The sequence below is a fragment of the Microtus oregoni genome, unplaced genomic scaffold, assembly GCF_018167655.1.
Source record: "Microtus oregoni isolate MIOR12 unplaced genomic scaffold, Mior012 000008F_ref0000371, whole genome shotgun sequence".
Classification (NCBI taxonomy): Eukaryota; Metazoa; Chordata; class Mammalia; order Rodentia; family Cricetidae; genus Microtus; species Microtus oregoni.
Window position 1 is genome coordinate 13,276,266 of NW_024543067.1, and position 144,179 is coordinate 13,420,444.

Below are 144,179 nucleotides of genomic sequence, written 5' to 3' on the forward strand. Positions count from 1 at the left end.
TACACTATCATATCATCTGCAAATAACGAAAGCTTAACTTCTTCCTTTCCAATACGAATCCCCTTGATCTCCTTATGTTGTCTTATTGCTATTGCTAGAATTTCAAGCACTATATTGAAGAGGTATGGCGAGAGTGGACATCCTTGTCGTGTTCCTGATTTTAGTGGGATGGCTTTGAGTTTTTCTCCGTTTAATTTAATGTTAGCTGTTGGCTTGCTGTAAATAGCTTTTATTATATTTAGGTAGGACCCTTGTATCCCTATTCTCTCCAAGACCTTTATCATAAAGGGGTGTTGAATTTTGTCGAATGCTTTTTCCGCATCTAGTGAAATGATCATATGGTTTTTTTCTTTCAGTTTATTTATATGGTGGATTACATTGATAGATTTGCGTATGTTGAACCAGCCCTGCATCTCTGGGATGAAGCCTACTTGATCATAATGGATAATTTTTCTTATGTGTTCTTGGATTCGGTTTGCCAGTATTTTATTGAAGATTTTTGCGTCGATGTTCATGAGTGAGATCGGTCTGTAATTCTCTTTCTTGGTTGGGTCTTTTTGTGGTTTTGGTATCAGGGTAACTGTAGCTTCATAAAAGGAATTTGGCAATGACTCTTCTGATTCTATATTGTGAAATACCTTAAGGAGTATAGGTATTAATTCTTCTTGGAAGTTCTGGTAGAATTCTGCATTGAAACCATCTGGTCCTGGGCTTTTTTTCGAAGGGAGATTTTTGATAACCATTTCTAATTCTTCGCGAGAAACCGGTCTATTTAGATCATTCACCTGGTCTTGGTTTAGCTTTGGTATATGATACTTATTTAAAAAAATGTCCATTTCTTTTGTATTTTCCAGTTTTGTGGCATACAGGCTTTTGTAGTAAGATCTAATGATTCTCTGAATTTCCTCTGTGTCTGTGGTTATGTCCCCCTTTTCATCTGATCTTATTTATTTGCGTGTTCTCTCTCTGTCGTTTAATTAGTTTGGATAGGGGTTTGTCGATCTTGTTGATTTTCTCCAAGAACCAGCTTTTTGTTTCATTGATTCTTTGGACTGTTTTCTGTGTTTCTATTTTGTTGATTTCAGCCCTCAGTTTTATTATTTCCAGTCTTCTACTTCTCCTGGGCGCGTCTGCTTCTTTTTTTTCTAGAGCTTTCAGGTGTGTTTTTAAGTCCCCAATGTATGCATTCTCCGTTTTCTTTAAGTGGGCACTTAGTGCTATGAACTTTCCTCTTAGCACTGCTTTCATTGTGTCCCATAGGTTTGAGTATGTTGTCCCTTTATTTTCATTAAATTCAAGGAAGACTTTAATTTCTTTCTTGATTTCTTCCTTGACCTAGGTGTGGTTCAGTAGTTGACTGTTCAGTTTCCATGAGTTTGTCGGTTTTTTGGGGGCAGCGTGGTTGTTGCCTTCTAACTTTAATCCGTGATGATCTGATAAGACACAGGTGGACACTGATATTTTTTTGTATCTGTGGAGGTTTCCTTTGTTTCCGAGTATGTGGTCAATTTTTGAGAAGGTTCCATGAGCTGCAGAGAAGAAGGTATATTCTTTCCTATTTGGGTGGAATGTTCTATAGATGTCTGTTAAGTCCATTTGCTTCATTACCTCCAATAGTTCTCTTAATTCTCTATTAGGTTTCTGTCTGATTGACCTGTCCCTTGGAGAGAGAGGTGTGTTGAAGTCTCCTACTACTAGTGTGTGTGGTTTGATGTCTTCCTTGAGTTCTAGTAATATTTCTTTTACATAAGTAGGTGCTTTTATATTGGGGGCGTATATATTCAGGATTGAGACGTCCTCCTGATGAATTGTTCCTGTTATGAGTATAAAGTGACCGTCTCGGTCTCTTCTGATTGATTTTAGTTTGAAGTCAGTTTTGTTAGAAATTAGTATGGCCACACCTGCTTTTTTCTTAGGACCATTTGCTTGAAACACCTTTTCCCAACCCTTTACTCTGAGTAGGTGCCTGTCTTTGTGGTTGAGATGTGTTTCTTGCAAACAGCAGAATGTTGGATCCTGTTTTCGTATCCAATCTTTTAGCCTGTGCCTTTTTATAGGTGAATTGAGCCCATTGATATTAAGTGATATTAATGACCAGTGGTTGTTTACTCCGGTTATTCTTATTGCTTTTGGTAGTAGAGATTGTGTGTCTCCTTTCTTTGAGATGTGCTCGTGAAGGGTCATTAGATGCCTGGGTTATTGTAGGCAGTGTTGGCAGTGTTGGATTCCTTGGGTTGCGATTTTCCTTCTATTACTTTCTGTAGGGCTGGATTTGTGGCTACGTATTGTTTAAATTTGTTCTTATCCTGGAATGTCTTGTTTTCTCCGTTGATAGTGAACGATAGCTTGGCTGGGTATAGTAGTTTGGGTTTGCATCCATGGTCTCTTAGCTTCTGCAGAACCTCTATCCAGGACCTTCTGGCTTTCATAGTTTCCATCGAGAAGTCAGGTGTAAGTCTGATCGGTTTACCTTTATAAGTTACTTGCCCTTTTTCTTTTGCAGCTCTTAATATTCTTTCTTTAACCTGTATATTTTGTGTTTTGATTATTATATGGCGAGGAGATGTTTTTCTTTGATCCAGTCTGTTTGGTGTTCTGTATGCTTCTTGAATATTTAAATGAATATCTTTCTTTAAGTTGGGAAAGTTTTCTTCCATAATTTTGTTGAAAATATTTTCTGGGCCTTTGAGCTGTGACTCTTCTCCTTCTTCTATTCCTATTATTCTTAGGTTTGGTTTTTTTATTGTGTCCCATAGTTCCTGAATGTTTTGTGTTGAGAATTTGTTGGCTTTGCTGTTTTCTTTGATCTGTTCGTTTATTTTCTCTATGGTGTCCTCAGCATCTGAGAGTCTTTCTTCTAGCTCTTGTATTCTATTGATTATGCTTGTTTCTGTAGACTCTGCTCGTTGGCCTAGATTTTCCATATCCAGCTGGTCCTCAGTTTGTATTTTCTTCTTTGCCTTCATTTCAGTTTTCAATTCTTGAACTGTTTCCATTACCTGTTTGATGGTTTTTTCTTGGTTTCCCAGGGTATCATGTACGTATTTACTCATTTCTTCAAACTTTTTGTTATACTTCTCATCCATTTCTATAAGGGCATTTTTTACATGTTGTTTAAGGGACTCTATTATCTTCATAAAGTCGATTTTTTCCACTTCTTCTGTGTTAGGTTGTTCAAATACTTCTGTTGTAAGATCATTGGGTTCTGATGTTTTCATGTTGTTTTTCGGATTATTGGGTGAGTTCTTGCCTTGGCGCCTGCCCATCTCCTCCTATTGATCCTATCCAATGGATCCTTTAGAAAGCGGATCAGGTTTCCCTGCTGGCCAAGGGCTCTGCTTACAAAATGCCCTCACTCTCTTTCGTGGTTCCTGCTGCAGGCCAAGAACCCTCTCACCCCTCCGAAGGATCTTCAGGACAGGACCAGGCTCCCCTTGTGCCAGTGACCTGGCCAACCAAAGGCCTACCTCTTTGATTCAATTGTAGTAGGGCGATCTGCTCTCCTTATTGCACGCCTGTCCCAGCCGCTTGGGTCTGGCCGCTGCTCAGCCGCGTCTGGCGCTGCTGCCGTGCCGCCACCGCCGCTGCGCCTCTGTGCGTCTGGCGCTGCCGCCGCTGCGCCTCTGTGCGTCTGGCTCCGCCGCCGCTGCGCCTCTGTGCGTCTGGCGCCGCCGCCGCAGCGCCTCTGTGCTGCACTTCTGGTTCTTAAGTAATGCTGTGCCTGTACACAGTGCAGAAAATCTGTTCATCTGAAGCCAAATCTGAGCAGAATCTCTGCAGGTCTCCCCAGGTCACAGATTCTGTGAGTGACACTATTCCACAAGCCGAGGTGCGGGCGACCAAGGGACGCGCCAGAGTGGAAGGCTCGCGGTGTCTCCCGAGAAAGATCATTCTTTCTCAATCCTTTCCCTGATATTTTTCCCCACCTGCTAACCTGAATTTGATTTTTGTCTATTTTGACGTTGATTGCATATTTTATCATGTGTTTATTTCTCCATAAGATTGTTCATGCCTAAAACACATTATGTAAGACTTTTACATTACATGTATAAGTTCCATAGATTACTTTTTCTTATCATTTGTTCTTTGAGATTCCACTTTGTCCAACATGTGTATTAGTCTATTTTAACCACAGCTTAATGTTGACTGAATGGCTATAGAAAATGCTCTGTCCACTTCTGGTGATATTTTCAGTACTACATTTTTCCTGTTCCATTGTGATATATTTTGCTTTATGTTTATATGCAATTTAGGGTTGTTGGATTTAGTAGATAAAAGATACACAATTAAATTTGAATTTCACAGACAAAAATAATTTCAAGTATTTGTTGCAAACATTGTTCTTGCAAGAATTTTTTCTAGAACACAGTAGAAATTCTATGTGGGCACTGGGCATGGTATTATAGGCCTGTTACCCCAGCATTCAGCACATAAAGCAGGAGATCATGAATTCAAGATAAGTCTGGCCTACATAATGAGATCCTGTCTCAAAGAAAACAAGACAAATGTTGTAGTATGAAATGACAGCAGATGCACACACAAAGAGTAATTAAAATGAAAGCTCAAACAGCAATCGATTTTACTTATTGATATAGTTTTTTATGTTGAAGTTTATTAACTATCCTGTCTTATGCCATCCCCATTCATAAAAAACCAAAAACATGATTATACTACTAAATGCGTTAATTCCACCCCGTTACTAATGTGCCAAGCAAGCCCCACAGTTTGAAAAACACCCTTGTGGGATAGGAAGCCAGGAGTGGAATGCTAAATCGTAGGCATTGCTTTGGGGGCTTTTCAGAACTGCTAAACTAGTCTCCAGCATGAAAGAAATGAAAGTCCTAAGGAGCTGCAAAAAGTTTTGCTCTCATCAAAACTTCTCACGAAAATCCCTCTCCTCAAAAGCAAAACCCAAGACAAGAACAAAAGTTTTTCAGCGCATGGACTAATAAGGCTAAAATCTCACGACTGTCAGGGGTTGACTTGCTTCAACGCACATGCATGTCGCTGGTTACCACCGAAGCATACAATCCTTTTTGTACTTGTTGATCACGAGAAGGATGACCTCAGTGAATGCCAAGTCAGGCTTTGAGTTTCCACTGGGTTGCCCGCCTACTTAGTACACTGTGTTTCTGTTAATCATGTGTCACTTAATTTGCCACATCTTTTCATTTGGTTTCTATGGAGATTTTTTTTTAATGTACAAGTATTTCAACATGGCCAAATCTTAAAATCTTTGAAAATATTTAAATATTTTAAAACTGATATCTACCTTTTGCAGCTTACTATGTATTCTAGTTTGCTTTCTTTTGCTGTGAAGACCAAAAGCAACTTGGAAGGAGGACTTATTTCGTGCTCTATTTTACAGTTCATCGTAGCGTGGACTCAAGGCAGTACCTGCACTGGAGGACATGGAAGACCCCTGCTTACAGACATCTCTCCGTGGCTTGCTCAGTTTGGTTTCTTATCATCAGGATCACCTGCTCAGTAGTGGTACCACCCACAGTGTCTGGGGCTTCCACACAATCATTGATCAAGAAAACATCCCCACAGACTAGGGACCCACAATCTGAGGGAGACAATCCTTCAACAGAAGGCCCCTATTCCCATGTATCTCTATTTGTGTCAAGTAGATAAGAATATGCCAGCTTAGTCTGGTAACAAGATATGCTTCTCTGTGTTTACTTTTATACACATGATTTTGGTCTGCTTTAATTATTGTTCAACTATAGCACAATGCCTGAATGATGGTGAGTTCAAGGCTACCCTGGGCTACACAAGATTTATCCAGAAACAGATCCAGGTGGTGGTGGCTCACACCTTTTATCCCATTGTTTGAGGAGTCCCACACCTTTAATCCCAGCAGTAGGGAGGTGGAGACAGGAGTGGTATGCCTGAGTGGAGAAAAGAATACAAAGGGGGAAGAGACAGGAACTCACCGGAGTGTGGAGTCTGAGGATTTGTGGAGTCTGGATCTTCTGCTTTAGGTCTGAGGATTTGGTAGAGGTAAAAGATTTCTCTAGTGGCTTGGCTGCTTTGCTTTTCTGATTTTTCAGGTTGAGCACCAGTTTCTGTCTCTGGGTTTTTATTGTTTATGTTACACTTAAGAAGCTCTAAATACTTGATGGAAGAGTAAAATTCAGCATGAAACTGCAAACCTAAATGGCCAGGTTCTGGAGTGAGTTCTTAGATTTGGGCTGCAGGGAGGCACATGGATTCAGAGTCCTCGGTGTTCTTACAGACCTTCAGGCCCACGAGAGCAAAGCTAGACACACACACACACACACACACACACACACAAAACCAAACTTGCCCATTAAAGACTTAAAAGGATATTATTCTATTTTACTTAGTATTTATGTGGAATATAAGTGAACTTTTTGGTGTATTTAGCCTATAATCTCACAAGAAATTTAAAACTTGAATTATATTAATAGATTTCCAAATTTTCAAGCGTATCTGCCTTCCTAGAAGGCATCATTCTTGAAAATAGAGGTTTATTTACGGTAAGGACCAAACACATGGCCTCATGCATGCTAAGCGAGTGCTCTACACTTACAACTTAAAATATTGAATTTTATTTGTTAACATTTTAATAGATTTTCATGTTTCATGGTTATAATTTTCTTGATAGTATCTTTTTCCAATACCATTATCTGAATCTGCACATCAGGAAGTGTCCAGAACATTCAGTGCTTTAGAGATTTTGGAGATGAAGTTTTAATTATGAAACTGCCAGATTCGTTTCCATGCTGGGAACAAATCTTTGACCTGGTCTCTTTAGATGTTTAGCCTCTGAGTGAATTTTGTTTGTTTTTATAAAAGAAGATCTTAAACGACACCTTTACAATCTCAAGGTTTAAATTATGTTTGGTTGTGTGTGAGACGTGGAGTGGGGGGAGCATGGTTGTACCACTCAGAGGCCAAAGAACATGCCAGAGTCTGTTCTCTCCTTCCACCATGTGGGTCCCTAAAATAGAAGTCAAGTTGCCATGCTTGGCAGCCAGGACCTCTACTGACTGGCTCAGAGTCTTGAGTTCTTTGCCGAGAAACAGCGAGCAGATGCTCTGCACAAGACGGGCCCAGAAACTGAGACGTGTGGGAGCTTAGCTTCCCGCAGACCTGCAGGGCCCGTATGCGGAAGTGAGGCAGGCAGTCGGGAAAGCAGTGAGGATGAGGACCTCTCCAGACCTGCCATTGTGCTCTGAGGTTCCCAGACAGGCAAGGGCGAGAAGTTCTCTTCCTTCGCTTCAAACCAAAAGAGGGGTTTCCAGAGAGAACCCCAGGAACTGTCTTGTGACTCTTGACATTTGACACCACCCCCGACCGGCCTGATGCAGCCAGGGTGACGGGGAGGAGGGTGTGTCCCAAAAAGCAAGTTGGGAAAGAAAGGGTTTATTTGACTTACACTTCCACATTATGGTTCATCTCTGAATGAAGTCAGGAAATGGAATCAAACAGAGCAGGATCCTGGAGGACACAGGAGCTGATGCTGAGGCCACGGAGGGGAGCTGCGTACTGGTTTGCTTCCCATGGCTTGCTCAGCCTGATTTATTATAGAACCCAGGACCTCCAGCCCAGGGATGGCCCCACACCCATTGATCACTAGATGAGAAAAGGCCTTACAGTTGGGTCTCAAGGAGGCATTTCCTCAGCTGAAACTCCTTCGCCTCATGACTCTAGTGTGTGTCGAGCTGACATACAAAACCACCCATGCGACCTCAGCCATTCAAGAGCCGTTGGCAATCTTCAAGCAGAACAGCTTCACCGCAGCGGCAAATGTGTTTTCTGTAAACACTCTTCCCGCAGTCTTCCCGTGTCTGCTCAGAACTCCCGTGGTTCTGTGGTTTAAAATGGAAAATCTCCGTGCCCACCCGTTACAGCCACTCTCTGTTCTCCTATGGTTTATATTGCTGATGTACATTCTCTTTCTTCTTTGAGAGCTCATCTGTTTCAGAGAGTTTTCCAACCAATAAGCTTTGTCGTAGTTTTTCTTTATTGGGATGTGTATATGATCACGCCAGGGCACACGTTAGAGTTGGAGGACAGATGGTGGAGTTGGTTTAGCCTTCTACCCTGGATGTCCTAAGGACTGAACTCAGGTCATAGACTTGGCTGCAAGCCCCTGTTTAGTCAGCTCACTGACCCTGCTTTTTATTTATTTATTTTTGTTTTCTATTTCAATAACTTCTTATCTTATGTTTATTGGTTCCTTTCTCTGGATTTTTTTAAAATAGTTATCGCTCCTATTTTCCACAGGGTTTATTTTGCCTGCCTTCTAAGTTGTAGTTATCACTTATCTTTAATGTTTTTATTCTATTTTATTTCTTATTCGTATATACTAGTTCAAAATGATGGCCTGTTGTGATATTTTCACATGTGCACAATGTGTTTGAGCAGCTTTCACCCACTGCGGTGCCTACAACGGAGCACAGTGGACAAGATGTGACAATGGTGTCCTTCACTGCCTAAGCTTGACTGTCCTGGAACTCGTTCTGTAGACCAGGTTGTCCTCAAACTCAGAGATCCACCTGCCTCTGCCTCCCCAGTGCTGGGATTAAAGGTGTACACCACACCCAGCTCTAAGCTTTTCTTTAATTCTTCTCCACAAGTTGGAACTTCAGCTGGGTGGGATCTCACCCTGAATCTCCACTGCCTTTCTTTCTACTTCTTAATCTGTTTATCTCCTTGAGCACAGGATTTGCTCTATTTCACTTCCTGGTGCCCCCTTTTCTCAATATGAACATTTTATACTTTTACTTGCTCATCCTGCTCCTTTTTGTTATAAATCTTCATTAAAGTTAACACTAAAAACCACGCAACAGAGTCAATGCTAGGTTGTTTTGAGATTTCCTTTGCCGATGGAATTAATCCCAAGCTCTTCATTTTAACTTCAAGCAAACTTTTCAGACAAGGGCAAAAAGCATCCACAGTCCTCTCCAAAATATTACAAGACCAGTCTGTAGGCTACATACTAACATTCTTTTCACCTGAAGCTTTTTGAGCCAGACTCCCACAGTTCAAATCACTCTCAGCAGCACTGTCTTCCAGGCTCCTATTAGGATGGCCCATTGAGCCCCACTTAAAGCATCCAACCGCTCTTTAGATCCACAGCTCACAGTCCATATTCCTTCAAACAAGAATATGGTCCCACCTATCACAGCAACACACCAGTCCCTGGTACCAACTTCTGTCTTAGGGTTTTAAACCATATCCAATTAGCAAGACACATGTACAAGACACGTAAAACTCCAGCATCAAAGCCAGTTAGAAACACACGTGTGTGATCACACCATTCACACGTTTCCCTCCACACATAGGAGACAGACAGGACTTTTAAGAGAAACTAAATTCTTCCCGGGAAACTGTTCCAGATGACCAACTTCAAAACCCGGCAGTAAGAGTTTATGGTATAAAGCACCACGTAAGAAACCATAAGAATGAGAGATGTCTCTTGGAGATAATGTAGCTCCTGCGGAAGCTGGAAGAAGGTGCTGAAGAGGAAAACTGAAGGACAGAGCAGCAGCATAGGTGGGCAGAATTTCAGCACGGGTAAGGAGAGGAGTAGTGGACAGGAAAAGGAACCACCGGGCTGCACCTGTGGCGGCAACAGCAGGAGGGAGCGAACAGAGAAAGAACAAGTGGAATAATGAGACATTTTGAACAAAACCATGAGATGCCTAGCGGGGCGGGAGACACAGAGAAACGGGACAGGGAGAAAGAACAGAGAGAGCTTGGGGCAGAGAAACGAGAAAGCTTGAATGTAGGGAAATGGGACTCTCACAACGTCCCGTGAGATATCCAGGTATGGACTGCCAGTGAGCAATGGTGTGGATTGAGGGGTATGGGGGCAAAGGCGGGTAAGTTTAGGTGAATTTTCTGTGAGTGAGTAGAGAAATAAGAGCCGAGGGCTGAACTCTAGCGTCCCTGAAATACAGCAAGGACTGATGAGGCGGCACCAGCCGGCCAGTGGGTCGTCACCCAATGGTCCAGGGGCTGTGGGGTGCTGAGTGGGCACAAGCTTTCCCTTGCGTTGTCACACAGGAACAAGCACCAGAGGGCTCAGAGTCCGAGAGACACAAGATACAGGGGCCTGTGGGCAGGGCCATTGAGAGGAGTTCTCACTCGTGGGATGGCCAAGGTGGAGAAGGAGGGGCTTGCTGATTGCTGCCAATGTGCAAAGGGGCCCAGCCATTTTTTCGTTGGAAAAGGGATGCTGTTACAGGTTCCAGGGTCCCAGTGTGTCTTCAGACTCCCCGTGGTAGTGCCAGGAGGGCCCACTGAGTTTCATGGCACCAAACGTTATAATTTTAAAAAGTGGCAGATGGCGGGGCTAGAGCCCATGGACCCCCACCTCGGGTGAGGAGAGAAAGGGAGAGAGAGAGAGAGAGAGAGAGAGAGAGAGAGAGAGAGAGAGAGAAGCCATGCAGACAGTGCTAATGTGGAGAGTTTTATTGGGCAGAAGGGAGAGAGGGGCGAGAGAAAGGGAGACTTGTAGGAAGGGGGGGGTTAGGGAGAGGGGAAGAAAGAGAAGAAGAGAGAGGAAAAGAAGAAGAGAGGGGAAGGGGGAAAGAAGAGGTGCAGATGCTACTCCGTGCGAAGAGAGGAAGAGAGAAAGAGAGAACAAGAGGAAGAAGAGAGAAAGTGGGCAGGCTCCTGTAGGTGCATCACAGTGGGGGACACTAGAATTTTAGAAATTTAGAAGACACTAGAATTTTGTCATTTGCAGATAACTAGTCTCCCTTTGAGAGACTGTTAGACTGTGGGCTTTAAGAGAAACTGAACAATTGACAATAGGCCATGAAACCCGAGCTGCCCCTCATGCGCTATTACCTGACCTACCAGGTCACAAAGCTGGTGCAGTAGCAATCCATCCTCAGATGGAAGTGATGGGATCAGCCATGAGCAGATCATGATGGCGCAACCAAGTGACACGAAGTTCCTGCTCTTGCTTTCTGTCTCCAATGTACCCATGGCCTCATGGGTAGGTACCACCCCGAAGCTGACAGCTGCGGCATGGCAGCCCCATTCTAAAACAACCCCGAAGGATGCTGCTGGAGAAAATCTTCACAGCAGACAGAGCTTCAGGTGGTATGTGTGCTTAGGAAAAAATGGTTTGATATATAGGTTCATGGTTTGATATATAGGTTTATGGTTTGATATATAGGTTTATGGTTTGATATATAGGTTTATGGTTTGATATATAGGTTTATGGGCTGCGAGCTGTGTTTGGCTAGGTAATCAGAACTTGGAAGGAGTTGGCTGGGATGGTTGGTGAGAAAAGCATTGAGGAAGAAAAAGCTTCATCCCTGGGCCCTACATGGTGGAAGGAGAGAACTGACTTCCCTGTACCAGACTTTCTTTTGGGCCACTACCAACCAGCTCCCAATCACGACAAATAGACTTAGGCTATTACTGTCATTTTCAGAAGGTCCTTGCCTATTTTTTTCTGGCAGATGTGAATTCTTTGCTATCTCAAATATTTCAAATATTTGGGATCCAATGATTGAAAACCTGAGGATATTTAGATACGTTGTATGGCTTTGCCTTTAAAAAATTCTTTTAAGTTTCAATTTGGGTTACTATTAGGAGGAATAGCATTTCCAGTTGATTTTCTGTGTCTTGTTGTTAAGCAGCCTTCTCTTGAGGATCCAACCCCAAGTACTGCTCAGAGAGGAGAAAACAAATTACCACACCGCCACCAAAGCAAGCCAGAGCCTAGAAATACAATGAACATCACTTAGAGCCAATTATGACACCATCAACAGCTGTAGAAAAAATATTGCAAAAATAATGCAGGAAAAAAACCATTAGGTTAAAATTTAATTTCAGCAACAAAAATTAACTAAAAGAATAGGAAAATAGGGGGAAGAAAAGAACTAGCAGTAAATGAAAGAAAATAAAAAGGGGGGAGGAGAAGAGTGTGGTGGAGAGGAAGAGAATGAGCATATGCTGAAAGAAAACACAGCCACAGGATTGGTGCCTCCCTCTGAGGGCCCTACCTTCCCACAGTTCTAAGCTGTCACCTCAGTCAGTCCGTTCTTGTCTTCCCAACAGAAGCTGTCCCTTGTCCCTGGTTCCTCACTACAACAACATGTGGATGGAGGGTGGTCTAACCCAGTTTCTACCCAAACCTGTCCTCCTTTGTAGGGGCATGGAGGTCTTCATGCTCAGAGATGTGCACTAGGGAAACCTGGACTGTCACACACACACACACACACACACACACACACACACACACAGTGTTCCTTCAAGGGAAGAAATACAATACCTGTTATCTATCCAGAAGTCTGGGTGAGGGCTGTTGTCACGGGCAGCAAAAGTGTCACCCGTATAACAGTGGACAATATCCACTCCCAGTTTTCTGGGCAAGCAAAGAGGTGTTTTATCTCCTTTATTGAAGACAGGCCAGTTTGTGCTTAACATTCCTGGCTCCCTAGTGCTTTGTGGGCCAAAGACCCCCAACACTCTGTTTCTCTAGGAGATTTCTGTAAGCTTGCCTGCGAATGCATTATTGAGCTAATTTTTTTTTTTTTTTTTTTTTTGGTTTTTCGAGACAGGGTTTCTCTGTGGTTTTGGAGCCTGTCCTGGAACTAGCTCTCGTAGACCAGGCTGGTCTCGAACTCACAGAGATCCACCTGCCTCTGCCTCCCGAGTGCTGGGATTAAAGGCGTGCGCCACCACCGCCCGGCTTATTGAGCTAATTATAACCAGAACAGTTTTTAACAAATTGTGCTGTGCTTAAATATGCCTAAAATAAAGCGTTCAGAGTTAGACTACCGATGTTTGAAGCAGTACTGGCTACCGAGCTGTACTGAACCAAGCTCACACACACACACACACACACACACACACACACATGCACCCATGCACGCACGCACACACACACCATGGCTCCTCTCTTCTTTCTTTGAAGGTCCCAGAGAACCATGCACTCCTGGTTTCTAATATTTTGCTTTTAAGACTCCATTTTCTTTTGAATCTCATTTAGCCCTAATTTTGACTTATTTTTGGCTGAAGATTAGGGATTAGTTTCATAGTAAACAAATCAATTATTTTCATAATGCAGTGAGATTCAGAACGCTAAAATGCAGCCAGGAAGAATTCTTCATGTTTCTACTTTAAGCTAGGGTAAGTCATGAGCTATTTCTGCTCTGACGTCTCAACCAGCTTGTGTTTAGACATCACCTAGTGTCGGAACGCCAAAGCTCTGGAAAATGGAGGTGCCTTTGTGGTTTATGCTTTTCTTCTTTCCTCAAATGAAACTTTACAATGTGGTGAGTTGTCGAGAAGCTTCAGCTTGGAAGACACGCTGTCTATAAACTTCTACACGCACTCCAGGTTCTCACGTGTTTTAGCCACGTCCCATGACTCTGCACTTGTGGACTAGGGCATGACACATCTCTTGTATTTAGCCATTATTCAGGGCAAAATGACAAAAGAGAAATGTTGTCTGTTCCTGCTGAAACATAATATTAATTTGATAATGACATTCAAAGGCAAGGCTGTCACCCCCAATGACTCCAACCAGTTGTCTAGAGAACACCATCGGTGAGTTTTGAATTGTTTCCTAACTTAGGCAATGGGTCCACCCAGTTCTTAGGCTTGTTCAATGACTAGCTCTAAACAACAATAAGTTCCCTCCTCATCCCTTTTTTTTCTTTTGGGACAGTCTCCCTATGTCGCCTAGGCAGGCCTCAAACTTTCAAGTGCTATGATTAAAACATATGCCCAACATCCATGGCTTCTTTAGTGCCTGTCGGTCTTTTATAGAGTGAGATCATGCTGTTTTATTTTGACTTTAAACTGCTATAGATTTTCTGACATTTAATATTATTCACCTGATGATGTTATTCTAGCAGTCATGAGTTTTGATCGGAACATCAAATGCACCTTCTCAGCCCTTCCTTTATTGTTTAGTCTGTGATGATGTCATCCCAGTACACACAACGACAGTCTTTGGTTTCATGAGGCTGACAGGTAAGTGGGGGAACGCTATAGAACCTTCTGCAGCTGTGGTGCTATGGTTGCCATTGTCGGCTGGGCGTCAAGGAAAGATGTGTTTTCCAGAAGCTGTAGAGACTGATTGCTAATGTTTTCCCAGTGAACCATAAGGTCCTGTAGCACTATGGGCACAAAAAGGGAAAATATGGATCATCAAAGAAGTTAAAAATTGAAAATTGGGGAGGCTGGAGAGATGGTTCAGAGGTTAAGTGCACTGGCTGCTCTTCCAGAGGTCCTGAGTTCAATTCCCAGCAACCACATGGTGGCTCACAACCATCTGTAATGAGATCTGGCGCCCTCCTCTGGCGTGTGGGCATACATCGAGGCAGAATGTTGTATACATAATAAATAAATAAATCATTAAAAAAATTGAAAATTGGAGAAAAATAGAAAATGGATACTTGAGCAGAGGTGGAAACTGCCTGGACAGATGTCGTGTCTTAGATACCACAGCTCTTGATAGCCCCCGCAGGAACTGAGGCATGCTTTTTGATCTCTCAGCAATTATCCTGCACCTACTGGTGCTGTTTCTTTTGTGACATACGTATTTAGCATACCATCCCTTGTTACGAATACCACTTTCCAATACTGTAAAGACATCTCAGCATTCCACTGCTTGCCTCTGCTTAATTTGTGGTATCAATTGGTTGATAGTGTGAGAAGCTGAACCCATAACAGTAGCTAAGAGCTGCTGATGGTCCCAGAGCCCTGCACTGGGGGCAGTGCACAGTGGCAATATGCCCAGAGCTCTCTACTGCCCATTTTCCCCATCCTGAATACATGCCCCAGACATGTCAAAGCAGGTATTTTCTAACTTACTTATTTCTTCTCTGAATGTTTCACTGGTCCATAGACGTTTTTAAAAATAACTTTATTTTTATTTTATATGCGTATTTTATATAGATGTTTTGGCTGCAGGTTTGTCTAGTTTCTGTATGCATGCAGTACCCACGGTGGTCAGAAGAGGGTGTCAGGCTCCCCAAAGAGATGTAATCCACCATGTAGGCACTCCAAGTTGAACCCCAGCCCTCTGAAAGAGCAGCTGGAGCTCCTAACCACTGGGCCACTTCTCCAGTCCTGGCCACTGAATTTATCATGATTGTTTGGCCATGATTAAATGCCCCTATATGGTTTTCTTTTCATGAGCACAACTGCAAACTTGAAACGAACTTTGTTAAGGATTCCATCAATGGAAATTCTGTCACTAAATAATTAGTGTAAGTTTTCCTTGATAGTAGGAATAATTTATACTTGAACATTATTGAATGTTTTCTCAATTCTTTCTCTCTCGGGCCACACAGCAGCCAGCTAGACATTACTTAAAAGTCTAATGAGTAGATGCCAGTTGTCACGATTGTTTGTTTCATCACGCTGATTATCCGCATTAAACTATTTCAACAATATATGATCATATCTGTAATGGGGTTTGCTCTTACGTAGTTCAGTTTTTCCTTCATATACTTCCCAAATGTCCCTCTGGTGCTTTCTATCATCTGTCTATCTCGTGCAGAAATGCCTTTGTGTGTGTGCTGGAACTGAACCCAGTTTCATATGTGCTAAGTATGCACCTTACCACTGAGCTACACTCTGGGTGTTGTTTTAATCTAGAGTTTTGAGGTGCTTTCCACCATCTAGGCTAATGTGTAGAGAAGGAATACGCACAGTAAGACTGTCCCAAATGTGAGGATTTATCACACACTTAGCAGTCCTGTTACTTATCAGCAGAGAAAAGAGAGTATCATTCCAAATCCTATTTTGGAGATTACAGTTTTTGAAGCATAGATACTGTCTGGGGGAGGGATAAGCATATATAAGAAGCAAAATTCAGTTAAAGGATCAATTCAGTGAGCACAGGATCTTAGACTAGACCCACCACATGGTCTTCCTCTGGCGACTGACCACTCTGCATGGAGGGTTCCTGATTTACGCCCTTAAAGTCAGTTTTCTTTCTTTATTGAGCTGGATCTTTTGGGCACACAAAAAAGCCATGACTTCTGATCCTGGCTTACTCAGTAGACAGTTATCTAAGTGTTTCCCCAACTTGTAAAATAGAAACAAAAGACAAAGTGAACGAATAAGAAGCTTGATTCTAACCTAAGTGCTAGAAGATAGAAGTCCAATCCACCTGTCAGACTGGTGCGAATGTCCCTCTATTTGGTATGTTTTGCTTTTATATATTATGTAGTATAGAAATAGCCAGAGCCACACAGTAAGACCTTGTCCTGAAAAACAAAAAAAGAAAAGAAAAAGAAAGTTATTATTGTCATGTTCTATTGGGTTGTCACAGATGTTCATCCAACTTTTTGGCTTGTTCCCTAATAACTTCTGTGTTTTGTTTCTTCCTGCCTGTGTTGAACTGGGAACCCCTCACTCGTAATTTGTTCTTTATCTGTGACATGCGTGTTGAATGGGGAATGTCTCCCATAGTCTTGGGGGGGCAGACTTGTGATCTCTGTGTAGTGTGGGGAGGTGTAGGCAGAGTTCCCAGGCCCTGCTATTAAGGAAGGAAGGAGACAAATGTCTGCGAGATAATTGGCTTCTCTGTTTTATATTGCTATTCAAAGTATAAATATCCTAGATCATAAAATCTATGAAGTGGTGTTGTGGATATTCCTTTACACTGGGTGAATGTGTGTCACTCTAATTGGGTTAGTTAAGAATCTGACTAACCTGTGGCTAGGCAGGATAAGGTCAGGCAGGAGAACCAGACTAAGAGGCTACTGGGAAGAAAGGGAGAGGCATCTCAGGAGTTGAAAGGAGACAGAGAGAGAAGCAAGATGAACTCGCCGTGTTGAAAAAAAGGTACAGCCCCGTGGCAGAATATAGATTAGAAATATGGGTTAATGGGCTGGAGAGATGGCTCAGAGGTTGAGAGCACTGACTGCTCTTCCAGAGGTCCTGAGTTCAATTCCCGGCAACAACATGGTGGCTCACAACCATCTGTAATGAGGTCTGGCGCCCTCTTCTGGTCTGCAGGCATACATGCAGACAGAACACTGTATACATGATAAATAATTTTTTTTAAAAAAAGAAATATTGATTAATTTAAAATGTAAGAGTTAGCTAGTAACAAGCCTGAGCTACTGGCTGAGCATTTGTAATTAATAATAAGTCTTAGTGTGGTTATTTAGGAGTGGCTGACGGGACACAGAAAAGCTCCCCGCCTACATGGTGGGAATTCAAACTTGGCTCCTCCCATTACAGACACATACACTGTGATATAAAAGTTCACGTGTGGTACTGGGAGGATAGCTTAGTTGGTAAAGGGTTTCCTGAGCTTTATTCCAGATCCCACAAATAACCACAGCATGCTGGCCAGTCAGCCTTGCCTACATGCGGAGCAGGTGCATTTGGGACCTAACTCAGATTGGAATATATGGTTCCATTATGAATTATGAGACAATGGGATGATTATCCTGGATCACTAGAGTGGGTTCAGGGTAATCTCCAGGCTCCTAGATACCTGGGGCCTGAGAGTGTGGGGCACCACAAAAGCAGAGTCTCATCATGTGCTTTGAAGATAAGGAAAGGATCATTTTTATTTAAAACAGAATTATATGACTTTTCCCCTCCCCTTTTCTCCCTTCAACCCCTTCCAGGTTCCCCTCTAATTTCTCCTCCCAAGGCCGCCCCAAAATTGATAGCCTCCTTTTCTTTGTTATCCATATATATGTATATGTATGTTTATATAATGTGTGTATATATGTGTGTATATAATATATGTATGTATAATACACTCACAAATGTATAAATATAACCTGCTGATTCATTTTTGTTGTTTTATATTCAATAAAAGGGTTGACCACAACCAATAAGAGAGTTCATCTCTGGGAAAGGCTAAATCCCCCTCTCCCAACTACCAATCCTCATCAAAGAGACTTTTCTTCACAGCAAATGGAGACCATCCAGCAAACCATGTGTTTAAATCATTTGAATTAGCTACCAAGAAATTAATCAATGGGGAAATGATTCACTGTAATAATATCAAAGCAGTTTGAGTCATATGCACGCGACGCTTTTGGTGTGCCATCCCCATGCAATCGGTGGCAACCTTTCTCCACGCTTAAAAGACGAACCTCAATGATACACAAGCCCATGTGAAAAACTTTAGAAGGAGTGCCTTCCTTTAGTGGATCAAAGGGAAAGTTAGTAGTTTCAGGAGTTGCTTTGAATTTCTTGACGTTTAAAGGATTTGTAAAGTGTGGTGACCTGGAAGGAAGCTGCCCAAAGACAAAGAAAGAGTAGAGGGAGAGAGGGAGAGAAGGAAGGAGGGAGGTAGAAGGAAAAGAGAAAAGACTGCCTCTTGGTTTCAAAAATGATGCTGGCCTATCACTCAAACTTTTGATTTTTATAAAGATGTGCTGTTAAAAACTAATACTTCGAAAGAGAGGAGACGAGCTGTTGCCTTCAGACCCACCAAGAGTAAGCTGCTCACAGCAGGTGGAACAGGGGCTTGCTTTTAAGTCTCTGCCTTGCTCTCTGCTTGCCTCTCCCCTTTGAATGCTCAGCACTGTGACCTTTCAGCCTGTGTGTGCCATGCACTGTACTGTGTATAGTATATGTCTTCATAGAAAGCTTTATGTGAGGCCCGTGAGGTTTATAAGGAAATGAAAGTAAGAAAACAAGAAACACTAGAGCAGAAACAGTGTTCCCCTTTCACGTCTTGCGGGGAACCATGGAGTTGTCCTGGCCTAGTTGCCTCAAAGGCATGTATCATAGGTTTTCCAGGTTAGAGTCTGTGGCTCCTGGGGCACAAGGTGCCTTCCAGTTCCTGAGAGACTGATGCCCTCCCTCGGGCAGAGAAGCATTCAGGCCACTTTCGCTTTCTCTCTATGTTCCCTTCCTAGTGAAGGAAGCAGGAAGTTTAGCAGGGCAATTGGTCTCCAACAGTAATCTTGTGTACCCTGTATAGCTTGCAAGCTTTCTTGTATCCTGGTAAATACAGTTGTATTGATCCTAGCAACTGGCGTTATTCTCTGTTTCTGGTAAAAGCATAAGAAGCCAGACTGCTCTTGGTAAAATTGTCACAGCCTCAGTCTCGCTCTGGGCCCTGGTTTCATTTCTCTGGGTCACATCAGGTGAGCATGGCTCAGGAAGTGAGCGTGGGCACTCACAGCATCTCAGCACCATGCAGACAAAGTTGATTTTCTAGCCTGCCTTGCTCCTGCTTCCGTCTATGACTTCATTTACATCTAGAATCGATTCTTGTAGACAGAGGCACACTGGTTTCCAGGCCACACGAAACTATATTAATTATAACACTGTTGGGCCAATTTAGGGCAGCACTAACCTCTCTTTAGACTATGTCTTTTCTATCCATGTAAACTTTTTATCATGAATTAGTTTATAAACTAGACATAGTGAGTGTAAGATGCTGACAATAACTAGCAATAGCATAGAGCAATCCCAACAGGCTGGAGTAGCTACTACAGGATCTCTTCTCTTCCCTTTAACTTCTCCCCGTGACAGCAAGGATAAATGGGGATAAGACAATGCCAACAGGTCCATTTGAGGGACAGGGATGGAGGTTTGTGAGAAGCCAGGTGATCAAAGATGGCATGTGCAGCTGTTGGGAAATGTGACATAATTTATACAAGGCTGGATCATGTGCCCTTGGTCCCACAAGCATGTATTTCATAGAGAATCACACCAGTGTGTCTTCTTTCCAGAATGGGCTAACATACAGAGTTACACACCAGTCACACTCATTGCGTGTTCATGGTTCCACAGACATCCGGTAGCAACCATCTTAACTAAGTCATTCTGGATGTCCACACGGGAGCCATGTCTGTTTGCTTCATTCTGCCTTCCCCAGGCACTTTATTAGAATGGCCCCTGGGACACTTCTTGGTCCCTTGGTCCACCGTACCACTCTAGAGGAGAACTACATATGCCCAATAAGTAGACTCTGTGTGCTCAGGCCAGGGTGGTCCACTTTAGACTAGAGAAGGTGCTATCCTAGCATCGCTCTCGGGCATCTCCAGTTAACCACTGGATTGTCTGGACCTCACTATCTAGTGCCCATAAGATAGGTGCTACATTTATTCCGTCATCTGGAACATCCATACACAGGCATGTGCACTAGGAGAGGGGGACTGATTCAGCTGGCTCCACGGGGCTAACCGCACCTGCTTATCCATTCCTGCTAGAATGAACTCTGTCCACATCTGTGCTCCTGACTTCTTCCCGAAGGGTACCTAGCCTATGCTTTTCCCCCTTGGGGCATCTGATCGACCATAGTGCTCCACCCCCTTTGCTGGCTTCTATGTTGCCCAGGACTGTGGTTACCTCCTGTATATGCTGGCCCACATAGTACTGCAGCCAAAGACCCAAATGTGCTTCCAAAGCAGTGGCAGCAGTCAAACCCCTCATTCTGGTGGTAAAATACCACATATCAGGGCCACAGAGGTACACCTCAAACATAGCGCCTACTATCTGAATAAAGACAGCATACAATGTCCTTTTAGTCATAGGCCCTGGCAGCTTGCCAGCACCAGCCCGTATCAGAAAAGTTCCAGCTGCCATGCAGTTCATTATCAAGTGCTCTCCCAGACTCTGTGGCCTCAGGGCAAGCAAACATTTCCTTAAGAGGGACGAGTAGTGACAGAGGCCAATTTCTCCACCCTCTCTGCAGTTCACCGTCTGCACATTCACTGCAGAGGTGCAGCCATCAGGCAGGGACTGGCCTCCCTGGACTCTGCCCTGCTTTCCCAGCTGCTGCTCTGTGAGATTATAGGGAATGCAGGGCATGTGGCTGTGGCTGTTATCTGCCTTGGAGCTGACCACACTGGCCCAGGGGCTGCTCTACCCGTATCTTCTGCTTGATTTTCGGTAGAGCTTACAACAGTAGGTGGGACATTTTCTCTTAGCCTTGGAGAGTGTCCCTAGGGAGCTAGAGCTACTAGAATCACATTCCCCGGATTGCAGTTCCTCCACAATTCTCTACATCACTCACTGGTGTCCCACTGCAGGGCATCTGTGTGACCTTGACCTCACTCACTGGCATCCCACTGCAGGGCATCTGTATGACCTTGACCTCACTCACTGGTGTCCCACTGCAGGGCATCTGTGTGACCTTGACCTCACTCACTGGCGTCCCACTGCAGGGCATCTGTATGACCTTGACCTCACTCACTGGTGTCCCATTGCAGGGCATCTGTGTGACCTTGACCTCACTCACTGGTGTCCCACTGCAGGGCATCTGTGTGACCTTGACCTCACTCACTGGTGTCCCATTGCAGGGCATCTGTGTGACCTTGACCTCACTCACTGGCGTCCCACTGCAGGGCATCTGTGTGACCTTGACCTCACTCACTGGTGTCCCACTGCAGGGCATCTGTGTGACCTTGACCTCACTCACTGGTGTCCCATTGCAGGGCATCTGTGTGACCTTGACCTCACTCACTGGCGTCCCACTGCAGGGCATCTGTGTGACCTTGACCTCACTCACTGGTGTCCCACTGCAGGGCATCTGTGTGACCATGACCACGGCCTTTGTGACCAACAGCGTATCTTTTCTGCTGCCATCTCTTCCTTTCCTGCCAGGGCATCCACCGGGACACCCGAGAGCCTTTCCCCCGGGATGAGGACTCTCTGGGCACCTCCTGCAGCTCTCTACTGGGGGCTCAGTAGGCATGAAAGGACACCCCATTCCTTTGTGCCTCCATCAGCCATGGTGAAAGATGGTTCATGTATTTCTGGGGTCCCATCCTACACTGCTGCCTATGCCAAGTGATGATGTTAAGTTCAGGTGTCAGGCAGGGGTGGAAGGTCATGTAGAGCTGAGAGATTTAAAAAGATGCCTGGATCCATTGTAAGATATGAGCATGCACTTTAGTCCCATTTTATAAAGAATCACACAAAGGTGGCATCTTGCCAGATCCGGTTACATAATGAGTTATATAACAATCACATCTATTGCTTACTCATGTTTGCCTGGATATCCGGCAGCCACCACCTGGATACCCACACCATCGCCATGTTGTTCATGCTGAGAGTATAAGTGAGCAGTGAGGTAGATGCTGTAGGCATTGACGTCTTGTTGGAATGGAGTGGAAGAGTAATTGAAGCACACACTTCACAGTATCTCACAGTCAGTCAGGTAAGCCACATGGCTACAGAAGTTTCGTGGGTAATTGCCGTATGCAGCACAGATACGCTGGAACAGGGGTGACTTGTGTCTTGGATGGGACACAACAGATTGGAGCAGATGGTCTGAGATTTCTTCTCACATTCGAAAGAACAATTTAAAATTTGCTTCTAAAAATTTCAGTTAATATTTTTACTGTTAGTATTAGTAATTGAAATTTAAAAAAACATAGCTGGGTGGTGGTGGTGGTGCATGCCATTAATCCCAGTGCTCAGGAGGCAGAGGCAGGCAAATCTCTGTGAGTTCGAGGCCAGCCTGGTTTACAGAGTGAGTGCCAGGACAGACTCCAAAGCTACACAAAGAGAAACCCTGTCTCAAAAACCAAAAAGAAAGAAAAAGAGAGAGAGAGAGAGGGAGGGAGAGAGGGAGGAAGGAAGGAAGGAAGGAAGGAAAGAAAGAAAGAAAGAAAGACCAAAACTTCAATAAAGCAGGGCATACTGCGTCCAGATAGTTTTGAGTCTAAGAAAAGTGACATCTAACTGTGGGTAGACACTGAGATAATATGTAAGGATCTGAACATCTAGTTCTAGCTTGATTTGCAAAGGAAGACAGTTGAGGGTACTTGCATCTCCTCACTATGTAGAATGGATTATGGGTACTGGGATTACTCTGGGGATTTAAATCCTAAGAATAATGCTTTGTGTATGTATGTGAAGAGGGCATCGGTATGCATGTGCCCATATGCACACACGTCTGTGCAGGCCAGAAGTCAGAAGACAGTCTTAGGTGTCATTCTTTCTCAGGAGCCATCACTTTGTGATTTTGTTGTTGTTTGTTTGCTTTTTTTTTTTTTAACTGGGTTTTTTTCACTGGTTGACCTGGAGGTTTCTAGTTAGGCTAAGCTAGCTGATGGGTGAACAGGAGGGATCCTCCTGTTTTCTACCAGTACTAGGGGATGAGGAAGCTGTGTGTGTGTGGGGGGGGGGGGTCAGCCCTTCACATGGTCAGAGCCACTCCACTCCAGCTCCCAGTCTTACACTTAGAACAGGTTTATTTATGCTAAACACGTGGAATACAAGCTCAGTTTTATGACAGCTACCAAGTTCAGAGGGCCTAGCACTCCCAAATATGCTCGGGACCCTATCTCTGCCTTCCCTTGTATCAAGCACTGTGACAGCTCTGTGTTTTGTCCACATTGTTCCTACTGAGAATGCTCATGGAGATGTCTGATTTCAATGCCAGCAGGACTCTTCTGTCTCCCAGTTCCCGGAGTCCCACAGAGCTCTTGCTCCCAAGATTCACTTGTTGATTCTCTAGGAGTCTTACATAGATGTCCTGTGCATCAGGCCAATTATGTGCACGGAGACGTAGGCCTCCTTCACAGGGCCAGTTATTGGGGGAAAGTTCAAAACCCTTAAAGAGGAACCAGGTCGTAATAAAAAGCCAGCAGCACAGGACTCTCTGGCTTCTGTTGTTAGCCTTTGGTGGTCTTGAGTCACCTTGCTACATAATCTTTTGAAAAAGCATCTTTATTGACAAAAGGAATTCCAACTTAAGTTAAAGATTTAACAGATGATGTAACTACAAATGTTGCAAGGGATGTGAGAGTCACTGGACAACTGCAGCTCGTGACTAAACTGGAACAGGCAGAGAAAAGTACTTTTTTGCCACACACCATGATCACAGAAACCTGCAGGTCTAAAGTTTTAAGATGTAAAGAAATTCTAAAGGCTTTAGAAAAAGGGAAACACAGTTACTATAGACAGGAAACTATTCAATTCCTCAGACATTGCTCCGGTATCAAAGAAAAACGAAAGCAAAGTTATCTCGGCTCTCAGGGAGGTGAATGGATGATTACTACTCACGAGACAGCAGGGAAGAAAAACCCATTCCCAGTAAAGTGTAAAACTCTACAGAGGTTATAGCCAGAACGGAAGGGTAAGGCTAAGATACAGTGGTTGCTTTAGTGTAGTTGCTCAATTATCCATACATGGGAAAACTAATGAATAAAAGAACTATATAATTTTCTACAGACATATGATCAGAAATTGTGCTGCTCTCCCCTATTGTGTAAACAGCTGTATGGCTGAGGCTGAGCATCTGGGGAGTTCTGCCCCAAGTAATTTGGAAATGAGCCTTTGGCACCTTCCCTAAGGCGAATGTATTCACAGCTTAGTGGAGTCCCAGAGAGAAGTCCGCAGTTGAAAGCAAAAAGGTTAGCACACTGAAGGAGTTCTGGCCATGACCTAGAAAGGGACAGTGTCAACATGGCACACGAGTGGCAAAGGACATATGTGTTCAGGTTTGTTAATGACTTTATTCGGGTGTTCTTAAATAGTCCCGATACCATTAAAATTTAAGCTGACCATAAGTGGACACACAATATTGTAGTGCTCCTGTGATAATTGCCCTGAACAATTATACAGTATGTCCTCCTCACTAACGTGGCAATATCAAAGCATCTAGACTACGTCCTTGACCATTTTTGATCATTTCTTTTTATTTTCTGTTATGGGAATCTTGTTTCAAATGGGCCGATACATTTTTAAATTTCTCTCCTTATAAGTATTGGTTTTACCAACCCAGGAAGACAGAGTTGGAAACACAATGAGTGCCTGACTCACTAACATCTATGCAACAATGGAAACTCCCTTTTTAGAAAAAGCCACAAGTCACTTAAGTGCTGTCTTAAACTGCTTTATATATTAAAAAATGTATTTTGTAGAGGGGAGGTATTTCAAAACTAAGAAAATTGTATTTTAATCTCATAGAGAAGCCAGACTAGAGGTATGGCTCAGTGGTAACGTTTTTTCCTAGCGTGCCTAGGTAGGGGTGGGTAGCTACAGGGGAGGCAATAGAAGCCAATGCATTACTCCTGAAAGAGAGTTCAGTGAAAAGGTCTGAAAATCCTAGCACTGTGTAAATTAACTTAGAGTGTACAAATTGTGTTTATCATGTCTTGCATTAACAATGTTTTTCCCACCAACCTATAAATGGTATGGGTCTTGTCAGTCTATACCTGTGCTTTACAATGAAGAAACATGCTATGATAGAACTGATTTAAAAATAGCCTTGTAACATGTTCAGTTTAGCAACAGGGACCTTATAACTTACATGGGTATCATCTCTGCTAAATCCTTGTGTAAATGATACTAAGCTATAATTTTTCTCCTTCATAAATACTTAAGCTGTACACAATGGTTTAGTTCCCTATTCTTTGTGTTGTTTTTTGAACCCTGGGCTTCTCACATGGTAGGCAGGCACTCTGCCACTGAGCAGCCCTGCCCGTCTTCAGTGTTCATTTTAAATATGGAGCTACCCCTGTGCAATCAGGGCGCACCTCAATAGGCAATGTGATGTGTTCAGAGACACGCTTTCTTCTCCACAAGACTCTCTAGGATATGTAGCAGCTGTGGTTGTTGTGCAAAGGACTTGTACAAGATCTAGTCACAATTTCAGGACGAAAGGCAGAGAGGCTCACAAGACCCTAGTTCCTTCTAGCTGAGGAACTATTGGCAGTCAGGACTGCTGGGAAACTGAGAGTCAGTTTTCTTAACGGGTGTGGCCCTGGTGAGCTGGCCCTGCTCAGGTCGGTGGCCCTAGATCCACGTACTTAAGGGGAGCTCTGATTGGACTCCTTGGGTTCGAAAAACCAGAAAAGAGGGCATTAAGTTAGGATGGGAGGAGTTAGAGGGCCATATAATTAAAACACATTGTACACATGTAAGGCATTCTCAGAAAAAGTATGTATTATAGAAAAAGAGCAACTAGAGCTCCCCCCCCCCCCCCCCCCCCCCCCCCCCCCGCTGAGGAAAGTGACCAGGGAGTGTTTTTAGGTTTAACAAAAGGTTCACAATCTTGCTGCAGTAACCAGCGCTCTGGGGGGGCGGGGCATTCTGGAACAAAGGCTGACGTGAGGATTTCAGGAGCTGCTTGTCAGGTGGCTGAGACTCTTTTGAAAGAGGAAGTTACATCACTCAGCAGAGCAAGTGACCGGCCACTGGTCAGCTCTTCTGGGCTCTGTGGTGAAGCAGCAGCGATGCTAATGTTAGTGGCTCCAGGCAGTTTTCAAACAAGGAAAGGCTCAGTCCTGAAGATTAGGTTTTTATGATAATTACTTCCAGTTTTACTCGGTTCAAATAAATAGCAATTCCCTTTAGGCCCAGCGTGAGGTGGGTGCTGAGGAGGTTTTTATAAGCAGCTGCTCTACCTTTGGTTGGTCATGCCCTACCAGGGTAACTACTAAGGCATATGCACATTTATGAACTTTGCTTTACAGCGAGCTATTGAAAATACCAAGTAAAAACATGTTCTGGAAAACAAATTAGTATCTGGAGCCAAACTGTGACTGTTCCTGGGTTTTGGGGGATCCCTTTGGGTCAGCAGATGACACCAGGGAAGTCAGGCTCACCTCTTAATTCCATTAGAAAGAGGATTTTCAAAAAAACAAAGGAAAAAAAGAGTTTTAAGAGGGAATCAAACAGAAGCTTAAACGAATTTTTTTTAGGGTTTAAAAGAAAACTAACACAGGCTAGGAGAACTCTAAACCTCAAGAGCTACTGAGAGGAGGAGCGTGGAGGAGAAAAGGCCACTGCTCTGCGGCTTGAGGGTCAGTTGTCTGGGGCCAGGCAGACACAGGATGGAGATGACGCACTTTAGAGAAAGAAGGAAGTTGAAAGTGCTAGGAAAGCCTGCTTAGAAAAGCGATAGAATGAAGAAAAGAAAGTTATGCTCGTCTGAGTAATTCAGAAATGCATGCAGACTTAAGGAGCATGGCTGTGCTCTGTGAGAATCTCTGTTGGGTCAGTCAAGCCCTTTCTCCTCCTATGAATTCCACATGCCCAGGGCTTCCTTGGAAAACTGATTCGCACTGTCCATGGCAGGATAAGCAGAACAGTAGGACAATGTGGCCGTGATAAAGATGAGTAGATACCTAAGAATTCTGACCATTCCCCAGATGTCAGAAACGACCCTGTCGTCTATTCACATTATCGCTGGATATGCTAGGAAGGCTCTGGAGATTGGCTAAGATATTTGATAAAAGAAAGAGAGGAAGACTTCCTTTAGAAAAGGGGCCGTAGCATTTAAGACTTAATATATTAAGACATGGAAATGAAGTAGAAGTAGGTAAAGTACCCTCAGTACCAAAATGGGGTTGAAGAGGTATGGAGGGAGCCAGCAAGTGGCCGAGATGCCACAGGTCGAGGCAAGGAGAGAGCGCTGGTGTGTGGCAGCCAGTGGGGAGTGCTCACATGCAGGTGTGTGCAAGGGAAAGCAACAAGGTGTGATGTCACTGCAAAGGGATCCTTACCACAGAAAAGGTGTGGATGCACCACTGATGGCGAGCTCAAGGGCTCTGCATCCTGGAGCGTTCTAAAAACCAAGACCTCAGGTGGACCTGGAAACACAGGTCCATAATTCCAGCTACTCGGGAGTCTGAAGTCAGAGGACTCAAGGGCCAAGTTTTTTTTTTTTTTTTTTTTTCTTTTTCGAGACAGGGTTTCTCTGTGGTTTTGGAGCCTGTCCTGGAACTAGCTCTTGTAGACCAGGCTGGTCTCGAACTCACAGAGATCCGCCTGCCTCTGCCTCCCGAGTGCTGGGATTAAAGGCGTGTGCCACCACCGCCCGGCAAGGGCCAAGTTTTGACTCAGCTACAGAAGGTCCAAAATTTAAAAAAAAAAAAAAGTTGGGGATATATTTAGTATAGGTATATATTAGGAGGTGTGGCTTTGTTGGAGTAGGTGTGGCCTTGTTGAAAAAAGTGGTCACTGTGGGGATGGGCTTTGAGGTTCCCTATGCTTAGGATACTGTCCAGTGCTGCAGTTGACTTCCTGTTGGCTAAAAAATGTAGGACGCTCAGCTACTCCTCCAGCTCCACGTATGCCTACATGCCGCCAAGCTCACTGCCATGATCATAGTGGACCAAACCTCTGAAACTGTAAACGAGCCACCCCAATTAAGTGTTTTCCTTTCTAAGAATTACTGTGGCCACGGTGTCTCTTCACAGCAATAGAAACCCTAACTAAGACACGTAGATAACTGGTGTTCCTCAGATACCATCTTCCTCCTTTTTTGAGATAGGGTCTCTCACTGTCTGGAGCTCACTGACTAGGATTAAACTGACTGCCCAGTGATCCACAAGAGTCCACCCGTCTCTGCCTCCCTGGTGTTGAGGATACAGGTGTGCAAGCCTACAGCAGCACTCAGGTCTCTGGGTTTACAAGGCAAGCACTTTACTGCTGCAGCCATTTCTCTTGCCCAATAGCTCATTGTTTAAGTGTTTGGAATCTGGCGCTAGGGGCCCTGTTCCAAACCCCGCCCTCAAGGTGCCAAGTGGTGGCCCTGCCCTTGGAGTTGCCTCATTCCAGACTCCTCCCTGAGCATCTGAGCATGGGTGTCTCCACCCTGAGGGCATTTAAAAGCGCAGGTGCTTGTGCGTGTGCGCGCGTGCGCGCGTGTGTGCGTGCGTGCGTGCGTGCGTGTGTGTGTGTGTGTGTGTGTGTGCTCTCCCATGGTTTTGTCCTTGGTGGTTTTTCTCTTCTTCCCCTGGGGTCACTTAGGAATGCCTTGCTCCGATTAAGCCTGGATTTATTAATTTGGTTAACTGGTTTATTACATCAGCGGTGGCAGATACCCAATAACCAGGGATTCAAAACTTATCATAAGTTTGATGGCTAAAACTCCATTTGTTTCTCTATTCACCTATTGATGACAAATTTGGTAAACTCTGATATAAACATCCATGCACAGTTGTTTTGTGGACATAACTTTTCAACTAATTTAAGTGCCCAGAAGTATGTCTAATGATACTTATGACAAAATTACAGTTAGATTTGTAAGAAAGTTCTAGATTGCTGTTCAGTGGCTATGCTCCGGAGTTCCTCCATTCTAGTTGGCATTCAGTATTATCAGTGTTTTGGATTTTAGCATTCTGCTAGATGTGTGTTGTGATCTCATTTTAAAATTTGCAGTCTCCTAGTATTATAGGAGTCTGAATTTCTTTTTATAAATTGTCTCCATCTATATCTTCTTTGCTGAGATGTTTGTTTAGACCTTTTGCCAAGTTTCTACTGACTCACCTTTTGTTTGTTTGTTTATTTATTTAGAGACAGGGTTTCTCTGAGTAGCCCTTGGTTGTCCTGGAACTAACTCTGTAGACCAGGCTGGCCTTAAACTCAGAGATCTGCCTGCCTCTGCTTCCTCAGTGCTTGGATTAAAGGTGTGTGCCTCTGCCACCGCCAACACCTGGCTGGCTCATTGATTATTTTTGTTGAGATTTAAGTGTTATTGGTGTCTTGGAAAGATAAGTCCTTTCTCAGATGTGTTTTTTTTATCTCCCCTCCTTGGTCTGTACCCCATTTTCTCTGGACTGTCTTTCACAGCTACAGGGCTTTTCTTTCTACTGAAGGCCAGCTTGGCACATATTCCTTCTACAGAATGTGCCTCTGCTGTTGCATTTAAAAGCTTTTTCCTCAGATTTCTATAGATTTTATCCTATATTATTTTCTAGAAATTTTAGAGTTTTGCATTTTAAATTTAGGGTCATAATCCATCTCAACGTGGTTTTTATGAAGGTTCTAAAGTCCATGTTAGGTTTACCTGAGGAAACCCACTTGTTAAGGAACCTCCCATCTTCCATCTCCTTCCCACTCTTCCTCCCCTCCAAACAGCCAAGGTAAAATGTCTGCTGTCAGATTCCCCTCTTCTTCATTTTCTCTTTTATGATACTTTTATGGTATGCTGTGTGAATTCTAAGTTGGTGCTCTACCACTGAGCAGATTTTTAAATTTTCCTCTGAAAGACTTTGCTTCTTTGTCAAAGGTCCGTGTATTTGTTGATTCTACATCTATTCCTCATTTGCCTGTCAAATCTGCTCTCTGGATTATTACTACATGAAAGGCAGTTTTGTGTTGAGTACCGCTAGGAACAGGATGTGTGAGCCTCTGACTCCATGTTTCTACACAGAAGCCCGTTCTGCAGTGTGATTCATACACTCTCTTCTCTTTCTCTTCTCTCTTACCTCACTTCTCTCTTCTCTTTCAGATGCAATGAGAAGATGGCTGTCTGCAAATAAGAAAGTGGGTCCTTATTAGACCCAAGATCTTCATCAGGTATCCCCTGTCTCCAGAGTTCAGAGGGAACCAGCTAGCCTTTGGTAGTTTGTTCTTGTAGCCAAAGGAAAACACTGTCAAGCTACATATTCTGTTTTCTTCAGTATCTGAAGAGACCAGGGTCAGCACAAGACACCCCAAGACCAAGTCTCAGACCAAGTGCTCAGCACAAAGGAGATTTATTTTTCCCCAGGTGAACAAAGGGCAGGGACTAGAAGACAAAGACAGGAGAAAGAGGATGAGGGAGAAGAGGAAGGGAACAGGGGGTGGGGAGGACAGGGTAAGGGACAGGGAGAAAGGATATTGGTCCTGGAGAGACAAAGGATTGCCTCTGGATAGAGAGGAGACAGACATGGACCATAGGCAAAGGGTCTAAATGTAAAAGGGGAAACCCTGTGTTAGGATCAGTTGGTTAATTGTGGCTAGGTACGTTAATTAAGGCAGCCAAAGTAGGGTTTGGGTTGCTAGACTCCAATATTTAATAACTGAACCTTGGCAGGCAGCCCCAGGAGGAGGGAGTGGCCAAATAAGGGAATAGATCAAGGTGGCTAGCTTTTGGAATGTAATCTAACAGATTTTAGGAAGAGGGAATGGCAGAAGGGCGAGTTCTACCAAAGCTATGTTTGCCATGCTCCATCTACTAGGGTCTCTTCAGCATCCTTTAAGAGATTTTATTTATTGTTCGTGTGTGCACGTGTGCGTGTGTGAGTGTGTGTATATCCAGGAGCTCTCGTACCACACAACACAAGTGTGGCGTCAGAGGATAGCACTGGGAGTTGGCGCTCTCCTTCCAGATAGATGGACGGGGTATTACAGCAACAACTCCTATCCCACTGAGCCATTTTGGTCCTTGGTTTTTCTGTATGCTGTGGAATTATTTTGCTGGTATGTCTGGCTTGATGTGACTGTGACTGAGATTGTAGGATATCTGTAGATGAAGGTGGAAAGAATTGGCATCGTTCAAAAATGACTCTTCCTACTTATAAACATGCTGTCTTTCAATTTACTTAGATCTTTAATTTCTTTTGTTCTCCACTGTCAGCACGAAAACGCTGCTCTCATCTTAAGGGGATAAGAGTTATTCTGGAGCCATTTTGAGTGACCATGGCCTGGAAACACAGATTTAGGTTACCCCAAACACCATGTTCCAACGTGGAAAGCAGTTTCATGTAGATTTTATGGTTTTACAGAAGAGAGAAAATCATAAATCAAGGCAAGTTTAAAATACATAAGTGGGTACATCAGAGAAGTGGGTACACGGAGTCTGGATACCTAGGAGGGTAATATCAGAGAGGCCGGAATAGGAACATCAGAGAGGTGGGCACATCAGAGAGGCTGGTACACGGAGACTGGGAAGCTTTGCTATAGGCCAACATGCACTCTGAAGGCATTCAGAGCTTTTGGATTGGTAGAAGCTAGTTGCCTGGTAATTCAATGAATTCTAAAAGGCTTTTTTCTTATTGTCACCTGATGCTAGTCTGGACTCAGGGGGCAAGGAATGGCTGTTCTGGAGGGCCAGTTCAGCCCACTTCCTTACTTGCAACCTCCCAACCCCTCCACAGTGTGAAATTCTTTCCAGACTATTGCTATCTACAAGCACAGATCCCTTCTGGAGTTTTCCTTCACACCCGTATCCTTCATATAGGCAGACGATGAACTAGATTTGCAGCTAGGTATTTTGTTTTGATGTATTTTTAATTTCCAATTCCAATTACTCATTTGGGGCAGATAGGAAGGTAATTGATTTCTGTAATAGTAACCCTTTTATCCCGGCAACCTTGCTGTAACTGCTTATTTTGTTTACATAGATAACCACACCATCTGTGAACAGAGCTGAATTTCTTTATAATTGTGTATTTTTGCAAGGTTTTGATTCATTAATCCACAAACTCCCCGAGGATTAAATTCTCGTTCTATTTGTCCTGTGTTTAATACTTATTGTTTTGCTAGTTACAAAAATAAAACTTCAAGGTACTGTGACGCTAAATAATTTACATAGACAATTGCTTGCCGGCTAAGGCTGTCTAACGCATTCCTAGGAAACGCTCAGATTATGGCTTCTGTCATGGAATGTTGCGCTGCTTTCGCAGATTCATGTCGACCAAAAACATAGCTGAATTCTCGTATCAGCATCATCAACTCTCAGAAATCAGTCTGTGTTTTTAGATTAGGACGTGGCTTTCATTTTTGTGCGACACCGAGAGTAGCCGTCGACAGCCAATGAGCTTTCGCTCTGGGAACAAAGGGTAGTAAAAGGCGGCGGGGGCTATCCTGGAAACGCGGCAGGAACCGGGGTCTTGGCTCCGAGCGGAGGAGGTCGCGCAAGCTGCGCCGCGTTGTCATGGGGACGACGCGTGCGCCTGCGCCAGCGCGGCGGAAGGCGGGGGCAGCGATGACGCGCAGGGCGGGCCGGGAGGTTCGCTAGTCGGTGCCGGAGCGAGCGGGAGAGCGAGCCGCCAGAGCAGCGTTGTCCTCGGTGCAGGTGAGCGACCGCGCGGGCCCTGAACCCCGGGCCCCGGCAGGTCCTGGAAGCTGCTCGGGGCACCGCCCGGCCTCCCACCTGCCCTCGGCCGTCCTGGGTCGCGTCCTCGGCGGCGTCAGGACGGCCCGGGCGGGACCGACCGGAGGCGACAACGGTTAGCAGCTGAGCCGCGACTCTCGGAGGGGGCGGGGAGGGACGGGGCTTGGAGCGGGTGTGTACACAGGAACTGTCCCCTGGAGGTCTGGTGACTCAGCTCTCCTTTGAGGATTTCCTTCTAATACTGGGCGGAGGGAGGCTGTGGACGTGGAAAGTTTCCAGTTCCCGAAGTGCAGTTATGGAGCCGTGGAGTGTGTGGGATCCTCTGTTGGGTTCGTCCCGTCTTCAGACACATAGCGGTGTTTTTTTTCCCTTAGGTAAATTACTTAGAAAGTGTAGGGTTTGATTCTTAACATGCACGCATTACACCAAGAACAATGTTTAAAAACGAAAGTTACCTTAAAATAGCTGCTGGCCTGGTAAATGGCCATGCTTCTGAAATGTAAAGGTGATAAACAGATTTGTACGTTCATTTTCTCGTTTTAAGGCTGAGGACAGACTGAAAACGTTTCTTTCAATCCTGTTAACAGCTTAGTTCCTTGAACTTCTATGTTTTACGTGGTACTTAGCATTGCTGACCCAATGGTGCCTGCCAGGAAATAAGGAAGTGGAATGACTAAAGGTTTCGGTAAACAATCGCTCCATTATAACTGAAGTTATTTAACTTTGGAGGCAGGTTTTAGCTGTGTGCTGAAACCATTAAAGAGGATTTAAAACACCTGAACAAGAAGGGACTGATGAACAATTAAATGCACGTTTTAATTAAGCAGTCCCTTAAAATAGGCATGACACCATTTTCCTAGTGTTCTTCCCAGATCTGATGATAATTGCTCATTAACTAGGAAGCATGGCCTTGTTTTTTAACCATTGCGAAGATTTCAACTATATCTCTGTTGTAGCACAGCATTGCTTTCGGGTTTTTCTGCTCTTGGGTCACCAAAGCACAGATTCTAGATCTCAACTATAGATAGGTTCTGTCAATACAGTTGGCTATTTTTTTTTTTTTGTTTCCCTGGTCAAATATCGTATCTTTATTAACTTGAGTGGTTTCAAATGAATGTGAGAGAGTATCCGTTTCTGTTCCTTGCTAAAAGAGAATTTTTTGTTTAGGTTTATAAGCACTAATAGAATAATCATTGGAGTGGATTTTGAAAAGTGCCTACATTACTAGTTCCTTCTTGTCACCTTTCTTATGTGTTTGTCCCGGTTGGCCTCTTCAAAAGATGGACAGTCAATCTGGAATACAGATAAAACTGGGAAGGAAAACTGTAACACCCCCTTAGTGTGATGGGGTGGGAGGGCGATCTAACACTGCAAGACCAAGTTTCTCCTGTGAAAGAAAACCATAACACCCCTTTAGTGAGATGGGGGGGGGGCTAACACTGCAGGACTGAGTCTTTCCTGCCCCATGGAGAATCTTGTTTCTCCTGCTCAATAGAAATATCATCTACAATGTCACAGCATATATGATCAGGGCTTTCACTCTGAGCCTGGAATACATCAGCTGGTCTTACATCATCACCTCTCTCCTCTAGTTCTCCTCTCTGGAACTGTGGCTGAAAGATGAAAACTCTAGATTTTTATTACACTCAGTAACAACGACAACAGCAAACTAGTTTTCCCAAAATATCACTTCCCTCGTTTGAGTGGTGAGTGGGTCAAAGGCCCAAGGAAACAGCACTGTATTGCTCTGGGAGTGTTGAGGGACAGAGAGGAGAGTCTTAGCAATCTAGAACTTACGTCACCACTCACTAATGTTTCCAAATGATGCTGAAAGCAAACAGAAACCCTAAGATGCCTGCAGGAATGGTAGGATTGCTCAGACCAACAGTGCGGTAGTGAAATGGAGCATTACTCTCAGCCCTTCCCAAAGTAACTGACCTTTCTAAAAGGCACCAGGCCTACAGCTAACATTATTGTAGTCCTTTTTGCTGTTGTCTTTATGTTTTGAAGAGATTCTGGTGTTACCCAAATCATTAGAGAAAAGTATTCGCAACAGAGGATATTTTCTAAAGCCTCCCTTGCATTGGGTTCAGGACTTTCATAAGACATAACTGGTATTCCGGTCTCAGCCAGTTCGGGATAGGCCAAACCTGCTTGAGAGGCTGCTTGTTGTAAGCCTTGGTTCCTTGGCTTGGTTCAGCTGCTCTGAAGGCTTCAGTAACTCCGCACGTGGAGAGGACTTTGGGTGCTGATTGACTCGGGGAGCCTTCAGGAGCCGTCACTCCTGGATGGGAGACCTAGAAGCAGAATTCTGTGGCGTAGTCGGCACATGATGGTTTAATAGGAATTGTAAAGGATTAAAACGAGAGCATGCCACTGCCGTAATCTTTTCAGAATTCTCTTTATTCACATTGGTCATTGTGAAATTCCAGTCTAGGGTAGTTTAACAGATCTGCAGGAAGAGCTCAATCCTTTGGACACTTGGAATCAGATCAGAGACTCAGCCCCTGTGACTAGGGGTGGAGGAAAGTGTAAGAAACCCGGGAACGGCTTCTGGCAAACTGTTCTGTATCCTGGAATCTGACTGCCAGATTCAGTCTCTCTTTAGGGGATATGGTACAGGTCGCAAAGGTAGAGTAATAATTGCCCTTGCTGTGGAAATAGTAATTAAATGACTCACTTCTTGCTTGAAAGGGATCAATTTGTTCTTCCTGTTGTGGTATAGAAGATAAATGCCTGATTTCATCCCCCAGTAATGAGTAACACTTAGCTTGAGTGATTTTTTTTTTTTTTTTTTTTTTTTTTTTTGGTTTTGGTTTTTCGAGACAGGGTTTCTCTGTGGTTTTGGAGCCTGTCCTGGAACTAGCTCTTGTAGACCAGGTTGGTCTCGAACTCACAGAGATCCGCCTGCCTCTGCCTCCCGAGTGCTGGGATTAAAGGCGTGCGCCACCACCGCCCGGGTAGCTTGAGTGATTTTGTTGGATTTTTGGGGCACTGTTGCTTATGTAAAACTAAAGTGAGGGGGACGCAAAGCAGCTGGAGCCAGTCGTGATCCTGCAAAAGGAGGTCGTTGAAGGCCCAGTTCTGCCTTAGCAGCCTCTCCTGCCAGGACCCCTTCCTGTTCATGTCAGCTGTGGGAGTTTTATGTGGGGCTGCATGGGGAGGCGCATGGGTGGATGTGCAGGAGGGTGGGATCGCTGAGGGAGGTGGAAGGGTTGCGGTGGCTGTCCTAGGCTGCCTTTTGCACTGTCGACTTGATTCCGGTAAGAAGGGACTTCATTCTGAAGGAGAATTGTGAGAGCAGAAAGTGCCATGCTTGATATCTGTAAACATCTCATTTGGTGTAGCAGGAAAAGGTTGGCTGGCTGTATCATGGAGAAGCAGGGCGAGAATGCAGAGGGGGCCAGCGGGAGGTAGGGTGGCAAATCAAATCCTAGTCAGAGAAGCCAGCCTCATCTTGGAGGGGCCAGAAGGAATATCCTTTGGCTCCAGCTCAAAGTAGATTCAAGTTCAGAGGCCTGAAGGAAAGAGAAGTTTAAGCAAAGGTTGTTCACCAAGAAAAAGCTATTGAGTTAATTGTTAATATGGAGAAAAAGAAAGAAAACACGGCTGGGGCAGTGATTGGCCAAGGGCGAGAGAGCATCCCATCATCGTGCAGGGGCAGTGCTTTCCAGTGAGGGTGGATGGAGACCAGCCAGGCCCTGCATCCTGCCCTGCACCTCAGCCACCCCGCCGGGTGCATCTCTAGTCCTTTGCACACTCTATAATAAACTGCGAAGTTGAGGAGCATTTTCCTGAGGTTTGAATATTTCTGTCAAATTACACAACTTGAGGAGGTTACAGGAACACTTGGTTTATAGCCATCATGCTGAAACAGAACTTGTTAATCCCACCAGGTAAGTAGTAGTGTAAGACCACTACCACAATTATTGGGTCAACTTTGAAGCAAGCTTTATTATAAATACTGGCCAGGACAATGGACACTGGCCATGTCCTTACCTGGGATTCCCAGAGAATGACTATAAATCAGTAGTTAGGTGCCTATAAAGGCAAAGCCCACAAACCCACAGGGCTATGGCATACTTCCACCTTCATCCACTGGGGTGAACATCATTCTGCCTGTGCACTTCCCGCCTATGTTTGAGCGAGCACAGCCTGTGCACTTCCCGCCTATGTGTGAGCGAGCACAGCCTGTGCACTGGGCAACTGATCTTGTTTACAAAAGTGAAAACAAGTGGCTTCTTAACCTTCCATGCACAGAAGCTGCCAGCATTCCAGGAGGTTATCTGTTTTGAGCAAGTGAGGTTCACAAGTTAGAAGCATTTTTGTTTTATAGATCTCTAAATCACAGTAGATTGAACTTATAACTTTAGCCTTCAGAAACTTTCAGAGGTGAGAAGGGACTGAAAGTTTGCTTTAAGAATATGCCTAAAATCCCAAATCTGGGGATAAGAAGTGACTCAAGTCAAGAAACCCTGCACATAGCAAATCAGAAGTGTCAGATGAGCAAGTGAGACTTGTGAGAGCCACAAGAGAAGGACAGCGCATCATGTGCATGGGGCCTGGGGGCTGGCGGCAGACTGCCTGGCCAGGGAGAGTGCTGGAGTGTGCAAAGTGTCGAGAAGCCTTCTGCACAGCCTTGGAAGCAGCAGAACCGCACTTCATAGACAGAGCAGCCATAGTGCCCTGGAGAAAACCGTGAAGAGACTTCCTACCAGGTCTGCCCTTTAACAGGTGCTAAAGGGAGTCCACCAAATCGCCTCTGCTAGAGGATGTTCACCATCTGTGAGCGCACAGGGCCTGGGAGGTGACTCAGCTGGCAGAGGCTTTTGCCTCACAATCCTGACAACCTGAGTTTGATTCCTGTAACCCATGGTGGAAGGAGAGGTACCAATCCTGGAAATCGTTACCTCCTCACACAGGTGGTCAGCTGTTTAAACCCTTATGGTAACCACAGAGAGGGTTGTAAAAGGAAATGGAACACATCAGAAGTGCATAGCTAGACACACACAAATGAGAGAATGGTGAGAAGAAAGGAGAGGCAGATTGCTACAAGATAGCAAAGAGCAAAGTGTGGTCAGGAAGTTACCGGTATGGAAAGACAACTGCTAAACAAGCCAAAAAAAAAAAAAAAATGACCAAGTGGAAAAAGTCAACTGTCTACGCTGTACAGGAGATGTTATAGAGACATGGGCTGGTCCAGGTGCAATGGTAAACAAAATGAACCATTAACTGGATCATTTTTCTCCTCAATGAATAAAAAGTGCACTCACTGATCAACCTCTGCTTAAGCTTCTCTTTCTGCTAGGCCAGTGGTTCTCAGCCTTCCTCATGTGGTGACCCCAACCATAAATTTATTTTCTTGCTACTTCATAACTGTCATTTTGCTACTGTTATGAATTGTGATGAAGATATATGATATGTAGGATGTCTGATGTGTGACCCCATGAAAGGGTCTTTTGAATCCAAAGAGGTTGCAACCCATAGGTTGAGAACCACTGGAACAGGCCTTTTGTCTCTCAGAATGAGCTAGGTATGGCCCTTCTTTCTGATCTCTCCCCTCTAAGTTCAGTAATTTGACAGAAGTACTCAAACCTCAGCAAAACACTGCTTGTCCTTCCCAGTTTGCTATAGATACTATTTCTTTTCTTCCTTTTTTTTTTTTTTTTTTTTTTTTTTTGAGACAGTGTTTCACTGTGTAGCCTTACTGTCAGAGTAGACCAGGTCTGAGTAGACCAGACTGCTCTTAAATTCACAACCTGAGTTCTGGGATTAGATATTTATTTTTATATGGTGGGTTGAGCATGTTTTGTGTGCTGTGGTAAGCATAGGACCAGTGGCTCTCAACCTGTAATTTATGACCCCTTTGGAGGTCAAAAGACTCTTCCACAGGCATCATTACGATTCACAACAGTAGGAAAATTACAGTTATGAAGTAACAATGAAAATAATTTTATGGTTGGGGTCACCAGTCCATGAGGAGCTAGCTAACTGTATTAAAGGGTTGCAACATTAGGAAGGTTGAGAACCACTGGCATAGGACACTCCAGAAACAAAGGCGTGGTAGTGAATGCAGAAGGCACCCATTCAGGAAGCAGTTGATGCACACACTACCTCAGAGTCTTCAAATACATAAAGCAAATAGGGCCAAAGGAGGAACAGATAACAACGTAATGGCTCCGATAGTGAAAAGAACATGCAGATGGAGCATTAGCAAGACAGCAGGGGACTTGGCAATATTGTATTACCAAATGGACCCGAAGGCATCAGCAGGACACTCCATCCATTTCATAGAAGACACTTTCAAGTACGTGTACACATACTCCTGAGAAAGATCCTACGAGGTCATCACGTCTTAACAATTTTAAGAATATATTAAGCATCTTTTTGACAGAGAAAGTAGATATCAAAATACACTCTGAGACACCTTTTAGAATAAAAGAAGAAATTGAAGGGGAAGCTAAAGAATAACCCTGACAAGCAAAAATAAGATACAGTGGCTCCAAACTGAAGCAGAAGTTACGGGCGGTTGTAAACCGTCAGCATTGGTGCTGGGAACTAGTTTTCTGCAGAAGTAGCATTGCTCATAACCACCCAGCTCTCTCCAGCCCCCAGATCTGTCTGTATGCTTATAAATGCCAACTCCACATTTAAAACTCGTGTTAAAGGGTGAAGAGTAGTGACAGTAACCAGAATGCAGTGTGTGAAGTTATTAGAGATCAAAGTTTAATAAAAAAAAAAAGATTCTAAAATTCATGCTAAATTTAAATGGATTTAGGATAACCATAAGATTTTTTTAAATTTTTTTAGAAAAAAAGAATAGTATGGGAAAATTCATACTCAAAACAGTGCAAAGGTACAGTAATTAAAGCTGTTATTGGTAAAAAGTAAACCAGTAGTAAAGAGGCCAGGAAGGATGATATACTTAGCCAATAATTGATTTTGAACTAGACTGCCAAGGCGATTCAATAAGAAAACAATCTATCCTTCTTAAAAGATGGTGCTGGAATCAACTTCTTGATGTCCAGGTAGGAAAGAATTAAATTGCGTCTGTATACAAAAACTATTCAAAATATAACAAAGATCCAAATATAATAGCAAATCTATTAAATTTTTAGATAAAAACAGTTTTAGTGACCACGAGTTAGGGTTTTTTTTTTAATGTTGCATTTAATGTACAAATAGCCAGAAAGAAACACATTAACTTTATCAAAACAAAATACTTATGTGCTACAAAGGGCACTCAAAATCAAAGAGAAGCTAAAGAATAAAAGGAAAGTATTGGAAATCATATCTAATAGGATTGTGTGATATGTCTGAATGTATACACTCCTCCAAAATTCGTTGTTTAAACCTCTGAGCCCCAAGATGAACGTCTTTGGGACTGAGATTTTTGAATTCTCTGCTCTTAGGAGTGGAGCTGCCACCTTTAGAGACGAGACTCGATAGCTGTGTCTGTGCCTTCTCCATGTGAGGACAACGAAGAGAGAGTTGCTGGTGTGGCACAGGACATGATGTTTGGCCTTGTTCTTGAACTTTCCAATGTGCAGAACTTTGAAAAATAAGTTTGTATTTATAAGCCAGCCTGCTCCATTGATTTTGTAACCTGAATGGATTAAGAACCTAATATCTAGACTGTAAGCAGAGCTATTACCATTAAAAAAATAATAATCCAGTAAATAAACAGACAATGGATTTGAATGGGCATTTCCTCTTAGACAGAAGAGGTAGATGTTACAAGGTCTGCAAGTGGCCATGCACATGAAAGGAAGCCAGCATCATTAGTTGTCAGGGAAATGGATTCCAACCACATGAGATGCTGGTTCACTTCTGGAGTGGCTTTCTCAGAACCACAGACTAGCAGTGAGGATATGGAGAAATTAGACTTTTGAGAATATAAAAGTAATGTAATTCTTTTAGAAACCAGTTTGATAGTTTATAAAAAAGTTAAAGGTTAGGTGAGTTACCATATTGATTTAGAAGTTATGTTCTTAGCTATAGATACCGAAAGAATTAAAGGCATATCTTTATGCAAAAACCTCTACACACACACACACACACACACACACACACACAACTTAGCAGTAATGCAAGAGTGCTCGCTTTATTCATTATGGCCCCAAGGTACAGATCTGAATGAGTGAACATAAAGTGGCATATAAAAGATGTAATGTATTCGGTCATAAAAGGATAAAAGCTCTGATAGATGCTATAACATTGATGAACCTTTAAAGTATCATTTGCAGTGAAAGAAGGCAGACAAAAGGCTATGCTTATGCTATGCTAGGCTTAACTTAAAAGCTTAGTGTTATTGTGCCTTAGAGGTTGTTGTGGGTCATAGATATCATAGCTGGATGGGACCGTTGGTTGCCTTCCTCCTTTGGTATCTTCTGGTACCATGAAGGCTAGTCTTTGGGAAGGAGGCTTTCAGGTAAGTTCTAGTTCAGGCGTTTCTAGGCCGTTTCTGGAATGCATGGTATCTCCAGCAATAGGGACAATTTTTCCGTCTTTAGATGGGCAGTGGCAATCGGCTGTATGCTTTGGGAGTCTCTTAGACAGTTGCCTTAGTTAGGATTTCTGTTGTTGTGAAGAGACACCATGACCACATCAGCTCTCAGAAAGGAAAACATTTAATTGGGTTGGCTTACAGTTCAGAGGTTTAGTCTTTTATCATCATGGTCGGACATGGTGGCATGCAGGCAGACATGGTGCTGGAGAGCAACTGAGAGCTGTACATCTTGAGGCGCAGGAAACAGGAGTGAATGCTCTCATTGCTGTAGCTTGAGCACAGGAGACCCCAAAGCCCACACCCATGGTGACACACTTCCTCTAACAAAGCCTCACCTCCTAATGGTGCCACTCAGTGTGGAAGCCATTTTCTCTCAAACCATCACAGCAGCCCTGGCCAGTAACTCAAATGAGGGCTTCTCATGTCTGTTTTTGGGGTTTTTGTTTTGAAAAGTAGCCACTGCTAGGACTAAGCTAGTGCAGCACAGAAGCAGACTGCCTGCCGAGCCTGGTGTTCTGTGCCTGCTGAGGTGCTGTTGTAGACCCTGCCTGCCGAGCCTGGTGTTCTGTGCCTGCTGAGGTGCTGTTGTAGACCCTGCCTGCCGAGCCTGGTGTTCTGTGCCTGCTGAGGTGCTGTTGTAGACCCGTATGAAAAGCGTTCTCTGAGGGTGCTGGTCCCAGCATGACTGAGAGGCTCTTTATGCCTCCCTTACTGAGCACACAGCTTCCTGCCTTCTGCCAGCAGGACAGTATTTAAAAGGTTCAGCTGCAGAGCAGATATAAGGAATAGATTTGGAAGTGGGAGGTTGATGGGCTGGCTTAGTAATTTGCCAAAACCTTTTAACAATTAGGATACATTTTGTTTTATTTGGTTAAGTGGAAAGTCTTGATATTTATCTCAGAATATCTGAACAAAATGTAAACTATGTGTCAGTGTAATATTTCAGAGAATTTTATTTAAAATTGTTGCAAAAAGCAGTTTATGGTATCTTAAAAAACATTGAACAGCATAGAAATGTTAAAAAATAAAAGGTAATAATTTCTTTTTTGTATGTTTCCTCAAGATAAAGCCATTGCTATTAAAAAAACAAACAGATGGCCTGTGTTAGTTTTTCCATCATGTTGACACTGCATACTCTTTGCTCTTGGCTCGTGTTGTTAGAAGGTAATGTGTCTTGTGAAAAGTCATTTCCCGACCTGTTTTGCTGGGAGCACTGTGTCAGCCAAGCAGAAGCCACGTGCCTTTCTGTGATTGTCACAACTTGGGAAGGAGTTTTCCCTGTAAATCTAAAATCCTTGATGAAGTAGTTTGGTCGCTATGGGAACAGAGAGAGTTTGGTAGCGACTGTTGAACGCTAACAACTATGATATACTTTAAATAGCCCGTCGTTTTGGCTTGAACGTCTATGTTGATGGTGTTGCAGTTGTCCATGTCTATGTGCTGGTGCTGGTGCGCTCACTCTGTGCATTTCTGACATTGGATTTGTTTTCTTTAGAAAACACCCTGCAAAGATGTCTCTTTACCCATCTCTTGAAGATTTGAAGGTAGACAAAGTGATTCAGGTATGTGTGCTTTTTTTTTTTTTTTTAATTTTTCTAGACAGGGTTTCTCCGTAGTTTTTGGTTCCTGTCCTGGAACTAGCTCTTGTAGACCAGGCTGGCCTCGAACTCCCAGAGATCCGCCTGCCTCTGCCTCCTCTGCCTCCCGAGTGCTGGGATTAAAGGCGTGCACCACCACCGCCCAGCGTAGGTATGTGTGCTTTTAATTTTAAATTATTTCATGACGTGTCCACTCGTGAAATGAAGCGGGAAGCGTGCACTTGTTGGTCCCCCTGTATCTGCAGAGGTCTGTTGTAGACCGCAATGTTACAAGAAGGCTAGAGATTCTTTTTTATTTCTCTATATCTATTAGCCCTGGCATGAACAGAAGTGTGTGTGTGTGTGTGTGTGCACATGTGTGCATGTCTGTGCCACGGACATGCGAGTGCAAGCTGTTGTGAGACCAGAAGAGGCCTCCGCTGGGGCTGGAGTTACAGGTGGTTGTGAGCTGCCAGGCTCCGGTCCTGGGAACTGAACTTGGGTCTGCTTCAAGAAACTATACTCTTTCCATCTTAACCTCTGAGCCATCTTTCCTGCCAGATAGTAGTTCTTTAAAATTTGTTCTACAATCTTTAGAGTGCTTAATTTTCTCAGCACAGCTTCACTTGCATATTACTCATGTAAGTCGGAGGGTATAATGTAAGCAGTAGTATTGTGTAAAGTTGTCTTGACACCATACTTGGGCGGAAGGAGAATGAACAGAATAATAATAGCAGCTCAGGTGTCCTAGGGACTGACCTAGTGGCACTGGCTGGGGAAATTGCTCTGTGGACAGTTCCTTTTCCAACATCAGTCTAAGAAGGATATTAAGATGTGGCAGCTGAACTGCTAACGAGGGATGCTTCTCAGCTGCAAGTGCATGCTCTGTCGTTGTAAATGTCTGTCATTTCTTTCTGTAGTGTTGAGTTTGCCCACTGCTGTGGTCATTCTCACAAAGTTCTTCTGAACAAGCGCCCTTCTCACAAAGCTGTTATCTGAGCTTTTCTATCTCTACATTAAGGACTAGCCACACAGACTACAAAGAATGATCTTTGTCCATATTCTTCTTAATCTCTGTGTCTAGAACTGAACTTAAGTTAACCACAGTTGGCTTTTAGCAGGGGTTGTTCTCTTAGAAACTGCACAAAACAGGTGATGTTGACAGATGTTCAGTGTTCAGAGCAGAGAGCTAGCGGCGGGGAGATGGCACAGGCCTGGGTAGAGGTCGCATATGGCTTTTCTTTCTGTTCCTTTTAGATTTCAAGACATCCCTAGTCCAGCTTCTTGGACTACTTGTTCCGCTTTGCATCTAGTGTGGGTGACTCATGTTTGTTTGTTTGTTTGTTTTTATCTTGAAACTTCTTGTCATCTGGCCCTTTGCACTGCAGCCGTGACCTGGCGGTTCACATTTGTGAAGTATTTAGTAGCACATGGTTCTAGAACCCTCCTTTTCAGTTCAGACTTTTTTTTTTGTATTTATAGATTTTTTTTGGAAAATAAATGGTTGCTGAAGTATTTAAAATGAAACTTTGAGTAAGACTTCAATTGTTCATTTCTTTTGGGCAGTTCTAGATGTAGCTTGTAAATCATATAAGAAAAATAAGAAAATATTTTTGGTTTTAATAGAATTTTCTTTTCCAGGCTCAGAACGCCTACTCTGCTGGCCCTGCCCCCCAGGCAGTTCTGGTGGATGTCTCCGCCTCTTTCCCTCCAGATGGAAGTAGGTTCACACTTTGGGCTCCTGGTCTTTGGACAGAAACACATATAAAGCCCCTCTTTCCCCCGAAATGAAGAACCTAGGATTTTGACATGCTGTATGAATTTGTGATTAGTGATCTAGTAGCAATAAGGAAGAATAGTTTACCAAAGAACTAACCCGCATTTACTCAAGAGAGTGGTCTTTGAGTATGAAAATGTGTTTTAGGGCATCCTAGAATTTTACCTTAGTTTATCCATAGTCCCTAACATAGTCTGTTCTTTAACGGGAAGCCCTGTTCCCTGGGAGCTACAGCTTTCCTGGCTTCTAGAGCTGCTCGCAGACATTCTGAGCTGCTTTGCTCTCACCTGTGCCAGGAGCGTGGGAAACTTCCAACTGTCCCTCTTTGGGTCTTACGTCAGACTTCCATAAGCCACAAGCTGCCCCCTTCTCCTGATTCAGGGGCCTCAGGACAGCCTCTGAAAAACATCGAGGTACAGAGTAAACGGTGAATTCGAATTTTGTTGTCTTTCATCTTCTGTGTGACCATTCAATATTATTCTTTGGAGTGAATCTACCCTTAAGTCAAAATAGATTATAGGAAAAGATTTTAAAAATAGCACATTTCCAAAAATGTTAAATATTGTTAATGTTTAAAAATTCTGTTTGCCTGATTGCATTGTGATTCTGAAAGTGGTAGGGAACAGTCAATTTACAGACTTTGACTTTCCCCTCTAGGCTGAGAGGAACCATCACATGCCGTAGCTGTTTATGGAGGGAGTTCACCAGTTGTGACAGAAATACTTAGGTTATTCTCAACAGAAGAATTCGTGCCATAATCCCCAGATTTCTAATCCATAGATAATTAACATAATTATATTAAGAAACAGAAAGGGCAAGATGATTTATTTAGAAAAATTATTTATACCTCTCTGCATCCTCTATTTTTGTCTCTGGATTTTATATCTGTACTGTGAACATACACAATGTTTTCTTATTAGAGAAATGCCACAGCCATTAGCGTTGGGTGGTATTGTGTGTGAGTATCCAGCAGGGGTCAGAAGCAGACAGGAGGATTTGCACAGGTCTGCTAATGGCTCGCAGGCCTTATTCTGTATCTACGTACTTATTTCAACTTTAAAGTCCTGCTCTCTAGCCCTGGCTGGTCCCAGACTTGGGTCAGCCCTGCTTCTGCCACACGGGTGGAGCTCTGGCTTGTAGCCACGCACCCCACAGCCAGCTCTAGACCTTGGTAAATGAGGGACTTGGACACCTGTAGGCGTGGTCTGAGGGCGTCCTGAAACCAGTGCCCCATGGCCACAGAGGGTGACTGCACAGGAAAGCTCAGGCTGTCTCAGGACTTTCATGTGAAAAATTTATGGATTCTTTTCATTCAAATTATGGCAGAGATGGGAAGATGTCATTCCATTTTATGGATCCTTTAAATGTGTCTAAATCTTTGTACCTTAAATATGTTTTTTTTTAAATAAAACACAGTCCACAGTTATTATTTTGAATATTCTGCCAATGCCTTTTCTTCATTTGTTTATATTAGATCTCTACCCTAAACTGTATCCAGAGCTTTCTCAGTACATGGGACTGACTTTAAATGAAGAAGAAATATGTACAAATATGCCTATGGTTTCTGGAGTGCCAACCCAAGGGGTATGTATGTAGAGTATAATTCTGAATTATATAAAATGCTCTTTATGTGTACATGTACGCTCTCATTCACAGCAAACTTATTTATAAATTTAGAGCTGACTTCTCAGATTTTAGCTTTTCTCTCTCTTTTTTTCCTTTTTTTCCCCCTCGGGTTTTGAGATATGGTTTCTCTGTGTATCCTCGGCTATCCTGGAACTCACTCCGTAGAGCAAACTGGCCTTGCAGAGATCCCCCTGCCTCTGCCTCTGCCTCCCAAATGATGAGATTAAAGGCATGTACCACCATGCCCAGCCTGATTTTAGATTTCTTTTATAGATGTATTTCTGAACATTGTTGTCCACTGTTGAATTTTTGGGTCCTTGTCTCTTTTTTGCCTTTTGCATTTTGTCCTTTCCTAAGACATTGTAATTGGGCCTCTGCCATGTTTCCGTTAGTTTATCCTTTCTAGCTGTGGGACTGCACTGAATTTTGTACTTCTGACGTCGACTGTCCCGTTAATCTTCATGTCTCAGTTCCTTTCCAAACAGCATTGCATTGCTGCTGGATTAGTCATCAGAAGTATATATTTACTGTGTTACTTTGCTCACAGTTTTAATATTTTTCTTAAAATTAGAAAGTAAGCTTTTTGTAATTAGACTGAGGTGCTAGGCTTTCATATAACATAGAGCACTTGATGTGATTGTAGTTAACATACTTCATGGCTGAACCCACTTTTGTCCTCCGCCATAATGTCATTGTTAGTACAGTACCTGACATTTATTTGTTGAAATTTCAATATTTTTTGAAAACCTACTTGTATTAGTCAGGTTTCAGCTGAAAACATAGTATTTGAACTGTGGTAATTTAAGGAATTAGGTAACTAGATTTCCAGAGGAAAAAGTAGCACCCAGGTGGAACTGCAGAAAGCCAGCTGCCATCCTGGGGTGGAGTGGACGAGATGCTGGAACCTAGAAAAGCTTAGGCTGGCCTTGGGAAGTGTTTCTGGCAGCTGCAGCCCCTGAGGGAGTGGGCACGTTGGCAAGAGATGGCTCAGTGGCTGCAGGATTTGCGAAGGAGCTCCAGAGCATGTGAGGACTTCTGGCACATACTCAGAGATACACGTGTAGACGCATTATGTAAAAGTGAATCTTAGAAACGGGTATGGAGAAACATAAAGGTTAATTGCTATATTTATAGAAGATTTATCTTCTAACAGAAATAAAGCCAATTATAGCTATTATTTTAGTGACTGGCTCCAAGGCTCCAGTTAGTGTATCTGACCTTCACTGTCAGGTCTGCATTCTTTGTTCCTTTAATTTGATCCAGTGTCCCTGCCCTTTGGTCCATTTCTTGCCGCTAAGGTAATCTTACTTCCTTTAGAAGTGGCTGCGTTTATACGACGCTTTAGTGTGCTCTTTTCTTTCTCTATCATTTTGCTTTGTTTAATTTGTTCTGAAGCTTTCTGTTAACTCTTCACATAGTGACTTTCATTTCACATACCATATAGTTCTTTTTGTGTTCCATCTAGTTCTCTCCCCCAGCTTTATTAAAATTACATACATTGAAGGTGTACAACATATATGTATCAATTTGTGTACATTGTAAAATGTTCCCACAGTCAAGCCAATGACTGTACTGTCTGTCCCCTCCTAGATGTGTGTAACACCTTAGTGTGTAGCTGTAACACTAGCAAATTTCAGTTACACAGATTAACACATGGCTACTGTGCCCTTCATTAGAGCCTGAGACTTATTTTTATCTTTGTTTATACTTTGTCCATCTCCCCATTTCACCTCTGCCCACTGCTTACCCTTCAAGTGCCTTCTGGTCTCTGCTTCTGACATTCTGTATTTCTTGTTTTCATAGCAGGACCAGACTGTACTATCATTGTATCTCTGACATATTTCTTTCAGGGTCATCCATACTTTTCCAGCTGCCTGTGTGTTCATGGCTCGAGTCATAAGCCATTGTGTATTTACGGACAGACAGCATTTTCTGTATTCATGTATCTGTTGACAGAGACTTGTTTCTGAGCTTTGGTCACTGAACAGTGCTGCAGTGGACATGGGATGCAGGCATCGTTGGGATAGACTGATTTTGTTTCCCTTTCGATATTTGTCCAGAAGGGGCTTGTTTGACCTATGGCAAATTTGCTTTCATTTTATGAGGATCCTCCATATGGGTTTTCATAATGGTTATAGTAGTATATTATATAATGACATATAATAGTATATTCAGTGTATGACAATGCACAAAGTTTACCAACACTTCTGTTTTTGGTAGATACACTGATATGTGAAGAGACAGTGTCATTTTCTGGCTTTGATTTGCATCTTCTAATGATCAGTGATCCCTTTCCCATACCCATGAGCCATTTGTCCTCTTTGGGAAAAATGTCTTATATAGGCAGGTTGCCCATTTCTAAGTTGAGTTACTTGCTCTTTTGCTGTTGGGTTTTGAGTTCTTTGTACATCTGTATGCTTGCTCCGTAGTACATTACTTGCAGATAGCGTCTCCATTTCCATGGCTTGCTCACGGTTCCGTGAATGCCTCTTTAGCTGTGCACTTTTTTGTTTTGAGGCAGGGTCTCTCTATGTAGACCATGCTGGTCTTGAACCTACGGAGATCCACCCACCTCTGTTGACACCATGCCTGCCCAAGCTGTGAAGAACCTTTTTAAATTTGATATAGTTCTAGTTAACCTATTTTTGCTTATACTTCTGGTTTGAAAATTTAAAAAAAATACATTGTGAAGATAAGTATCAAAGAGATTTGTGTTTTCTCCTAGCCTTATGTTTTCAGCACACCCTATCACGGTTTTTGAATCCATTTGGAGCTGGTTTGTATGTTTGGTAGGTCAGCCCCAGTTCCATTGCACCGCTCTTGATGCTTCAGTTTGCCCAATCCCGTTGTAGACACATGGCAACTTTGTTAAGAGTAGCTTAATAGAAAGTTCTCATGTCATCCATTCCATTCCTGACTTAAGTCCTTGTTCTTACTAAGCTTATTTTAATTTGATAATTTTATGATTGTACCACAGAAATTCTCTGGAAAATGCTTGTTGCCAAAATCTTGTGTGATCTCTTAGTTGTAGGAAAGTATGTTGGAAATGAAGGTAAACAAGCATATGTTGGTGAGGAATATCTTCTGAGAAATGATCCTGTATGCTTTCAGTGCTGTGCCAACTTAGTATGTACTTAGAGTCTGCGGTCGTATGACCTCACTGGACAATGCAGCCTTTAGAGACCGCTGCTACTTATGTGTTCTCTGGTTGAGGCGGTCGGCAGCAGATGGCATTCGTGTGCAGAGTGCCAGCTGAGCTAAAGTAACAAGCTGGAGCAAAGCCAGCGTCTTATCAGTCAAGAATAATGGAGTCAATTACTAGAGGAAAGAAGAAATGAAAACCCACCGTGTCGTTATTGTAGAGAACCGACTTTCCCTGAGGGAACTTGTTTGTGGAGTCGTGTTTGTCAACACTAGGGTTTCTAAATACTGACAAATTGGGTATTTTTTCCAGCAGTTGGTAGCAAGACCATCCAGCGTGAACTATATGGTAGCACCTGTGACAGGTAACGATGCTGGAATTCGGAGAGCAGAAATAAAACAAGGGATTCGTGAAGTCATTTTGTGCAAGGATCAAGATGGAAAAATTGGGCTCAGACTTAAGTCAATAGATAATGTAAGTATATATATTCCTTAATTTATTGAAATAGGCCATGAAATACTAACATTAAACAATTAGAGAAGAAAATAGTTTGGCTAGCTGTAATAACACATATGCAGAGAAGAATATTGTGAATCTACTGACTTAATTTTCCATTTGGAGATGGCCTGTTGTGAAGAAGCCGTGTTGGAGCTTGTAAACAGGTCAGTGCATTTACATAAGCCATATGACAGAGTTTGCGTGATAGAATTCTGGGCTTGACATAGGACAGCATAGTAAAAGTAAGGAAAAATTGACGAGTGAGGATTGGGTGTGCGTTTTTAAACCAGTGTTTTAGGGCTTACTATAGCTGTGAAGAGACACCTTTACAAAGGGAACGTTTAACATTTAAACCAGTGTTTTAGGGCTTACTATAGCTGTGAAGAGACACCTTTACATAGGGAACATTTAACATTTAAACCAGTGTCTTCGGGTTTACTATAGCTGTGAAGAGACACCTTTACATAGGGAACATTTAACATTTAAACCAGTGTCTTCGGGTTTACTATAGCTGTGAAGAGACACCCTTACAAAGGGAACATTTGATTCAGTCCATCCTGGCAGGAAGTATGGTGGCAGCAGGCAGGCATGGTGCTGGGGAAATAGCCAGATGTCCTAGTCTTGGAGGCAGCAGGAAGTCAACTGTTACACTGAGTGAAGCTTGAAGAAAAGACCTCAAAGCCCGCCCCACAGTGGCACATTTCCAACAGGAGGTGTGGCCCAGGTTAAAGTGTGCCCTCCAGCCTCAAGGTCTGGATTAAAGTGTGTGTCAGCCATCCTCCTCCAACAAGGATCCACCTCCCAATAGTGGCATAAACCCTAAGGGTTTATGGGGCCAAATACATTCATACTACCACACTAAGTGATAATTAATTTGTGGGATAGTTTTGCAAATTTGTTATTTCTGTGTATAAAATTTGAACCTGATAGGCCATTTGTGAACAAGTTCTTTGTAATTCAGGCAGTGACTCCCCATTGTCACAGTACAGACATGAAGCCAGGTTTTTCAGCTGTCTTAAAATGTTATGGACGTGGTGGTCCCAGAAACCTCAGTTTATGATTTTTTCTTTTTTATAGCCATTATCTTACTGGATTCTGTTGCAGTCTTACTGCGCCTTAGTTCAGTGAGTCCAACTTTGCAGACAAAACACGTGCGGCATGCCCACTAGCTGACTGAGGCCAGTGGTGGCAGGAAATGACAGCGCCCGCCACCTCTGCACTTGAGGGGCTGGGGGCGTGATTGTGTGCAGCCCTCGGCACATGTTCAGGACATGTCACTGTGCTGTTGTAAAGCCCTGGCCTCACCGAGGTCCTTCCTTCTCCGTGTGGGCAGTCCACTGCAGCAGAGATGCTCAGGGCCTCTGGTACCATCCTCGTCTGCTCAGCAGGTGCCTGTTCATTCCACCTCATGGAAGGATCGTGTCTGCCCACCTTAGATTGTAGGGAAGATCTGACCCTGCAGATGTGTCCGCACATCCCTAGCCCTGCTCCTTTATGTTTGTATTTGATTCAACATCTGATTGAATTTACATAAGTATGATATGAATATGAGACTTAGTTGTTAGAGGTACTTTTCTGAATTTATTCATAAGCATCCATGTTATAGTAAACATGTTATCATTTTAGCCTTATTGATACTAAGAGATAGTAGAATGGTCTTTGAGCTAAAAACATGTAATTATTACCCCAAACTATCATTCATTTTTAAAATTTATTTAATTTTATGTTTTGAGTGTTGGTTGTACGTATGTATGTACACCACATGTATGCCTGGTACTGAAGTTAGTGACACCAGCTCCCTAGGAACCGGAGCCACACATGGTTGTGAGCCACCATATTGGTGCTAGGAAATGAACTTGAGTTCTCTCTAGCAAGTGCTTTTAACTGCTGAGCCATCTGCCCAGGCCTGACTTTTTCTTTCTTTTTTTTCAATTTATTTATTTATTATGTATACAATATTCTGTCTGTGTGTATGTCTGAAGGCCAGAAGAGGGCGCCGGACCTCATTACAGATGGTTGTGAGCCACCATGTGGTTGCCGGGAATTGAACTCAGGACCTTTGGAAGGGCAGGCAATGCTCTTAACCACTGAGCCATCTCTCCAGCCCATAATATATTTATTTATTTATTTATTTATTTATTTATTTATTTATTTATTATGTATACAATATTCTGTCTGTGTGTATGTCTGCAGGCCAGAAGAGGGCACCAGACCTCTTTATAGATGGTTGTGAGCCACTATGTGGTTGCTGGGAATTGAACTCATGACCTTTGGAAGAGCAGGCAATGCTCTTAACCACTGAGCCATCTCTCCAGCCCCCGACTTCCCGACTTTTTCTTTAAGCAGTAAAATAACTCACCAGACATGCAGTGCTTGGTGTGACCAGTTCCTGTATGTAGAGGTTTGCACCGGGTAAAGTCTAGGGAGGGTGATGTGGCCGTGGTTGCTCAGATAGGACTGAGATCTATTTTTTGTTTTGTTTTTCAGATGTTATTGCTTTAATGAAGTTTTGTTTCTTTTTAAGGAATGACCTGGCACACCACACAATACTAGGAAGATTTCTGATCAGCTACCTTTTCAGCCAGAGCAGTGGTAAAGGATATTTATTTTCTTTTTATCTAGGGTATATTTGTTCAGCTAGTCCAGGCTAATTCTCCAGCCTCCTTGGTTGGACTGAGATTTGGGGACCAGGTACTGCAGATCAACGGCGACAACTGTGCAGGATGGAGCTCTGATAAGGCTCACAAGGTGCTCAAGCAGGCATTTGGAGAGAAGATCACCATGACCATTCGTGACAGGTGAGCTTTCACCAACAGTGAAAGTGCAGATTCAAAGCCTGCACTTTTTAGGGTTCTGTAAGTAGAGTTTTCTACTTCTGTTTTTTTTTTTCCCCCTTTTTCTTTTTTTTTAAAGAAAATGTTGATTCGTTACAGTCTTGCAGTTGTGGGCTGCATACATAGTTAGATTCTAGATTTTGCATAGATCCTTTACCACACCTTACCAGTCGGTCTGTCTTTAGGAAGGATGTGGGCTAGAGAAGTGCGGACATAGTAAAGCAGCTGCAGGCTCCCTCTGCAGCCCACTGTTTAACATCCCATGCCAGGGCCCTTTGTTGTGAGGACTGAAATGGTCACAGAATTCCCAAGAACTCAATTTTTAAACCAAATCTGGTCTCTGGCATGTTTGTGTAATTAAGTAAGAGAGGATGATAGTCTATTTTTATCTTAAAATAAATATGACATTCGTCTAAAAAAAGTTTTACTGAATTCCTAAATATATGAGAAATTGAAAATGGACGTTTGTAATTTTTTTTAATATCTAAGCAGAATTTCATAGAGTTGGACCAGGGCTAGCAGGGTCTCTGGTTAAGTTCACAATGTTCTTCCGGAGGAAGGACCCCAGCTGGGAAGAGCCCAGTTGCCTGTAACTCCAGGGGCTCCAACACCTGCTTTCTTCATAGGCACCTGCACTCATGCACAGAGCCACCTGCGTCATTTTTAAAAATGTTAACGTTGTAAATAAAAAAAAAAATCACATGTTGAAATTAGCCAGACCCAAAGTCTCAGTGAATCTCTACACAGAGTAGCTGCTTGGAACAGAAACTATGGACCTTCTCACTTGATTTTAGATTTTTCACTGTGGAATATACTTTGAGACCCAGCACCATAAACAAATCCGTGAGAATAAGAACTAGGAAAAAAAAAAACAAAAACCAACCAGTTATTTCTATTTGTGTTTAACTCAGGTTCACTGCCTGAATTCAGTCCTTCCTCGTGCCCTCATATTTACTCTTCTTGTTCTTTTTTACATGTGTGTTATGTACCTTTGCATATGTGTGTATATGTTTATATACACATAATGTTATATATTACAATATATAAACACACACATGTATATTATTGGCTAGGTTCTGCTTATAAAGAATGTATTTCCTAAGATTTTGTTACTTTGAATAATAGTAAACATTCTAAGGCCATTTTTCTTACAAATTTTATGAATATATTTTACACATATGCACACACACACAGTTTTTGCCCGTTCACCTTTTGATGGACATCTAGGTTAGTTCTGGTTGGTTGCTATAGTGAACAAGTAGCACTAAGTATAGATATCTGCAGTAAGGTATGGAGTCTCTGGGTGCCTGCCCAGGAGTGAAGTAGTGGGATCACGTGGTAGTTCTATTTTTAATTTCTTGAGAAACTTCCATACTTCCACAGTTGCTGTATTAGCTTGCGTCCCTCCCCCCATTTTTTGATAATAGCCATTGTGACGAATTAACTAATATTCCAAAGTAGTTCTAATTTGCATTTCCTTGGTGGCTAGTAATATTGAACTTTTTTTTTTCAAGACAGGGTTTCTCTGTGTAGCCCTGGCTGGGACTCACTCTGTAGACCAGGCTGGCCTCAAATTCACCTGTCTCTGCCTCTCAAGTGCTGGCTGAGACTAAAGGTGTGCACCATCACTGCCTGGCTGAACTTTTTAAAATAGCTACTAGACATTCTACATTTTTTTAAAAAAATGTTTATTGAGTTCAGTTGTCCATTTGTTGATTGGTGGGTTTATTTCCTTGGTATTTATGTCTGCAGCTCTTTGTCAGTTCTGGAGGTCAGCCTCTTGTCAGAGGTGTGGCTGGTAGGCGTCCATGCTGTGGACAGTCAGCTCCATCTGTTGGTACTGGGTGGGTAGTTCTTTTGCTAATGGTGTTCTAGTAGAGTTGTTGACTCCAGTATCTTGAAGAGCATCCCCTGTATTTTCTAGAAGTTGGAACGTTTTAGATTTTTACAGTAAGAGTAAGGTTTAGCAAGTCAGTCAAGTGATGAGACTGAAAAAGGCTACTGAGGTGTCCCAGGTCATAATTATTAGAAACAGCATTTAATATAACAAAATATCCATGTGGCAGGTTGTGGTGTGCCATGTCTATTGAAATGTGAAATAAGTTTCAGTCTAGCCCAATCCTTACGCTTACAGGCCCTTTGAGCGGACAATCACTATGCATAAGGACAGCAGCGGGCATGTTGGCTTTATCTTTAAAAGTGGAAAGATCACATCCATAGTGAAAGACAGTTCTGCTGCCAGAAATGGCCTCCTCACTGATCATCACATCTGTGAGATCAACGGGCAGAACGTCATTGGCTTGAAGGTAAGGAACGCACTGGACCCTGGTTTAAAAACAAAACATCATTTAGGTGGCATGACTTTTGTGATGACCCTCAAACATTGAAACTTGGTCAGAGTTAAGTGTAGGAGCTGGGGCTCTGGCTAGCTGTGGTCTTGGACCATCACAGAAATAATTCTGAGATGTTACCTGAAATTTTCTTTCCCATACCAAGGTAGCTAAACTGTGACTTTGTATTCCCATGTGGAGACATGGGCAGGGACATTTTTAGACATTCTGAATGGATGAATGTCCAACTTTTCCACTCTAGAAATACAGAAAAGGAATAAGTCTTGGTATATATTAATTCTTTGTTTTTATAGGTTTCTTTCTTAGTTGGGTTTTTATTGCTGTGAAGAGACACCATGACCATGGTAACACTTACAAATTGGGGGTGGGTCTCTTAACAGTTTCAGAGGTCCGGTCCATTGTGATCATGAAGGTGACATACAGGCAGACGTGGAGCTGGCTACATCTTGACAAAAAGGCGTCAGGAAGTTGACTCACACACTGGGTGATATCCTGAGCATATGAAAGTTCAGAGACTACCCCCACAGTGACACACTTCCTCCAGCTAGATCACACACCACCTAACAGTCCCCACTCCCTTCGGGGGCTATTTTCTTCCAAACCAACACATTCTATTCCCTGACCCCCAAAAGCTTTTATGCAGTCTCTTAACTATAATCCCCTATACAATCAAAAAGCAGATCACATACGTCCAACATATGCACAGGATATACGTCACCATTCCAGAATGTAGGGAAAGGAGCATAGTGAAGAAATACTCAAAACAAAGCAAGACTGAAAACCAGCTGGGCAAACTCCATGTCTGATGTCAAAAGACTCTCATCTCCATTAACCCCATTCAGCTTTGTTGACTGCAACACACTTCTTTCTCTTGGTCTGTTTCCATTCCCTGTTAGCAGCTCTCCTCAGCAGGTGTCCCATGACTGGTATCTGTAACAGGTTCCATCTTCACACAATGGTATCTCTGGGCCTCCATACAGGGACAACCCTGACATGTGCCTGGCCTCAGCGGCTTTATTCCAAAACTCCTTTATTTTATCCTTAGCTCTAAAGCCAGAATCTTGTTCTGAACTGCCAAGTTCTGCTGCTTACTGGGGCTGGGACATGCCCTGTTCCCCTTTCAGTTACATTTTCACCAGCTTTCTGAAACTGTAGATCCGCCTGCTTCTGCTTCTCAAGTGCTGGGATTAAGGTGTGCCCCACCATACCTGACTCTAAGCTTTTCTTCAGTTCCTTTTCACAAGTTGGAGACTTAGCTGGGTGGGATCTTACCCCGAGGTCACTACTGTCTTTATTCCATTTAATTCACTTATCTCCTTTAACAGAGGATTTAGCTCCATTCCACTTCCTGGTACCCTTTTTCTCCTCAAAATTTACATTTTGTAATTTATCCTGCTCAGCTTGCACTTTTTCATTATAAACCTTCATTAGACTTACCACTAAAAAACCACACAACAATGTCTATACTAGGCTGTTTTGAAATTTCTTCTGTCATGGGAATTAATCCAAAACTTCACTTTAGTCTCAGGCAGACTCTTCAGAGAAGGATGAAAGGTAGCCACTGTCTTCACCAAAATATCACAAGAGCGATTTCAAGGCAACAGACTAAAATTCTACACTGAAACCTTTTGAGCCAGCTCCCAACATTTCAAATCTTCAGCACCACTGTCTTCCATGCGCCTACCAGTCTGCCTCATTAAGCAGGGCTTAAAGCATTCCACTGCTTCCCAAAGCACCATGGTCCAAATTCCTCCAGACATACACAGCTATACCTCGGTCCCTGGGACCAGCTTCTGTCTTAGTTTGGGTTTCTAATTTGCTGTAAAGAGACATAGTTCAGTCCTTTATAGTCACGAAGGGAGCATGGCAGCATGCAGGCAGACGTGAAGCTGGCTCTATCTTGACCAGAAGGCAGCAGGAAGTTGACTCTGTTTTGATCTACAAAGTTTTTGTGGGCTTTTTTGTTTTTTTGGAGACAGGGACTCTCTACATAGCCCTGGCTATCCTGCCTCTGCAGTGCTGGCTCAGAGGCATGTGAAAGCATGCTCGGCTTATAAATTCTTGAATTAAGACTATCTTAAGATCTTAAGGTTTTAAGTAAGACCTTAATTCATAAATTCTAGAATATGGTTGACTGTATATGGGGCGAGCTCTCCATTCTTGAGTATGGAAAGGATTTTGTTCAGTACCCTCAACTTTAAAAAACATGGGTGTAAGATTAAATTTAAAATTCAGACTACAGAGATATTAGCAAGACATCAACAAATATAGTATGGTTTTTACCTAACAATTACAGTTTTACTTCATTAAATTCTGTTATGTTTCATTAGGACTCTCAGATTGCAGACATACTCTCAACATCTGGGACTGTAGTTACCATTACAATCATGCCTGCTTTTATCTTTGAACATATTATTAAACGGTAAGTGGACAGCTCTATTTTACACTTGTGGTCACCTGACATAAATGTAAATGCTATAGTCAGTCTGCAGTTCTGCTATAGTCATATATAGTTACATATATTATAGTCATATAGTCATGACAGGGATTTCTTGGCTGTGAGATAATTCTTTCCCGTGTCTCTCAGGAGGCAGAGAGGTGCATGGTGCTTGCTCTCTGTCCTCTGGGACTAAGTATATACAGTCCATGAGAGTTAATAAGGGCAAGCAAGGGTGATCTGTCCAGAGCTTTCCGACTCTCTGTATAGTTACCACGATGTCTTGGAAACCTTTCATTCAAAGTCCTTATATAGCATGTGAAAGAGAGATTTGGAAGATATATAAGCATAACCATTGTAATGAAATCTTGATCTATTCGGGAAGAATGCAGCTAGCTACTCTTGAAATAGACTTGTCTTTTTAACTATTGGTAGGTCCCTTCTCCCCCTTTTCTTCTGACTCATCATAGCCTTTTTTGCTATTTTATTTTAATTAAACTGCCAGTCTTAACATAAAGGACTCGCACCTTCTTTAGCATGTCTACCCTGGTGCGGACAGTCTCCGACAACTCAGTTATCAGTTCCTTAGCTCTGAGCTCATTTAAGGACCTTTTCCTTCTCCCCCAGACTCATTGATAGCAACAGTGCTAAACTGGAATTGGGGTTGTCTTGGATTAACATGGCATTCTTGACATAAGTCATGTGTTACATGATTGGCTCTCTTGTAGGATGGCACCAAGCATTATGAAAAGCCTGATGGATCACACCATTCCCGAAGTTTAATAACCCTGTACAACACATCACAGCTGAATGTTTCTAGTTTTCTTCTTCGGCAACTTCTAGATTTTGCATATGAAGCTTTCCCGAAGCCAGGGAGAATATGCTGCATGGGGACCTACCTGTCTATCTTCCATCATGGCTGGGAACCTCACGCTATCTGACGTCTTCTTCAGAGTTAAGATAGGTGTAGCCTTATCCTGGTTTTACAGATGTGAAACTTCCTGAATTTCCTAGAATTGTTTCTTTACTGGAAACCTGATGTTTTTATAAGCCATTGTGGTTGGGATGACTGGTGTAGACTTAGCTGTGGGAACTGGTCACCTTTGTCCTAGATAAAGCACAGTGCTAGTCATGTGCTTCAGTTCTGTGGCGCACTTGGACTTTAGGACATCAGCATATAGTACATTGAGGATGACTGCCTTTGATCGTTACTTTTTTTCTCTGTATGAGTGTGTAAAATTCCAGTTAATCAACACTGGTTTCATTCCACAAAAGCATTATACAGTGTGTGTAGTTTGCAAAAGACTTTATGATTGTCACTAAATTTTAACTACCTTCACTTAATGCGCTTCAACTGCCGCCTTAACTACAGTAAGCATTTAGAATAAAAGCCAAAATAGAATTCTTGCTGCCTTCTGAGACCTGAGATGTTAGCTCTCTATTAAACTGGTATCCGCCAGCCCCTAGCAGCTTAAGGCAAAGCAGAGCTGCCTAGTTGTGGAAGAGTTTTCTAGTCGCTGCATAAAGGAAACGCCTACAAGTTGCTGTATTGCTTTCTGAAAAACAGATCGCTATATATTTCATGTAAAAGTAGTTATATAAACAGAACAAATTCTGGAGTCTCCTTTTCACTTGTGGATTAAGTGGGCAATACTTAGTTTGGTGTTTGAATCCTAACATTATGTAACTTAGCTACTTTGGGTAGTCTTAGACTGCTTCCCTAGCCATTTTAATTTGTTGTATCTTCTGACTCCGTCCTCTAAACAGAAATGGCAATGACACTTTATCTTGATTTTTTTCTTTTTGTTTTTTGCCTATCCTAGTATTTTATCTGATTATTATCCTATTAAATGTATAAAAATGGTAAGTCTTAGTCTGTGTTATTTCTTCAGTCCTCTCACATCCAGTCTCTGAGAGCAGTCCTAGAGCTAAGTCTATGTCTGGAAATACACTTGCTCGAGACCCCTAGATGGCCAGGCTTGTGGCCCCCGTTCACCCTGTACCCTAGTTGTGGGTGATGAGGGAACCTGGTGAGGCTTCTGCATCGCCAGTGAAACCAGAGACCACCAACATGTATTCAGTGATGCTTAAAACTGACTTTAAGTCTCTAGACTATAACAGTACTCTCAACAGTTTAGAAAATTTGTGATCATATGTTCGCTGTTCAGAGATGAAATAAAAAGAAAATCATTGCTATGGCTATATAACTTACCTTGTTGGACACTGACATTCCCCAGTTTATCAACCTTGTGTTCTGGACTCGGTCCTGATAAGCCCAAAAGAAATGAAACAAATTATATTTGTTACTAAGTACAGTTTTGTAGGAGTAATACTTACGACTTATTTATTTATGTTTTTTGAGACAGGGTTTCTGTGTGGCTTTGGAGCCTGTCCTGGAACTAGCTCTTGTAGACCAGGCTGTTCTCGAACACACAGAGAGCCACCTTTCTCTGCCTCCTGAGTGCTGGGATTAAAGGCGTGAGCCACCACCGCTTGGCTGTGATTCTTAAACTGTTTAAGAAAAGGAAGAGTGCTTTCATTACAGAAAAAAATTTAATGTAGAAAAGATGAACATTTAGTAGCGTAATGAAATATAAACCGTTACTATACACAGTATATTCCTCCCCCAGATTCTTAGAATCTGAGCGCACAGCACTGCAGAGGGCAGCAATCCATGAAAACACACTGAAGACCCTGGTGACAACTGGGCACTTGGGTCAGAGGCTTCTTTCTCTCGGAGAACTGGGCTGGCCAGTGCTGCCTGCGGTTTCCTCAGTTGGATGGGTAGTTCTTATCCTCTGCCACCGGGTACAGTCTTGTAACCTTCATCACAGGTGACAGTCCTGTCTTCAAAAGAATGTTCTTGCCCCTAACACCGCCATATATTTATCTGCCTTAATGGATGACAACAAATGGCTTTGAATGAAGTCATCATGATTTAGGAAGCTGAAACCACAAATTCTTCATGTAGTTAAAGTACTGTCATTGCACATTCGCCAGTTCACATTAAATAGACGTGAACTCAACAGCGAGGAAAAGGCACTTAATACTGCAGTTTCCAGAACATAATCTGCCTGTCTTCCCCTCCCGTGATGACGCTGCTGCACTGTTCGTTCATCCATATGCATGTCACGGCACCTGCAAGACATTAGTGAGGGTGCATGTGGCCCAGGACAGACACGGGGACGCTTAGAGAGGAAGCAGTCACCGTACCTGTCTTTCTATAATAAAAACTATCTATGAGTTTAAAACACGCACTTCTGCAGAGGACTTGAGAGAAGTGAAACCATTTCAGTATGAGTCTAAAAGCAGAATGATTGATGCCACCACACACCTATAAGAACAGTCAAGAGACCTATGAGAAGGGAAATGGCAGCCGATCTGCAGATTTATGCCTATTCCATTGAAAACACAGCTACATAAGATACATATCTAAGAAGAAATAAAGCATATGAAATGAGAAGAAAAGAGAGTGAAGGTAGGCAGGTCCATGTCACAGTGGGAGGTATAATGGTGAAAACAGCCCTGCAAATGTAAGCAAGGCCTACACTGAGTCTCCCAGAGTCTGCAGCTGAAAGGGGAGAGAGCAGAGAGCTCTACATGATTGTGTGTGTTGTGCAATTCTCTCCACATAATCAGTGAGCATGCCCGTGCCTGGTGAACATCCCCCGAGACTGGAAGGTAGGAATTGTAGCCCGACACCAGAAGGCAGGAAGATGCCTCAGTTTCCATGGCAGTTTATTTTTCCATTGTCTTTTGGTATCAGTTGTACAGCTTTGCCATGGTTTTTATTCTCTAAATGGTAGTAAAGATTTTTTTTCAGAGGCTAAAATAAATATAAATCTTAAGGAACCTAAAAGACAGCCACTGGCCAGTCAGAACGTACAAGGGGATGTTCTCCCAGAGCGCACATGGGGTCTGCCTGAGTCAGAGACAGTCCCGCTCCTCACCTGTGTGGCCCTGTATCCGCTCACTGATTTTTGCTCCAAGGAGGTCCCAAACAAGCAGCTCACCAGACCGACTTCCAGATAAGACAGAATTTCCATCCCAGACAAAGCACCTGCAAGCATGATCGGGAGACAGTCCACCATAAAGCAAGCACGCGACCCTGGTCAGACATGACCAGATGAATGATCACGAACATACTGCAAATGCCAGCGCTCAGCAGCTGTACCTCTGTGGCTCCTCCGAGGCCATGGATGAGATGAGCATGCCCGTCTGCACATCAATCACGTTTAGACAGCCGTCTACTCCCGTGCTGAGGACGTGGCGACTATCTGTCATAAAGACACAAGGAGCTGCTTCAGAAAGCAGGTCTGATCACTCAGGCTTGGCTTCTGAATCTGCTGCCTACTTCATTTCCTTGAAGTCTGTCTTTATACAGTTTCAATGGTTTGTAAGAATAGTTTTACAGTCAGTCTTTCTTCCTAAGTTTCTTAAAATGGTTACAATAATTATGTTTGTTCCTTCTTTCCCTTCTGTCTCCCAACTCTCCCACTGGAAGCCATTGCCTTTTTGATGTGTATCTCTACTATCAGAAGCATAACAGTTTTGCAAGCTACAGAGGTACTTTTCTGCCTAGGCACACCTACAGGTAGTACAATAGTGTGCCCAGCTGGCAGCGTATGCGGTTACAGGGTCATGCAAAGCCAGACAGTTTTGTCTCTTGTGGCTAGTGTTTTATACATGGTAGGGTCTGGGTTCTCACCAGCTGAACACTACCCCATTTCTGGGGCTAGACCAGGCCTTTCATTTATCCCATAGGCAACAGAACTTGGAATCTTACTCTTAATAGTTGGCTCTGTTTATCCCTTGTTCTTAGAAATGAGGTAAGTGTGGGTTCTGCTTCATTCCTTGTCTTAGACTCTTCACATTAACTAATGTATCATCTATTTAGTAACATTTCTCAAAGACTCTTGTGGTTAAAACCATTCTTTCCATTAAGCACAACAGTTATGCAAATACTGTTAAGCTTCATGACTCGTTCAGGGCAGCTGTATGGTAGCATGGTGAACACTAGGAGAGCAGGTAGCAGACATGCTTCCGGGGTCATGCCTGGAATTATGCAGGGACCTGTCCACAGGTCTTTGACAGAGTCTCTTGTTAGTAAGGAATGTTTTGCTTGTGAAGTTTTAATTTCAGCATTCTAGCTGAGCTGATGTGTTGTGTACTGAAAAGGATAATACTTACCTGGGCTAAAAGCAGCATCACATACTGTCCCTGAATGGCATGAAATCTGGTGTAATAAGGTGGCCGTAGTGAGGTCCCAAATATTCACCATACCTTCTTTGGTGCCAGAAACTAACAGTGTGCTTACAGTATTTAAATTGATGGTATCAACCTAAGAAGAAACAGTGATAAATAAGTGGCTCAGATTCCTCATTAACTGCTTTTTCCAGGCTTCTTAAAATATGCACTACAAGGATTAAAAAGTAAACTACTGTGCAGTAAATAGTTGTGCTGGCACAACTATTATGATTGTATTATATTCTAGTAGTATCTCATCAAATGACCTTTTATTTGAAAGTGAAGTAAAATTCTAAGTACAGTAGGAAAATACAAGTATATGAAATAATATAGGGAGTCGTAGTAAGGCTGTTTTCAAATGGTCTAAAATAGTCTACTGAAAGACTACTGTATCCAGCAAAGGTCTGCTGTGGTTGAAAGAAAAATACTTTCCATGGTTCAAACAGCCTGAAAAAAAATCCAAAAAGAAAAAAACAAAACAAAAAGTATGCTAAACAGATTACTGGGAGCAATACTCTATCTGAGGAGAGGAATAAATGCAGCCAAGTGACTAGAAAGAAAATCAATGAATCCTAATTTAATGATAAGCAACTGAGAACACAAACCAGAAAAACAAAATCAAACTGACTATAATCTACACATCCAAATATTAATGGATTAAAAAAACATTGTTTATTGTCTACAAAAACCCATAAAAAAAAAAGGCACCATTTCCTTAAAATGAAAGGATGGAAAAAGTATTTCAAGGGATGGGATAAAGAAGCACATGGCTTGCCATCCTTAATCTATGACAAAATAGATTTCACACTAAAACTAGTCATGAGACAATAAAGGCAATTCATTACAATCAAGGGATCAAGTAGCCAGGAAACTATCGCAATACATACATATATACACCAAACTCTGATGTGCCCCCGTTTTATTAGAAGCATACTAACAGAATTAAAGACACAGACTAATGCAGTAACAATCATAGTAGACAATTCTAACAACCCACCTTCTCGATAAGATAGGTCATTTGGACAAAAAAAGAAAAAGAGAAACCTCAGAATTAAACATTAGTTTCCCTAACATGGTCCTAACATATCTACAGAATATTTTACCAAAATATCAAATAACTTTCAATCACACATGGGATCTACTCTAAAACAGACATGATGCTGGGACACAGAGCAAACCTTTGAAATAATCCCATGTTTCCTATGTAACCATTATAGTATGCACTCACTCATAAGTGGCTTTTTAGACATAAAGCAAAGAAAAACCGGTCTACAGTCCACAGCCTCAGAACCTAAACAACAAAGAAGACCCTAAGAGAGACGTACATGGAACTCTACAGGAAGGAGAAAAAGACAAGGTCTCCTGAGTCAATTGGGAGCATGGGGTTATAGAAGAGAGTAGAAGGGGAGCGGGGAGGAAGAGAGGGGGATGGAGAAGATGTATAGCATCATAAAAACAATTAAAAAAAAACTTTGAGAAACAAGCAACAATTTTAGAAAAGTGACAGGATAGAAAAATCAACTTACAAAAATAAGTAGCCTTTCTATACATCAAGAAACACGGGCACACTTCCACTTAAAAGAGCATCAACACATCAAATCCTAACCAAGGATTGATCTACAGTGAAAACTTCAAACCTCCGAAGAATGTTTGAGAAAGACTAGAAAATGAAAAGACATCCCATGTGCACAGATCAGTATTGTGAAAATGACCATCTTACCAAAGCAATTTACATACTCAATTCAATTCCATCAAAATATCTACAACATTCTTCACAACAAAAGAAAAAACAAAAAAAACTATGGAATCAGAAAAGACTCCAGGTAGCTAAAGCAATCCTGAGAAAAAATAATAAGGAAGAGACTGTAATTCCAGACTTGTAATAAAACAACATGGTACTGGCACAAAAATAGACACATAGAACAATGCAATAAAGGAGAAGACCCAAATATGAGTCATAACCACTGTCATCTGATTAATTGATATAAAGGCAAAAAACACCCTGGAGAAAAGACGGCATCTTCTATAAATGGTACTGGCAAAATTGGATGTCCACATGCAGAAGAATGAAATTACATCCATATCTATTGCACTGTACAAAAATTAGATCCAGGTGGATCAAAAGCCTCAATTTTAAATCCTATGCGATGCTAAAGCTGCTAGAAGAAAACATAGCAGTACCGGACAAAATGGAAGTGTAATGGAGGACTTTCTAACACAGCTATTTGTCAAGGAATTAAGGCCAGCAATTGACAAGTAGACCTCATAAAAAATAAAAAGACTTTCATACAGCTAAGGAAACAATCCGGTGAAGAAGAAACCCATAGGATGGGAGAGAATCCTGATGGGATTGATATCCTGAATACAGAAGGAACTAAAACAAAATCAAAGAGTCAAGGAAATGAATGACCCAATTGAAAAATGGGCTACGTATCTAAACAGTTCTCAATAGAAGAAATTAAGACAGCTAAAAATACTTCAAAGTGTGTTCATCCTTCTTAGCAATTAGGGAAATGAAAATGAAAACGACTTTGAGATGTCATCTCAGCTAAGTCAACAAAACAACTGACAAGAGAAGCTGAGAGTTTGCTGAGACAAAGGAACCTCCACTCACTGGTGGTGGGAGTGCACATAGGTGCAGCCACTCTGGAGAACCCTCAAAAATCTGAAATGAATCAAACACGTGACCAAGCTCTTTGGCATATGCCCAAAGGACTCAACATCCTATTCCACAGATACTTGCTAAGCCATGTCCACTATCCTATTCACAACAGCCAGGAAACGGAAACAACCCGAATGTCCAACAGAAAATTGATGGTGAAAATGCAGTGCATTGATACACAATGACACTATTCAGCTGTACATGAAAATGAAATTTTCAGGTCAATAGATGGACCTAGAAGAGATTATGCTGAGCACGGAAGCTTAGATGTCACCTATTCGTTATCATCTGCAGCCCCCAGCTCCAAATGTGAATATACAACATGTAGACCAGGAAAGGATAAAGGGACAAGGTGGGAAAATAGCAGGTACAGACGAAACAGGAAATGGATGGACGAGGAGGCTCCAGCTGGGGAGGGGGGCAATACAGAAGAGACGAGGGACAGATAACAACAGAGCTGTTTGATAATGCCTCAAGGAATCATATTACCTATATTGACATTAAACTGTATGCAGCACATAAGTGTATGTGCACATACATGAAGTTAAGCCAACTGGGCTGGCAATGCTCCCAACAGGAATCACATACTAATGAATGCTCAAGTACCGGGCATGAGAAATTGCCTACTGCATGGTCATGGTAGTCCAAATGACTCCCCAAACAATAAAGACTCTTGATAGAGTTCTTGGTGTCTCTCACGGGTTGAAGGTAGGGTAGGCCCTTCTTCCTGAAGACATTATACCTGAGGACACAGAACTTGGATGACTTGAGCTGGATCTGACCTGAAAGCCTCTTTCCTGCCATCTAGCTTCCTTGGGTCCAGAAATTACTATGCAAGTTGCTAAGGGAAGGAAGCAATTAAAGTCTTATCAAGCTGTAACACCTAGGAACCAAGCCAGTTGCCAGCATGGTATGATAGGCACAATAAATGGCCCTCATATATAAGCAGCAACCAACAGTTGTCTAATTGGATTTAAGGCCATTTAACAGGAGGAAAAGCATCCACAGTACATTCCTAAATTAGCCAGCTTCTTGGGACTAGTGAGGTCATGGACTTCAGAAGGTGGTCTTCACTACCACTTTGATATCCACAGATAAGCATAATTCCACTCCTCATAAAAGAAGCCCGTCTTTACAGCAAATAGAGACCAGCACAAAAAACCACAACTGTATCTCACAGTGATTCTGAGATTAACAGATTGTAGGAACCCAGCCCCTCTGGTCACATCTGTGTTACAGTTCCTGAGTCCATGGCTCCAGGACCACAGAGGAAGAGAAGGGCAGCAAGAGTCTAAGAGTCAGATACCAGGAAGGCAGCTGTGAAATGGTCTCTCTCAGAAACAGTGACATAGACCAGACTGCATCAGGGGACATGCTAACGCAGAGAAGGGACGACCTGACAGGCTCTCACAATGAGACGGCTCGGAGGAGGAGAATGAACACATACACATACATATGTGTGTAGATAATAATAAAACCTGTATTAGCAATAAAAAAGAAAAAGGCCTCTACCTGGAGAGTGAAGGCTCCAGTAGGGGCTCAAGGGATGTTAGGGAGGAAATGTAGGCAAGAAGGTGATATAATTCTATTGTAATTAAAAACATATTTTAAAAAGTTAACTCTGAATAATCTATCATACTGAGGCGGCAAACTACTTGAAGCAGGCTGAGCCATGGCTGTATATGGATGCTTTGTGGAATGAAGGATGTCTCCATTTGAATACCATCTTGAATTGCATACTAAAAGTCTTCAACCTCATATCTGAAAACCATGAAAACGCAGCATCAATTCACAGCTGCTGGAAAATGCAGGGCTGGAAACTATAGCCTAAGACATAGCAGCATGACTCAATAAACCACCAGTAACAAGTTCTAGTTTGGCTCTGCTGCTAGGCTGTGCATTCTTGGCCATCCCAGATACCTCTCAGTTTTCTCAGCTTTGGTATAGTTATCTCCAGAACAGATGGTCCCTTCCACATTCTAGGTCAGAAAGCATGAAGATAATGGGTCCCACCTCAGAACTGACATTTTGAAAATTAATTGGGACACAATTCTGCTAATTCTCTCAGGTAAATGTGCCAAGGAACCAACTAGAGGGGGAAGGGACGTGGAATCAAATACCTAACAGGATCACCCAAAGAGCTAGCCTATCATCTCTAATGTGCAAACGAAAGCAAAGGGGAAAACATACACAAATCCAGGTACTTACTGCCCACCCACCCTCTGGACCTAGAGCTTTGCTGTGGGACTCACACTGACATCATGTTCCAGCTCGGCCAGCAAGTCAAACTGGTGTCTTTTAGTGCCTGGCATTTCTGCAGGAACACCGGACCACACCTAGGACAGAGCACACCACACGAGGTATTTTAAACTTGGATACACACACACAGTTCTCCACACATTTGCAGGATACTCCCATCCAGCATGCCTGCCCATGGAGCCCGTGGGCTTCTTCCCCGCAGGTCACACCCATCCCTTGAACACGGCACTCTGTGTTGTGTAAGCACTGGGAATCAAGGGAAGGCTGAATGCACAGGTGCTTCAGGGAGTGGGTGGCCAAACCCCTAATGATATTATGTACAGGAAACTTATCTATCAGGCTGGAGAAAAAATTACAAAATTCAGACAAACTCTGCAAGAAACAATGGTTTTGTTTCTTTCCTGTACACAGAATCAATCTGGAAACCTAAGGTACAGAAAGAGCACTGGAGCGGCTTGTATGGGAAAAGCACAAGGGAATCTGAAGAGAAAGCTGGTGACCCTGCAATACAGAGACAGCGAGAACACACGGATGCATGTTCCACACTGAAACACTGATCTTTCAATGATCTCTCAACTTAACTTGCACTGTTAAAATTAACTGATCAACCAGGAGGGCTCCATTCTGTGCCATCAAACAAGGGCTCCAATTCTGTTTCTGAAGACCTAGAAACATCTGTGTGAACATACTGCAGCAGCACACAGTGGGACGCTATTATCGAAGACACACACATGTGTATTCAAGGACATAAGAAACCAAGCTGGAAATTAGCTGAAAATTTCTTCCCTGGTGGCGAGCTTTCAGGGCCAGCCACTGGGGTAGGGTGGATCATGAATGGATTTGTCCAACAGTGGACCCTGCGTGTTGTTAGACTGATGTGCCTGCTGTGTACAATAATGGCTTCCCAACTGGATCTGAAGCCTACTCCACAAGAAGGGATTCATGGCTTGTCCTATAAACCAGGTCAAAGGCCCATGGCTGGGGAAGTCCTGGGCCGTAGGTGAAAGCCGATTACTGCTGTTTTCTGAATAGTCCCATTGACAGTCTGCTGCCTACCTCTATGTTTAGACCCATAGATGGGTGCTGCTCTCAGCCTTGGTCAGGGAAGCTGCTTCCTGCAGTCAGAAACATTAAATGCAGACATCCTAACTGGTCAAAGTGCTGAGCATAAGTGACTACTGATTGCCTGGTCCTTCACGGGCATTCACACAGCACCCAGTGCTGAGTCTGCAGGATGGGAGGAGTGCTGTGAGCTGTCTTCTGGGTAGGACATGGCTGCTGCACTCAGGAACTCCCATCAGCTGTGCCTACCTGCGTGAGACGTCCACAACCTTCTGAAAATGGTGGACAAGAGATGCCTCACGAGACTCTGTCCCTGCTAAGCAGTGACAACTTTCTGGGGTAGGGGTGCCATTTTCCTTCAGGAGTGTGGCATCTGATAGGCTACCCAAGCTCTGTGGATGGCCCACACCCATTCTGCCTGCAGGTAACACTAACTGGAATCTAGGTTTAAAAAAGGAGGAGGAGTTGAAGGTGGGAGGGGAAGTATTGCGAGAGTGAAAAGGAGCAGATGTTTGTGCTGGATATGATCAAGACACATTATATGCATGTATAAAAATATCAGAGAATAAAAAAGATATTTGGAAGAAATGCACAGTATATAGGCTTTAAGAAAATGTAATAATAATGTATCCTTGTATACCAATTACATACTCTCTGAACATATTGAAGGGAAGCTGAATATTTCATGATCAAACATTTTCAGTTAAAAAGTATATGCAAACCTTTACGGTAGAGTCCCACGATGCAGAATACAGCCTGTCGTTATGCCAACAGATCTTGCTGACAGCATCATCATGTCCCATCAATGTGTCCTGACGTCTTCCAAATGCTATGGAATAAAAATAGCTAAAAGATAACAACAACTATTAAAATAATAGCCAGGCTTAATTTTAAGATTTTTAAACATACATTGAAGAAATAAATATTATTTCTAAACTGCTAATGTTTACTTGAATTACAAATTGTTTGTTCTTATATTAGTAAGGGAAAATATTCAACATTTGAATTTGAAATTAGATTACTTCCAAATCTGTCTTAGCTACATTTCACCGGAGTTTAAAAGTCAGAAAAAAATAGATCCTAATTGGAGAAATTATTACGTTAAAATAATGGCATTTGAACCCAGTGATAGTGGATAGTGTCCTCATGTCTAATATGTTTCCTCTAGTAGAGCCTTATCTTTCACATCTGTATGGGAGACAGCCGCTAGGCATGCGGCATTAATTATGAAGAAGCAGGCACAGATACATACACATTGTTATCCCAGGAAGAACTTATGACAGTGGTGTCTCCTGGCAAAAGTAAACAAGATGATAGAGCCTGAAATACAAAAGATTTGATATTAATGACTTGTAATAATTAGTAAATTCTTTACTGGTATACCTCTCTTATGGATGCCTGCCAAACCAATGTCAGACTCTTTCTACAGTGGCTTTCCTCATAGCTACCAGGGCTCAGCGTGGCCAAGTCCAGATTTATGGTTTTCTCCTAAATGCTCAGATTTGTCAGGAATACTGTGGCCCAGCCTGATGCTTCCTGGGCTCCCACAGGGCTGGAGGGATGTTGCTGATCTGGAGTGGATCGTGGTAGGAGGATAGTCCTTAAGGATGAGATGGCTCTCTGTGTAGTGCTGATCTGGAGTGGATCATGGTAGGAGGATAGTCCTTAAGGATGAAATGGCTCTCTGTGTAGTGCTGATCTGGAATGGATCGTGGTAGGAGGCTAGTCCTTAAGGATGAGATGGCTCTCTGTGTAGTGCTGATCTGGAGTGGATCGTGGTAGGAGGATAGTCCTTAAGGATGAAATGGCTCTCTGTGTAGTGCTGATCTGGAGTGGATCGTGGTAGGAGGATAGTCCTTAAGGATGAAATGGCTCTCTGTGTAGTGCTGATCTGGAGTGGATCGTGGTAGGAGGATAGTCCTTAAGGATGAAATGGCTCTCTGTGTCGTGCAGAGATGCAACTAAGGAAAATATAACGTTCTTAAGGGAATTTCAAAATCTCTTGGAGTGTTGACATTAGAAATAAGGCACATGTCTTTAACAACTGGGTTTTTTTTTTCCCTAAGTAATCAGAAGTGCCTAAATTATTTAAGTAGCACAGAAATGTTTCTTTTCTGATAGCTAAAAGGAAGGATAAACTTTTTAAGGAGAATTTTTCTGGGTATTCAAGATTGTACCTTAAAATGAAATCACACCAGTATGAGAAAGAAACAGGCAGAAACTGGACCTCCTTTATTCCTTCCTGCCAGCCTCCCTCTCTCCCACCCCCAGACCCAGGACCTTGCATATGCTAGGCAAATGCTCAAACATAGAACTACACCCTAGACTCCATGTGTTTTAGTGTAACTCTAGTAAAATAAACTTACCATATTTGAAAATGATATGCTTCTTTGTAGCATTTTGGATTCCTTAGAAAACATCTTCAGAGTGGAATCTAAGAATTAGAACAGAGATGGAACATTTCCTAAGCATTACAGATGCCAAAGGAGAGCCACCCTACTTACTCTTGAAGGGCAGAAGTCAGTGTCATGCCATGGAAAACTAAGTGTATGCGAGCATCTTGTCAAAATTAAGATCCTATGACCTGTAACTCCTGAAAGATCAGTTGAAACCTCACAATCCCAGCACAGACTTGGTTTGCCACTGACATTTCTAAAGGCCTGCATGCACAGTACAGTCCACACCCAAGTATGCGGGGAATTACGGTGGAGGGACGCAGAGATCTTAATATCGAAACCAAAGTGTACAGGTGTGTGAGCATGTATATGTTTGTTTTTTTAATGCATTTACGTGTACCACATGCATGCCTGCAGCCTGTGCAGACCAGAAGAGGGTACTGAATTCCCTGGAACTGGAGTGCTAAATGGTTGTAAATGAGCATGTGTGTGCTGGGAACCAAACCCCTGTTCTCTAAAGAGTAATACTTTTACACACTGAGCCATTTCTCCAGGCCTAATTTTATTTTAAGAAAACAAAAGACTTTGGTAATAGAAGTAGTTTTTTAAAATGAATGGCCTAATTAAAGAGTGACATTCTTTTTCTGGATTATTTATAGATGAGAAGTACTTTTATTTTTGTTATTTTTCCTTTTTACTGAGGAAGGAAAATGTTTTGTGTATACTCAAATTCCTCAGCTCCACCCCACACAGTCCTGTTTTATGAAACTGTTGGACAGAGCAAAGCTGGCATTGAAAAGAAAGGCGGGGTGGAAGATAAACTAAAAGAGAGTGGGCATGGAGCAATGACAGGAGCTGCAGATGTGCCAGCTGAACATTGGAGTCTGCAGCGGAGCATATGCCAATCAAGTGTGTTCACTGGCTGGGAGAACCACTCACTTATACAATAACAGCAGTGCAGGGACGAAAACACCCAAATGACTAATTTCCTTGACTAACAGACACTGTGCAAGTTCACCAACAAGACTGTTAAAAAGCCAGAACAGAGGCTCAGTGAAAGAGCACTCCATAGCAGCAAAGATATGGATGCCATCTCCAGCACCAAAACCAGCCCTCAAGACTCACAGCTTAATGTTCCTACAGATATTCTATCATGCAGTAAGCTACTTCCTAAATACCCAACATGGTAGCCCGTCAGAATGAGCTTTTATTTTTTTTTTTTTGAAGAATGAGCTTTTAATACATATCTTCTCTTCAGTGAAACTTTCTTGGCAACAGAATTCATGAAAATTTGTAAACAGGAGCCTCAGTAAGACTTTCCTTATCGCTAGCTTGTGAACAAACACAACAGCCCTTGACTGTTCTTTGCAGGGTGTCATTAATCTTGGAACATCCTCCCAATTTGCTTTTGATCCTGTTAGGCAGTGCTGTGTGCTCACCACAAAGTCTACCGAAGACAATTTGACCATTTTACAGAGGCATAAAGTAGCCAAGACACTTTTCTCCAAACCAAAGGTTCTCCCCCAGCACTAGAAGCTGTCAGGTAAAGACAGCAGCGAGCGCTGATGCCCCAGGTGGTAGCCACGAAACCGAAGTGCACTGTGCATCTGAGGGGAATTTAGCTGTGAGGCCAATATTAGACTGAATATAAACCAGTAACACAGATCATGAAAATCCAATCTGGAGAAATTTAAATTAAACAAAAATACAAGTGTTTGACTTTAACAAAAATCCTTCCTTTTTACTTGGCAAATTCACAAAGCAGTGGTACGAAACTTAGTAAGCTGGGGGAGAGACCTGCAATCTTGATGGTCATAACATAAAACACATGGTTTACACGGTCACATGAGTACAGAGATTTGAAGATTTGACAAGCCACGCTGGACAAACCATGCTACGAACCACTAGCCCAGTGGTTCTCAACCTTCCCAATCCTGTGGCCTTTAATACAGTTCCTCATGTTGTGGTAACCCCCCAGCCATAAAATTATTTTGTTGTTACTTCATAACTAATTTTGCTACTGAATCATAACATAAATATCTGAAAGCGGCTGCCGTGAAGGGTCATCCACCCTAAAGGCGTCACACCCACTGGTTGAGAACTACTGCACCAGGAGCTCTGTTAAAAGACACAAGTGTTTGGTGGTTGCTTACTGGGTCAACATAGTGGCTAGAAATCTTGGCAGAACACAGATGGCTTCCTTCTTCCCGAGCAGCACAGTAGGTGCCCTAACATTTCTGTGTAGGGTCCTATACAATCGTTTTGTAGACTTTGTGGAAAATTCTATTTTATGGAATCCAAGGTGGTGTATAACAGGGAAAATGAAATGCTACAGCTCACAGGCCATGGAAACAATGTGGGAGCAGCAACTCATCTCCCTGGATGTGGGTAGCTGCATAGCATCATTTATAAGCATGACTGATGGAAACTACAGTCTCCTGTGCTCATCTAAGACGAAGAAGAGTAGCTTCATAAAAACAATCACTAGCTTTGTCAGACCGGCTGTCCTGACACTGAAGCACACTTCTATTAATGATAGAGATAGACATCTAGGAAAACATGTGCAGCAAGAGATGAATTTTGCTGTTCTTATAGATCAACACAGCCAAATTCTAATGGATCATTATGATATAATTTTAAGTCTTACCAAAAGGCATAGTACATTATCAATATATGAATTCAATGTCATGTTATATCCTACAAAAAAAAATCGAGAGTCATAAGCTAACAGCAAATCTGCCTTCCACAGCTAATGTGCACCACTACCCTGGCAGGTCAGGTTTGGCTCAGCCCTGGCTACGCCTCCATGCCATTCTGAGTTCTGCATGCCACATAGCAGGCTTGGAACCTCTTGTAGTAAGTTAGCCTGGAGTAAGCAAGGCCATGGCCAATGGACTCTTCCTGCCTTGTGTCTTCATTCAGGAAACCTTGTCAGCATCAAGAAGCCTTTCCTTTTTTGCAACCTACAACAGAACTTTTCTAGGCCTATTTTATGTGGAAGCAGCACGTGCCAATGCGTAAAGCTCACACACTGATTCTAGCTAAACAGCTTTTTGTAAACGAAGACTACTTTTGTTTCCGGCTGCTCAGACCCAAATAATCACACAGAAACTATAGTATTTACAACACTGTTTGGCCAATGGCTCAGGCATATTCCTAGCTGGCTCTTTTATCTTAAATTTGCCCATTTCTATTAATCTGTGTATCGCCATGAGGGTGTGGCTTACCAGTAAGATTCTGGCATCTTTCTCCTTTGACAGCAACATGGTGTCTCCTTGACTTCACCTGCTCTCTCTATATATTTGGATTTCCCGCCTTGTTATATTCTGCCCTGCCATAGGCCAAAGCAACTTCCTTATCAACCATTGGCAATGAAACACATTCACAGCATACAGAGGGGAATCCCACATCAGTTTTTCAGGCAGGAAAACATACCTTGTGATGTGGTAAAGACTGAAGACCCATTGCAAGACACTGCTATCCCTGTAACTGCCCTGTTGAAAATTGAAGTTTTATAGATTATCATTAGCCATGTGCTGGGGCACCTGCTTTATTTTTCCTAAGCTCCCTTCATTTTGTCTTCATGGCTCTTTCACTTGGGCTGTTCTCTGCGTGTCCCTGCCATTGCATGCCATTGCTTGTTAATGCCCACTTTGCTCAGGCAGACAACACCCTGCTGCTAGCAAACATTCTTGCTCTTTGCTCCCCAAAACTGCTGCAGACGATGCTGAACCCTACCATCCCACCTTATCTGACCATACCCAAAATGACGGCACTTACTCTTCACAACCGCTTAGCTCGCTTTATTCAGAATACACTGTCCCTAATGTCTGCCAATGGCAGGCACATGGTTCTAGTGGGCCCTTTCAAACAATATCCAAGGCTCTCCACATGGTCTCTTCCTAGGTGCCTTTCTGGAAGTTGAGGGAAGACAAGCTAATCTAAAAGATAAGGTAGAACTGGCTCTCTATGTTCAAGATGCTGTACTCTACTGTGATCCACACCTCAGGCATTCACACACCCCAATCTACTCATGACTAGCAGAACACATGGCCACCACTTGTGCGGGACTGCTGACAGCCATGGGTGTACCAGTGCCAGAGCTAGGCTAGGTTCTTTATGAAGCAGGCTAGCCCATTAGAGCAGCCTCTTAGCTTCCCCACCATGGTACACGAGCATCCTCATCAGAGGAGACACGGGAGGCTTCCATCCACAAACCCAATATTCTTGACATTACAGGTGTCATTTAAAAAATTATGTGTTTTACAATGCACGTACTTGGTTCTCTCCCTCCCTCTCTCCCTGCCTGTCTTTCCATCGTTCTGCACAGCCCCTTCCCTCACCCTGTGTGACTTTATCATCTTACAGTGCCTCTTTCTCCACCCATGAGTTATCATTATCTTATAAAAGATCTTTGTCAATTTTCCCACTCATCCATACATCCACTCACCCACCCACATTTGTTATAAATTTTTGCATGTAAATATATTTGTGCTATACATGTATATTCACATTTCCATGTCTATAGGAGCACATGTCTGCATGTGTGTGTCTGTGTGTACATGTGGAGTTCCAAAGATGACCTTGGATGTCTTCCTTGATGGCTCTCCATGCACTTTACTGAGGAAGGATCTCTCGCTGAATCTCTGGCTAGCCAGCTTGCCCAAGGATTGTCTCTGTCTCCTGAGTTCCGGGATTACAAATGGCCACGATACCTGCCTGGCTTTTACATGGGTCCTGGGATTACAGATGGCCACTGTACATGCGCAGCTTTTACAGTGCTTTATCCAGTGAGCTAGCTACCTTGTTAGTCCCATTATTTTTTTAAAGGTGTACTTTTTCCTACACTATCAGTAAATCCAAAGCTTAATCACAGACATGCTTGTCTCATAATCCCCCACTTTTTAAGATTTGAGGAGTGGTATGTACAGTCTAGAAGTACAAAACTACAGGCTGTCTGCCAGCCCAAGCCTATTCTAGAACAGTGGTTCTCAACCTGTGGGTCGCAGGTTTGGGGTCAAATGACCCTTTCTCAGGGGTCACATATCAGATATACTGCATATCAGGTATATACATTACTATTCACAATAGTGGCTTAATTATAGTGATGAAGTAGCAACAAAATAATTTTATGGTTTGGGGGTCACACAAGATGAGGAATCATATTAAAGGGTCCCGAAATTCAGAAGGTTGAGAGCCACTGTTCTAGAACAACATATGACAGAAAGGACAGTAGGAAAGAGCATGGGGACAAAACTACCCGTTTCATGCCAAATTTTCCTTTGCTACAATGGCTCCACATGACAGATCACTGCAGACATTTTGCAGGCTGGACACCAGTGATGGCAACACTGAGTGGACACTTCCCACACGACTTGGCTTCTACAGTTCACCACACCCAGACCCCACATGACTTGGCTTCGACAGCTCCCCACATGACTTGGCTTCGACAGCTCCCCCACACCCAGACCCCAGTTTTACAGAGACCAGAAGCACAAGGCCCTCTTACTCTTTGTGGATTTTGTACTGTTCATGCAGCTGCAACTTGGTGATGTTATTCCAGGCCAGGCTTCTACTTTCCTCGGTCAGGTCTTCAAATGACTCCTCCCCTGGAGAGACTGCATGAAACCAGTGCTCAGTGAGTCAGTAAGTCATGGAAAAGCAACTGCATCAGAATCGCTGTGTTTTCTATTACAGTGAAAGAATTAGGAAAACAAGCTGCTCACCAAAATAGGCTTTCAAAGGTACTTACGGTACCTTGGCCCAAGGTTAGCCAAGGACAAATCAAAAAGTTTAGTTGAAAGCCCCAGGCTTTCAAAGTCCTGACTAGTTGCTCAGGCATCATGGGACATTAAGGTCTGAGTGGCCATTTCCTTCTCAGTCTTTCCCTTTGTAGAGCCCGCCAGTTGCCTATGGATGCTCAAGTGTTATTTGGGTTTTGAGAAGGAGAAATAAAACAAGAAATCAAGTCAGGCTTCTGGTTCCTCAAAGGGTTTCTGGGCAGAAGTAATGTTCTCGCTTCTGCATAAAGAAAAGCTGGAGTAATTACCCTGGTTAAAAGGTCACGATGGTGGCTAAGGTTGAGTAAGGGAGGACTACAGCATTGCTGACCTAACCCTGGATGCCTTCAAGGAGTATTTTCAGCTGCCCTAGGTCGAGTCCTCACAGCAAAGTGCTGGAAAGTGAGCTTAGTTCCTGTTGCAGCAACCCTGAAAGCCTCAGCACACATGGGTGTCATGAGACAAAACTGGAAGAAAAGGAAACGCGTTGTTGATGTGTGCTGTGTGCTGTCACATGGCTCCTCACAGGAGGCTCTGTGACTACGGAATGTGCCTACATGGATGAAGGTGCGGGATCATTCATCTTAGCAGCCGGCATGGCCTGGGTGGACGAGATACTCGACATCTGCCACATGTTAATGAGAAAAATAAATGAGAGAGAGAACAAGTTTAGCAGCAAAGTAGTTTGAACTGAATTCAAGTTTTGTATGTGGATTTGATGGAGTCCAGGCCAGGGGAAGTCCTCTCTAGGACAGTATGGAGCAGGTGGCTGTTGAAGCAGGCATGGCCGAGAACGTATGTCAGACAGACACTGAGTGTCAACTTCAAAATCACAGTATCGGAGGCTTGTGACAATCACGGTCACAGTCAATGACCATTTCTCAAAATTTACAGTTACAGACAACCGTCAACAAAAACAGGAGAAGAAGAAATATGTTTGTTCTGTGGTGCTCAAGGCTGAGCCCAAGGCCCTGCATACCCTAGGAAGACGGAGCTCTGTGACCAACACAGACATCTTAGGCAACTGGGCAGTTTGTTTCATCCCAGCCTCAGCCTCGTCAGGAACTCGCTGAGCACAGGGGACACATAGGCCCTTGCTAAGCTTACACCTACTCTTCACAGGACTCACCTGGGGAATCTGTCACAGACGCATTATAGCTGGAGGCTTGGGACACACTTTTGAACTTGGGGGTGATCCTTCGAGGATGCGGTGTCACAAACAACTGTTTTGGTGTCTGCCCAAATTCCAAAATTTGGGTCAGCATGGCTACTTTCTCATCAGGATCCTCAATGCTTTAGGAAGAAACACAAAAGACGCAGTAAACCACTAAGTCCCTAAAGCGTGAGTGTCAAACGGTGCAGATCAGCTGGGAGACAGAACCTCAAATGAAAAGCCACGACGGGCGAGGACTAACTCTCTTCATATACCTTTGCATAATATTTTGTTTGTTTTGTTTTGAGACAGGGTTTCTCTGTGTAACCTTGGCTGTCCTGGAACTCAGAGATCCACTGTGTCTGCCTTCTGAGTGCTTGGATTACTATTGCCGGGCGGTGGTGGTGAATGTCACATGTGTAAGGGTGGCTGAGGAGGCCAGAGAAAGGCGTTAGATTCCTCAGAGCTGCAGTTCCAGGGAGCTCTGAGCTGCCCAACGTGAGTGCAGGGAATCAAATTCAAGTCCTTTCGGAGAGCAGCAAGAGCTCTTAATACTGAGCCATTTCTCTGGTCCCTGTTTTCTGTGTCTTAGCAACTAACAATATTGAAAGCAGGATACAAATCTTTTCAAAATTTCTATACCTTAACTTCTCAAATAAGTGCATTAATGATTCAGATAGCAGTGTTTCATAATGAAGCAGAGACACCTTACAGACTCACACATACCTGTTTAAGTCTACACCACCTTCATAGGTCAGGGGATGAAATACTGAAGGAGAGATAGAAACACTATTGAAAAAGCATACATTTAATTATAAATACCCTGTCCAGAATCTGAACTACTCAAAACTGTATTCAGAGAAATTCACTTTGGTCTGTGAAGCACTGATATGCATACAGTGAAGATGAACTGGCACTGTATCTTTTGGTGAGCAGCGATGACAGTGGCAGCTGGGGTGGGCTGTTGTCTTCCTTGGCTAGCATTACTTTCTCCCTCGGGGAAGCATCAGTCATAGCACTGGCATGACTGCACTTCACGTGAGTCACTTCTGGATTTCAGTGCGAGTTCCTCGCTACTGACAGAAAGACTCAGAAACCCGAGGCAGAAGAGGCGGACAGAGGCCACCTTCTTCACACTTAAAGCAAAATCGGCCCTTTGTAGCCATCAAAGTCACTGCTGTGTAACAGATTCGTTTGGTTTGCAGAGCCCAGACCTGCAGCCCAGACTCGTCTTGAGCTCCCCGAGCACTAGGTCTCCAGTTTGTTGTCTGCCTGGCCGCATCTCACCACACACCGAGGGAAACGCCAGCCAGTGTCACGTACCGTTGTGGGCTCCTACAGCCTCACTCCCTTTTTGCTTATAGCCAAATATGAGATCAATCCACTCGTGAAGGTGCTCAGAGACATAACTGCTTTCCAAGGCAGCCTTGTTCTTCTGGAGGAAGTCCTGGGGACCTATCGGGGTAGACTGCATCAGAATGTTATGTCATCTCTGTTGAATTTTCTTTCATTTCTTGTACCCATCTATTTGTGCATAAAACTTCTAGGAGATAAGAGATATATGTTTCTATATTTTTCTTTTAAAGACATACATATCTCTAATGAGTTTTATTATTCATCTTATGTATTTTTACCTAGAAAAAGTGGCAGAAGCATTTTTATGACATTTGGGTCTATCAAACATATAGATGTCTTTACAATGTAGACACAGCATACTTTTGATTGGGATAAACGGACTCCAGCTCAGTTAAGTAGGTATTCTTAGCAGTCACAAGCAATCCAACACAATGAACGACATCATAACTTGGGAGAGCATGCCACACGACGCACCGCCATGCCGCAGGAGGCACTCACCTGAGGCCCATGCTGGGAGCTCCACGTCATCAACCATCTGCCCTCCTTGTCTCTTTCCCAGATCCAGCTTCAGACTATTGACTAAAAAGCTGACGTCTTCGTCATAAAATTCCGGGATCAACTGTTGGAGGTGGGGGTAGAACATGTTTTTACAGCATTGAGAAAGCGAAGCCCGTGGGTCACCAGCTCCCTGAATTGCTCACCTCTTTAAAATCCGTTGCGCCATCCAAACAGTTTTTCCAGGTTTCTGCAATACTAGATATGAAAGAGTGATGCGCTCATGAGCAGCCTGGGCTACGGCAGCAGCAGCTTTTCTCGGTGTCCTCCCAGTAACACCTACTGTCTAGGCTCCTGCGCTCAAGCTTTCTCACTGACTCGGATTCTAACACGCATGTGAGGCCCCGCCCCTTGACCTCAAAAGAAAAGTGTGGCCAGGGGCTGGCAGAACTTCACTAGAATCAAAGGAGAGTGAAGCAAGGCCGCACTACCACATGCACATGCCCCATGGAAGGGCACACCACACCGCCCCAACCAACACACGTACACAACACATGCACACCACCACACGCACACTGTCTTATCCAAGGGGCACATCCTCGACTAGTGCAACTCTCTGTGGCTCCAGAAAAGTGTATGGTGGGACAGAAGGGGACTCTGCTTCCTTTTTTTATTCTGGGAAGCAAATGCTAATCATTCAAATGTGTAAGCCAATTTTAATGCTTTCACCATAGCAGAATTATCAAGAAGAATAAAATTTGGGTAGACAAATTTAATTGCCCAATAGAAAATAAGAGTTTAAGTAAATTGTGGTATATTCTAAAACATGACACAATAATTTTTTAAAGTCATTGTTTCAAAATATTCTTCCGAGTATGAAAAAGAACTGCTCAGGCTACACGGGTCAGGAGAAAAATCTAATTTAAAAATCTGTCCCTAAACCAGGTGTGGTAACATAAACCCTTAATCCCAGCACTTGGGTAGCAGAAGCAGGCAGATCTCAGAGTTCAAGGCCATCCTGGTCTATAGACTGAGTTCTAGACCAGCATGGGCTATACAGAGAAATCTTGTCTTTAAACAAAACAAAAATCTGTTCCTAGGGCTGGAGAGATGGCTCAGTGGACCTGGGATCGATTCCCAGCACCCTCATGGTAGATCACAACTATCTGTGACTCCAAAACCAGGACACCTTCTGGTTCCTGTAGGCAGGGCACACACACACACATATGCAGTCAAATACTCAGACATAAAAAAATAAATTAAAAATAATATAAAAACATGTTTCCCAATATACACATTATTAAAGCTTGAAAGAAAGGATTTGTTTATAAGACAGGGTCTCACTACAGCTTGGCCATCCTGGAATCTCTGTAAAGACCAGGCTGGCCTGGAACTCATGAATATCCACCTGCCTCTGTCTCTTGAGTGTTGGAGTGAAAAGTGTATGTCTTCAGGCCTGTTAGGCTTTATATTTCTGCATTTTTGTTATATCTAGTATTTTAAACCAAGCATACTGTACATATATAATCAGAAAGTGTTCAAAATGATGAGGTGTTTTATCAAACCTGTTGAACATCCTATCTGCATTATCAAATCTTCCATTCTGTAGACACAGCATATACTCCGGTGCTAGACAGGGGAAAACCAGGGTTAGATCAGACTGCAGAATTGTCTGAGAATCCAGGTGAAACGGTGGGTGATGCCAGAGCCTTACCAATCCTGACGAGGTAGAAGAGCACATAGCCCGGCGAGGAGTAGTGGCTCCCATACATGAACTTCGGCTCGGGCATTTCCTTGTATCGCGTCTGCAACGTAAGAACAAAGAGCTACGTGTTGCCCGAGAGACAGTAACTGACGTGAGGTGTCAACCCTGAGTGGAGCTCCTGACACGCCGTTCCTCATCCCTCTCCTAGTAGTAGCAGAGGGCCAGCAAGCAAGCATCCATGACCAGCAGATAAGCATTCTCGTTCTCTAGGCTTTCACTGCCTATGGCGCTGACATCCAACAAAACAGAATTGTGTGCACCTCTTGTGCAGTTTATCAAAGATTTTCTTCATAAAAATAATTCAAACTTCCCAGATTAAAGACAAAGACAAACACACAGAAACAGTGAGCTGCTGGTTACGGCAGGAAAGGGCTGAGGACTTCCTGCCACAGCACACCTAAGTCTAGGGGCAGAGCTTCAGTCACTAAGAGGCAAAGGCAATGATTTGTGAGGTTGCTTAGAATCCACGAGCCCCATATACACACCAGCAGTCTCTCCAGCCGTTCCTGATTTAAGGCGCCCACTGGCTTACTAAGATCTCGGAAGGTTTCAGGATTCGACAGATCTGTAAACATAAGCACAATGACACGAGCCAAGTTCACACTTGTTCTATGAAGTCATTTTAAGAACTGAGATGAATCCACAATAGTCAGAACCTATATTATCTATACAGGTGCAAAACAAACAAATAAACCCTCACTCAAAAGTAACGTCTGTAGTGTGAGATGCCCAGAACAGACTTTCTGTAGCAGACCAGATGGATCTGTGGGTAAACACACCTGCCATGGAAGCCAACAACCTGAGTTCAAGCCCTGGGACTCGCATGGTGGAAGGAGAGCACTGACTCCTACAGGTTGTCTGACTTCAATACAGGTCCATCTTGGCACATGTACACCCACACACCCAACCCCCCATACACATACAAATAAATAAATCATGTCATTTTAAAGTACTTTCCAATAAAGAACAAAGGAAGCCCAATTCCAGGGACAACTACAAAAACAAACTTTTAATCCATCTTTTTCCATTAAAGTTACTTTCTATGTCTAAACTACAGTGACATTAGCAAATACACACTATTTTTTTTTTTTGTTTTTTTAGACAAGGTTTCTCTGTGTAGCCCTGGCTGTCCTGGAACTCACTCTGTAGACCAGGCTGATCTCGAACTCACTGAGATCCACCTGCCCTGACTCCCAAGTGCTGGGATTAAAGGTGTATGCCACCACCACTCAGCTACATACATAAAATTTAAAAACCCAGGATTTGGAAATCATCAATGAATTACATTCTTATATCTGTAGACAATTTGTTATTACTTTCAATGACAAAGGCTCAACTCACCAAACTGTCAAAAAGAACAACTTGATCATAATATATAATTTTAAAGAGTTATGATATAAAATTACAATATTATCAAATTTTAGAAGCATTATTTAGGGAACAAGAAAGAAGTTCTGATGTCATAAAAAAAGAAAGTGTTGACAGTCCTGAGTGTCGGTGTGAGGGGACAGAGAAATTCCTACATTAGTAAGATGTTTCTGAGCATGTCTTCACAGGCATCTCCCAAGCCAATCAGATGACAAGGGCTCTTACCTAATGGACAGATTGATCCTTTAGCTGGTTTACTATACAATGTCAGTACTAGCAAGCCTGAAAAAGGGAGGAGGAAGGCCCCAGAGGAATGTCTTCCAGCTTACATCCTGTCCTAGCCCTTGGCGCTATTCTCTTCCTCCTGCTACCCTGCTTCCCAGTGCTGCCTGATGTCCTTGCCTTTGAGATCATAGCTAAGACCAATCTTCCCACCTATACTGTGGCCTTCTTGGGTATTCTGTCATGGTGACAACACAGAAGCCTGCGGAGTACCGCTACCTCTCAGAATCCGACTGGGGATGACTTCCATTTCCTCCTGTGGTTAGTGGACGGCTTATTCTTTCATTAAAAATTTCAATGTGAATTTAAAATAACAAACTAACTTGAAAATTTCAGTGAGAAATTTAAATATTTCAAAACTTGGCAGTTACACATAATAATAGGAAGACTGAATTAAAATTATGCACACATTTCCTATGTATAACCTTCACGAAGTGGCAAACACACATAAAACACTATTTATACCACATCTGCCCAATATTTTGAAATGGAAATTGGCAACCTTTAGTGAGAAAGCTGAAATGAGCTCTATTTTGTTCCTATAATCAGACATGCTATAAAATAAAGCGCACCCTCCCGCTGGGAAGCAGGTCCTCCCCAGGGCCCACGCAGGACAGTGCTCACCTAACTCTGGGCTGGAGTAGTCATTTATTATCCACGGAAACACGGGGTACTGGGAGAGGTCATTGCAGCTGCGGTCGGCCAGGTTGTTGAGGTGGAGCAGGTACTGGTAGTTGGAAAGGTGCCCTCGCTGCCACTGCAGCATGTAGCTCTCTGCAGTGTGCTCGGTGGCGTGGTTCTCTGCGGGACAGGGGTGGGGCCGTCACAGTACTGCAAGGATCACTGGTGAGCTTCTACTCAGTGTGAAGAGCTAGCTTCTGCTCAGTGTGAAGAGCTAGCTTCTATCTACTTAGTGTGAAGAGCGAGCTTCTATCTACTTAGTGTGAAGAGCTAGTTTCTGCTCAGTGTGAAGAGCTAGCTTCTGCTCAATGTGAAGAGCTAGCTTCTGCTCAGAATGAAAAGCTAGCTTCTGCTCATTGTGAAGAGCTAGCTTCTGCTAAGTGTGAAGAGTGAGCTTCTTTAGTGTTTTTAAAGTGTCTGTGGATGTGTTTTCACAAAGATCCAGATAAAGAGGTTATTAAGTCTATTGAACTACTATCAAATTCACTCCCAAAAGCTATATAAAAAACTATTAGACTATGGAGTGGCAATGGCTGACAATTACACAATGAATAATAGATTCTATCAAATGTGCCAAGTTTTGGTGACTTTTTAGAAACCATGGCCATTTGTAAACACCCCCCTCATTTTTTTGAAGCCAGAACAAAATATTGAACTTAATTTTTCCTAGGTTCTAAAGAGGTGGACTATTGCCAATGTATCAGTAGCTACATATCATCCACAAAACTGGAAAAGAGAAAGCGGGATTTTGTAGGGCTAATTGGTAAACCAGAACCACCAGGAAGGCCCTCGGGAGAAATGGCCTTTCAGTAAGAACTGTGGTTTTAGAAGGGCTGGGATGGCTCAGCTATCCTACAGATGGAAGAATTTGTCATTTTGTTTAGAAAATTCTGCTTTTCTGAACCTAAAATCTCTTTACTGGACGTAATAGCATCTTCACTCATATGCTGTTTAGTAGGTATGTATGTATTCTAATTTACTTCTCACCGAGCTTCTCATTAGCTACCAGGAAAGACTTCAAAACAATGAAGCTTTTCTTTTTAATTCCTAGCTCTTGGAAGTCTTGGGAAAGGCTTGAGCAAACTTAGGAATGAGCTCAGACAGGAGGAGTGGCAGCTGGGACGCAGACAGAGGGTGTGACTGCAGCTTTAGTATTCCCTAAAACAGTGAGCTTTCTACTGTTGTCTTATCATTTTAGAAAAATAAGACACCTGGACTCAGAAGATAAAAACAAACGCATACTAAATCTCTGCTCATTCACTATGTTAAAGTCAAGAGCTGATAAACTACTCCAGGCTAAAATGTAAGTCCGCTGGAATAAAATCCTTCCCTAGAGCAAGGAAAGACACCCTTCACCACCCATGTGAAGAAGATCTCACTGCACACCAGAGAGAAACAAACTAGGATGCATTAACAAAATCTCAACGTCAATGTAAAAGTCAGTCCTTCCTAGTGACAGGGCAACCATGTAAATCAGGAATTTAGTCATATAGCTTAATAAAGAGTCACAGCTGATGAAAATGTGGGGGATTTTTCTGATAAAGGTGGGGAACTGCACATTCTCCAACAGGACTGAGGCTCCCTTCCTAAAGAAAATAGATTCCAGTCGAAGGGTGTAGGGCCAGGCATGGAGGACTCACCTGCTCCATGTGAGTGCTGGCTCTCTGGTGAAGAGCTAACTAGTGATCGTAAACACATCCTCATGTCTTACAAAAACCTCAGTTTTCGTTTTCGTAAATTAAATCATGCCATGAAAAAAACCCTTGGGTCCTCTCTGTAACCCCCTCAAGTTGGAAGTCATTAAAATAAGGAAGCATTTAAACATATTCATTAAGAGCTTTCAAAACACACAAATGAGCATTAACAAAATGAATTCACATTTCCCTCGTTTGTAGGATATCATATCTGAGAACAAAGCAAGTACAACTATATGGCAAGCAATGCTTCTCTTGTTTGCTGCCCCAGCCTCTTAGGAGCTGAGCTACCTTCACAGGCACGGACAATAAAGAGAGGCCAGCCAACCTAGGTATGTGGCGATGTAGAAATAGAGGTCGTCTCTGTCTTGAGGTTCATAGAACTTTAGGTATATGTCGGAACACAGGTCATCTTCCGTGCAAAACACTTCCAAGCCCTAAAAATTCAGAAAGAATAAAACAAATAGCTCCATGTCCATCCTCCAATCACAGAAGTACACAACCTTAAGTCAGCTCAGCATTTATGTGCTTGAGCCTTAGGCCGTGCTTACATTTATACTCTGACTCGGGATATAGGCCACTATATTCCCGTGTGTTTTCTTATAAACACCCTGAGAACGAGAGATGCACATCAGGAAAACAGTGTGATTCTCTTTAGTACCAAATATGGTTACTGACAATAGCTTTTTATTCTGAAATTTAAAATTAGATTGCTAATGAAGCCACATTTCGTTTTGCACATAAATATTTAGCTTTATTATATAAATTGAATAACTATGAAACAAATTAATAATCAAATAACTCACTCAATGATGGCTATTTTAAAGGACACTATAAACTGAATGTTCTGGGCCATCTGGGCTGCAGTAGGCCCAGTCTCAAGAGAAAAGAGTCAGCTTCCTGGGCATTGTGGTCGCAAAGGAAGACAGGCAGCAACCACAAGGAGGGCTAGGGGGTGCTGGGGTCAGGCTCAGGCTGCTGGAACTCACCAGCTGGGGGAGTTAGGGAGTTAAGTCCTGGGCTGTACTGTACAGAGCTGCAATGGAAACGGGTGGGGCTAACCAATGCTAATCTCTCCACTTTTTCTCATGGCTCTTCTGTAGTGAGAGCACAAGATTTTTAATAGTATTTGTTTTCTGTGGCTTTCTACTATCATTAGAAATGGACATAAAATACGTAACAAAGTGCTTGAATTTCACAAATTAAAAGTACAAAAATGAGCTAGTTATGATCTGCAAAAGGAAACGAATCTAGATTGGTATCAGTTTAGAACACGTTGGAACCGTCTCCTCAGCAGTGATAACTTCTAAGGTGCATTTGTGAGATAAGCTGAGGGGATGGCGAGAAGAGCCAACCCTTTAATGGCTGTCTCCTCTATCTCCTCCTCCCTGAGCTCAGAACTGCTATGGCTGCTCTGATGTGCTCTCCTGCCATCCTAAAAAGTTACGGAAGGCTCTTCCCAGGATTACCCTGAGAGTCGGCTGGGCCGCAGCGGGCATTAGCTGGAGGAACACTGGCCCACTCTGCCAGCACTAGTCTAGCCTTAGCCTAGAAGCTCTGGACATTCAGGAAGGAGAAACTCAAGGACTCTCTAGCCCTTTAGCTCTTGAACAAAAAGGTATTTCTGCAACAGAAGCTGTTACTTCCCGAGTTATCGTCTATCAGTTGCCAGCTTCCACATGCCCACATACAGCACACCTGGGTTTTCAGGCCTGCTGCGGGGCCTGGATGTCGATCAGGCACCACACTGCAGGTCTGGCAACCTCCTACAGGGAGCTGCCCTGCATCAGTGACCTGAACTCACCAAAGGCATGAGGCCGTGCCTCCTTTTGTAAATGCGCCGGATGTCTTGGAGTGTTATCTGGACCACAGGTTTCTTTAAAAAGGACAAAGGTAGTGTCAAGAGTCACCATTCAAACACAATTAGAAGTTGTTCTTTTCTATCTTACAGCAGGGAGGGAGAGAGCTACACATCCTTGCCTTCCCAGTGTGCTGCAGCTAAACACCTAGGAGAGATCTTGGAGCAAATGGTACTCAAGTCACAGTTTACTCTGACATAGCTCTTAGCTCCTCAGTAAAGTCAGATGATAACGGCACCCTCATCTTTCAGATTATTGCAAGGGTTAGTGTGTGGTGTGGGGCACTCAAGAATGAGTATAAATAACTATTCAATAAGTTTGTTCCTTTAAAACATGTATTGTGTGTATGTGTGTGTTTCTGAGTGCATGCATGCACCTATGTGAGGGGCTATATGTACCTGTGTATATGTGTATATGTGGGTGTGTGTATCTGAGTGTATGCATGCACCTGTGTGTGAGGGGCTACATGTGCTCTCAGGTGTGGAGGTCGGAGAAGGCATCAGGTACCTTCTGCTATTACTCTCCACCTATTTTTTGGGGCAGGGTCTCTCCCTAACTTATCTCTACTTGGCTCAGAGCTGAGGTTACAGGTGTGTGTGGGACACCGTGGGCTCTGGGGGGTGCTAGGATTCTAGATCTGGTCCCGATACCTGAGAGCACATGCTCTTGAATGCTAAACCATCCCTCCAGCCCTGAATCTTGATCTAGGATTTACTTTGCACTAAGATCCTTTTTTTAAAAAAAAAATATGTTTTTAATTTCCTTTATTACAAAATTTTATATCTCATTAATTACAATATAAGGTAAAACATTTTTTTAAAGGAAAATTGTTTTCAGTTCTCTAAAACTTGAAAAGAATAGTAAGAGAGAATCAAAATTAGAAGATACTGTGTGCTCAGCTAAAAGGCAAAGCTTCTATATCCGGGTTCCCAAGTGACAGGAAAACTGGGTTCTGCAACAGTGAGAAAGGCCTTAAAGACCCCAACATAATCCAAGAAGCCTGTCCAGGGCTTTGGGAAAAATACACTGTGTCCCCTGAAGCTGTACTGCCAGATATTTTTTCTACAATTTTTTTTTAACAAAAATAGTAGTAGTAGTAGCCAAAATCAGAGAACACCCCAGTCAGCCATGTGCTAAGTCGCTGGAGCAGCTGACCAGTATGTGCTGCCTCCTAGTGGACAGAATTGCTACAACACTTGTCTGTCCAGTTTGAGGCCAATGACTAGCCTGGAGATGTCCACAGAAAACACTATCTGTGGGTTAAAATGCCCAGTCAAATGGCCCAACCCTGTGACCTAGGGGTCACACAGATCCAGGAGATGTAGCATCTCTCTCTACAGGAGCACACGCTGGCTGTGAGAAGCTCACATGAGCACCGGAGGAAGACAGTGTCTGTAATGAAGGAGAAGCAGGGCCACCGGTGCTCACACACAGCAAATGATTACAGGAGACCTGTTTCTCATTCACTGCCATGCTTTCTTGGTGTTTTCCCCGGTGCTTCCTAGAAGGATAAATCTCCCTTGATGGGACCAGAATCAGGAGTGGTGGCATTTCTCCACACACTACCAGGAACGAGTCCTTCAGAATGACTGGATGCAGATCAGAGGACACTGCATTCACGTGAGTGTGCACCCAACCCCAGATGGACTGGGAAGCCACACTGCTACACAGGGCTACCAAATGACTGTGACCATCCCCAGGAGTGAGGGAAGTAACTCAAGACAGTAATTTTGATGTCAGGTCCTGAAAAGTTGAGCTGAAAGACAGAAGCAAGTACTGTACAGGACCCCATGACCTACGCATGATGCCCCATGACCTATGGACTCAGCCTGTGACCTATGCATTTGGCCTGTGACTTACACAAAAGGCCCTGTGACCTACATACCGGGTGTCCGTTGAGAGGCTGGAAGTACAGGTTGGTGTCTGTGATGCACACGTGTCCCGGATTCGTTACCAGAGGCGTCACCATCTCAGCTTTGCACTCCATATGCAGCTTCTCAGAAACATTTTGGAACCTGAAAAGATGTTTTGTAGAAAAAGTCAGGAAAGTCGAAACCACTGTGTAAATTTGCCTGCTATGCATCTAAACACTACAACTAATAGAAAAAGGTGGGGATATAAACCGGCTGCTTAACTAAGGTTGACAGTCTTTTAGACGGAATAATGGAAGCATGACGTTTTATTAACAGAAGAGAGTACATCTCACTGAAACAAAATCTCTCCCAAAATGGAACAGTCCTGAAGCTAGTCCTACATCCATGTAACATCCTGCTTTTACAGTTAAGACCTTAGAGCACAGATACCCTCCTGCTATCCCAGCACCGGTGAGGCTGACCCAGGAGCACCCGGAGTTTCAGAGCAGCCTAGGCTACAGAGCAAGACCCTGTCCGCATTTACTGTATCAGGTTTTGAACACATAATTACAATTACTTGAAGGTCAGTTTGATACAAACATACAACCACTTAGAGATGCATTCTCTTATCTTCAAATGTGTAACTTAAAAAAATAAAACATTTCTGATTTGTTAATTTAGAAAGTAGTGCAGAAACAATTAAATTAACAATATTCTAGGGCAATTACTTAGTGAAATAACTGGATTAAAAGTAAATCTCATGTGCTTGGGAGTGTGGCTCAACTCTAGAGTGTATGCTATCACTCAGGAGCCCTGGTTCAGTCCTGAAAGAAATACAGGACACAACACTAGGCCAGTCTTCTCTAGAGAAAATGCTGAACTGTTGAGACCTTGAGACTCTGGCCCAACGATCACAACCAACTGGGGAGTTCAACAAGACTCATGAGTTCTCAGAACCGACAGAAAACCAACAGAGGGTGCAGAGACAGTTGAATGACCTTGACTGCATGAAGGAAAAGAAGAGACCAGCAGGCTATGGCAGGAGGAGGGTGGTCTCACGGGAGGAACGAAGTCTGTAGGCCAGGCCAGCGCCAGAGATAGGGAACCAATTCCATAACCATAGCTGTCAGCCTTAGTGTCTCTCCAGTAAACGTTGGGCACATCAGCAACGCAGTCACTATGGTGTGAACACTGGGAACCACCGACAGCTGAGCGCTATACAAATGCCGCCTCAAGAGCTACCAGAAACAGGAAATATTCACCAAGATCCTGCATACACTGGCTATAAAACAAACTCAAATAAACGCCAAAAAACTGAAGCATAGAACAGAGTTTCTGATCAAATAATCAGCAACTGTATGACAGCTATCCAATCCTCGACTGTGTGAAGAGTAAGCAACATTCTTCTAATCACCTATCGCTTAAAACAAATGGCCAAGTTATTACAAAACAACAAAGAAACCTGGGCTGGAGCACTTTTGAGGGAGGCAGAGAGCACTATTGTGACAAGCCAAAGGGATGCCCACTACTGCAGCCTCGCACACTCACACACACACTCACACGCACACTCACACACACTCACACACACTCACAGTCTCTCTCTCTCTCACACACACGCACACACTCACACACACTCACACACACTCTCTCTCTCTCACACACGCACACACTCACACTTGTTCACACACACATCCACACATTACAAAAACAAAAGACAAACTGGGTGTGTTCCTTCACAATGCTGAGGAGACTGAAGTAAAATGACTGCAAGGTCAAGGCCGGTTTGAGCCGGACAGCAAGACCCTCTCTCAAAATAACAGTGATGTTGGTAATAGTAATTAATAATAATAAACTACATTAAGTACAATCCCTAAGAATACTTTATATTTATCTACCTTTTCCTGTAAGTTAAACAAAAAAATATAAAAAATGAATATCACCAAGCCTCGTTCTTCTGGTAAACACAGGACCACAGAACACATCCCAATCCATTCTATGAGGTCAGCAGAACCTTGCACCAAAACTGCCAGAGAATGACAGAAAATGTCCGGCGTGTGGACAGATGCAAGAGCTTCTGATAAAATGTCCATGAGGCAAGAGAGTGGGCCACACACCGTGATCTTAAATAATATTTTTACATGAATATAAAGTTCATTTAACACTAAAAATCCATATAATTTATAATATTAACAACAAATGAGAAAAATGATGTCCATAAATATATTAAAAAATATTTGACAAAATTCTGTATCTTTTACTTAAAAAAATTCAACAAACTAAAATTAAAACAAGCTTCCTCACTGTGACAATGACTAAGAAAAACCGACAGCCAGCACCATTCCTTAGTGGTAACAGGAAACCATCTTCCCTCAGCATAAAGATGAAGGCAGGGAGTCTGCCCCAAGCTCTTCCTTAACAAAACAGTGTGAGGAGACAGCAAGAAAACAAACAGAAGTCTCCGGGAAACTTCCCTTTTCCAGGAAGGACTGCAAACATGAAAATAGTAGAAATTCTGCTAAAAACCCATGCATGAACTTAGAAGAGGCAGGGTAGAAGGCCAATATTAAAAAGAAAAAGAATGTATTATGTTTCAATACCAGTAACAAACATTTGGAAAAGGAATTTCAGTGGCATCAAGCAAATACCTGGAAATGTACCAAGAAGAGAAAGATGGCAACATCTACACACCAAATCCCCAATCCTGGGGAGAGCTCAGCGCAAATGAAGGAATTTTATAGACTCCTTCATTTTAAAAACCTAAAGCAATTTTAAAATAAAGAATTCTTAGAAAACCTTTGGGTGAACATGAATTTGGAGCTATGTGTCAGAAGATATGACAAGGATGGCAAGGACGTCCTTATTCACACACACCTGAGTACCGGCGGGACTCAGACGTGATGTCCTGCAACTCAGTGTCAACAATCCGAACAACTACACTCAAACATGCAAACACATACACATAATACACAGCGATGTGCCGTGCATGCGTGCAGCCCCCCATCCCCTCTCCAAATTAGTCCCCCAAGTTTCTTATCTACAAGGACACGGAATTTGCACAAGCTGCAGCCCCTCCGCCTGGTGAACTGGCATAGCCAGATGACTTAGAATGGCACAGAGCTGCCTCACTGCACGGCTGTGGGATAGTGACGAGAGAGAAGTCTGAACAGAACAAACACGCATGCCAGAGCAGTGACGTGGATACAGGCACGGCAACATCTAAAGCAAGCTGGAAAAGACATCAACAAACACACGTCATAGGATGTCTGCGCTCTTCCAACTTGACAGAATTCGGACCCTTTCAACATAAAAAGTAGGGAAATATCCTATTTCCTCAATAAGAGGAGAATCTTCAGAAACGTTATGAAAGCTATGCTCACAAGTTTGTGTTCCCTCTTTTGGAAACAGTGCTCATGACCGGAATATTTCATCTCACTCTGCAAAGACGCCTCCCTAAATCCTCAGCATGACATTTCGGGTTCTAGAAAAACAAATTAAAACTTTCAAAGTGAACCACTCTCTAATTTTCTTAATATTTATTTATTTCATTTTAGATGTATGAGTTTTGCCCATATGTATGCCTGTGTATATATGTGCCTGGTGCCCTGGGAGGTTAGATCTCCTAGAACTGGCATTATAGATGGTTGAGTACCACAAAATTTTCAATAGTTACAGGAAGATAAAGGAATACAGATGAATATTGTTCTAATCTGCTGGCCTGGTCTGTCACCAGAGAACCCTGTTCCCTTGAAGAAACAAGCTCCACCTACTTCCGACCTCCCCGGTGTACCCCCTCCTTCTCCTCTTCCCTTTCCCCTCCATAACCCATAAGTAAACTCTTTACCCCAGCTCTCTCTGCATGGCCTGTCTGTCTCCCACTTGACGTGGTCTCCCACCTGCCAGGGGAACCACCAAGGCCTTGGGTGACTCGCCTGGGACAGACCTTGGGTCCTACCTCTTTATAAATGACTAATATGAAATGAAAACATAGGCAAATAGTCCACATCTAAGGCAAGAAAAAAATAAGAAACCAGAATAAAAATAAATAGCAGTATTATTTTCAGAAACTGTATTGCATACTTCATGAAGACAAGAAAATCAATGGAAAAACCATTAGAACAATAAGTATACTCTCTTGGTCCTTGTGGAGAATGACAGGCAAGTAATCAATGTAATTTGAGGCGCCTAAGAAAGATTTGCTCGAACTGACAGCTAAGCTAAAAATCAGAAAGCCCAGTTAGCCAGAACCAAAAGTCAGGAGGGTCCATGTTCCAATCATGAAAAACAAGGGGCTAAGATGAAGGAAGAGCGGAAAGAGAACGAGAGAACAAGAGACAAAGGCCTAGAGGGCAGAGAGCAGGTGACAATCAGGACCTTGCTCCCTCTGCAAGTAGCCAGAGCCCAGAACTCATGAGAGCCAACAGCCACCTGGAGCAGTGAGCAAGCCCCGCCCCAGAAGGAGGCTGTGGCAGCGGGTCCCTGTAACTGCCAACGGCCAAGTGACAGATGTCCTCTACACAGACACAGTTTAGTGGGTCATTAGGTGGGGGCGGAGCAGAGCTAGGCAGGAGACTAGCATGGAGAAGATGGACTCAAGGTGGCTATGGCGCGATGCGGCAAGCCCAGTGGGTAAGACAGGTACGTAGGCTGGAGAGAAGGCAGTTGGGGGACGGACAGGCTTTCTAAGTGGCAGACATCAGGAAGGAGGAGGGCAGCGGAAGCTCTGAGAGTTATCGTTCCTAGGCTGGCTAAGATGAGCAGGTCTGGAATAAGATGATGAAAGTCATGCTGGGGCCAGAACCAAAGTCTCACATGGGTTAGGCAAGAGTTCCCCACACGCCAGCCCACATCCGTTCTGAACAGGCTAAGAGAGGCCTACAGATGGAGTCATTCACTACATTCTAGTCAGAAAACAAAAATCTTACCTGTTTTTGTCAAATGATGTCCTAGCCAAACGTGACTGCAAGATAGCTGTTATCTACGAGGAGAAGCGTTTAAAATTACGGGCATGAGTATAAGTGAGCTCAATAGAAGTTAACTTCCAGTCAAACAGCAGTTGTCCAGCATACTCACCATGGCCGTTTGGTCACCAAGTTTATCAAGACAGGATGCTCTGTGCAGCTACAATGTGATAAACACACAATTAGTTTCCCTGCAGACAGTCGCAGGTATCTCTTTAGAGGCATTGATTGTCTGTCTGTTAGTAACAGCAGGCATCAATTCTGATGTCTGTGGCTTCTCCTATTTAAGTTTCCAAATTCAAGTCAATAGCATATTTCCAAGTGACAGTTGTCTGGGTAAGATGAAATCCCTGTTCCAGGAAGGGAGAGGCATGAGGGAGGCCAGTCTGGGCTACATGAGCCCCTGCCTCAAAACAAAAGTGAAACCAACATGGAGGCTTCCAGCTCAGTCTGCTCTATGCTCTGTGCAGGTGAGACCACCGAATGGCTGGCTTACCTGAAGCAGCGTCTCCACAACATCCTCCACCTTCCCAGAAACCTCCAGTTCAAAGGCATACTCCATCTTTCCCTGGGTGGGTGGGGACAGAAGCAGCAGTCATCCTGCAGCAGTAAGCATCTGCAGAGTGGCCGCCAGCTGTGCGTTGTGACTGTCTTCCCACTGGAATGCTGGGCTTCCCTTCCTTCAAACGAAGGCTCACCTTACACTGTGGGCTCTTCAGAGGTTGAAGTCTCAGTCTTTATCATCCCCCACATCGATTCCTCGTAATAAACTCCTTATATCTAACACTATCTGTCTCAATCTCCCCATGTTCTATTATAATCAGGCCGCGCACACGCACACGTGCATACACACACACACACCAATCCTGACAGTCTGTGTCTCCAGAGAACCCTCACATACATTGATAGATACATGCCTGGCACTTGAAATACAGGTCTGTCCTTCAGACGGTCTCAGCAGGCTCCCCAAGGAAGGGCACCCAGGAGTGCTCTCAACTTGAGAGAAGGGTAGTCTATTGCCCATGGGAGTTTTTGCCAAGATGTAGAGGCAATACCAAAACAAGAGAAAAGTCACAAGGCCAGATGCATTTAGCAGAGAGGAAGGCACACTCACACACAGTGGCCAAGCCCCTGGGCCACTGCACATGTGAGTTTTCCTGACTATAACACTGTCTAAGCAGTTTCTGTTTCATAAGTTGCTGGATAAGATACTGCAGGCTGTCTGCACCTTGAGCTAAGCATGCAGCCTGGATTAACAAGAGAGTGTGGTTTTTCTCATTCACAGAAGCATCCTTATCAGGAGCTGGCTCCACCTCCTAGTCCTACTCGAGTAGGAGTGCACCTTCCCCACACAGTATGCTGCAGTGAAGGACAGCAACACATGTGACTTCAAAGACATGCCTATGCCTCCCTGTAAATCCTCATAACTTCCACCAAATTAAGACTTCATAAAAGTTTGTTGTCAAATATGGGCTAATTTATAAATTAAGTGTCTCTTGAATGCTCTTAAAAATAAATGTTCAGTACTGTTAGGCAAAAAATTCTCAGTGGTACATAGTAAATATGCTTATCAATTTGTACACTCTGACTGCAGTTCCTTCCTTCCTTAAAAAGATGTGTTTATTTTTATGTTATATGTGTAGTTATTTTGTCCACATACATGTCTATGTAGCATGTGTATGCACTGCCTGCAGAGTCCAGAAGAGGACATCAGATCCTCTAGAACCAGAGTTACAAATGTTTTTTAGTGCCATGTATATAACAAATCACAGTGCTCTCAACCCCTGGGCCATTCCTCCATTTCTTTCCCTTCTAATATGATCGCTAAGTTTTTGCTATTAGAACTAAAGGCTGTGGATCCCTTGGGTACTTTTGCAATAAGTGCTAATAAACTTTGAAGTACTCAGTGTTACTTACCATATTTGATTAAAGGTGTTAATAGGACCATAAAAGTCTTACTGCTCAAAAATCGCTGCATAAATGTCCAATAATCTATGAAAAAGTTTACTTACCCGTTCTATCTTATATGGCGCCACAATGTTGTGTTCTTTAATGAAGTACACCTGAGAAAGGCAAGAAACACTGAAGGAACCAAGTTGTCAGTGTGAAGAAGTACCCTAAAGATCTATGAATTCAGTGTCTACACTGTCGCACAAGCTCCAGCTGGAAGGCTTTATGCATGGCTTGGCTTCAGCACACCCCCAGATTGTGAGGAGCTCTTGGCAGCCTGGTGCAGAGCAGCAGGGGCTCAGAACACCCTCAGGGTCTCCTGGCTCCACTCTTGATCCTCCCCTGGTTTCCAGGGCACCCAAATGAGGTCACACACTCTTAGCTGCCCAGTGCTTTCCTCATTTGCTCTTTACTCCACAGCCTTAGCATGCTTCAGAGGCCGCCGTGACTGCCCTGCTCCTAGGCCAGCCTCCTCTGGGTTGAGCTCTGCTGACCCTTCGACCCTCACCTGCTCAACCCGACACTTCATAGTCACAGTGCTCAGCGGCTTTCTCTCTTTCTAACCACGCGGTCTTAAGGAGCACAGAGCACAGCAACATTCCCTAGTGTGCCCAGGGCACTTCTGTCCTGCTCTTCCTTTTCTTCATGACATTTATCACTAACTGACACAGGATGAGAGACTTTCCCCCTCACCATCCATCTCCCCTACTGAACATATGGCTAAAAACTAATATTTGTACATACACACATAACACACACACAAACATGTTATTCCAACAACAACTAAAACTGAAAGCAAAACTTTGTACCAAAACTTTTTCTGAGACTTGGTGAAGCTTAAATAATCCTTGAAAGAGTAGCTTGCCCTGGGTGTCCCTTGATTTTGAATGGGTTTCATCTGAGATCTCCTCCTAAAACTACTAAAGGAGGAAGGATTCTGGGCTGTATTTCTAAATCCAAGTTATTAAGCCTTTACTAAGATGAGCAGTTCTCTAAAGAAAATGTTAATTTTAACTAAAAAAAAAAGTGTCCTTTCCTTCCAAGATAGGGATGCCCTGCACTAAGCTCATGATGTCCTAAGAAGTCACCTGAGGGCACACAGGGCTAGGGATAGTAGCACGGCTCCCCCACAAGCACCAGATGGTCTGTACCTGTTTGCATGTGAGACATTAAATATGAAGTTGAAGATAGTTCCAATTTTTTAACAATTGGAATTATAGGAGGTACTAACCGAAAGTTACTTAATTCAAAATCTCCCAGATAATCAGAGAAATGTCAAGGCATGTTAACCAGTGGTCTGTGAACAAACGGTTCGGTGACTAAGACAGCAGAAGCCGCTCATCCTCCTCCCACCCCTCACACGCTCCAGGTGCTGTCCCGTGCCAGTCTCTGCACCAAGTGCTCAGTGCAGCCACTCTGCCCACAGCTACTGCACTCACTCCTCACAGAGCGTCCCTGGACCTTGACAGTGCACAGAACCAGAGAGCTGCAGGGAGTCCAGGCAACCCCGATAAACACATCCTGAGACAGATGACAAATATGAAGTCAAAAACCAAAAGAACAGAGAAATCCCTCTGCTCTTACTTATTTTTTTAATCTACAAACTAATCAATGATACGCCAGCATTAAAGCTGCATTTTAATTTGTCACGTGATGCTGATACGAACTTGAGTACCACAGTGTGTGCATAAGTGAGGTCAGTGTGTATCTGGGATGAACACTCCTGCCAGGAGAGACTGCCCTTCCAGAGCATTGCTGGGCTGTCAAACAGAAGCCTGAGGTGGCTTTGGTGGCCTGGCACTGGCTTCCCACCTTTAGCGGGGGAGGGGGGAGAGGGGGGCACAGAAAGAACTGCTACACTCAGTGTTTTTCCAGCTTCCCACTGACCCTGAGGACAAACACAATTCTCAGACTTAGTAAACCCGGAGGGTCCAGTGGGAGACTCTTACCCTTTAAAACGTCTGTTTCTCAATGACTAAATTCTCAAGGCATTTAAACATCGATTCCACGTGTTTCCTGCTGAGATCTATGTAAGTGAATAATTTCATCATGCAAAGGAAATCACGCACACTCATGCACAGAAGCCTTCCCCAAGTCTGGAGACGTACGCACTAACAGTTATAGTAAACATGTCTACTAGATGCTCTCACCTGTCTGAAAATGAGTGAAATACCTGAAGATTTTGCCCTGGAATGCAGAAAAAAAAAATCATCAGACATGTAAAATTTTTGTTAAAGTAGAATTAAAAGTGAGAACAACGTACTTTGTAAGGTGTCTGTTGGCTCCATTTTCTGCACGTTTTCCTATTTTCAAACAGTCTCTCAAAGGGATCTGGATAAAATGGAGAGAGGATATTACGAAAAGTAGAGAAGAAGCATGCACACACGCCGTTAGGAATGCAAACACCTTTACCTTAATGATGGGCTGGGAGATCGCATCTGGTTCAAAAATCACTGATTTTGAACATATCTTTAAGGAGCCTCTGGTTTTCCTAGGAGCCAAAAGAAAAAGGATTATTTGGTGGACACCAGGACAATCACAAAAGGTATTTATTTTAAGTAAAATGTGGATGGCCAGGGCGTCAGCTAATAAAAGCCCGGCAACTACAGGGAGTAGCGCAATGGAGAACAGTTGTGCCCCTTAGCTCCTCTCGGGGGCTGGGGAACCCGCACCGGCTGAGGCTGTGGCTTCGTTTGTTAACTGCGGCCCCATGACCTCATTAATTATTATTATCATCAGAGTTTTCACAATTGCTCTCCAGAGAAACTAAAGCGCAGAAACACTGACAATGCTAAATCTGTGAAGTTTCCAGCAAATTTCATTGTCTCTTCATCCTCTGAATATGGAAGAATTACTCAGAAAACACCAATAAATTGGTACAACTAATTAAAGACTTTTTTGCTTTTTAAAATCATGGAAAAATTAAGTTTGAATTTTACATACAAAATACCATAAACAATGATTTAAGTATTCATGGGAAAACTCCATTTCATGAAAATAAGCAGTTTTAAAGACTATGTGATGTGATATCATATAATCAGATAAGGGGCTGACCACTTCATTAGCTTCCTAGGATAGTCATATGGCTTTACTAAATTTTGGAAAATAACATGCTCAAATATCTTAGAGGCTGTTCTTAATTTGACCCAATATTCATCACCTTTCTCTTATCAATTGACTTTTATCAGTGATTAAACCAAGACAACAGCTTACTATGAAGTCACACACATGTAAGGGGAAAGTGACTGTACTTATGAAAAATTAAAGTAATTTCCAAGAAGCACATTTATATACAAGTATAATTTGTATGATTTCATATCTTTTTCTCCCATTTTTTATGAATATGTCTATGTGTGTCCATGCCTGCTGATGTCCTTCTGCATATGTGTTGCTTTATTGATTGATGAATAAAGCTATTTTGGCCAATGGCTTAGCAGAGTAAAGCCAGGCAGGAAATCCAAACATACATACACACACACACACACACACACACACACACACACACACACACATATATATATATATATATATATGGAGAGAGAGAGAGAGAGAGAGAGAGAGAGAAGACGGAGTCAAGGAGATGCCATGTAGCTGCCAAAGTAGACAGATGCCAGAACCTTACCCAGTCAGCCACAGCCTTGTGACAATACACAGATTTTTGAAATAAGTTAATTTAAGACGTAAGAGCTAGCCAATAAAAAGCCTGAGCTAATAGTGTTGTAATTAATATAGTGTCTGTGTTATTATTCGAGTCTGGGTGGCAGTGAAATGAATGAGCAGCCTTTGCTCACAGCGCATTTGTGGGCCATGGGTGATGCTGGAATCAGCCTCCATCTTCTGTGGCAGGATTTCCCAGTCACGCCCAGAGCTCATGGAAGTGGCTGGTTTCATTAGCCAACTTGCTCTGGGAAAGGCCTGTCTTCTGTCTTCCGAGGCTGGAATTACAGGCAGACTGCCTTGCCAGCCTGAGTTCTACATAGTTGGTGGGGGTGGGGGGTGGCCCTCTAGTCCTCATGAGTACACAAAGAGCTCTTTAACCACTGAGTCATCTTCCTAGCCCTTGTTTGGTATCTGGGTGAAGTTTCTTACCTTGTCCACCCAGGGATCTTGGGCTACCCTGCTCTAACTGAGGTGACTGCAGCTGACCCTGTATATCTAAGGTTCTGTCTCCATAATTAACCAACTCATATTAGTTTTTAATTTAATAAAGTTCCAAAAACAAAACTAGGATTTGCTATGCATCAAGCACTATGCCGAATGGAAAGGGATGAAGCGCTATGTAGGTGCCCTGTTCAGGACTGGACATAGTCACAGTGTTAAGTAAACAGGAAGAAGCCTGGAAGGCGCATCCTCATACTATAGCACTTTTTGAAAGGGATCTGAATCATTCAAGGACTTGGGTATCTCTGAGAATCTAAGGAGGAAAAAAAATCTGTGAGTCTATGTTTCTATATAACTTAGAAATCCAAAGTGTCAAAATCAACAACAACAATAAAAAAGACAAAACCTCACACTGAGATATACAGTCGAAAAGTTGAGAATGGCCTCCCAGTCCCAGAGGAAACTCTCCTCTTTGTGGGAAGAAGTGATTGCTGGAGCTTTCTGGTCATCATTACTACTCAATATATGCACCCACTGTACAGAAGGTCAGAATTCAGTTCACAGCTCTCCTTTCTCAAAGGGTTTTGAAAATGTACATTTTTTCATGCTGCTAAGTGCATTTACTTTTAATATCCAAAGTTACCAACAGCTAGATTTTTTTTTAATCGAATGAAACTTCTAAGTATAAGCATCTAGAATAGAAAGTGCCCATATGCCCATCACCCAGCTTTAGCACTGGTCATTTTTGCTTCCACTGCTTCTTATATCAGCCCCTCCTAAACCCAGCTGGTCCACGTAAGGAGCTCTGAAGAAGCACTCATTTAATAAGGGCTCTATCATTACCACACTTAAAGAACTCCTTAAGTTCTCCAAGTAGACTGTGTTCAAAAACTTTCCATTTCATAAATGTATTTTCACAGTTTGTTTACTCAAATCAAAATCCAAAGAGTCCATATAACACCTGATTCATATAATGTACTCCTCATTCCTGCTAATCTACAATTATTTTCCCACATGACTTTTTTGTTTTTCCTTTTCCAATACTTGGCTAGAACTCATGTTCTCTTTGACATTCCAGACAAGAGCCCAACCTCCCAGCCTATAAATGCCGCTTACTGCATCTGTGTGACAGACACCCCTCTACCATGTCCTCCTTTGTATCAACCATGAGATTAGATCAGATTTTCTGGCACCCTCTAACAGTACTTCAGGGGAGGTGCAGGGAGTGCTCACTCCAGTGGGAACCGCGGGGGACTGAAGGTGGTATTAATCTTCACATGCCCATTACAAACCTTCTTGGTACCCCTCACCTGAGGACTTTAGCAGCCCTTGAAGATTACGACACACATACAATTATGGTGAATAGTCTCTATGAATGTGTGTTTGCAGATCATGCACTCTCTGTCACAACTGTCACAGGGTGATCAAACAAGGGACACAGATAGTGGTGGCTGCTCCCAAACAAGTGGTCATACCAGTAAAGCAGGTGGCCACTCAGATTTGGTCCAAAGGCCGTGTAGTTGCTGACCCCTTATACAGAGCCATTGCTCCATCATGGGTTTAAATTCTGTTACTCCATTATACATACAAGCTAGAATTTTTCAACTAAGAATAACTTCACATTAATCAGTACTTTAGTGGCACTGAAGCACAACCTGTACAAGGAAAACAAAAATTCAAAGACAAATTATGCTTTGATTTGTAGCTTTCAAAAAAAAAAAAAAATCGACCCAAGCAGCTGGATCTGTTTTCAAACAAGTGAGTAGTTACGGAGGAAGCAGATTTTGCCCTGGTTCCCACTGCATTATTTATTACTTCATCCTCACTGCTCCATGGCTTCCAATCATGACTTCACTGCATCACCCTGCAGAGACCGGGAGCAGGGAGCACAGGGACAAAGCAATGACTAGAGGGAGTCCTGGTTGGCAGCCTCAGGAGCTGGAACCCCACAAGGCATGCCACCATCTCATTACCTAACTACAGAGAGGGAAGAGGGACGCCTAGGCAGTCCTGAGTGGACTCTGAGAGCCCACTAGTGCCCAGCACTGTGCGAGCTGACTCACCTCTCCTCGTGGCTGTCCTGGCTCTGGACGTGGAAAGCCGTATGCTGCTCAAAGTAGTACTCCTCCAAATTGAGCAGCAGCAAGGAGAACCTGAACGGGAAAAGAAGACAGCTTCGTGTTGCATCTGGTCTACAGAGGTGTTTAACATGCCTGCTCCACACCCTAGGCGGCCCTCTGGGAAGCCCACACTTGTCTCTCCCGTGCCCCAAATGGAATCCTTCCCAACACAGATGCACTGTTCGCACACACACAACAGTATCAAACTGTGGGAAATTAAGTTTATGACAGCCTTGCTCTCCTCCCCATGGGAATGCTCATGTCAGTGTCCGATGATGGTGCACGCCAGGCTTCTGCCCCTACCCTGCCATAACCCTGAGACCCACACTGACTTCAGTTCTTATGACTCCCACAAGCCAATGAGCTCTAGAGACAGGTGCACAGATGGCTACACCCAAGCTAATGTTTAAGACCATGCATGTTCAATAAGTAAAACAAATATATTGAGTTGTATAGTCCCTTCAGTTTGAATTGCTTTGTGCTTTAAAAGTACAATGGCAGAAATACGGTGGTGAGGAGACGTGGGTAAAGGGGATTGCTGCTCAAGCCTGACGGCCTGAGTATCCCTGGAACCCTGGAGGAAGGAAAGGACTGACTCCCGCACAGACCCCCACGCGTGCACCATGGAAAGTGCATGGCCACAGCCACTCCACAACTGTTCCCAAGAGTGGGTCCACAGAGTGTACTGGTCAGGATCTAAGTTACACACGTAAATCTGTTGGCACTTGGGTGGCACTGTGCATGCCACAGGAAAGCCCACTGTGCGGGATGAACACCCAGACCACCCTCAGAGTAAGTCCGACACCACTAGACAACCGGCTGAACAAATTAGCCCTTGAGATCTGAAATAAGGAAGAGATTGAGAAAACAGGCACACAAACAAGGAAGATTATAGTCTGGTGACGTCACAGCTGCAAACACCATCCCCCCCACCCCCAAGCCCCACTTAAGCAGAGTCTGAAGAGAGTTGCAGGGGCGGAAAGAGCAAAGCCTGCCCTTGTCCATCATGACAGCCACGCTTCTCGAAGGCAGGCTCATCAGAGACAGAATTAACAAAATCATGTAAATCTTTGCAAGACAGGAGGGCATGCCAATGGCCCTGGGAAAACTTCCTCCCTTCTCTGTTAAAGTCCCTGAGACACAAAGCAGACAGCTGTGTGGAAAAGTAAATGACAGAAGGTGCTAGATTGGAGAGTCGCTCAACAACAGTCTGCTGAGTCCTCTTGGCTTCTGAGTACAGTCAGAAGCCCTCACAATGAAGGGCTTCAAGAGAGGAAGAGAAATTGACCTCTAGTTTCTGTGGTTGGTTAAGGCAGAGGTTCTCTGGGTTCTGTGGGACAGTTGGGGAAGGAGTTCATGGCTCACTTCAGCGGAGAAGGGGGGCAGGAGCAGGAGGTCAGGTACCTTACTCCTGAGACCTTTTCAGCTATTTAGTTCAAAGCACTCCGCAGGCCAGGACCATACTCTGGAGGACTCTTTCAGACTCAACAGTCACTTACATTAGAGGCCACCTAACTACATGAACATCCGTCTCCCCATGTTAACTCTGTTCACACATAAAAAAGTTAAAAACAAACAACGAAACAAACATTTCATCCTCTCGCCAAGTGAAGGGGACTAAACTCTGCTTCATTTTCTACTTTCCAATCAGATTCGGGAGCAGGGCAGGACTTCACTGTAATTCATGCTGGAGATGGTGGCAACTTCCTCCTTCTGAGGTCTCTGAACCTTCTGTCCCGCCAGCACTCACACCAGCTAGTACGCGCATGCTCCTTCAGCACCTCTGACTTCCCAGGTCACCAGACAACCGCAACCCTGCACACGAGCTTGCCTAGCATTTTTATGCCAGCAGACACCTGTGTCCGCTTTGTCTTCACACAGCTCGTGAAATTCTTTCTCTTCTAGACGAAGGCCATTGTCATGAGGGGAATACACAAAAAGCGTCACTTTCTCAAGTCCATGTGGTCCTACTAGCAGCTACATATGTCCTCATTTCAAACACAACTTCAGAAATTTTGTTTTGTTCTCTTAACCTACAGCATTTTTCAAAGCTTCCGTTCAAGGGAGGCTCCAATTTTCTTGAAGCCAGTTATAGCTTCTGGACTCAGATCTGGAGAACAACGTGGAGAAACACTGCTAAACAACCATCTGTGTTTGCTTGCCCTGCCTTCTGCAACTGCGCAGGAAAGGCAATTTGGACAAGAAATCTAAATTATATTTTTAATGGTAGTATTACTTCTTGCGTGAAAATGTTTTCCAGAACAGTCCAGTAAAAATGACTATATATTTTTTTTTTTTACTTGAAAGCTTTGAAACTGCTTTCTTTAAAAATCTTGGCTTTCGTTAAGGCTGCAGCCTCAATTCCTTCGGCTCTTTCTGAGTTTCTTTACTGAACTTGGTTTATGAATGTCTCGTTAATGTTCAGAATCAAGTAAACGTCCCAAGCTCTCTGCATTAGGATAAATGAAAACTTTAAGAAGGGAAGTGGGGAGCTGTAATTAGCTCAACTACACTTCTCTGTTGGCATTTGTCACTGTTGCCACTTCCTGTTTTCTACACCAGGTACGCATCTGTCACTTTTTCCCCTGTCCCTTGAGGGGGACCTGCAATGAAAGAATGCAAGTGTGTTATCTCTGTTCCTCTTTCCATAAGGTCCTCACTGTGTGGGCCCCACCTACTCTGGTCCTGAATTCCACAAACCAATAGGAATTTTTGCATCTTCTTGGCATTTACAACTCTCTAGCAGGCTGACACTTCTGCATAAATCTGCAGCTCTCAGCAATGGATTCTGAAATCAAGCCCCACCTAAACACATTAAGGCTTGTAGTAGTTCCCTTCCTTTGCTATGATAAATAACATGACCAATACCAGCTTAGGGAGGAAAGTCCTTACTTCTGCTTTTTTCCCCAAGGGTAGCCTAAGACCATCAGAAAACACAAATATTTATATTACAGTTCTTAACTGTAGCAAAATTGCAGTTATGAAGTAGCAATGAAATTAATTTCATGGTTGGAGGACACAGCATGAGGAACTGTATTAAAAGGCCACAGAGTTAGGAAGGTTGAGGACCCCTGCTGTAGAGACACCAAGGTAGAAACTCAAGGCAGTAACCTGGAGGCAGGACCTGAAGAACCCTCTGGCAGGAACTGCTTACTGGCTTGCCTCCCTGTTCATGTAAAACTACCCAGAACCACCTGCTCAGGAGAACGCCTCCCACAATGTGTAGGACCCCCTCCAGAAATCAAGAAAATGCCCTCACAGACAGCTCACAGACCCATCTGAGGGAGGCAGTTCGTCACCTGAGGTCCCCTCTTCCCAGGTGTCTAGTTATTATCAAGTTAGCCGTAGTCTACAAATTTGCATAGAAATATCCGAGAGATAAAGAGTCTGTCTAGTTCCTGTACCCATTGGCTCATGTACATTAATGGTCCCTAACCTCTGCATATTTACGAAATTTCACTATTTCAGCCGACTTTTGTAGCCAGTCCCTGCCACAGCATGTCTAAGGCTCCAACACTAAGCCCAGCTTAAGAAACAATACTCTCTTCTCAGTGGGTGAGATCATTACTTATGGACCCAGCTCAGCCACCAAAACCCTTTCTGTTGGCACTACCTATAAAGCCTGGGGCTTCTAATTCCAAGTCTCCACGATCTACAGTGATGAAGGCAGAAACATGACTGATGCTCTTAATAGTCCTTCTGCTCCCTCACTCCATCACTCATCAAGAGTCACAGCCCAATGGGTGGGTGAGCAGCTCAGTGGTGAGGTGCTGACCCAGCACATTCAGCCCTAGATGGAATCTGCAGTCAACACACAAAGCCATGGCCCAGGGAGCCGTGGGGACCCGAGAGAGGCAAAGGAGTCTTTGGAAAGAAGCACCAAAAGGACAGAAGAAAGCAGGGAGGCATCACTGACATTCTCTTGAGTTCTCTGCCTTGCATGTGTACACAATCATCTAAGAGGCTGTGAAAACAAGCTTCTAATGTGGACCCAGGACGAGCTCCAGGCATGCTCATGCTGATGACCCACGGGGTGCAGTCAGATTAAGATTTCAGGATCATAAAAACTAGGCTTCCTTCTGTCACGCCAGAATCATCTTAAACTTCAAGAACTTAACAGTAAGTGCTACCTAGCCGTTCACATGCCTTGTACTGAAAACAAGATGAGTAAGTCACCGTGGACAAAGGCTGAACTTGGCCCAAGAACTCAGTGCTAGGGCTAGTTTGCACTCAGTCATGGTGTGTTAGTTTTGTCTTGTGACTTGCAGTTTCACAGACGTCAGTCTATCCTGGCAGGAAGGCAGCAGCAGCTAAAGTCAATGTCTCAGGACACAGAGAGAGCTGCCTGTCTTAACAGGCTCCTTCCTTTTCCCTTGTCCATCGCATTGTAGCCATTACATTCTGATGTTTCTTGTCCTCTGTTAATCTTCTCTGGAAATGTCTTCAGACACACTTAGAGGTGTGTCCACAGGTGCTTCCCAATGCAACCAAGGTGACAAAATTAGCCATCACACGTGACCAAGCTATGCGATCTTGTCAAGTCATTTACTTAGTTACTTAAGTTCAACTACAAGATGCAGTGGAAATATTGAATAGACGACCTTGGAAAACAGACCAAAAAAAAAAAATCTGAGTGTAAAGAAATCAACAGGGCTACCTAGTGGCAGCAACCACCACAGAAAGGAGACCTCCTTAGCTTCCAGAGAGGACATTCTGCTTATCAACAACAATTCAGTAGCAGCAGTACTGGCTGGTTGTAGATGAAAAGGTGGTACCCTGTGAAGTTGCCCGGAATCTGGCTACAGAGATTTGCATTTAAGGTCATCAATCCTGGTTGTCCACAGCTCCCAAATGATGCCAGGGAACATGGTCATGTCTCCTAACTCTGGACAGGGATACCACAAATCCTGCCAGATCTTACAGATTTTGTTAGTTCCCTGTCAAGCCAGTGGGGGAGGACAACCTTAAGCACAAATTCTGGGCTGCCCACAAGTAAGGAGCAGAACCTACTGTGTTTTGTCAACTGCTCATTCTACAGGCATCAAGTTTCTCCCTATCTCAAGTGGCAAAACTGGGTAGCTGAGGGCTGTCCAAAGAACCGGACACACCTGCGACCAACCATTTCTCTACTAGTGGTATCCTTACTTACAGCAAGTTTTGGCCTATCCTCTGGTCATCTGCCTTTGTTTAGAGTCTTCTAATGCTACTGGAATGATACATCCAGCAAGACTATTCTCAAAGCAAGGGCAGAATAAGGATATGTTTAGACATGCCAAACAAAGACAGTTTACTATCATCAGACGCCACTCAGAGGAACTTTTACAGATTATTGAGAAAGAAAATTTCCATAAGGAAGACAAGACATGCAAGAAGGAAAACTCAAAGGCTTTAGCAAACATGCACATAAAACCACACAATTATTAACCAGGCAATCATAATGCCGAATGTGTATATTTAACTGGACAACAGCAGACTATAATTAAGTATGAGACAGCAGGAATAATTATTCCAGGGCCTGCACACTGATAGAGAGGAAGGTAAAGTGAATGATTAGCTTCGGATAGTAAATTAAATGTTAGAATTTCAAGCATAAGCACCAAAGCAAAGATAAAATTAGGATACAGAGCCCCATCCTCTGCACGAACATTGAAGACAGCATTAAGGACTTCACTTAATCCAAAGGAAAAGGGGTTGGGGGAGGAGAGGAAGTCACAGGATGCAGTAAGATAGCAGAAATAAATCTGTAATAATAATAAGCAATCTGTTTCTTAAGACTAAGAGTCAAAAGAACTACTGAAAAATTCAACAAGAAGGGACCAGCAAACAAGAAAGGCAGTGTAGCGTTTGCTGCCAAGCCTGACACCCCATGTTTGAGATCTTAGGCCAACATGAGGAAGCAGAGCTGACTCCTGCAACCTCCAGACAGGCCCGCACACATACACACATGCATAAAAATAAACGCATAAAATGTATTGTTTTTAAGACTAAAGTTAGATAATATACCATTTCATAAGAAACACACAAAACACAAGGTTATAGAAAAAATAATGGAGAATTTTGCATAATGAAAATCACCTGATACAACTGTTTGAATATCAGACAAAAAAAATTACTAGAAACAGTGAGGTGATTATATGTTCCTAAAAGATTCACTTCAGGAAAAAGATAGCAATTCAAAGTTTCTCATAAAACTCAAATTGACAGTAAGTAACAGGACTGGGTAGAACATTCCTCTACCATCTGCAAGTCCCTCACTATATTAAATCCCCAGTATCCCCAGTGCTGAGGAAAAATGGAATAAGTAAATAATAATAATAATAAATTGAAAAAATAATTTTCAAAATCTTTCTGAGTTAAAAATGTTAGGACAATTTCTAAATATTTGATGTTAAAATTGGGACCACAGTGGTATTTAGAAGTCAGGCCAGTGACAGAACTCAGAGGTACCAAGCACGAGGCTCTGTGTTGGATCACCAGTACATCAATAACAAGAAAAGAAAGTGGCACTGCACGATGGTTAACATGGTTAACATGGTGTGACGCATGCTTGCACCAGGGCACTTAGGAGGTGCGGGCAAAGGGTCAGGTGTTCAGGACCAGCCTCAACAGAAATACCTTTTACCAAGGTAGAGGCATAAGGATTTAGAAATATAATAAAGAATATGAAGACGTGAATGAAAAAAATAATACTATATTTTATATTTATAGTACTGGGAGGGAATTCCGTGAGTACTGAAAATTCGCCCAAATTTCCAATTGCTTTAAATACCCAGGACCCCAAAAGGTAGGAGTAAGACAAAAACTGCATTAACATGACACAAGGAAATGAACAGGTCTCAGGCTACAGCCACAGTTAAATATTCTGTTGCTAGAACAAAACAAGTCACACCCACACCCTAGACCAAAACATTCTATAGGCAAACCACTCCCTGGGTGGAATCCAATGTTATCTCCATAAAGGAACTGGACCCTTGGCAGAAACAACCTACTTCTCTATTCCTAAAATATAAGGTCTGAATATTAGCCACACCTATTGACAACAGCCTTGAGAAAACTCTCTGCTCTGAATCTAGGTGGGACCTTGGTTTGAGGCAAAAACACAATAACCTTGGAAGAAAAGAGGTGAAGTCCAATTCTCGGACCTCTGGTCAAGGTGGAAATAGGCTCACATCCTCGGGCCTCCACAGTCAGGAATTCAAGTCTAGCCTAGACTACATGTATTTTATACTCTCATAAAATAAAAAAGGAAGGATGGGGTGGTGGGGAAGTCAGGGAGGGAAAGAAACTACAATTAAGAACTGAGTCCTTTTATCCCAGACTTTTTCAGACCCAGGCCAGCCGGCCTTGGTGAGTTCCCAATAGAACATCCCCATTTTCTCATTGTGTGGGTGCATCCCTTGCAGTCCTGAGTTCCTTGCTCATGCTCTCTCTCCTTCTGCTCCTGATTTGGACCTTGAGATTTCTGTCCGGTGCTCCAATGTGATAAAACTGGACTCGCTGAACATAGTGGACAATGAGGACTACTGAGAACTCAAGAACAATGGCAATGGGTTTCTGATCCTACTGCACGTATTGGCTTTGTAGGAGCCTAGGCAGTTCGGATGCTCACCTTACTAGACCTGGATGGAGGTGGGGATTCCTTGGACTTCCCACAGGGCAGGGAACCCTGATTGCTCTTCGGGCTGAGGAGGGAGGGAGACTTGATTGGGGGAGGGGGAGGGAAATGGGAGGCAGTAGCGGGGAAGAGACAGAAATCTTAAATAAATAAATTTAATAAAAAAAAAAGAACTGAATCCTTAAGGACCCACTCCTATTGATATCATACTTAAGATGTTACAATTGATGCAAATCATACAGCTAAAGAACTCAAATTCAATCTATGGATAGAGTCTTGTTTTGGAATGCGTTAATTTGAAACAATAATGGAATAAGGAGACAGGCTACTAAGCATTTTTGATGAAGCCGATATAAATTCTAAGTTAACCAAAATATTTGCAACACTTATTTTCTCTCTAGCTGATTTATATGTGAAAAACGGAGTCCATCTTTTAAAGGTACAATTTCTTGTGATCCATTAGAGTCCTATTGACTGAGTGCTGATTCTGCACTCTATCTCCTTTTCCAATCCCTGGCATAACCTACAAAAGGGAATCAAAAGACTGGCACGTCCACACTAGAAATGGAAGCTTATACAATAACACTTAGTATTTTGAAAAACTATTTTTAATAGATGCTAACTCTATTGATAAACAAATATGTTAAGTAAAAAATTTAATACCAGCATAACCAAGGAATTACACATCCACGGACTCTCTAAAGTCAAGCGTAAGTCTCTGGAATGCCTGGAAAACCATTAATGTAACATACAGGCATACAACAGAAAACTAAGCGTCACTGACAAGTTAGCCTGACTTGACAGCCTACGAACAGCGGCTGTTCCTTCTCTCACACCACAGAAAGCAAACGACAGCTTTCGCTGTGAAGAAATGGGTCTCAGCTTCTACATAAGTAAGACAAAAATACTTGTGAAGACAACATTTAAATAGAAGTCTTCATAAATAGAATAACAAGCGGCGGTTCGTAGAATATCCTCATTTGCTTGACCGCTTCTGCCACACTCAACTATTTCAAAGAATGTGTGTTAAATATCTAATAAGATGAATAGGGCCCCTGACATGATCGTAGGAATACAAAAGCACTTCATCTGATCAGATAGAACCAATCATTTATTTGCTTTTGGTCCTGAAAACCGCTAAAGCAGTTTTTTGTTTTTGTTTTTGTTTTTTTTCCATGAACTTCAGCAAACAGCACCAGTGCGTGGTTATTCAAATCAAAAGTCTCAGCTTTGGGCTATGTGGTTTACAAGTAGCAAGTAGTACAGGATTCCAGTTAAAGTTGAATTTTAAATAAACAATAGACTTAGTCTGTCCTAAGCTTTTAGTATAAACATATCCCCAAATCTACATGGGACATATGCCAAAAATGACCTGAAATTAGTGTTTAACTGAGTGCCTCACATTGTACCTAACAATCCCGGCTGGGCTTCTTTCTCCAGCCCTCTTAAATGCCAGATGCACGACCACTAGCAGACACCTCGGTCCCACTGACCATCCAGAATACATATCTACTTTGCTGCATTCTTTCTTGTCCTCACTGATCGAAACCGCTGGCACGGAATCTCTCAAACAAGCTCTGCTTGGAGCTGAATCAGCAATCAGAGACACATACACCCTAACTTCAATTTCTCTTTCTCTGGGGTCATTGTTTGGGAATGGTAGAAATCTAAAGTCCCTAACTCAGTATGATGGAGCCAGGGAGTGCACAGTGCAGAGGGAGGCCCCTGGTTATCTCTAAAGCTGGCCTCAAGCTCCTCTGAGATAACTGGAACCAATGGCCTTTAGCATCTTGCTCATTTGTCCTTAATGTTGCCAGTGATAGATAAGCCACAAAACACGTGTGCAGAAATGTTAAATTTGGGTCTCGGCAAGGTTGCTTTACCAAGCTGGTCTTTTGGATGATTTGTAAAGAATCTCCTTGATTTAAGTTCAAATCTCACAGTCGGAGATGCTCCCCTAAAATAGATATCTATGAATAACACCGAAGATTGCAAAGTCATTAGGCAGAGAAAAAAAAAAAACTTGGGGTGATCAGGAAGTAGAATTCAACTGTCCATGCTGATTGTGGGGAGCAGTTGATGCTGATAACTGACAAATGCTTGGGCTAGGGGAACTCTCATCCTGGAGGACCGCGGGCTTAACATGTAAACAAAACAGCCTAGGCTGGAAATAACAAGGGCAGCAGGTTCCCCTAACAGGCTAGGTCGATCAAAGTCAGAGTGAGAATCTAAAATTTAGATAAAAACAGAACAAAACACCCCTCCCCCGGTTTTCCTGTTCATCACCGAGGTCACAGGATTGTTACAAATGACTAGTAATGAAGTCTAGAGCATGCCAACAGTTCAAGCCTTTAAAAGGTTCCCGTGAAGACTCATCGACGCAATACAGAGAGCGCCAACAAGTCTTAACAAGTCCTTAGTGCCAGACAAAGAAATCCCACGTAAACTCAGGTGGGAAATGCACTTTCGGAACGCACCCCCTGACCAGCCCGACATGACAGATGAAAAGAGGGTTGTCCGGGTGAAGGAAGCCGGCGGGTGGAGTGAACAGCTACAGGTGAAGACTGGGCAAATCCACCCAGAATTAAAAGCTGCACCTGCGTCTCCAGGTATAAACCAGCTTTGCTGGCTCCGAGCGACAATGTTGACAGCCCGACCGCAGCTCCCACCAACAAACCCCGTGCTTGCAAAAATAAATAAATAAAAACCCCAAACGGTGTAGCCCGCATTCCTGGTGGGAGCACAGCCGGATTAGCCGCCGGCGTGTGGGTCGCCAAACCGCCCTGGGAAGGACACGCGAGGCGGAAGTGCGGTTTCCTAGCCGGGGACGGGATCTGAGGGAGGCCGTAGCTCTTCCCCAAGTCCTTCCTGGGCCGCGGGTGACGGCGACCGGGCCGCCGCACGCGCTTCTCCCACGGCCTCCCGCGCAGGCCGGCTGCGGGCCCGGGGCGCTCGCCCCCACGAGGCGCGTCCCCAGGTCCCCGGGCCCACTCGCGGCTCCGGGTCACGGGAGGCGGCTGCGGCCTGCGGGCGAGCGCCTGCTGCGCCCCGGCCTCCCCCGCTGCCGGCCTCCCGGCCCCGCTCACCTCTCCTTGGAGGAGTAGAGCTGCAGCTGCTGCTCGCGCTGCCTCTTCCGGGTGAACGCCATGGAGGCCCGGGCGCGCAGGCCGCCGAGCGTCCGAGCAGGTCCCGAGCGGCGCCGCCGGGCGGCCGAGAACCCCACGCTGCCAGCGCCCCCAGGGCCCCGCGGCGTCCCGACCGCGCTCAGCGAAGCATCCTGGCGTGGGGACTCGGGCGACGCGGTGACTCAGGCCCGGAGGAGGGGCGCGCGCTGACCTGGGGCCGCGGGAGCCGCGTCCTACCCTGTCCCGACCAACCTCTGCAGACCGCACACGTGAGAGCCTGCCCGGAGCACCCCACCCCCACCCCGCCCCCAGGGGTGGGAGCGGGACGGCTCGTTAGTCCTGCCCTGCTGTTCTAAATTCAGTGAAGAGAATCGGCAAAGGTTCTTCAACCCTGATTTAGGAAAAAGGAACACCGGGCACAAGTCCCAGACCACCTAAGATAGGCAGCGGTCGACTGCCTTTCCGCAGAGACTCGAGACGAAGTGAGTATTTGGTATTAGGGACACTGTGGGAGTCACTAAGCGTCATGGCATTATTGCGATCTGCAGAATCCAGAGTTCCCACAAAGTGTGTTCCTGAGGAGTTAAAGCAGTCTGCAGCACCGAAGAGAGAGATGTGGGAGAGGGACGGGGTAGTGGTTGTTATTGACTCAGAGCATTTTGCAGGCGGCAAGATAGGAGAATCTAATAAGACAATGAGTAGGTGAAGCCACAAATGGTGGTTGTGAGTTTGACCCAGGAGGGACACACAACCAGCATTCTTCAAAGCAGTCAGGCAAGGCATTGGTCAATAGTGGATTGGCAGAGGTTAAGGTCTGAAACAAAAGATATGACAGGGAGGTGGGATCAGTATCATCAAAAAGGGGTGATATTAGTGATGTAAGGATCATTGAGGAGCTCTGAACCACTTCTGCTGTGTCTATACCTAGGCACGGAGAATGGGCTGTATACCTTCTGTATTCTGAGCGTGCCTGATGGGCAGCTGTAATAGTGCTGTAGTAAAGTTTACCAGTGACCCCTGTCTTCCATCTGGAGTGCCGTGAGTCTTATAAATGTTCCTCATTGTGCATAAAAGACAGAGTACCTTCCTGAATGGCATTACATCTCTTACAGGACCAATAAGAGTAGCCTCCATAAGTTTCTGGCCAGTGTCCACAGTAATCTCTAGTTTGGTTGTCGAGGACAGAATAAGGGGCAGGTGTTTTAGAACGACTTAGGTGTAGAAGAGAGGGGGAAGAAAAATGAAACATTTTCTATCAACCCTAAATCAGTTTCTCAGACCTTCAGAACTTTCATTTACATAACCCATTCTTAGATCCTCAGACTTAATCTTCCGCATCCTCAGACAACACTTTCATAGACCTTCAGAACTTAGTTACCCTCAGTGTTTTCCGCCTTCAGAACTTTGGTTTATATCACATTTTCTTATACCTTCAAAACTTACCTAAGCGTTCACATCCTCAGACAACACCGTTTAGACCTTCAGAACTTGTTCTGGGGTTTACTTTAAGCACTCACGTTCTTACGACACTCTCCTGGACTCTTAAACAGTAGAAATTATCCTACATGAATAGAGAAAACAGGCATAGGTAGTAAGCCCCAGTGAAGGGGCATGGATGAAGGAGTTACAGGTAACTGAACCAGCCTTGTCAGCCTGAATAGAGATTTCCTGACCTTGTTAGGACAGGCTGATGGAGGTGAGGGTCTCTTGGACAATAAACATTCCTATGGAAGAGCTTATGCCAGACGGGTATAGCTAAGGATAGGGAAGAAAGCAAGTTTAGATATCAGAGAATGTTGGATCACTTGTGAAGTGCTCATCATTGAAAACTGAAAATGCAAATTTTAGCCATTTGTACTATACTGAGGCCAGAGTGAGGCTTTAATGACATTGGAGTCTGTGGAAGAGGAGGGGAGGGGTCACAGAGTGAACTCCACTGGAGGGAGTTTCTGTAAGCTCCAAGTGGGAGCTGAGGGATAGGGGACAAAGTTGCAGAGGCCCAGATGTGCTTAAGAAAGCTGTGGGGGCTTAGCAGGCAGCTCCTAGAGGGAGGGAGACCAGAAAACAGGGAGGGTTCCTGTAGACAGAGGCTGCTTGTTCATTTCCTGGCTGCCCAGACGTGATATAATCACACAGAAATTGTATTATTACAACACTGCTTGGCCTATTAGCACACACTTCTTATTGGCTAGCTTTATGTCTTAAATTGCCCATTTCTATTAATCTGTGTATTGCCACTTGGTTGTGGCCTACCAGTAAGGTTCCATTTGGTGTCCAGCGTCTGTTTCCTATGGCAGCTACATGGCTTCTTGACTCCGCCTACTCTATCCTCTGTCTGCTAAGAATTCCCACCTTGCCCTATTCTGCACTGCAATAGGCCCAAAGCAGCTTCTTTATTAACTGATGGTATTCACAGCATACAGAGGGGAATCCCACATCAGGTTCCAAGAGAGGGAGAGGAGCAAGAGAGCATCTTCATAAAGTAAATATCTTAATAGACAGTTGGCCCTGTGGTGAAACCCTGAAGGAGTTCCTCCAGAGGCCAGAAAGAGGGCATTTACCAAGTAGATGAGGAGAGATGGATGCTTAGAGCGGGTGGAGGGGAATTTGGAACCAGACATGATGGGTAGCAGAAACAAATGATCTGTACACATCTTAAGAGTCAAATCAGCAACTTGATTCCTTCTGAAATGTTAAGGGTGAAGGGAACTGCCGCTGGGTTGGTCAGCCAGAGATCCCAAAGCAAGTGATAGGTTCTGGGGGTTTTACAAACATCATGGAAGGTGAGGTGGTAAGATTGGGTAACATATTGGATGCCCAATTTGTTTTTGTAGAGCAAGGTCTTACATGTGATAGTGGAGTCCTCTGCTTTAATTTTGTGTACTCAGCCCAGTCTGATAAAAGAAGTGTGTCAGATTGTGGGTTTTGAAGGAAAGGGGAACATCTGGCAAGCCTGGGGTCAAGTGGATGGGGGAACAGAAGAAATAGAGCCTTCCACTTTGGCTAAGAGGTCCCTTCCCAGCAACGGGATGGATCAGGTCGGTATCACTAGAAAGGAGCAAGAGGTGGGACCCCAGAACTCCATCAGGGCTGAAGAAGCAGGCCTGGTGTCCAGTAGGAAGGGGCTGAATTGCCCTGATACTGTGATAACTACCTGAGGCTCCTGTCAGAGATGGAGGTGCCCGGGCTCCCTCAGTCATCCATGGATAGTCCAAGGAGGTTGGATGTAGGGCGATCTAGGCTTGATATCTTCATGCCCACGAGGGACATGGGGACAATCAACACCCCAGTGTCCTCCTTGATGACACTTCAGACATGATCCAAGTGGTTTACAAGGGTTTGGACAGACCTGGGCCCAGTGACACTTCTGACCACATTTGTAACAAGAACTTGTAGGTCCTTGGCCTTTGGGAGGGCAGGGAGCCTTAGGTTTTGCTCTGGATAGTGGAAAGGCCTTAGCCATCACCAGGCATTTTGTTTTGGGTTTTTCATACCTCCCGTGGTTCACCTTAAAGGTCACAGTTATGACTTCTGCCTGTGGAGTCAGGAGTCCTTTAGCTGGTTTGGGCTGGGAAGGGGGAGGTAAAGAGGGTCTCAGGGTGGAGCAGGAGTGAGTAGTGGAAGGACTAGGGGCTGCTAGTGTACTGAAAGTGGGCGCTAGTGAACCAACTTGAGTGAAAGGGAAGTTGGAGGGGCCAGAGGAGCTGTGGGTTTTGTTCCCTTGGGGGAAGGTTGATTAACTGGGTCAGAAGTAGTGGAAGGACTTTCTTGTTCAATCTTCATAGCTAGAAAGAGTTGAGCAGGAGAACATGAGGTACAGAGAGAAGGCTTGGAGCAGAGCAAAGAGAAAACTTGGATATAGAAAAACCTCTTCCCATTCCCCTGATCGCTTATAGTATTTGTAAAGGTCCTGAATAATATTGGGACCTAGGGTGCCATTAAGCAGACATTTGGATTGATTAAGGGGTATTTAGGCCAAATTTTATTGCAAAAACAAATAAGTTTAGGGTCTTTGAGTATGAGTGTCAGGTGGATAGGTTGGAGGTTTTCTTAGAGGCATCCCAAGGGGGAATGAGAAGGGATGGACGACACCTTTCCCGTGGATGAGCAAGGTCACTGCAGCCTGTAGTCATGGACATCCACAGAACTCAGATGTGGAGGCCCAAAATTGTGAGCCTATTTCCACCTTGTCTGATGGCCAGAGAGTTTGGAGGTTGCTAAAAATGGTTAACAATAACCAGGGCTACCCATCTTGACTCTGGACGTGGTTACTTGGTTGTTTTGACATTAAGATGGTATATATGGAAAGATCCACCCCACACTGACAGATGGTCAGGATATGCAAGCACACTTCTGCTCCTTCCTTTGTAACTATGTGCTTACCTGGGGAGTGGCTGCTTTCAGGATACTTGGTCTAGACTGGCTTCACTGCAAAAAACAACAGAATGCTAATGACTTGATGTCTCAAGGTGTTGAAGCAATTACCTGTTTGTGTTGTCCTTTGTATCATGTTAAAGAAGTCTTTTGCTGTCTTCTTCCCCCCGCCCTTTGTATTGGGTATAAAAGTGTGTGGAAAATTAAATGTGGGCAATTTTAGTATTCACTAGAACTCCTTCCCGATACTACCTTATGTTTTCTGTTTTATTATTTTATTTGCGTCTTCATATTCTTTACTGATTTTCCTGATCCCCATGTCCTTAACCGGGCAAGAGGTGTTTTTGTCAAAGCTCATCCCCGACAAATGGTACCACAATGTGGGGCAACAGGTGAACCCTGAAATGAACAGAAGTGTGGACAGGTATACAGGAGAGAACATGAGAGACCCCGCATGAAGAAAACTACACTGCAGGTATAGAGGTGAGCAATGAGCACTCAAATAAATAATAGATAATAAAAAGAAAAGAGAAAGGCAAAAAAATTGGGAGTAAAACTGTAAATATTTGTAAACATTTACAAACAAGGAAATCTTATTCAACTGTACAATTGCTTGAATATATTAGATATATTTTGATAGCTGGAGGAGCTGGAATGGAGCAGAAACAAAGGCAGAAATTTTTAGAGTTTGTAAATATTATATTCCCACTCCTGTGGTGGTGGCCATATCCACCGCTACCTTTGGGCCACTCCGGGACTTGGAGAAGCCAAAGTATGACCTTGTCTTTGCCCCTGATTAGCTGTAGTGCTGTGGTCATCCGGTCACAGCCACTGCTGCTGCTGAGTCAGTGGGAAGAGAGAAGAGAGCTCAGGGTGCATAGCCCAGAAATGGCCTAGGTTACCGCTGAGACTGTGGCAGTTTATGCACACGCACCGTGGCCAGCTGAGTCTCAACTGTGTGGTGGAGCCAGGAAAGGCAGGAGACAGGAAAGTTTGAAGGGCTATACCTCCCACAGTCAGCACCTGTAGCTGGTCAATGCAAATATCTTGAGGCTAATTGGTCCATGAGCCGAGGAGCCTATATGGATAAATCTATGGCTTTTAACAGAGGAGAGGATCCAGGAATTATCCTAATTTTAAAATAAAAAAACAGAGGTAATAAAGAAATTGGCATGGCTATACCCACCTAAGCTTGTGGACACAGAAGTCTCAGAGCCACTGCAAGATTTAGAACCTCAGCTAAATTTGCTGGTGTATGGCAAGACCATTGAACATAGCCTATACCCTGCCCAAACACAGCAGGCAATGAGGTGTTGACAGAGGTTTTTGTCCCGCCAGGACCCGCAGCCATTCAGTCCCAAAGAAATATACAGAGGCCTACATTAATTATAAACTGATTGGCCTATTATCTCAGGCTTCTTAGCTAATTCTTACATCTTATATTAGCCCATAATTCTCGTCTATGTTAGCCATATGACTTTGTACCTTTTATCAATGAGACAGTATTATCTTGCTTCCTCTGTGTCTGGATGACAAATGCAAACTGAGTCTTTCCTCTTCTCCAATTCTCCTTTTCTTGTCGCCCCACCTTTACTTCCTGCCTGGTCGCCTACAACAGTATTATGGCAAGACAGTCTACTTTTATGGCTACACTTTCCTGTTTAGCCAGTTAAGGTAGTAAATCCTTATTTTGAGGCACTAGCTTGCTTCGCACAGAAGAGCAAGATAGAATCTAGAAGATATTTTGACAGAGAACATGCTGTAATCAATGTTCCTTATACTAAGAAACAGACTGATTATTTCAAAATAATGATTTTTGGACAATTGCTTTTGCTCAATGTGAAGACCAGATTAATAATTTTTCTCACCTGATCTGTTGCTGCAATTTGTACCCCTGCATTCCTTTATTTTCCCTAAAGTAGTGGCTGGGGATCCCTTAGAGGAGGTTATGTTGATTTTTGCAGATGGTTCTTCCAAAGGAAGAGCTGCCTATCTTGTTAATGGAGAAGGACATGTAGTGCAAACCTCAGCTCAAATAGTTGAGCTGTTAGCTGTTCCTATAGTGTTTCAGCTTTTTGCAATTAAGGCATTTAATCAATATATTGACAGCCAATATATTTTTAATGCTCTTCAAGTCCTAGAAGTTTAAGAAAATAATTAAGATTAACAAGAGAATCTGCTTGTCAAATTGTTAAGCAATGTGTTATAGACCCATAGTATTTACCTGTACCTCATCTGGGAGTAAATCCCTGAGGACTACTTACTAATCGCTTATGGCAAATGGATATTACTCACATGGCAGAATTAGGCAAATTAAGATATGTACATGTGACAATTGATACATAGTTAGGATTCTTGATGGCCACTGTGCAAACTGGAAGAGCCACTAAGCATGCAATAACTCATTGCTTAAAATGCTTCTCATATATGGGAATCCAAAAAATCATAAAGATGGAAATGGGTTCAGATATGTTAGTAAAACATTTCAGCAATTTTATTCCAGTGGAAATTTGAACATAAGACCGGTATTCCTAATCATTCTCAAGAACAAGGAATTATGAAGTGTGCCCATGGCTCCTTGAAAATACCATTTTAAAAGACAAAAACAGGAGAATTATATACTCAAATGCCACATAATGCTTTGAGCCATGCACTTTTATTCTAAATTTCTCGAATATGTATGTCCGTGAGCAATCTGCTGTGGACAGATTCTAGCATGATGGCACCAAGGTGACCTTTGCTGAAGCAAGGTGGAGAGAACCTTGCACTGGATTATAAAGAGGACCCAACACTATATTAACTTGGGTCGAGGACATGTTTGTGCTTTTTTCACAGGAAGAAAATAAATCTTGATGTGATGACTGCATATACAGCAGAGGGATGCCAGCTCTGATGACATTGCAGCCACTGATGACTCAGTTTATAAAAAAAAAGCGGGAAGGTGATTCTGAACCTGCATTCCTGACTTCCTCATACCACCATGCCACAAGCCAAGAAGGATGATGGTGATTCCCAGCCTCTTGATGAACTTGCAGTGCAAACTTCCAGACCTAGTGACTCTCCTATTTACTTTAAAGCCAGACCAGAAACACACTGAACATTTGACTGTTTTGTACTTTGGGACACAGAACTCAAAATGCCAATGAGGTATTCAATCTACTGTTGAAATGTTGACAGTACCTGAGAATTAAGACCTCAGTTTTCTCCTCAGGGAATAAAAGTGACTGAAGCCCCTCTTCAAATATAAGGAGGATAGCCTACGGGGTTTTGCTGCTGCTCAAAGACTGGGACAGTTACTTAACAGCAGCAATGCAGTTGGACTCTCACCCATCTGAGAAACCATTTCTTGTCATTTGATTAGAATGGATTTAAGAGAATTGTGATTTGATGAATTGTGTGTTTATTGTTAATTTCCATGCTAGAATTATGGTATTGACCTGTTCATGTTTCTTACTGTTTTAGTTTACTATATGATACTATTGATTAGAAAAAGATTAGAACTTGTCTAAGAGAAGTTTGACATTTCCAATGAATTGTTGGATTTGACATGTTTGATAAGACAAATTTAGATTTTGATACAGCTGAGAACTGTTAAACTAGACCAATTCAAAAGGGCATTCCCACCCCTGGTAATCCTCTTCTCCTTTAATTGGAAGATACTGTAGCCTTATGGAAGTATATGCATATGGGAGTATAAGTATATAGAAGTATGTATGGCACATTATTATCTGCTTGCTTACCATTATCTAATTGCCAAATGAACTCTCTTGCCAGAAACTTGGCTCAGAGACACAGAGCCCAGAGGTACTTTCTCCCTTAACTCTTTGCTTACAGAAGTTGGCAGTCAGAGATGGATTTGATCCTCCCCAATCGAAGACAGGGGCATGCGTGATTGGAATGCATGTACTGAAGATGGGTAAATCTGGAAAATGGAATACTGTTCACCTAAGGCAGATGTGATCATCTGTCCTGTTGCAGAAGCACAGGCTTTATTTAAATTAATTAAAAGGGAGGAATTGTGGAGGCCTGAAAATGTGAGCCTATTTCCACCTTGTTTGATGGTCAGAGAGTTTGGAGGTTGCTAAAAATTATTGACAACAACCAGGACTACCCATCCTGACTCAGGTGGGGTTACTTGGTTGTTTTGACTTTAAGATGGCACATGTGGAAAGATCCACTCCACACTGACAGGTGGTCAGGATATGCAAGCACACTTCTGCTCCTCCTTTTGTAATTATGTGCTTACCTGGGGAGTGGCTGCTTTCAGGATACTTGGTCTAGACTGGCTTCACTGCACAAACAACAGAATCCTAATGACTTGATGTCTCAAAGTGCTGAAGCAATTACCTGTTTGTGTTGTCCTTTGTATCATGTTAAAGAAGTCTTTTGTCGTCTTCTCCCCACTTTTGTATTGGGTATAAAAGTGTATGGAAAATTAAACGTGGACAATTTTAGTATTCCCTGGAACGCTTTCCTGATACTATCTTGTGTTTTCTGTTTTGTTATTTTACTCATGTCTTCATATTCTTTACTGATTTTCCTAATCCCCAGGCCCTTACCCTGGAAAGAGGTGTTTTTGTTGAGGTTGGTCCCTGACACTAAGGGAGGACCAAATGAGGACTAAGCTAGGGGAGGTTTCCCCAGCAAAAGTGTTACAGTCCTGCTCTGTTCCCTCCACTTCTGACTTCTCCAGCAAAGCTGTAACAACTTGGTGCTGCTAGGAGAAGACTCCCCCAGCAAAAGTCCAGCTTGCTCCGGTGAAAGGAGGTCTCACCCAAACCTCCAAGAGATTTACTGGGAAAGGGGAATCCAGGAGAGTGTCCACCTCTACCAGGGTGGAAGAAGAGCCACCAACTGAACAGGCTCAGGGTTTATATAGGGCTTCTTAGGGGCAGAGTTTTCCCAGGGAGAAGAGGGATTGCTAAGTTTTTCCCTGCTCAGCTTTTTGGCCCTAGTTTGGGGGCCAGGTAATATTTCTTTCATTGACTCTGATTCTAGGGACAAAGTGTGTATCTTTGGCACTGGTTTCAGAGTCAAGATGCATTTCTTTGGGTCTGGGCTCAGGGCTAAAGCATTTCTTTCACTAGCTCAGGTCTCTAGAACCAGGGTGGGTACCTTTTCACCACCTCTGGTTTCAGAACAAGTGTGGGTTTCTTTGGCTGGCCCTTTTACCCTACAGACTTGAAATAACAATGTTTGGAATTTTCAACCCCAAATTTCAGTTAATGAAATAATTGATGGCATCTTTTAAAAAAAAAAAATAACACCATTAATGAAGGACAACCCAAGTGCCAAGCAGCTCGCCCATTTTTTAGTGCCACAGTCTATGGTTCTTAGTGATATTCACAGAGAGGTGCAACCGTGACCACAATGCTAAGATATTTTCATAGACTCCAAAAGAAACCTTTTAGCAATCACTACTCCTAGCTGCCTTGGCACAAACCTTTGCCTGGAAAACTCTACTTAACTTTCTCTATGAATTTGCCTAGTCTGGACATTTCAAAAAGAAATTGGGCCATACAATATGTGGTCTCTTTGTCTGATTTCTTTCATGTAGCATAATGCTTTCAAGGTTCATGAACTGTAGCATAAGCCAGCATTGCGTTTCTTTTTTTCACTGAAGAGTATTCCATTATATTCCATACTTCATTTCCATTAATATATTCAGCAAGTGCTAGGCCTGTCAGAGTTTCCACCTCTGGGCTATTAAGGACAATGCAGTTATAAGCATTCATGTACTCGTTTTTGTACTCATGTGCTTTTGTTTCTGTTGAGTGAAGCTGAAATCAAGGAGTGGAGTTGCTAGACTGTCTAATAACAACACCACTTCTGAACTTTGCAAAACCACCACACTGCTTTCAAAGTAGCTGCACCGTTCCACTCCCACGAACAGTGAAGAAAGGCTCCGACCTTCAATGATACTTATTATCTTTTGTATAAATCTGTCCTACCAAGTATGACTGGTATTTCGTGGGGGTTATGATTTCTCAGTTAACCCTGAGAATAAGCGGCAGATCGCTTACCTTTGAGGGACTCCCGGATAACAAGCCTGCAAATTGTGTGCGTGTTGAAACACACCTTCCATTGTCTTAAGGACCAGATACTGCAGGGCTAAGTTAAAAAACAAAAACAAAAACAAAAAAAAGACCCAAAGGGAATGGAGGTGGAAGTAGCAGTGCACCTCGGCTGTCTTTAGCAGGTGTCAGGATGTGGGCAGAAGCTGAGGGTAATACATGAAAAGGCCCGAGCACCCTGTGTTGGTACATCTCATCCTTGTATTCCAGTGCTGCACAGATCCTGTGAGGGGAGACACTGGCTTCATGGGGCCTTGGGAAAGTGTCATGGTGTGCATATTTGCACAGTGACATAAGATTATGAGAATTGCTGAGGTACCATGTGAGAAATCTCTGTGTGAGACTTCTCCCAGGAGCAGATGCTATGAAGTCAGAGGAGAGAGATTAACTTGGCTAAAAAGAAGGTAAGGAAAAGATAGACCAGATATAACGTTCCTTTTCAATTAACCATTGAAGAAAGGTGTGGTCCCAGGGAGCTTGAGAACGACAATCTTCTAGACTTAATAGCCAGGTTCCTGTGAGTCTCCTTAAATAGGTCTTGACCTTGGCTTACAAGATTTGTGGACTCCCAGCACGTACCCTCTGCACATGAAAAGACTTAAACCCTGGCACCATTTCTAACTGTTCCCTCAGCTGACCCGAGCCCCTTTTAGTGCCCTTTCAATGTTGTCAAGAGAACTTGCTGAAAAGACTCATGGGGCTTGGGAGAGCTGTTAGCTAAGTTTCTGCCACATAGGCATGGAGATCTGAGTCTGTCTCCTAACACCCGTGTGAGATAAAACAAGTCTGGCAGATGGTGTACCCCAGCACTGGGGGTCCAAGACAGCGGATCCTCAGCACTACCTGGCCAGCCGCTCTAGTCAGTCAGGGAGTGGTGTGGTCAGGGAGACACTGTCCCAAAAAAGGGGAGGGAGGTGGATAGCAATAGAGAGGCTCCCCCTCTCCCCCCCCCCCCCCCGCCAGACATTGGCTCTTGGCCTCAGTACATATGCCCACTGCTCAGGAACACACAAATATGAACACACGCCCATACCTATACCACACAAACTCACCAACAAATAAGTCACTCCTTGGTCCCATTGGGATGCATGTGTATCTCCTGCCACTCAGATGTGTCTTTTACAAGGGCCTACAACTCATTCTTCTGGTGTGCTCCTCCCGAGTGGGAAGACAGAATTCTAGCTTTTAGAGCAGACACAGCTGCCTGACCATGTTTCTATGGACTAACCCTTTGTAGTTTCTCACTGTCCCAACGCTCTTGAGCCCCTGATTGTTCCCTTTCTGAGTCTTCCTTGTCCCTTGACTCCGCCTTTCCACAAATCAAAGTTCAGTTCATCTTTTGCACCTATTGCTACAGCGCATTTCTGATTAAAAGCAGTCCATCCTACTTTAAGCTTTTCTAGAACAAGCAGAAAGGAGAAATGTTTTCAAAGGGCTTTCTTCAACTCTATCCCAGAGGAGAGACGTTTTGATGTGTTGGTTTGTGAGGAGCTAGAGGTTTTAAGAGAACCGAGGACAGCGCTCCCATCTTCCACCCAATCTCTACCTAACTGCTTTTCCTTTCTTGGGTTCCATCTTTGTTTATATTTTTTAAAGGTATGAATATCCTATCAAAGGCTCACTTCCTTCTTCCCAGCAAGTGAGACTCTGGAACCATGTTCTCTTCTGTCATGCTCTTAGTCCGTCTGTCTCCCCCTCATTGGCGGGCTATTTCCATCTGAGCAGCAATGTATTGTTTCATTTTATTGAAAATAGATTATTTTGCCACACAATACATCCTGATTATAGTTTCTCCTTCCTCTACTTTTCTGAGTTTTTCCCCACTGCCTCTCCCTTTCTGATCCACTTCCTTTCTGTCTATTGTTACGGGCTTCTAAGAGATAACAACCAAATATGACAAAATGAAATATATGAGGCCAGAACTATCGTATCAAAGTTGGACACCGCAACCCAACAAGAGGAAAAGGGGCCCAAAGAGCAGTCACAGGAGTCGGGGACCCTCCCATTCTCTCACTCAGGAGTCCCATGAAAATACTGAGCTGATGGCTGTACCACATACACAGAGGACCTGGTGCAGACTTCTGTAGGCCCCGTGCTTGCTGCTTCAGTCTCTGTGAGCTCACGTGCCGGTGTCTTGTTTAGTTGATTCAGAGGGCCTTGTTCTCTTCTGGTATCTTATAACCCCTCAGGCTCTTACAATCTTTCCACCTCCCTGAGCTCTGAGGGGGAGGGTAATGTATTTTTAAGATTAAGACAAACTTTCCCTTACCTTGCGTTCACTCACACCACCTTCTTCCTGGCATATCTGCCTGTGCACGCTGTTTCCATTTTTTTCTCATCTGTTCAGTCCATTTCAATTGAACTTCAGTTCCTACCTCTCCTCCACAAGGCTTCCTTGTCAAACCTTCACATTCATTGGCCACTTTTAGCTTCATCTTTTCTGAGCTCTCAGCAGAGCCCAGAGTAACTGAAACAGCTTTCCGCAGAGTTCCTGTCTGGAGTACTTGACCCCATTACTCCAGGGGCCTTTGCCTGCCCCACCCCCATGCTTGATTTCCTAGCCATGATTCTCTGAGCCCTCTGACTAGTAGTTTAACCAGTTCTCTAACAGGAACTGAAGGGCTATTGAAGACGGAAATTTCTGCTAGCCTTAAGCTGTTTGTTCTGGCTCAGGGTAAATGTCTCAAAAGATTTGGGTAAGTCTATTTAAGAGTTAGGGTGTGTGCGCGCTGGTTAAGAAATTAAACATCTCCAAAGGCTTGGTCCCCGCTGTTGGCAATGCTGGGAGGTGGTAGAACCTTCAGGCCATGGGTTCCAGACAGTGGGATGCCTTTGCGAGACACTGGTACTCTGGCCCTTCTTCCAACAGTTGGGTGCCTTTCCACAAGACTGCAAAGCAAGGAAACCGAAACCCTAAGGAAAAGGAGCTCTTTCTCCCCTCAGGTTGATCTTCTCTTGATAGATCAAGTATAGAGATATACTTTGATAGAGAAAGTATAAAACCTAACCTGAATCACCACAGCTTTAGAATGGCTCTTCTAGTTATAGAAGTTCATTGAGGTGTATAGATTTGGGGTCTGGTTAATTTCAGTATGTGATTTTTTTTTTAATTTCCCTGTTTTTTAATAATGGAATTTGAAAAACTTGCATTCATAGCTAGTATTGCTTCTAAAGTTTTAATTTCACTCACCGTCTCCCCTTCCTCTGTTGCTCCCTCTTGAGCTGGTGGGGGGAGATGTCCTGGTATGTTACCCAGGCTAGCCTCAAATCATGAGCTCAAGTGATCCTCACAACCTCAACTCCCCAACTCCCAACACCCACACCCATTTCTGTGTATACATCCAACTGCTAAAAAGGCACAGACATGCTATAAACCAGCGGTTCTCAACCTGTAGGTCACAACTCTCGGGGGCGACCAACCCTTTCTCAGGGGTCACATATGATAATTACATTATGATTCATAACTGTAGCAAAATTACAATTATGAAGTAGCAATAAAAATAATTTTATGGTGGGGGGTTCACCACAACATGAGGAACTGTGTTAAAGGGTCTCAGTGCCTGTCAAAGGTTAGCACAAATTAGATTGGAAAATAAGAGGGAAATTAAATAAAACAGTCTAGGGCTGGAAAGATGATCAAGTAAGTGGTTAAGAGCAGTTACTACTCTTACAGAGACCTGGGTTTGATCCCCAGTACTCATGTGGCAGCTCATAACTGTCTGTAACTCCAGTTTCAGGGATGTAATACCCTCTTCTAGTTTCTACCAGCACCAGGCACACACGTGGTGCACAGACATACATGAAAGCTAAACATCTATAAAATAAAATTAAAATGAACGGATGGATGAATGAATGTTTTTAAGGTATATGGTGCATTTTCCCAAATACAGACATTTAGCATCAGCTAGGTAGCTCAGCCCTTGCAATGTAAACCCGAAGACTCAATGTAGATTTTCTCTGGAATGACCCAAATAATCACACAGAAACTATATTAATTACAACACTGCTTGGCCAATAGCTTAGGCATATTTCTGGCTAACTCTTAAATCCTAAATTAACACTATTCTATTAATCTGTGAATCATTATGAGAGTGTGGCCTACCGGTAAGGTTCTGGCTGGCGTCTGGCATATTTCTCCTCTGGCAGCTACATGGTGTCTACTTGACTCCACCTACTTTCTCTCTATATCCCCTTTCAGATTTCCCACTTGACTTTACTAATCCATTGGCCTAAACAGCTTCCTTAATAACCAATGGTAATAAAACATATTCATAGCATACAGAGAGGAATTCCACATCAGTTCCTCCTCTTCTTCCTCCTTTTTTTTCTTTTCTGTGACCCATTGGGTTTAGTTATGGTTACTTACAGGAGCATGGAGAACTTAATCAGTGGCTACACAGCTAAAGAAAACGTGCCTCCCTCCCCCAACAACCACTGGCACTGTCTACATTCTGGGGGCTAAACATTCAATATGTGGCTTTTGGGGTACATGTAAGATCTAGTTGTAACAGCAATAATAATAAATCAATCAATCATGAGTTCAACAGAGGTGGTTCTGAGGAACTACCAGGAAATAATCATTCACTTCAAGGACTAACCCTCTGAATGCAGTGTAAATCTGTTGAAAACTTCTCGGTGATAAAAAGTTTTCTGTTTGACTTACCAGATCTATCTAGTTGCTTTAGGTTTCCTAGGTTATTATTATTTCTGTGTGGTAAGTGTGATGGTACTTTGAGCTATGTAACAAATAAAGCTTGCTGGGGGATCAGAGTGCAGAGCCAGCCGCTAGTTAACCATAGAGGCCGGGCAGTGGTGGCACACACCTTTAATCCCAGCACGTGAGATGCAGAGGCAGATGGATCTCTGTGAGTTCGAGGCCACCCTGGGCTACACAAGATCAATGCTGAAACAAATCCAGGTGGTGGTAGCTCACACCTTTGATCCCAGCACTAGGGAGTGATGAACTATGCGACCAAATAGAGCCTCCTCTCCTTAACTCGCTTTGGACAGGCTTTTTGTCACAGGAAGCCAATACACCGAGGGGCAGGAGAAACTGACTTGGTGGGGAAAGCTCTTGGTGCCTGGTCGGCCTGCGGCCACAGACTCTTTAAATTAAACTCACAGCCTCACCGGCCAACCTATCACTGGCTCCTGCTGCTCCTTAGCAACCTCGTGGCTCCTTGGCAAATGCTTAAGGTCGCTTTCTGAGATCGTTGTGTTATTTCCAGTCATCAGAAGATGCTAACTCAGGCTTTAATTTAGTAACAGGCACAGTTCTATTCAGTAAATGGCAGGGACGTTATTTGATCCACGACTGCCTGACCCTTCAAGGTCTATTTTTTTTACTGTTTGCCGAAAGTGAGGAGGAGCAGAATTTATTGGTTGGAGTAGAACACTCAGGTGCCTCCTGGAGGGACAATGCTCTCCCTTTGTCTGTGCACGCAAGAGAAGCTAACATGACCTGTGGGTACGCATCTGTCCTCAACAGTCCTGTCTCACAATTCTCATTTCAAACATCTTGAAGCAGTGGCCCCAAAGAAAGAAAGGAGACACAGTGCGGGCTCTAATCTGTGGTATCAGTCTTAGCTTTTCTTTTCCTTGAGTTTCTTTTAGTAGCCATTTAGGATAGTTTTGCATTTGCAAATCTATTTTTAAAATTTTGTTGAGTGTATGGATGTTTTATCTGCAGATGACTGGTACCCACAGAACCAGAAGAGGGTATTGGATCCTCTGGGGCTGGAGTTTTAGAACGTTGTGAGTGCTGGGAAACTGAACTCTTGTTCTCTTCAAGAGCCACCATTGCTTTTCTGTTGAGCCATCTCCCCAGTGCCTGAAAAATCCATTTTTATTGGGTTTATTGAGACATAATTTGCATTTGATGAAGTTTACCAATTTTGATTGTAAGCTGGATGGGTTTTGATAAATGTATGCAGTCTCATAACCACCACAGGAGGACTCCCCATCATTCCGGGTCTTCAGAAACAACTAATCTGCTTCCTTTCACTGTAAGATTACTTTTTTTTTTTTTTTTTAGATTTTCACCCACTTGGAATGTGGGACACAAATGCATTCCTTTTTATTTTGTATTTTACCACAAGGCTCATGGTTTATGGGTACGCCTGTCTCTGGTCACAGCTACATAGCCTCTCCCTGACTCTGCTTTCTTTCTCCTGGCATTCAGTTTAGCCACACCCCTTAGCTCTACTCTGCCCTATCACAGGCCAAGGCAGCTTCTTTATTCATTAACAACACACATACCGAAGGACTTCCCTCATCAGTGTCTAAAGAATGAAGCAAGAGCAATGTTTTAGGAACAGCAAAATGAAGCCAGGAAGACAGCTATCTCTTATTCCTCATGTGCTTGAGGCATGAGAATGCAGCATTATGAGGAAAGAGGAGTAGAGATTTGCAAGGGAAAGGAGCTATGAGGATGGGATCCGACTGTGCAAATCAGAAGCTTGGACTCTAATGATGGCAGATGTCAATAGAAAGAGAGCTGGCAGCAGGAAGTGTAGTTTTGGACTTGACTGTATGGCTCTGTGGCTTTTGGCTACAGCTTATCTCTGCCTCTCTGACCGGATTCCCAAGGCCAAAAGGGATGATCTGCTGGAGGTGTGAACTACACCAGACGCTCTGTGTCTGTTCATTTATGAACTCAAGGTTTTGTAAAGATGCTGTGGATTTAATGATCCCTCTTTCCCACAATCTGTCATTTTCAACTCAAATCAAATCCCTCTTCTACTTCAGCCATCACCAATCACCGTTTTCCCAATACTCTCACCCTGAGTAAAGCAGAATAGAGTTCAAATCTCCAATGATCTTATGGTTTCCTATTGTCAGCCTGCGTTTGGAACATAATATAATGCAGTTATTTGCTTATCTGCTTGTTCACCTTATTCCAGTAGGAGATATTTACGGACAGCAGTCATTTTACCTTTGATTCCTAGCAATTGTATGTCTACTCGATGTATGTCTCATGACCTCATTAGTGAATGTGACTTGAAAAAAAGAGACCCCCAATTCCATTAGTCTATCCCTATTATTTATTTTACTTTGTTCAAGTTTCAGAGTATGCTATACACTGATATTTTGAGGTTGGCTAACCTCACTTAACCTTGTACAGTTGGGTTGCATGTGTGTGTTAGGTGTCTTTCTGGTCTGTACCCTGACACTCAGAAGGGTCCACATTTTTGTGGTTTAGTCTATCAATTCCATTTCTACCCCTTTCCCTACAAGATATTTTTTATAGTCTGTGGGATTCTTTTTCATTCTTCTGCATTTTTTGATGCAAAACATTTTTAATATCCATGAGGTCCAACATATATGTCTTTTCTGTCTTTGCTTTTCATGTCATATCCAGAAATAATTTACGAATATAGCATTACAAATTTCCTCATGTTTCTTGTTTAGTATTAATTGTTCTAGAGTTATATGGTAATAACTGCATAGCTATGTAATCATAATACAAGCTTTGTAATGCTATCACATGGGTTTCCACCACATTTTAAAGAATGATGGGCATTATACAAAATGAAAGAAGCCAGACACAGAAAGACAGTTTATGATTTGATTTACACATACTATGGCGAGTAATCAAAAGGATAGTTCAGAAGTTATACTGGAAACCGCAAAGGCCAGAGGAAGGGGAGGGGGTATGAGAAGAATAAGCCCACTGCTTAGTGGGTGTGGAGTTTTCAATTTACTAGATGAATGGATGTCTAGAGATGGATGATGGTAGTGATTGTATTATGTTAAAGCATGAATTGAAATTGATATATTTAAAGTGGTTAATATGGGCAGTTTTCTTATGTGTTTGACCACATCTAAATAAATGAGGGCAAAGAAGCAAAGCCTTTTCATAGGTTTCTGAGATCCATTTAGAGAGCTATCCTGAAACAGCCTTTCTTGTTGTTGCATGGATAAGAGATAATATTCTGCCTAGTGTTTGGGGCATGTTAGTTGCAGATTAAACTAGATTTTTTTTTAAAAAAATGAGGGTACATATTCAAAATATTCATTTATTTTAAAGTAATTGACCAAGAGTAGGCACAACATGAAGATAAATGATGTACTGCCTGTACCCTGGATACGTCAAGGGTCTGAACAAAGGCCTAATTCATCTCTAGGACAGAAATAGGTGTATAAATCCAGTTATCACTGGTTCATGGATAAGTAGCAGTGAAGACTATCCAGTGTAGTATATGACTTCTTGAATTGCTTTCGAGCACAGTGAAGCTGTCTTTGGCGTCTGCCAGTAATTATAGAAGGCAGAATAATAGGGCTGGAGAGATGGCTCAGCAGTTAAGAGCACTGGCTGCTCTTCTAAAGGTCCTAAGTTCAATTCCCGGCAACCACATGATGGCTCACAGCCATCTATAATGAGACCTGGTGCCCTCTTCTGGCCTGCAGGTATATAGACGGAAAACTGTATACAAAATAAATAAATCTTTAAAAAAAAAAACCAAAACCAACCAACCAAACAAACAAACAAAAAAAGAAGGCAGAATAATAGCTCCTCCAATGTCAAAGTCTGAATTTTCATAGCCTGTGAATATCTGCTTTATGTAGACAAGGAAAATTTATAAGATGTGTTTAAATTGAGGAGTTTAATATGGGGAAATCAACCCAAGATATTTCTGTAAATTAGTTATGTTTTTATAGCTGTAAACAGAATACTTATGAGAACAACCTAAAAGAGGAAAGAATTATTTTAACTCACACTTTGAGGAGATTTTGTCCATAATTATTTGGCATCATATCATTGGCCTGTGGTCAGGAAGAGCATATGGCGGCAAGAGCATATGGCAAGGGCTGTTTGCTGCACAGTGGACAGGAAGGAGAAAGCACAAGAGACTGAGAGAGGAGAGGAGGAGCAACACATCATATAGGATAATACCTCAGGGTAGGCTTTCCCTCTTAAAGTCGCTAGAACATCACAAATAGCACAAACTGGGGAATAAGTGTTCAACTCATGGGCTGGTGGGAAGCACTTAGTATTCAAACCATACGAGCTGGGTCCTCTCCTGGCTGTGGTCAGAGGGTGGCATGCTTATCAAGAGAAACCCCAAGATGGTAGTGTTGTGATGTGTGCCACCTGAGTTGCTTCTGATGGCAGAGGGAGGAAGCCCTGAAACCAAGAGATGAAAGCAGCCTCTGTGCACTGGAAGAGAAAGCCGAGCAGAGTCTTGATACAATATAAAGAGGGAGGAAGCTCTCCCCATATAGTTTCAAAGTTCCCACTGTAACCTGATGTGGGAGGGTCTTCTGTTTTGTGTTGATTTCATTGGGCTATTTTATAACTTTTTAAAAACAGTGAACATATATCTTTTTTTGTTGAAAATTATTCACTATTTTATTACGTGTATGAGTGTTTTGCCTGCTTGCATGTCTGTGCACCATGTGCATGCAGTACCTAGGGTAGCCAGAAGAGGGCGCTGGATCCCCTGGAATTGGAGTTACGGCTGGTTGTGTGCCTCTATGTGGGTGCTGAGAACTGAACCTGGGTCCTTGGGATGAGCAGCTAGTGCTCTTAACCCCTGAGCTCTCTCTCCAGTCCATGTCTATCAGTGTTATAACAGCAGACTATTTTTGCATAGAAAGAGGAATAGGGCAAAGGAGAATGATTTGTCTGGAAAAACGATCTGGTTCAAAGGTACCAACCACAGCAGGATTCAACACATAGAATAATTAGTAGGAAATTCTTCCTTAAGCACTCTCTGATTGCACACACATCCACTCAGACATCCACTGCGCACACATATGTGTATGCATACAAATTTAAAGAAAAATTTAAAACAGAAAAATACTACCTATGCTACCACGTGCTTATCAATGGTCCCATTTGAAAGAACGGTGGGGAAACGAATAGGAATTTAAACAAGTGTTATTTCTGACATTGTTCTAATCAAACTTGTTAACAATTAGCAGTTGTACAATCATGAATGAGCTGGATGGTGGTGACACATGCCTTTAATCCCAGTACTTGGGAGGCAGAGGCAGGCAGATCTCTGAATTTGAGGCCAGACTGGCCTACAGAGTTAGTTTGAGGACAGCCAGGGCTATATGGAGAAACCATGTCACAAAAAACCAAAAGAAAAAAAAAAAGACACAAAACACAAAAAAGCATTCATGAAATTGGCTAGTGGATTTTGCTGTAAAGAGGAAGGAAACTTTACAGTTTGGATTTCCCCCCTGCAACTGCTCTTTCGGAGGCTACCAGTAATTGAGCGCCAACGTGACTGAAAAACATCTAGTTAGCTGAGAAGACTGTAAAATACTCTTTGTTTTTCTAACTGTATGTCGTGTTGTGTAACTGGATTTCCTTCTTGTTCCCCAGCATCCGTGAGCAGCTCGGGCATGTGCCTTGGTGGTGAGGCACATGAATGGGGCTGAGTGAGTCAGCTTTTGCCCTCTGCTGGACAAACGATGGAACTCTGTGCCACAAACTGTGCAGATCCCTGCCGGGCTTTGGAAACACAAGATAATGAAACAATGCATCATCAAAGAATTTAGAGAGAAAATAGCGTGTGCGTGTGCGCGTACACACACACACACATACACACACACACACACACACACACACACACCACACCACACCACACACACACCATCTGATAGCCCCAAGGACTGGGAAGAAAGGAGACACAGAATGAATGTCCCTTGGGCACTTGAGTGAATGTAGCTGGCCCTGAAAAAGAGAGTGAACACGGGCCGGGTGATATGTAATCTGGTGAGAGGAGAGAGCAATTCTCTTTAGAGTAGGCAAGGAGCACTAGCAGTAGAAGCCTCTGAGCTACCTGGAGTGGAAGTGAGGGAAAGGAAGGAGAGTGGCAGCCAGGAGAGAGAGAGCCCTGAGCTGCTGAGGGTGTGGGATCTGCTTGCCCATCTCCAGTATGCTGGAGGCTCACAGCAGTGTGGATTTTGTCACTACTGGCTTCAAGACCAGAGTAGGCATGCAGCAGAAACCTGTTGAGTGGTTCAAGACAAAAGTCTTTGTCTCATTCCTTAGGCTAGCTGCAGAGAATGCTAACTCATGTGAGTCTCAAGAGCCAGGGTGTCTTTTTTTTTTTTTTTAGTTTAGTTTAGTTCTTGGGTTTTTGGAGACAGGATTTTTCTGTCTAGCCCTCATTGTCCTAGAACTTACTATGTAGACCAGGTTGGCGTTGAACTCAGAGATTCGCCTGCCTCTGCCTCTGGAATTAAAGACGTGTGCCACCAGCACTTGGCTTTTCCCCCCGTCTCAGGTTCTTAATTTTACACTTTGGTAGAGCTAAGCTTGAGCCACTGAGAACTGCATAATTGGCTTCATTTTGCTTCTAGGATGGTTTTTAATGGTCACCCACTGACCGATACAGAATAGCGGTGCATACTTATTTGGGTCCTGCTAGCTCCTAGTTCATCTGGAACTTTTAAGATTTAAAGCTTAAGAAAATCATCGTCACGTGGAGTATGTGTCCTGTCCATAACTTACATGATACCTGCTAATGCCAGAAAGAATAAAATTTTTTTGGATTTTTTTTTTTTCAAGACAGGGTTTCTCTGTAGCTCTTTGGTTCCTGTCCTGGAACTAGCTCTTGTAGACCAGGCTCGTCTCGAACTCACAGAGATCCGCCTGCCTCTGCCTCCCGAGTGCTGGGATTAAAGGCGTGTGCCACCACTGCCTAGCCAAGAATAAAACTTTTGTGGCTAATGCCACCAACAATTTTGTCCTTGCTATTCTCTTTGTAAAGGGATTTTGCTGTTTTTTATTTTTGTTTGTTTGTTTTGTTTTGTTTTGATGGAAAGGGGACAAATGGCTTTCTTGTTCAAGCTTACAGCTGTGGGAAATTAAACTGTGTGGGTGATGGCCTAGGAAAACAGTTCCTTTTTTTCTTTTACATCAACTGACCGCTGTGCTGATTTTCCATTACTGCAGAGAAAAGAAACAAAAACAAGAATAACAAAACAACAGCAACAACAGGAAACCCAGAAATAAGCTACTTAAGTAAGACGAAATTAGTGTGTGTATGTGTGTGTGTGTGCGTGTATGCGCGTGTGTGAGTGCATGTGAAGTTTCAGAAATTTCAGCTCGTGATCTCTGGTTCTCATAGCGTTGGGCCTCTGTCAGTACACTGCGACGGGGGTGAGCAATAGAGCAGATGGTCACCTCAGAACAGCCATGAGACAGACGGCGAGAGAAGGAGCTAGCTCACTCTCTTCCATTAGGCTGGGCCTTCTAAGGGTTTGTCGATCTGAAGGACTCTCTAACAGGCCTGAGCATGGCAAACATGGCACCAGCCGGTCTTGCCCACACTTTTCCCTCTCCTTTGCTAAACAGTCAGATTACATTCCTACAACTAGCCAATGAGGTCTATTCCCTAATTGGGTCACTTCGTTATGCCTGACTAAAATTCCCAGGTCCAGCCCCCAAACATTGGAGTCCAACAATCAGAATTCATTGTTTGGCTATACTGGCTAACCCCGTTCAATCAGGACTTCCCAACTCACCCTAGCACAGACTTCCCTTTTTTTCCTTCTGAAAAACCCACTTCAGTAGAGACGGCTGATATCTGTCTGTGCCCCAGCCAAAGACAGCCTCGCTCTGTTTGTCCCTCTGGGATAATAAATCTCTTTTGTGCTGAGAACTTGTTTGAGTAAGTCCTTTACTGTAGTAAGGAGGCTGCTTGTTTGTTTCCTGGCCTCCCAGACTTCCGAAATAATCACGCAGAAACTACTATTTAAATCACTGCTTGGCCCATTAGCTCTAGCGTCTAATTGGCTAACTCTTACATCTTAATTTAACCCATTTCTAGTAATCTGTGTAAAGCCACGTGGCTGTGGCTTACCAAATAAAGTTCCATCTGGCCCCAGCGGGGCTTCATCGCTTCTCTCTGATGTTGCCTCCATTCTCCCAGTATTCAGTTTAGTCCCCCTGCCCCCTGCCTAGCTCTGTTCCCCTATAGTTCTGCTATAGGCCCAAAGCAGTTCCTTTATTAACCAATGATATTCACAGCATACAGAGGGGAATCCCACATCACTGAACCAACTCTGAGGGCCTCTTACAGGTGATGCATTCCAAGATGCTCAGTGGACACTGGGATAATGTCATGGATAGTACTGGACACTATAAATGATATCGTTTTCCCTAATAACTATACCTGTGGCAAAGCTTAATTTATAAATCAAGTGTACTAAGCATTTAACAACTATACATATTATTAGGGCAAGCACAGCAGTGTGATATATGTTACATGAATGAGATTCCTTGATGTAGTTAATTGTACCATTTGAGATTTACAGAGGCACTTAGAACGTGAAACCGTGGATAAGGGGTGATTTCTGCCAAGTCACTGTTTGTGAATGCTGATGTTTTTGATGCTCTAGTGAAGATGACGGCTAATTCACTCTTGGGCATGGGGTACCCAGACAGCTGCTATGAGGGCCGGCCTTGGTTGTCCACTTGACTCCATCTGGAATCAACTGGTGGCATCCCAGATAAAAGGACACAGACCAAAGCTTTGCTGTTTGCCTGTTTGTTCCCACTCTGCCTGGCAAATTCTTCTGTCCTGTTGCTGAGATTTGTATTAAAGATAACTTCGTTGGGATTCCAAAGTAGACTGAAAATTAGCAGCTCTTTGGGAGTCCCCCAGTTCTGCTGTACCCACAGTCGTGTAGACTGAACAGTTGCTGGATTCTTAGTCTTTTAACTGTGAATAGCGATTGTTGGATTACCTGGATCACATCTTGTAATCCAGTCTAATAAATCCCCTTTTAGTATCTATTGATTTTATCAGTTATCTTTTTTTTTTAATTTTGGGGGAACCGAGACTACTATAATTCCATGTCTTATGATAGAGCTATGTGAACTCTCATGATTATTGCTGCCCTATTCACTGTAGCAAGGAAATGGAATTAACCTAGCAGTCCATCAAAAAGATGAATGGATAATGAAAATCTGAAACATATGTGAAATGGAATATTATGATTAATAATTTTCTCTAAGGAAAAATGAAATCACAAAATGCATAAGAAAATGAAGGGACGTAGAATATACGAGTGAGGTCACCTAATCTTCAGAAAAACCTGCATTTTCTCCTTGAAATGCAGATAGATTCTGGCCTATAGTTTCCACCTGTGCATCGGTAACTAATTATGTGTGTAGGTGTGACAGTGAGAAAGGAGAGCAAGAAAATGTAATGAAAATCAAATGCATACTAGTGAGTTTACATATATAGTATGTGTCAAGTGTGTCTTTTGATGATCTCTCAAGGTACAACACATTTTCAATGCAAAATAAGTCCTTAAATGGGCAGGGTCTATATATGATTGATTCCATGAGGGCCTGGAAGCTCATCAAGGCCTGAATTTTGCATCATGTTTTTCATTGAATATTCCTACAGGAATAGAGTAACTTCCCAGAAATCTGAAAACACCGAGAAAAGGGCAAAAAAAAAAAAAAAAAAAACCGAAGGTTAGAATTCTAAACTGTATCATTTCCTGAGTAAATGTACTCCTTTAAAAAAGATGGTGGAGTCGAGGCTGTCTCTGCATGCCCTGGTGAGGGGAAAAGACAATAAGAATATGCTGTATTCCTCAAAGAAAAAAGGGGAGGAGCCTGTGAACCCACATCTGAAGTGAGAGGGTCAAGAACCAGTAGAGACCACAAGAGAAGGAAGCAGAACTTCAGGCCCCAGAGAACAAGGCAGTGGCCACTTCCTGGACGTAGGCTGACGGAAAGCTTTGTGTCCCTACACTCTGAACAACCCCCATGGGCTCAGCTCGGTGGAGCTGTAGGCAGTCTATGATGAGAGATTAAGATTCCTGTAGGGGCCGGGCGGTGGTGGCGCACGCCTTTAATCCCAGCACTCGGGAGGCAGAGGCAGGAGGATCTCTGTGAGTTCGAGACCAGCCTGGTCTACAAGAGCTAGTTCCAGGACAGGCTCCAAAACCACAGAGAAACCCTGTCTCGAACCCCCCCCCCCCCAAAAAAAAAAGATTCCTGTAGGGTAGATCACCATACTTCACGACTCAGGGCAGCGAGGAGCATAAACTTGAGAGGGTCTCTTGCTAAAAGCTGAGCTGCTTCAGGGAACTGAGATCAGGAAACAGGCTTGGGATGGGGAGACTCAATGTGGCCAGCTGGAGCCCCATGTGAGGGAAGACCCAGCCAGGCAGCTGTGGAGGGGGAGTGGAGGTGCCTCAGTAAAAAGTGTAGGTGGCAAAGGCTGGCTCAGGTTAGGAAGTGAATAAAGACAGCCCTGCTTTTATCCGCTGAGATGCAGTAACAGTTCTGAGGCTGAGACCTGCAGATGTAATGGTTCAGTCTCTGGGGTCATCCATGTGCGTGCATCGCCCCCTGTGGTAGCTCCTGGCAACTCCGGAACGTCCAGGGCAGCACTGGCAAGTCTAGCCGGGTGATTAGCACGCCCGAATGTTCGAAAGGACTACCCCAGCTCTGTGGCTGCTTCTTAGACCCTCAACGCACCCTAGGTAAAACTCTAGCCATCCGTGGAGCGTGATCTGGGGGAGTCTGGGAAGAGAGATAGGGCCTGCCCCGCACACAGACAGCAAAGATAAGCGTGGCCAGCAGATGTGTTGCTATTATGTCCCTAATACACAAAGAAAGAAAACTACCAAAGTGAAGCCAGCTCTGGCAGACATCGCTAGTTCAACACAGACGGACTCAACAACAACATAAACAATGGGAAGACAAGGTTCATATGTTCAACTCGCCCTCCTCCAGCTCTGGGCGTATAACCAGCGGTTTTCAGCCTTCAAGGACCCAGCAATAAGCCCTCCAACACCTCATCTTTCCCCTTGAGGTCGCTCTTTCCCGTTCTGTGCTTTCAGCAGTATTTTTACTTCATTATATTTAAATCAGCTGTTCTTGGTCTTCATACATTCATCTGACTATTTTTTACATTTTTCATTATTGGGAAATATGTTTTTTTTTTTTACCTTGCCAGGTGTCTTTTCTTTATTTCCCTGTCTCCCCTGTGCTCCTTTCCCCTTCTCTACATTTAACACTATTTGACTTTCTACCGTGTTGTTTTATGAGAAAGTAACTTATTTTATATCTTTTCTGACACTTAATTTTATTTTTAATCTCTTTCATTATCAGGAAATGCTGCTTGCTTTTAGTTTTATTTTTTTATAGTTGCTGGCTCTTTTTTCTCCCTTCTGTAGCATTCTCTTTATTCAGTGAGCAGCCTGGCCTTGTGATGCTCACCCAGCCCCACCCCTCAGCCTTTCCCATCTGCCTCCTGGACACCTCAGCACTGCCATGTAATACTGGAAAGGGGGCTGTAAGGGACTGGGTTGTGTCCCCAGAAAATGCACATTTGGAAGCTCCAACTCTCAGCATCACAAAATGTGACTGTGTTCCAAGATGGGCCTCTTGGGAATTGATTAGTAAAATGAGGCCATTTAGTTACGCCCTAAGCCTGTAACCTGTGTGCTTCTAGGATAGAATGATGAGAACACACACACGGAGGAAAGACCATGTGAAGACATGGAGGAACACGGCTATTTATAGTTCAAGGCCAACTCTTGGAAGAAATAACCCTGCTAAGGACTTGATCTCAGGGTCCATCCTCAGGGACTCTGTGAAAATAAGTTTCTGTAGTCTGAATCGCTGCGTTTGTGGCGCTTTGTTATGGCTGGAACAGTCCGAGGGCAGAGTTTACTATTATTTTTACGTTTCTGGCTGTTATTTTGTTATTTGTATCATCATTTCGCGGTACCCACGGTGCTGACAGAGTCCCCAGCACAATATTCTGTTGGCTAGAAACTGCACTTCACACACCTGGCCTCCTGCCTGTAATCGGAAATCATTATCATTTTAGTCCTCGGTGCTTTCCCTTCCTGTTAGATCACGATGTCTATTAAAGGATTACGCCATCTGAAGCTAAATCTTGCTGATAATAGGCATTACCCACTCGAGGAGAAAGGAAGCTCTAATTACAAGCATCGGGAATCTTAGGAGAAAATTAGAGTCCTTAACGTGGGAGGCAAATCTTAAGAGCTTGAGGTATCTGAGGTGGATCAGAAGGCTGCAAGGAGGAGTGTGCCAACAGAAGGAGAACTCTGGCAGATGGAAGGGTTGAGAAACTCCGTGTCAATTCTTTCTATTTAAAACCCCAGGGCTTGTTTAGCTTCTCTAATTGGATCAATATTTCTTGTGTATTTTTTTTTCTCTTCAAAACAAAAACAAAAACACAGCACTGACAGAATGCCTCAGGCATTTGTGTTGTGTTTTGTCGTTGGGAGAGTTTTTAGTGTTAGAATTCCCTCAGCCGCTCTGTAATTCTTCATTAAGTTTTAATGCGGTTTAAACTTTCCAGCTGTAGGCAGTATATTTTCTCTGCTCTGCCAGCAGGCTAATCGGTCCCTGCAGTGCGGTTCGGAGCTCCTTCTGGTGGTGAAAAGCTGTAATGACACATTCATCTGCGGAGTCTGCAGCCTTTTCACGTCTAGTGAGGGCTGAGCCCTGGTCATCAAAGCAAATCAAAACAGTGTTGGCAACACACTGACATAGGATAGTGCTTGGCTTTACAACAAAGATCATTCCTCAGATCTCGACTGTCAGAGAAAGGATCGCATCCCTCTGCTAAGGAGAGCCTAAAAGATAAACTTCGTATTTGAATTGTGGATACATTTGGTTAATTTTAATCCAGAGTGAAGTGGATGAAAAATTTTGGTTTGCTGTTGTAGCCTGCGCATATTGTCACTCTTGAGAAGAGGGACATACATAGTTCCTTTCTAGGTTTTGTAGTACGTAGTGACAAAATGTTAGAAGGAAGAACTAAGTGACTTCAGATGGAGATTATTTCTTACCTCATGATCTCTCTATGCCTTTGTACATGAGTGTAGAAAGTGATCTATCATCTGTCATTCTGTCTATCTATCTATCTATCTATCTATCTATCTATCATCTATCTCTATCATCTATCTAATGGCAGAAAAGTCCATACCATAAAATGCACCAATGAACCATTTTGAAGTACACAGTTTGGTGTCTGTGCCATTTGCCCTGCGTCTTTGGAAGTGAATATTCTGTCACGCTTTTCTTTTTGTTAATTCATTCAAGTTGTAAAGTAGAATTTAAGTACTTGACTGTAGTCTGAATATTTACGGCCTCTCCAGATTCAGTTAACCCCTAGCCCCACAGTGATGGTTCTGGAAGACGTTTAGGTTCCGAGACCAGAGCTCTGATGATCTAGCGCTTTCATATGAAGGTTAGAGAGACCGTTCAGTCCCTCCCTAGCAGGTAAGAGCCTAGCAAGCAGTCACCATTAGTTAGATATTAGCACCATGGTATTTCTGCTCTCTCTTAGCTCAATTTATGCTGCGCTCTCCGAATACCTGAGGCTGGGAAGTTTATAAAGAACAGAAATTCCTTAGCTCTTGGTTTTTAGAGGCTTAGATATCCTACAGTTTGAGGGCGCATGCATGGTGAGGTTTTTCTTACATGGTGAAAGTCTTGGTAGAATGGCAAAGTAGGAGTGAATTCAGGAGATGAGAGGGAAGGGAAGAGGGGATAGAAAGGGAGAGGAGAGGAGAGGAGAGGAGAGTAAAGGAGAGAAGAGAAAAGGAGAGGAGAGAGATCCACTTTAATCTATTACCTGAAGAGTAGCATTGATCAACAACCTCAGGCCTAGTGGCCTCTTTTTGCTACCCCCTCGCCCACCCCAGGATTAGGTTTCCAGTATATGCTTCTTTTGGGAGGACACTATCCTCCCGCAGGGGTCTTTTATTTTCCTTCTTTTGTAAGTTTCGCTTTCATTTTTACATCATAAATGTGCTAAATGTTGTTACTGCATGTCTGTCTGTATGTGCCTGTGTCTACCTTCATGTGTCTCTTCCTAACAAAGGCTTTTCTCGGTCTTTATTGAATGGTAAAGAAAGCCTCACACGAGGAAGCTATGAGGGACACTTTACAGAAATCTTTAACACAATTTTACAAGGGATTAAATCCCTGAGTGCTACTGACCCAGATAACAAACAGCATTATAAACATCATTGTTTATCAAGCAACTTCCATATGTTGCATTTAATATTAATGGTGGATATTCATTTGTAAGAACATTTTTTGGCCTATTTTTGCTGTTTCAAGATTATAATTATAAACCATATGCATTACTCTGGGTCAGAGACATGGAAATAGACATGATTTAGGATTACAGCTCTGTTTTAGCTTAGGTTGTAAAAGCTGATTATGTGGGACTCTCAGTGCAAGTCAGGTTTGATTTTTAGATTGTTTTCTTAAAGGCAGGTGCCTTTGTTACTATTCTATTGTTGAGAAGAGACACCATGACCAAGGCAGTTTATACAAGGAGGCATTGACTTGGGGTCTTGCTTACAGTTTTAGAGAGTCTGAGGCCATCATGATGGGGAAGATGGTGACATCAGGCAGGAAGACATGTGCTGTAGTGTAGCTAAGAGCTGATGCCTGGTCCATAAACCTAAGGCAGAGGTAGAGATGGGGCCTATAGGGGGCTTTGGAAACCATAATGCCACCCCACTCCCCAACCACATACCTCTTCCATCATGATTGTTCTTCCTAACCATCCTAAACAGGTCCACTATCTGGGGACCAAACCTTCAAATATGTGAGCCTCTATGGGGGCCATTTGCGTTCAAACCACCACAGCCAGTTCAACAGACTGAATACACAGTAGGAGAGCAGTTAAGTCTGCAGTGACTTCAAGGTATATTATAAACAACACCGGCTGTGTGGTCCAGCACAATTCCAGTCTCTTAGACCATCATCAGAACACAGTCCAAGAGATTCCTATGAGGACATTTCTGAGTGCTTGGGAGAAAACGCCAAGGAAAAAAGAGTCTTGTGACCCCAGTATCTTCAGAATCCAGACTTGTCTTGGACTGTGTTCTTGTGCTCCTCCCGGGTGCAGCAGATAGGCATAAGATTCCTTCAGCTGTTGTTATTTGTCTATCCTTTTGCTAGGTGTGGCTTGTGATTACTTGTGCGATCCTTAATCCTCAGCGTGTAAACTGCCCGATGCTCAAAGTTGGCTTTGGCGTGAGACTGAAGCCCCCTCATTTATCAGCTTCGTTCTCCCAGGTCCCAGCGCCTCTAGAGTGGCGAACAGACCATAAGCGCCATTTTCAGAATATTGCATTGCGTCATACGCCAGGCTATGCTGTGTTATGGATAAACTTTGAGCACCCCTAAACACTCACCGGGTGAAGTTCTAGAAAGGAGTGAAGAGACAATATAAGACTGTCAACCATCAGGACTGATGTTCTCATAGAAGAGGCTGGACATGTGCTCACAGAAACACGTGCCCAGTGAAGATCAAGGAGAGAGCACCCAGCATCAGCCAGCCCCGACAGCACCTTACTTTTGGGAGTGCTGGACTACAGAAAGGGAAATCAACGCCTGCTGTGTTTAAATGTTTCCTGCTCTGTAGCATTTTGTTATGATGGCTAGAGCTGACTTTTCAAAAAGGATAGATTTTATGGGTGAACTGGAG

General features: G+C 43.4%; 2 protein-coding genes across 3 annotated transcripts; one reads left to right on the plus strand and one right to left on the minus strand.

Moving 5' to 3' along the window:
- The first annotated feature begins 32,562 nt into the window (after nt 1-32,562).
- LOC121451588 (syndecan binding protein) lies at nt 32,563-59,343 on the plus strand. Of its 2 annotated transcripts, none has more exons than XM_041657263.1 (9): nt 32,563-32,686; nt 42,730-42,796; nt 44,453-44,531; nt 46,063-46,172; nt 49,672-49,830; nt 52,477-52,652; nt 54,823-54,994; nt 57,370-57,461; nt 58,205-59,343. In XM_041657263.1, exons 2-9 carry the CDS (start codon nt 42,746-42,748, stop codon nt 58,257-58,259), a joined length of 894 nt encoding a protein of 297 aa, XP_041513197.1. In that variant the 5' UTR covers nt 32,563-32,686; nt 42,730-42,745; the 3' UTR covers nt 58,260-59,343. The 2 variants fall into 2 exon arrangements, with proteins under 2 accessions (XP_041513197.1, XP_041513196.1); XM_041657262.1 differs by having other exon boundaries at nt 32,565-32,686; nt 49,669-49,830.
- A 649-nt stretch (nt 59,344-59,992) lies between these two features.
- Nsmaf (neutral sphingomyelinase activation associated factor) lies at nt 59,993-113,348 on the minus strand. The gene is made up of 31 exons (XM_041657247.1): nt 113,219-113,348; nt 102,461-102,550; nt 98,709-98,787; nt 98,560-98,627; nt 98,447-98,483; nt 96,359-96,409; nt 94,843-94,914; nt 94,459-94,506; nt 94,311-94,363; nt 89,421-89,550; nt 87,481-87,552; nt 86,005-86,113; nt 83,926-84,102; nt 82,137-82,216; nt 81,601-81,691; nt 81,452-81,515; nt 80,093-80,144; nt 79,890-80,010; nt 79,359-79,490; nt 78,762-78,804; nt 78,012-78,175; nt 76,612-76,720; nt 74,538-74,596; nt 71,073-71,140; nt 69,959-70,026; nt 69,429-69,552; nt 67,638-67,721; nt 62,667-62,817; nt 61,651-61,753; nt 61,427-61,536; nt 59,993-60,614 (listed from the first exon to the last, which is right to left on the minus strand). The coding sequence occupies exons 1-31, from the start codon at nt 113,278-113,280 to the stop codon at nt 60,520-60,522; spliced, it is 2,766 nt and encodes a 921-aa protein (XP_041513181.1). The 5' UTR covers nt 113,281-113,348; the 3' UTR covers nt 59,993-60,519.
- Nucleotides 113,349-144,179: the final 30,831 nt, after the last annotated feature.

Excerpts from the sequence above, each read along its gene's own strand:
- LOC121451588 (XM_041657262.1), top strand. The coding sequence starts at position 42,746 with ATGTCTCTTTACCCATCTCTTGAAGATTTGAAGGTAGACAAAGTGATT. Across the intron at positions 46,173-49,668 it reads CTGGAGTGCCAACCCAAGGG|CAGTTGGTAGCAAGACCATC; the intron begins GTATGTATGTAG and ends TATTTTTTCCAG. Across the intron at positions 52,653-54,822 it reads ACCATGACCATTCGTGACAG|GCCCTTTGAGCGGACAATCA; the intron begins GTGAGCTTTCAC and ends TTACGCTTACAG.
- Nsmaf (XM_041657247.1), bottom strand. The coding sequence starts at position 113,280 with ATGGCGTTCACCCGGAAGAGGCAGCGCGAGCAGCAGCTGCAGCTCTAC. Across the intron at positions 94,364-94,458 it reads TTGGTGACCAAACGGCCATG|ATAACAGCTATCTTGCAGTC; the intron begins GTGAGTATGCTG and ends TTCTCCTCGTAG. Across the intron at positions 84,103-86,004 it reads CTACATCGCCACATACCTAG|AGAACCACGCCACCGAGCAC; the intron begins GTTGGCTGGCCT and ends CCTGTCCCGCAG.